The sequence below is a fragment of the Cottoperca gobio genome, chromosome 21, assembly GCF_900634415.1.
Source record: "Cottoperca gobio chromosome 21, fCotGob3.1, whole genome shotgun sequence".
In the NCBI taxonomy this organism is placed as follows: domain Eukaryota; kingdom Metazoa; phylum Chordata; class Actinopteri; order Perciformes; family Bovichtidae; genus Cottoperca; species Cottoperca gobio.
The window spans coordinates 5972509-6083714 of record NC_041375.1 but is presented as its reverse complement, the minus strand read 5'-3'; the positions used below and the strand labels follow the sequence as shown (position 1 = coordinate 6083714).

The 111206-nt window shown below is 39.2% G+C and overlaps 2 protein-coding genes across 2 annotated transcripts; both read right to left on the bottom strand.

Moving 5' to 3' along the window:
- Window positions 1-34438: 34438 nt before the first annotated feature.
- calcrla (calcitonin receptor-like a) lies at window positions 34439-65083 on the bottom strand. The gene is made up of 13 exons (XM_029458771.1): window positions 64867-65083; window positions 49175-49283; window positions 48082-48235; window positions 47778-47888; window positions 46547-46659; window positions 45780-45871; window positions 45548-45674; window positions 42704-42857; window positions 42373-42433; window positions 41679-41745; window positions 40037-40255; window positions 39398-39439; window positions 34439-36940 (listed from the first exon to the last, which is right to left on the bottom strand). The coding sequence occupies exons 2-13, from the start codon at window positions 49247-49249 to the stop codon at window positions 36719-36721; spliced, it is 1437 nt and encodes a 478-aa protein (XP_029314631.1). The 5' UTR covers window positions 49250-49283; window positions 64867-65083; the 3' UTR covers window positions 34439-36718.
- Window positions 65084-65601: 518 nt separating this feature from the next.
- On the bottom strand, window positions 65602-110823 carry tfpia (tissue factor pathway inhibitor a). Its single transcript, XM_029458772.1, has 7 exons — window positions 110693-110823; window positions 85208-85408; window positions 74079-74255; window positions 73150-73221; window positions 72607-72666; window positions 67562-67750; window positions 65602-67390 (listed from the first exon to the last, which is right to left on the bottom strand). Exons 1-7 carry the CDS (start codon window positions 110778-110780, stop codon window positions 67323-67325), a joined length of 855 nt encoding a protein of 284 aa, XP_029314632.1. The 5' UTR covers window positions 110781-110823; the 3' UTR covers window positions 65602-67322.
- Window positions 110824-111206: the final 383 nt, after the last annotated feature.

The following is a 111206-nucleotide window of genomic DNA, read 5'->3' as shown; positions in this document are numbered from 1 at the left end:
GCATCACAATGTTTTGAACCCTGTGCTCCTACTGTCTCATAATATTTTGTATGGAGGGATCAACAGATCCAGGAATTCTGTTGTGGCAGAAAGATTAGGACATAATTGCATTCTCTACAATAACCAAAGCCGCTGGCAGGATAATTGGTCCTCTCCCACCAACCTCGCAGATCTAAACAACAAGACCATTGCCCGACTTGCAACATCAATAGAACAGGAAATCCCACACCCACTCAATCACCACTTTACCCTCCTGCCCTCCGGTTGCAGGTACAGAGCACTGGGGTTCAGAACGGCTCACTTTAGGAAAAGCAGACATGGCTGCCTTAAAACAAAAGGCCTTGCTGAATAGACCTGAGTGTGTACTGTTGTCTGCACTTGTATGTTGTTACTACAGTATTATGCTGTTGTCTGTATTGCTGTCTGACATGTAGGCCTACAGTGCTGTGCAATAGAATTTCCCCTTGGGGACAAAGTCTTAAGTCTGAACAAGCCTGCCATGGCCTTATGGTGTGTTTGTGGTTTAGAAAATAAGTAAACTAAACCATTGAAAATTATGTGGCCTCATCTTGAAACAAGAGTGTGATCAAGTAAAGTCCATTTAAGTTACATTGATGGAGACATTAATGATACTTGACATGATCCCTGTAGGAACTGAAGTGTTTACTTGTATTTGTTAAACTCTCCCTCCCAAACATTTAGTTCCCCAAAGAGAAGAGGTGATGTGAGTTATTGGCCTGGCTACACTGCTTGTTTCACAATGTGACTCCCCTCTCTTGTCTGGTATCATCACTGAAACACTTGGTGTAGAAATGGTTGTTCTTATGTAACTCCAATATGAGCCAATGGTCTATGGTCATAAAGCATGTCAGCCTCCCAATGATCTCATTCCATCCTACAAGCCTTTCCCTCAATGCAGCATTAATGCAGTTCAGTTCAGTTTATTCGCAAGTCAAGCAGAAGCTGCCCTGTATTGCTAAGGAACAGCTTGGGGTGCAATTACAGACACGTTTATATGGGAGATATACAGGTGGGCCAGTATAATACAATATCTACACAGAATAGCCACTGATATGCTGACTGTACTGTAGGACATTTTGCAACCCTGGATTTTCTCCAGCCTCTGTCTCTCTCCTCCCCTCTCCCCATGACATTGCCATCTCCCACACTGAACTGTACCACTGTTATCTCTAGACAGCAGGGGGCTGCTTGAGGGGAAAATAAAAAAGTAAAAATATACAATCTGAGTATAAGCAAACCTCAAGTTGAGCATTTTTACTGCCCTTTGGCTCTTTTTGTTTCCCTGCCAAAACCAATTTGCTTTTGGAATAGCCACAACTGTCTCACAGGAGCCCCTGTGGATTTAGGACATAATGCAGCAATGAAGAGATATTTAGCTTTGTCACAAAAGGCCTTCTAATTTTAACCAAGGGGGGAAGAGCTAGAAGAGTGGAAGCCTATGCATATCCTCAATGTACATTTCAGTCAAATGCTAATCTCCATTTGTAGATAAAAACTCTTAATAAATGTCTCAGTCAGGATGTTTTAAATCTTGACCAAATTTTGAATTACAGTGTCCGCTGTCTTCCAGGCTTCACATTTCACCAGTCAAAAACCCCAATAATCAAGCGTTAAAGACAGTTTAACATCATTTGGTTTGACCTGAGTCCTACAAAGACCATCTCACAGCGTGCGGCAGGAACAGCAGCACACAGCGTCTTCTTATCATAGACAGATTACCAAAGTATTTTAAACATCTTGTCATGCTGACTAATGAGCTGATGAAAAGCGTACTTTTGAAATCGCTATAAAACGTTCAAGAAGGAAGTTCCCAGACCCTGACTCAATGTTACAGGATGTTGGGAAAGTTACAGAAATGATCGGAAACAGCCCCCCTAATATAACACTGGGTTGCGGAGAAGGGGTACCCTAAATGAGTTCTGATGGAGTTTACTGGCCCCTGAGGTCCAACAATCCACCAGAGTCCGATAGCTACGTTAACTAACCAGGCTAAATTATTTTAGAACCAGACTCACAGTTCAAATTAATGAATGGAAAACTCTATAACCTGTAACTCACAGATTGACTCTCCTACCCAAGATCTGATCATGATCTTGCAAAAGGATTAGTTATAGATTATTAGCTGTATGTATTTATTTTTCTCCAAAAAGAGTAGAGTATTTGATTGGGGGCAATTGTTCTTGAACACGCAAGCATTCGGTGCACACTAAGGTTTAGACTGAACATGATGCAAATGTCAGCTGTTTTTATAGTGATGGTAGTTTATGTTTTCAACTCCAAGAATGAATTATATGTTTATTGCATATGGTAAAATGATGCGGGTGACTGGGTCAGCGTCTTTGAGCGTCATATGAACCCCCATGGAACGCCACAACGATACATCGTGCAGACGATACATTCAAGCCTGCAGGCGGGCGGGTGTAATAAGTATGACACATTGGAAAAGGAACCAGGAGAGTCATAAAACACACTGCAGATCTCTTCACAAGTCAATCAAAGGTTTTATGATGTCCCTGAAAGCACTGTTTGTATTTTGTTACAAACTATGTTTTCTATTTCACTTCCAAAATGTAAAGATGCATGGGAGCTCTAAAAGTTCAAGATGCCAGTGGATTACCGCATCACTGCAGCATTACTGATGCATCCCTTCAGTGAATGTCATAATGACATATTGTCACCATGATCTTTTAGGAATTGGATGTGTTTTGTCCAACAAGTAAAAACAGATTTTTCATCGTGGAATACGAGGCACATATCTTCTCTCTCACAAACAATTTGTAAACCTCCTTAGATTTTGTGCAGGACCTTTTCGTTCTAAATACCGTGCAGGTCACTCATAGCCTGCAGTGTGTAATATGTTCCCTCCCTCCCCAACCCAAAGGCCTCACAGGAAGGAGCATGACAAAGGTTCAACCAACATATGGGAGCAGGTCATCAGTTGTCCTGGTAACTTTGCTCAGAGGTAGAACCCACTCGCTGTGCCTTTGGCTGTCAAGGTTTCAGGTGCTGACATTTACTTTCAATTTGTTTGTTCACTCTCCATTTATAGAAAATAGTTTGAGAATGATTATGTGTCTCAAATCTGCCATGCACAGCACTCGTAATACTTATTGTTATGATGTTGCGCAACTGGGTTGTCCTTGTTCTACAACAACATGGCATGAGACTCACTACACTTAAAATGAGCTGATGAAAGGCTGGAATATCTTTCTCTCCAAAAAACAAAAGAATAATCCTCTCCCTGACACTACTTTTTTGTTTCAACCAAAAGGATAGTAATAGTTTATGTTATGTCCTTATATGGTTTCTTTCCCCCTTGTGCTACTTTTTTTCTTTCGTCTGTGGGAATTTTTCATGGGTAACATCTGGATATCATTTCATGGAGCTTGGTTTTGAAGACAGAACCTGCTGCCCCTTTCTGTCGAGATGAAGATAAAGGGTGAATTCTCTGGTGAAAGATTAAATCCCTGAAAGATGGGAACCTTTTTTGCAGTGCGGTGGTTTGGGATTAAGCCATACGTATGTCAAACCGTATATGTAAAACATTTGGTCAAACAGTCATCATTTTTGTGCAATTTCAGGTGCCTATGCAGAGTTTAAAGGAATAGTTTGACATTTTGAGAAATACATGTATTCACTGGTAACAGGGGAAACAGCTAGCCTTGCTCTGTCCAAAGGTAGCACAATCCCCTCACCAGCACACTAAGGCTTTATTACAACAAGTCCTCCAACCCAGACGACCACATGGTTGTTTGTTCCTCCCCTTTAATATGACCCACTCCTACTGGTGGCAGGAGATCAACACATCTTCATACCTACACATAACGGTCACAGTTTTAAACAGGCCTTTAACGTTGTGTAACAGGCAACACAACTACTTGGTTAGGTTTAGGAAGATATCGCCGTGGTTTCGTAATAGGCTTCTACAAACGACCTATGACAGGGATACTCAACTTGCTTTGCCTTGGGGCCACTTTTGCAAAATGACAGGATGCCGAGGGCCAGTTAGGACATTCGAGGCATCTGTCAGGGGGTTAGGCATCCTCCCTTAGTATAAAGGGTATTCTATTATGATGCTTTTTTTTAATACAAAAATTCCATTGTGAATCAATTGATTTTTACTGTGAATAAAACAATGGTCCACATGGCACCTTATGAGTATCACTTTTCTTGGGTCATACAGTCTCCTTTATTAACACATTTTAATAAAGGACATCATATGACCACATTATACCCTGTTTGTTAAATCCGTGCGAAGGCCAAAGTGTAAAAATCGACTCATGCCAGACTCAGGAAGTCACTGTCCCTGCCAAGAATAAATAGAGCCTTCTCATTAGTGAGCTCTGTCCTTCTGTCTCAAGAAAGTTATTGAACCTTTTTTCTTTTTACTAACGAGAGATTCTTTCTTTCATTTCATGGCAGTAATATGTTCAATTTTGAAAATGTTGATGGTAAAATCTACACATGTCGAACAGTGTAATTTGACTTGAATGCTTTTAGTAATTTTATTGTAAGCTCGCATAACTGGTGGAGTGATTATAAGGGATATGTTGTCAAGCAGTGTTTGAGTGATATTCTGTTCAACCTGTGTGACTGAGTATCTCTTGCCTTGCCTTGCCAGCCAGTTATCAGACAGTTGGCACCATGGCCACTTCCTTCCGCTATTGACTCCTTCCCTTTCTTCCGTCTCCTAACTAATGGTGTCTGCAGCATACATTAACAATGCCGATTTGTTTACCTATCTACAAAGTGGAAACGTGCTGAAGCTCAGTCTGCTGAGCTGACACTGTCTTGCTAGCATCCCCACACAAATGTATGGCCATTTCCTTCTTTTTTCCCCAGTTTCCTGTGTTCTCAGAAGGACAACCCCCCCTTCCCCCCAACCCCATTTCCCATTTCCCACTTTAAACAAACAGACACACCCATAGTCACTCTCTAATACACTCTCTCACTCAAGGAGGGGGACAACTTCCACACTTTCTATTTCTATTGTTCTGTCTTGTTTTTCCTTTTGGCTGGTTGGGGACAAGCCCGGTCATTTATAATACATCACCCTGAGCACTCACATTGTCTTCTTCTGCCACGTCTTACAAAAGGGACACACCAGGCAGAATCCTGTAATGTTTAGCAAGAATTAAGTAAAGACTGTAATTAATACCTGGAAACAATTTGGGGCCTTGATACTTAAGTGATACTGCAAAATTGAAAGTATTACCAGTACTGAGAGTCCAACCTTGACTAATGATTTCTGCCCAGCTCAATACAGTTACAACATTTAAAATAGCCAAAGTTTGTAGAAGAATCAATTAATTTCAATGGGAATTAGCATATTCAGTTGAGGATGATCGAGCCGTGACCTTTGCCGGTCAATGCCGTGTTGGATAGCGGGCAGCAAAGATGTTATCTGACCAGAATGTCTCTTATCAGTTGTTTTGAAAGATTTAGTTATCAGTGAGTAGTGAATAGGCCTGAAATTCAATTGTGTAGTTATCTGCGTTAGCAGATGGTGGCGAATTTGACTTTAAAGAGGAAATCCTTTGTCATATCTACCATGTGTAACAAACCCAAAAGCCCCCCAATAGTCATGCACATATTGAATGAGCACGTCACTAATAAAAAATCTTTGAACCTTTAAGTGTTTTAGAGACTTAAACTCAACAGTTGGATGGCTACCACGGATTCCTCAAAAATGTGAAACCATCTAATAACAGATAACACAATTTGTACGAGAAAGGGCCTAACCTGGATACTTTTTCCATATTTTCGATTTGTATTCCTTCTTTTTTCTTACATTCTTTTCATTTTCTTTCACTCCGCCTTAAATTAAGTTTAACATTCCACTCATAGAATGTTGTTGAGGACACATCAAAGAAAATGATGAGACTTATTATTCAAAAATGGCAATGAGAATAGATAAAATCCAGATAAATCCTTTTGTATCCATCCATCCATCCATCCATCGTCTACCGCTTATCTGGGATCGGGTCGCGGGGGCAGCAGCTCCAGTAAGGAACCCCAATCCTTTTTTATTTTAAAAGTTATTTATTAAAGAGCAAGCCAAGTCAATACAGTTCAACTCACCTCCATGTCATGACAATACAAATAATGACTCCATTGTAAAGATTAAATACTCGGCTCCTGTAGGCTTGACAGGTACAACAGTTTGTATCTTCACTCTTCATGGAGGACAGCAGCTGTAGTCCTTGCTTGGATTCTTATACAAACCAATGGAGATACATTGAAGTTTCAGAACAGAAAGAGCATCAAAATATGCAGCTTCTCCAACCCTCCTGCATAATCCACTTTTCCGCTGTCTTTCAGTATGCAATACATAATTCTGTGAGTTGGTTTGTCACTTTGGTGCTGAAATATTTAAACAACTATCAGATGGATTTGTATGAACTGTTTCTACTGTCATTCATGTTCCCTGGAGGATGAATGCTACTGATTTTTGGAAATTTTGACCTGCTGATGCAGCACTTATCCACTGAAATAAACCACTTTCAGGTATAGTTTACCAAGAGGGTTAAAACCACCCAAAACACGTAAAAATTCAGACTGTGATTCATTGGTAAAATTGTGTAAATGGCAAAAACATTTTCTAATCCACCTCTGTCTGTGCTCAATATATTAAAGACTTATGAGGATTTCAGGCAGCAGCAGGCTGATATGAGCTGCAGAATAACTAAGATGCCACAAGAGATCCATTTTCACTGTCGTCTATATTTGTGAAATTAATTTGAGAAATGTATTCTGACTGTGATTTTGCCTTGAGGTTCCAGCGTACCCGGCAGGGCAATGGAAACATGTTTCCTTAATTAAACCAGCGAACCACGGGGACAGTATGTGTCTGTCTATGTTTCCCTTCAGGACTGAAACGTTATATTTCAGGACTTCCGTTTTCTGTGCCAAAGTATTCCCATTGATATCTGTGTTTTGAGTGAGAGTGGATGCACCTGTTGGTGTCCAGCTTGTATCTGAGGAAGTTGGTTTTGTCGAGGATTGCAGATATTAACAACAGAGTAGTGATACTCTAATAATGCACAAGACAGCCATTTCCTCTAAGATATTTCCTAAAACTTTGGATCACTCTTTTTGCGCTCTATTTTTGGCAACTTTTTTCATCAAAACATAATATCAGAGCTGGCAGAATGAGAGAAGGGACAGTTTGGCCTTGTGAGATAAATGCAGCCATTTCTTTATGATTATTATTCCAATTGCAGTAACCCAATATTTACTTACTCATGTCATGCAAACAGCCTATGCTTAATAAATCAGAATTAGGCACGCACTTTTCGTACTACATTAAATTATTTACCTTCACATCTCTATTCAAATTCTAATTGTTGTTTTTCTTAAATGGCACATTTAAATGCTGTTGTGTATTTCTTAATGCAATGTCAGTTATGATTTAACCCTCGTGTTGCCCTGGGGTTCGTATGAAAGTTCGTTAAAGCAATTGAAGCAAATTTCATGGAAAGTGTTAGTTTTGGTAAATATTTGACATCTTGTTTGCAAAGTTGACACCACTACTACTCCCTTCGAATGGCAAAACTTGGGAAGTTTCCTCAATGGAAAAGGTTAATGAGAATGTGATCCTCAAATTTATATTACATTCCGTTTATTGATTAGAATTTTCAATTGACAAAATGTTTTGAAATGAATTTAAAATAAACACTAAATTTGGATGGAACATTGGCTTGTGACATGGGTAGGAACCTAGCATCAGAAATACATTGTTAAATATTAAAACTGACAAGCCACTAGTAAAGGGAGGCAGCAAGGATTGCTAAAGCATGATCAAACCTAAATCTTGTAGTCAAAAGTATTTTGAACGAGCTGTTGACAAGAAACACATAAGCAATAGGTTGGCGCTGCATGAAACACAGTATGTAGCGTGACCAGTGTCAAAGTGGTTCTTCATTACCCAGGAGACAAACACACATCTGTAGTTTATACTAATTGCCTCAGTTTTCATTCAGGCACTTTTGATACTTAACAAACAGTGATGGTCACAGTACCAACTGAGGGGAATCACAATGCTAAATAGAATCTCACTAGCAGAGCGCAGAGCTCCGTCAAGGCCAATGGTGCATTCACATGCTCCTCGCATGAATCCGTTTCATGGTTTTGAATGTCTTTCTTCCAACTTTGGTGTATTCATGAGCTTTAAGTCGTAATGTGCAAACATCATGGATGCTTTATTGGTCAGAGAGCTGATATCTTTTTACAAGTAGTTGTTCCAACTTGAAATTCATTCACATTAATTTCTCAGTCATGGACTTATTTGTTAACATATTCCCACACCACATGAATGCTTCACACATGCCCTGTCTTGCAATGTTTACAAAAGTGAACAATCATTTGTGTATGCTCTTGTGTTTGCTTCAAAGGTTTATGGGTTCTTGGCCCATGCTTACAACCTTCCACCAAGTTCTTCCAAAATCCTGTTTACAAACAGACATACAAACAATCAGAATCAAATCAATCACCAGGAAGTCCCCTGACAGTGGATGTAATTATCCATATTCATTGCCTGAGCGGTTTACCCTATCGCCTCTTGTTTTCACCTGAACAGATTGAACTTGCACATCACAGCTGTGGCACAAATTATTCCCCACATCTGTAGACTGTTCCAGCTCATTAACTGGGTTTTAAACTGACCCACTTTCCCTCAGATAAAGCAATACAGGGGTATTTTAAAACATTCTGAGCAGCCAATTCTCAATTGTAATCGTAATAGTAAATCAATCGTGTCACTCGTGAACATTTGCTCTCAGCAAGCTCCCATGAAAACTGCATCAGAAAATGGTTCCCACAGAGAGGGCCCTGTCCCCAGGGTCAGAACAACATTTACATGTCTGTATCAAAGGACCATCAAAATGGTAACTTCCTCCCAAAACAGCATCACTGCTCTAAGTAAACGAATGTCCAGGTCACCACGTTTATGACTTTATCGCCTCATTTTAAATAGGGCCTACAATTCAAAATAAGACAACCCATTGCAACTGATGAACACATTTTCTGTTGTCACAGAGCTTGAAATTTCCATCCTGCATATTTAAGTGTGAGTTCTTCACCCCTCACTGCTCTATGCAATTATAGCTCTCAGTGAAATTTGTTTCCTACTCTAAAAAGAAATAGAAATTATTTCTGTCTTGCATAATTTTCCACGACACAAAGCCCCAGCCATTAGTGCACATTAATGGGACTACACACATGGCCATGCATTCATATATACTGACACAATCCACCCTCTAGCCCTAGGGGTCGGGAACCTATGGCTCGCGAGCCATATATGGCTCTTTCGATAACGCAATATGGCTCGCAGACAATTTTGAGCTGACATTTTTTAACATGATTAACAAGTAATAAATTATTATATTGTGTAATTTTAAAGTAAAAACATTTAGCAGCGGATTTGTTTTGAGTTCTCCCCTCTCCTTTCCTCCGCTCTGTCGCTGGCTGTAGGTTAAGGTGTGTTCACATATGTGTGCGTAGGGGACGGAGCCCCACCCTTCGCGAAACCGAGCAGAGGAGAAACTGCACAAAGCAAGCAGTAGACCGGGGGTGTCAAACTCAATCACAGAGAGGGTCAAACACGGTTCACATTTATTGAACAGGATTCACATATTGGATAAAAAGCAAAAAGATATGGAACATATTTAAGTCAACTGCAAATGGATTGTTGAGCAGTTCAATTTAAATTTCTGAGCTGCAAAGTCGACAAATGCGTTCAGTTGATCAGCAGAATGCTGTCGGGAACACAGCGGTGGAGATGTTTGTCAGTGTTTGTAAACACGTAGTGAACCAAAGTTTCCTTGCTGCATCCGAGTCTCCCACAGGCAGCTCAGGCTTAGAAAGCTCTCACTGCATCACACATGTCCGTGATCACACGGCCCTGAAGCTGCAGGTTTAACAGTGAGATGCTTCGTTATGTCGCACACAAAGGCCATGCTCGCATCGTCCCAGAAATCTGTGGTGTGTTTCCCTTTGCTTTCCAAAAACTTTCATTTCATTCACACACTTAGATTCTTCCTCAAATGTCTTTCCCCGTGGTTGTGCCATGCATTGATTTAATTACCAAAACCGGCGGGCCAGTTATGACAGACATATGATATTTTCTCGGAAGACGGATATAATTGCCTTGAGTTTGACACCCGTGCAGTAAACACTGAAACGTGCACATAAATGAGATAAATAACGTAAGAGTTTAGTTTATTTAATAAAAGAGCACCTGCTCAATGCAACACTGATACCTCTATTAGTACTCGGAGAAGTGTTATTCTTAAAAAATGCAAGCATAAAGTTGCGTTCAAATGTATTAAATATATGGCTCTCAAGGAAATACATAAACAAATATTTAGCTTTTATGGCTCTCCCAGCCAAAAAGGTTCCCGACACCTGCTCCAGCCTAATGGTGTCAACTGTGTAATTATTTCTATCAATAAAACACTTCAGGCTATGACTCATTGAATTCCTTGGAAAAACCTGCCCTCATAATTTTACTTAAAGGTGGAATGGATAGGATGTGTCCATTGTGGTTTGTAAAGACAACATCTGAAATTGGCCCTTCCAGCCAGCGAGTTTAGTGAACTTCAGTCTATCTAGCTAATGGGCATAGTATTTGTGTCCAGACAGGAGCATTCAGCAGAGGAGTGAGAGCTGCAGGCAGACGCAGAGCGATGGGCAAAGAAACACCCAGAAACATCCCGACACAAAATGAGAGAAATGACTTCTAGTGGGTCATTAAATGATGATTGAGAAAGATTGTTTTTTTGAGTCTGTACATTGTTCTTGTTTTAAAGGAAAATCCTACTCATTGTGCCTTTAAGCAGAAATTATAGAAACAACCTCGACAGTGTTAAGGTCGTACAAACTTTCCGCGTTGCGTCCTCGTGACAGTTACATCATAGCGGACCCTAGCGAACACATGCAAAGTATGAATTGGCTTGTTTACTATATTATTGGATTATAACTGATGAATTACCGTGTAAGCAGTATTTTACTAAAGGTTGCAGGACAAGGTTGGTGGGTAGTTTAATTTATATTAAAATTTATGCTCTTTAATAATAATGTTTTGGTACACAGATGTTCATCAGATTATTTTCAGAAATTCAAGTACCTCCAAATGTACCTAAGTACATTGGCACTATGTGAGTAAATGTACGTACATTCTGTCCTGCACATACATACAACCACCTCCAGTTTATCAGCATAATTAGCCAAACTCAAAACCAGGGCTACAGTAACTCTTATATGCTGTAGTCCGGCCTGACACCCACGTTAATATTTTGTCTATTCTAATTTTACCAGTTGTTTATCCTGTACACACGACATCTATTGCATGTCTGTCCGTCCTGGGAGAGGGATCCCTCCTCAGTTGCTCTCCCTGAGGTCCGTTCCATTTTTCCCCCGTTAGTTATCGGGTTTCTTTTGGGGAGTTTTTCCTTGTGCGCTCTGTGAGGGTCTCAAGACAGAGAGTGTTGTTTGCTTTACAGTCTGTAAAGCCCACTGAGATAAATATGTGATATTGGGCTATATAAATACAGTTTGATTGATTGATATGCTTATGTGAACAGATGTGAAAAAGGAAAAAGCTTCAACTTCGTTGTATTAAACTGAATTTACATTTGGTTTTGTTCGTCATCACTTATCAGCCGTTGCCGAGCCCACTGGTGCCCTGTCAACCTAAATCATAGCTTGCTACTCAGAGGAGATTTATTGTATTTACGCTGTATCACCAATGACACATTTTATCTTTGTTCTCTGTATCAAACAGTTGGATGGACCTCATTACAGTCAAGAAGAAAAAGCCATCATATGTTATTCATTTAAAAAGCTCTGCTGCTTCCAGCCGACACGCACTGCTGTTGACAGAGCTGGTTTCAGGCACGATGCACCTTTTTAAATGGAACAAACTGCAAACTGCCCTCAAACTAGAGTCTCACATTCCCCTGGGATATTATAAAGCTTTATTATCTGACATTTTTATTTATGATTCTTTTACCGTTTTAATTCCTTAAACTTATTGTGTAGTTGTGTGTTTCTGATTATGTTCTCAGGTCTCTCTTGGAGAAGATATCTTTAACTCAATGAGATTAAATAAAGATGAAATACACTGCTTGCACAAATGCATCTTCGTTAGTGCCGCCCAGAGCGAAAAGGTGTCTTTGCATTTATTTTATGTGCCGTTGTGCCACCTTCATGATCGCAAAAAAACACTTTACCCTCTCATTGTCATTAAACAAAGCAGACTCCCAAAACAGATGTTCACGGAAGCGAAGGGGAAGATGTGGTCCTACGAAAAGGACACAGCAGGGGGTTCAGTATGCTCCAGGTCCAAATCAAGGGTACAGGAACTTTTCAACACATGCAGGAAGTTTCCACACGCCATCCCAGTACAGGCACACCATTTAGGCTGTTAATTCCATTTAATACCACCACCAACTCCCATTTCCTTTCAACAGTTACTGTGAGTTTGTTTAAGAGGTTTGGCTGGCTCGCTGTATCTTGTTTCACATGACACTCCACTACCACTCGATGAGCACTTTGGGATGCAGTTAATCTCTGAGGTAGATGTTGCGCTAAGTCCTAGAGCCCGGCTGAATGAAAGATATCAGAAAATGTTTCAGTATTGAATGTGAGAGGGGATCTGGGTGGACCAGACTGTTGTACTTACACACATTGTTTTGGACAATGCTGTCAGTGCTTTAAAGTCATAAGAGGACTTTGACAGTATTTTGCATAGCTTTCTACCACTGATACCTTGTTACTATCTGAGCAACACATAATGCATTACACAAAGCCAAGTGTATGACACAGCGAGCAGGTTTTAAAGGGTTTTGCTTCTAGTACAAATTTGACCTGAATATGGCGTTCACTTCTTTCTGTGTGTCTAGTTTGTCTTAGCTCCACCTTCTCCTTCCTGTTCATCCTACCAGGAGCCTTGAGGACACAAAGCTTTCTCATCTTCCCTCACCACACCTACATTTCACAGCCAAAGTGTATTCATCTTTCAGGAGCCCATTTCAGGCTCACCCAAGTCATTACTTTGATGTCATCCAGTTCATCTTTGTCTTCCAACAGGTTTTTGCCCTTGAAAGGACGCTAGTAAAAAGGCTGTGATTTAGATTTTTTTTTTTTTACTTCAAAACGATGATGAAGAAAATTATTTTGAATTGGTAAAACATCTTTAAAACGAGAGCTAGAAAACTCAACTTCCATCTTATTTGTTATTTTGTTCATACTTTACAGTATACATCGAGACAGAAATGAGAATAGCATGTAGGGGACCAATGAGATCATGGCCAAAATTGAACACTATTCAAAAGAAGTATGTTCTTGATGTTCTTTTAATCTGCACTGCTATTTAAAACTCTCAGTTTGAATTGCTTTCGAGTGTTACTTTAACTCAGGACACTCCCGCTGTGTAAATGCAGGCAGAGTTACATATGGTTAAAATAAGCTGTGTGGCAGTCGGTGCTTAAAGGGCCTACGAAATGATAAACATGGATTTCTACTGATGATAGTAAATGCTATTTGTGGTGTAAATTGATGTGTTATTTATGACACAATGATCGCAGTATTTAATAAATCATGATTTCGTATGTCGACCACCGATGTTTACATTGCCGCTACCGGAAACACCCAACGCCGTGTTCTGACGTCACAAGTAGAAAACAGTCCACCAGTCGAATACACAGACAGCACGGCAGAATGCGGCAGACGTGGCTGATGTCGGACTCTGGCTCGGATATTTCGACAGAATTGAGTGACAGCGAGTTGTCAATAGACTCGTTGCACCTTCAAGAAGAGGAGTTTATTGAAGAGGATGCCGATGTCGTGGATATAGATCATGTGGGCGAGTTTAACATGGTGGAAACAGAGCAGCTCGAGACACAGTATTCAAGATGGAGACACAGACGGGAGAGAACATGCGGATGATGGTGACGATGATCCTGGATTTGGCGGAGATCCTGTCCGGAGGACAGCGCTGGTTTATAAAGTATAGTCTGTATACTGTCCGTCTTACGGCTGCCTATAGTAGCCGGAACACTTACCAGATGTTCATGGAAGTTACGATGTCGTAACTTTACAAGACTTACCTGGAACGGGTAACAAGTTGCTACTAGATAGATCCGACCTCCGTACGACCATAACAGGCGTATGAGCTGTTTACGAGCCTGTCGTGAAACACAGGCATAGAAATAGTATGAAATTAAGATGACGTTAATATTGGCCATTTTCTGGATATTGCATATTGTGTACATGTCCTTACCACTCTTCTTTTGTACATTTAGGTGTACATGTGAAAACTGTACAATTATGGAAGCAATTGAAGAGCTGCTGCCAAGAAAAGGATGTCATGGAGGAATTCAATGAATATGAGGGACGTGGTGCAAACATAACCTGCATAACAGATCACCCAGGTTTCAAATCAAAGTGTCTGGATGTTTGGGTGTTGCAGACAGCCTACCAAAGGTATTCAAAGAGGGACAGACAACAAGCAGGTGATCAGCCACGTAATGAGCAATTGATTGTTGTCCGTTCTTTCTCGTAATAATTGACAGCAGTCTTTGCTGGACGCTTCAACGCAGACGAACACTGGCGGCGGCTGTATTCTACTTGTGACGTCATTGCCCGAACATTGCCGAAGTGGATGCTCTCGGCGCAGCGATCGATTGTTGTTAGCGGAAGTCATTTTTATGCTGTTATGATCGGGATTTATTACAAATACATCAATATTAAAAAATATATATGGCACATTTCACAATAGATATGCAACCTCTATCATATACCAAGGCCAATAACACTGACGAAATATCATTTCGTAGGCCCTTTAAACAGAAAGAGATGCATGAAATACTGTAAATGATTTAGATAGGCTACTATAACATATACTATGAAATATATGAGAATTGAATGAATAAGCTAAGATATTCATAACTTTGGGGCGTTAGTTGATCCATATATGCAGAACACATTATAATGTGAAAAAATACATTAAACTTTAAATGTGAGCATTTAGATGTTATTCTCATGCAGAACAATTTACAATCACAAAAAATAAAATGAATATCCAACATTGAAGCAATCATTGCACTATGCTGACTGACGGAAATTCCAGATCAAGATTGTCACAATATCGGCATATCGCACAGGCAGGAAACAGATTGTGACAAACACAATGAAGCTCACTGTAAATCACATCATAGTAATTATTTGTGACAGAAAAAGGCATGAATAGGCTCATTGTCTTTTGTATAGGACTGCGTTTAGAAGAACATGACCTGCTCTGCTGCCAAAAACACAGTTGCTATAATCAGAATGGGATGGGGAGGATCGCATTACCCTGTAAATGTTAGCTATTTAATGGTGCTGAGACACTGAATGTCCTACAGTGTCGGCTGACACAGGTTACAATAACCTCAACAAATCCCCAGACATAAAAGGCAAAGTAGGTCGTTCGTCCTCTAAAGTGACCCATTTCACCCATTCCAATGAACATTTTCTAATCTGCTCGTCCTATTGTTAAAGCTTCTACTATTAATACAAAGGCGTGATAAACCCACAGAAGATGTTCCTCGACACAGTTCCCCTCAGCAATACGGAGCATTCTAGCATCTTTCAGGTCATTGTTGACGCAACTTTAAAGTCATTTCTAGACATATCAGTCAGCTTTTTTTATCCCAAAGCTGTAACACGACACATGCAACATAACAATATGTTATACATGCATGGTAATAGCCTAGTGGTCTAGTGGTATGGCTTCCAAACAGAACACCAGAAGGTTGTGAGTTCAATAGTTCATTATAAGTCGCTCTGGATAAGAGCGTCTGTTAAATGACCTGTAATGGAAATACCGAGCACAAAATGACAGACAGTTAGCAACTAATCTCTGCATATGAATTTCCGTTTGTAGTATTGACAAGTAATTAGTTTTAACAGGCTTTAACATGCAGGTAAACAGTCTGTGTGCAGAGTAAAAGGCCATAAAGCTATCTCAGAACCCATCAGCTAGCAATTTTGCTTTTTGTTAGCTAAAAAATAAACTGCTAACTGAGTGTAAACTGGCAACTTGTGAACAATCCGGTTTTAGACGTCGTCTCGCAACGCTAACTTCATTCTCACCTCTCAAGTTGCAAATCGAACTGTCAACAATGACCAGCGCACAAGAGAGGAAGTCTTGATTATCCAGATGGCTGGCTACACAAGAACCTCTGAAAACTCAGACGACCCCCTTATGGGTTCAGAGATTACATATAGTCGCCCTTTCTCAGCTAAAGAGAAAGATATTTCTGTGCCGGCGAATATTGAACTTACATTGAACAAGTTGCATGCAACACAATTCCAAATGAATAACACTGCTGCTCCATGCATGCTGTGTGGCTATCAACTCAAAAGATGACAATATTGTATGTGTGTTGAAACTGAGAGAGGACATAATTTGCACAATTGCAAGAGGTCACTTATCAGGAGGATGTAATCACACATTGGTTATTATAACTGTAATATACACTTCCTGATTTTGGTGTAGTGCCCCGAATCCCAAGATTTTGGTGGAGCATGCTCACAATGTGTTGTTTGTTATAATCCTAGAATTTTTTAAAAGATTGGTTGTTGCATTGAAACATGATCCCAAATGTGTTACAGTTCCAAATAACATGAGCTGGGACGACTTTTGGGGGCACTATTGAACATTGAGCACTATCACAATACGTATATGTTTTTAGACACACTAGCAGCAGGAATGGCAGTGTTGGTCTGTTTGATGGTCGTTCCACCAATGTGGTCCAAACTGAAATATTTCAACAACTAGTGCAAAGATTACGATTTGGTACAGATATCCATGCATTTTGTGATCTCCTGACTTAACCTTTAGTGCCACCATGAGGTTAGCTGTTGTTGTGTTTAGTGAAGGTCTTAGCTACAATTGAATGAAAAGACGGATAGAAGATGTTCAATTGGCAAATGCCCTGAGGCAGCTCTGATAGAAAGCACTTCCTTTAAAAGTTAGACGGCAGTGTAATCTGATGAGGCAGCTGGTTAAACTCCATGATGACTGTAGCCTCAGGTCGTCCAGCTGTTTTTTTATTAGCTGTTTTGCTGGCTGTGGATTAAAGACAAATTATCTAGCCTTTGCCATTAGGCCTTGTCGACTTTAAAAACAACTTGCACGATGAGCTCGGTCGGGCTGAATATCTTTTACTTAAATTTCAGTTTTATAGACTTCATAAAGTTTTCTTTTTACGTTTTAGATAGTTTACATTTCCTATTATTTCTAAAGCACTTTTAAAGTGCTATATCAATCAATAAAAACAATGATGACAAATTTAATAATTATAAATTGCAAGTGTATGCAAATAGTATTAGTATGCCAATATTTCAGCAGAGAGAGGTGTTAAAACTGTTGAGCTGTTCCATGTAGATGAGATACACTTATTATCCTTCCTGTTGAGCTATTATTGTGCTGCTGTGTAATTTCAGGAACCAATGGATCCCAATACTTGATGTTTTCCTAAAGGAGCATTGGAACAATCATTGAAATTAAATTTTAAGTATTTGTATGCCTCACTTCACACAATACACTGATACACAAATCAATTAAGGACATGCTTTCATGTTTTGTGCATGAGCATTGAGTGGGGGTGGCTGGACTATTCCTGAAAGCCATCCAAACCTTTGTGTTGAGTACTTGAAACCGTGAGTGGGCTCTGTTGCCTTTTTTCCATAATGCAAAAGTGTGAGAGCAAATTCTATTTTCCGTGAGTTGACTGTCACTTTAAATGGGCTCACAGGTCATGTTAGTCATTGTTTTGATGAGTCATTCATGCTGCAGTGCTGGAACTCTGCGTCAGATACAATGTTTATTTTCTACAAACACTACAGTAGATTTTTATTTTTGATATAAGATTCAGGGAGCCTGAAATAAAGGCATGCAGTTAGTACAATTATTTAATGTGACAAATCTTGAGATTAAAAAAACAACAAATAAAAACACATGCTCACAAACTCCAGCTCTAGCTAGTGAGATGAACTTCTGTGTGTGTTTTATCGCACTGCCACTTCCAGCACCAAGGATGAACTTTCATGCAAGACAAGTCTTAATTTGGAATTAAACTTTTAACATAAATGAAAAGTAAGTCAAACACATTATGCAGGCTGTTGACCACTTCCTTTAATGATAATTACATTTTTAGAATGGAATAAACTTCTGCATTTATTTATTTCAGTCATTGACCTGTACCTAAGCTAAACTCATACATTGCAGAATGTGTTATATAATCATGTGTTCTCCTGGTGTAAATCAGAAGTTTTAAAGTGGTGTCCCGAGAAAGGAAGACCACTTAGGATGAAAGCTGCTTTGGCAGTAAGTAGTAACAGTGCTGTATAAAGTAAAACAAGGTTCCATAAAGTACCTTGTTGTACTTAATGTTATATTGAGCTTTCTGCTAACTAATAGATTCTCATTTCTGTTACAGATACAGTCTTTTATGCACAGTACAACATACTAAAAGCTGTAAAGACAAGTATCTGAAGCAGGTGAAGGCTTGTGTGTATTTCTGATACTCCTCACCTGACACCACAGATTGTTGGTATATGTTTGTGTGCATTGCGAGAAGCCCAAATGAGTTCTTGTATAACGTTTTGAAGCAATGATAAACCTGTAACTGATTGTTTCAGTCTGTCTTCCTATGCAAAGCCCGGCACTCCCACAATGAAGTCAACATTCATTTTATATAATTTCCTTAACTGCATTCAGTTACGAGCAGAGGGCAAAAGACGGAACAGAGATTTTGTAAACAATACATCCTCTGTTTACAGAAATCTCTTATCTGGGGATGTGCAGGAGATTAAACACGAGGAAGACTTTTTTTGTTTGTTACTCGAAAAGAAAAAAGAAATCGTGACTCACTTAACCACGAGATGTAAACATAAACACGACATTCAAAACACGGTTTTAAAACGATTGAAGAATCAGTTCAAGTGAACATATTTTTTTCCTACTTATTAATCAATGTTTATGTATTTTTTGTATTATTTCACACTAAAATATATTCTTACATTTGGGATTTACACCTGTTGCTCACATTATGACAGTGGTTTCAAAGATGGGGATCTGGTGATGGAGATAAATCTGACGTGATTGCGAGATGATTAATGAGATAAGTATGAAGAAGACAAAACATCACCACTACACATACTGTACGTTCTCTAGCTTGTCTAAATCTTTTCAATTTTTTAACGATACAATCTGAACACAACTCAGAGACAGAACTGGGTATGAGTAAAATGTCTTTACTGGTGTAAACCTGGTACGGTACACAGGAAAGCAGTCAGTGTGGCAAACAGAGCAGACAAGGAGAAGTAAAGGAAGAATCAGGTCACAGAAGCAGGATCGGGGAAACCGGGAAACCGGGAAGTCAGGGTCAGGGTCAGGGTCAGGGTCAGGGTGCACAAGGAAAACCGCTGGACCATTATGACACAGAGGTTCGAAGATGCAACGAAGGGAATAAAACACACAGACTATATACAACAAGAAGTGGACAGGGTAACGAGACACAGGTGGGAGCACTAACGAACTAATAGAAAACACATGGGACAGGAAGTAGAGACACTGAAACAAGTGGAGAGGTAAGTAGCACAAAATAAAACAGGAAGTACAAACAACAATAAACATTTAACGGACTTTTAGTCCATCAGGATTGTAAACCAAACAATCAGAGAAAAAACCCCATTGATATCTGGTTGTAGTGCTTGCAGCTTTAGACCGCCTGCGATGCTGTCACAAGACGGGATTGCCGTACTATGAAGAGTCACAAAGGTTATGAATCCGTGCATTATGATGAATCCACTAGATGTACTGCAGTATAAGGAAAATCTATTATTTAGCATTAAGAGCCTCTCTATACGAGGCGGGCGTTCTTGTGTCATATATTTTTCAAGGTGCAATGCTCATTCAGCTGATTGCTGCACATACACAATCACAGTTGATTATCATGACACACAGTGCACTTACATAACATGCTCTCACACTGGTTTTTACAAGACCTGTAGCACACACTCTGCTGCTGGGTAAGGTGATCTGTAACGCCACCGCCACTCACTTATTCTGATATGCTGCCTATTTCTACCGAGAGTGTGCCGCTGCCGCTGACTGACCATGTGACTCTGCTAAACGATTAAACCCCCTAACTGTATACTAAGTAGTATAAAACTAGACTTCGACTAGCTACAACAGTACAATTCTGCTTACGCATTGATGCATCAGTATTGATAATGTACTGTCATATGAACCTAATACAAGTTATTTTACTTTTAATACTCAAAAGTAAATTTAGCCGCAAACACTTTTGTACTATTGTCGTGGTATTGGTGCTTTTACTTAAGTACATGATAACTCCTGTTACTCTTTAGAATGATTTTGACAGTAGAATGCATGAATCATAAGAGGATGCTACTCACTTATACTAATATAATGTATTTCCCTAATCGATCTAGATTATGCACCTGTGCACCTTCTGGCTAACTGCAGTGGAAGATGGAGCTTTGTCAGGATGCATCTATCGCTTCTCTTCTCGGCATGACTCATTTGAATAATTGAAGTTCACAACAAGCTGGTTGGCACACAGTGATCTGACTATTACTCATCAGCTCATAATTCAATAAAGAGACATCTCCTCCAGTTATGTTTGCCATATGGCTCGACACTGTGTAGTATTTGCATTGTCAGAGACTGGCTCAGGTGGAGGAGGGAGTCCATGCAAGGTTATGCTTAAACCAAACATCATTTATATATACTAAGGGTAAAACAATGGAGTGGGTAGATCATGTATGCATGGATGTGTGTCATGTGTGCTGTGGAGGTAAACAGTCAATAGCCATGTTTCCATAATCATAATTTTATGAGCATTAAATCATAAAATCTAACATTGCATTAGAATGGAAACAGCAAAATTCGATAAACTTCCTCATTTACGCAAACAATTGTATGCTCGCTTGATGTTGATTTTGCCTTTGTCGATAAAAGTCACTCACATGACTGATATGCTGTTTCCACTGTCGGCATTCGTATTCCTGTGTAATAGAATAATTGCATTAATATGTATTTGTCTCCGGACAGCATGAAACATGGCCAATACTAGCTGACATGAATTTTATTTTTTTTACTTGCACAATTGAAATTGATTCCTGGAGAACTCTCTCCATTTTTGTCTGGATGGATGGTTAGATGGCCAAGGCAACTTGTTTTGTTTCAAGTTGACGACATTTCCTTTTCCTATCGTTTCCTGGCAGATTACAGCCAAGCATAAAGTGTAGCCTATACCGCCAACCTCCGACAAATCTACGCTTTGCGTAGTCAAGTTTGTTCATTCCAAACAAGTTGAAGGGAATGTGCCTAATAACCATTTCTCATTTATGACATTTCAAAAGTTTGCTTAAAATTAGCTTGACAATTAAATTGAAGCACACCTACCGATGCAGGCTGGATGCCAGTTGTAGGAAGAGAGAGACACAGTGAACACATGGGCCACCATATTATAGCTCAAGCTCACCACTCTATGAAGTAATATGTTAGGAAAAAGATTGTGGTTCAGGTTAAAATAAGTACTTTTGTTACGTACGTTAGTTATTTACATTACGTAAATTTACTTACGTACAAAAGTTAAAATAAGTCAATGTTGACTTTTAGTTTTACACAAGTCACAAACAGCAGCCTTCTGGGTAAAAGTTCTGTGTTTATTTGAGCCATCCATCCACCCCGATCTCCTCCCTAAACAGACTTTGCTGCTCTTTAAACTACGTCTCCTACTTTACTCCAGTCAAATATACTACAGCCACTAGAGGCAGTCCTGCGTGTGCAAAACTGACAGTAGAGGGGGATGTGGAGCGGCACAGTTTGACACGTAGGGCCACTGACAAAGGTGTCGCGTTGGACGAGTTGGTGCTGACAGAAAATTGACTTTATTTGTTTTTGTTTGGGAACAGAAAGTAGAATGTTTTGCTTTCTAAAGTATTTTTCCCCTCCAAATACCATTCGACTAAACACTGGTATGAGTTACATTTGGGTGGAGAACCATAACTATCTTTATGACAACAAGCAAAGACTGTATGCACACTTCAAGGCAGCGGTTTCTCACAATTGCAGGAAGACTCTTTAGTGCTTATGGCCCTCGCAGTAAGGAGCAACCTGGGCAGACATTTCCTGGTGTGATAGCAGAGCTACACTCTGCAGTTTGTCTTGTTAGCAGATGTCCTGAGTAGTCGGCTCCATAAACAAGCCACTTATTCCCCTTTTCCCTACTTAACTGGGATGCTTTGTGTAAATTGTTGAACATTCTAGTATGTCTTGCTGAATGACAGACTTGCTTGAGGAAACCTTGTTTGGTCTTCGTGATGCGAGAGGAACAAATTGTTAAATTCCCAATATAGCCAGGCTCACACATGATGTGCCTCAAAGACCGCAACCATACAGTTTAACACATTAAAAAACTATACAATAAACATGGTATACATTTCCTTGGTCCCATTCAACTCTATTGTGTTGCTATTAGAGTGATCATACTAAACCTACCGGTCAATAACATGGCAATAAGATCCAGGATGCTTTTTATGTCAACATAGAAATACAAATGTCTATATGGAAGTAAAGGCCCTGTCACACAGTTGCGTATGGCAGAAACGTATGCTGGCGTATATGAACATTAGGATATACAACGTATATGAACGTATACAGAGCCTATTGATAGCGTATCACGTACTTATACAAAACGTATCAAAGCGAATGCCCAACAGATGCATAGCGCATTCTTAGCGTATTCCTTCGCCGTATGGCGGAAACGAATGCCGGCGTATACGGAATATCGGCAATACGCTGGTGTATGTTGTTGAACTCAGAGGCCGTGAACATTTTTTGAGCATGTTCAAAAACTTTTCACGGCCCAACGGATCTTCTACCTTTAGTTTTGCAGGTATTTGGTCACAAATCATATACTTGTAGAGACATTTTACTGTGAAGCAAGAATGCCAACCTGCTGGTGGCAATGGAGGGAGAGGGGGGGAGCGGAATGAGAGTGAATACATGTCTGTATTGTGTACCAATCCATCCAGTAGATTTTTGACCTGTTTATGGCAATGGACGAAAGGTCACAGGATCACCAAAGTCATTAGAACTCGTCCTCTGGGAACTATGAATGCATACAATTTCATGGCTCATCTCATCTAAACATTTCATTCTGGATCAAAGTGGTGGACCGACCAACTGATATTGTCATCCCAAAAAACTACTGTCCCGATTTTCATAAAACTTGGTGGAAGGGTGTAGCATGGGCCGAGAAAGAACCCATTCAATTGTGTAGGGATAGAGCACTAACCAAAGAATGAATGGCATTGGTTGAGCTTGCCCAACTACTCTTGGTGAATGACATTTTTTGAGACAGATTAATAACTAAATAATTATTACACTAACTTGAAATGACTCCTAATTAAGCACAAACAAAGCAGATTTGGAGTAGATCTTGTTACTATCAAAATTGGAACTAGTGTTGCTGCTGTTGGTGTTAGTTGACCGGCTGATCTCTTCCGGATTCCAGGCGACAGATTTAGCGAGGAGTTAAATCTCTAAACCTCTGGTGTCAAAACCAAGGGCACAGGAAGTATGATTGTTATGTTTGTTGCCATGGACACAAATGCACAACCTGCATGGATTGCAAAATGCAATTTTTTTAGGACCTGGCGGAATTACATTTCTGTAAGAATGTTTATTTGCACTGTACAGACATGCATCATGCACACTATTCACACATTCAAAGAAAGAACCATGCACACACATACATAGACACGCACACAGCTCACGTTACACACACGCATAAAGCTCTGTCAAGGCCTAGCCTTCTATTCTCACTTTCTGCAGCGTCCGTGCCTATGTTACGATACACCTGTCATCACACCGACATCAGCTGCCAAACAGCTTTCTAGCTGATGTGCATTAGCTGCTTCCTGGAAGCTCTTCAAGCTGGATATAGACCCACGGACACAGTACAGTTTTACAGATCGACAGATAAAGCTGCCAGCAGCTGACAGAAACCTTTCTTCAACAAAAGGTATTACTGTCCAGGGTTGGTATGATGAGTTGAACCCTCTTATCTATAGATATTTAAAACAATCTTTCCTTGTTTTAGAGACGGAACGCCAACATTTCTCCAACTGTTCAATATAGTGCTTCGCATGCATGGCTGCAAAATAAATTAGGAAACGTATCTACTGTTGATTTTCAGAGTGAAAAGACTGACACATTAGCAAGCATGCAAATGCAATGCCTTTGTTTGCACTCATGGCATAAATGCAGCAGCAACCACAGCATTAGCCCACACTGTCACAATCACCTTTAATAGCAAAGTATGTGAACACATACAATGAATTTGACTCTTCTTTATTGCTCTTAATGTACTTTCACAGAAATGAACATAACATCTAAGAACAAGGACAACAAAGCTGAACAAATAAAGGTTAAAAGATGGAAAAAGACAGGACTATCATGATAGTCCTGTCTTTTTCCATCTTTTAACCTTTATTTGTTATATATATATATATATATATATATATATATATATATATATATATATATATATATATATATAAAAAGCAACTATGACCGTTCATACAAATAGTGCAAATAAATAAATACTGAATGGATATACATGGACTGGATGATTATGGACAGTATGTACAGTATGTACAGTATATACAGCGTGCAGGATTTATATTGACAGTGACAGTAAAGAATATTGTCTATAATGGGAGTAAGTGGATGTTGAACTGATGTTCACTGATCATCTGACTGATGGCTTTTGTGAAGAAACAGTTTTGTTTCTGGTTGTTTCGACGAACAGTTCTCTGCATCCACTATTTTACTTTTGGCCCCCTTGTTTTGCCTTTGTGTTGCAATATACCGGTGCTGAAATGTAATATTGGTATCATGTCATTAATACACATATGATCATATGGTTTAAATAATGCAGGATTCTTTTTTTTAATTGGTTGACTGATGGCATCATTATCTTTTCTTTCTTCAAGTTTTCTTTAGACATCACAATAATATCGTTATCGTGAATTATTTTGCATTCAACAATCGTGAAGCGAGAATATAATATTGTTACAGCAATGACAAACTATCGAAGCATTTCTGGCTATAAAATAAAGGAATAGGTTTTTCAAGCCCATGTGTTTCTGATTTCACTGACACTGTGTTATGTACTGGGTAGTCTTACTTATTCCCAAACAGGTTGAGGTGGATAAGCCAGAAAGATATTGTAACAGTATCCTCTATGCCAAATCCTCCAAAATCCTAAAAACAGAATAAGATCTCTGCTGCCCGTCTCATCGCCTATTCTCGCTCTCAGTCAACAAATCCTCCTCTGATAAAAGCATTCAGTTCAAATTACTTCTAACCAAAGACACACCTCTCCGTAACATATCCTCTTCTTCCATTACTGGTGTCCTCCACCTACAGGGTCACACTAGCTGGCTCCTACCGGGAGCTTTTTCCACTCCACCTGCATCTCTCTGGAACTTATCACAGACTTCTTATTGACAATAGACCAAACATATGAACATTATTCCCCAACTTGTTCTAAATGTTCATTATTTTATATTTTATTTTGAAACATCATTGGCTTAATTAAATTCCCTTCAACAAAAAAGAAAACAAAAAAACATTACACTGCTTCACCATTTCACATCCTGTAAGCCCCCTGGGTGTTTCCCAAGGAATGGGAAGTCTTAGTGAACCCCTCACCCCACACACGGTCAGAGGGGGAGACGCAATAGCAAGACTCTCAGATATCTGCACCTGTCCATGCTGCGATCCCAAGGAGGCCTCTGCTGGGAAGCTATGGGCTATAAAGAGAAGTCAGTGAGGGTTCAGAGAGAGAGATGGAGAGATAAACAGGAGGAGAGAAAGAGGAAGAGGTCACATAGAGTCAGGTTCATTTCCTCGTGCATTATGTGGCTCATGTAATAACTTCCAATCCACATTGCCTCCTCTTCAAACTAATCTAACTGTGGTGTCCCCCCCACACTCTGGATTAAAACCCATTAAATACAGTGGGATGAACAAGATATTTCACAAGGGAAAGATCATCAACATAACAAAAGGCCATAAGAGTTACTCACTTCTATTGGTCAGGCATGGAGAGAGTACTAGAATACTTTACTCAAGGAAAAGTAACATTTAGTGTTAAGATTGTAATATATGATATGTCTATTTAATTGAAGAAGACCTTTAGGCTGAGAAAAACAGGCATTAAGACTTCAACGTATACGCACCACTGAGCCCTTATGTCCAAAACAACAATACCACCTTTCAGCCTGTGCACACAACCTATTATCAATAATTCCACAGCGTTCCACAGTGTGGCTTTACTCAAATTAACCAAAAAAGAGACAAAACTCAGACGATACAAGTCCCCGTCACTTTGCACACACACGTTAGAAGGACCGAGGCTCTGCAGTCACTCTGACGGGGATTAATTGTCACAAGCAGCAGAAAGGCCTCACACACCACACAGAACGTAAAGGTTCCTCAGTGACAAAGGAATTCACCACAGGAGGATCCAACGCGTTTTAATGTTTAGCATGTTCGCCAGAACCAGCATGAACCTGATACCTATTTTTGTTTTGCTAAATAAATCTTTGTTTAAATTAATGTTGTATTGTTGTTATGAACTGTATTTAGAATCACTGAGATTAAAGTAATTATTGTAATAATAATAATAATAATATAATTATTATTATTATTATTATTATTATTATTGATATTATTATTATTGTTATTAGCAAGCTCCTAGCTTTTAAAATAATTGTTGCAATGTTTTTAAATGTTTTCTGAATCTGCTGCTTTATAATAACTTTTGATTGATTGATTTTAGAGGGCAAATATTTCCAGAATAATTATATAATTATATATTGATACAGTCGTGAATATCCACCGAAACATTTGTAGGACAAGATGATCTTGATTAACAAAAACATTTAGTTTTGGTTCGCTGACTCAGATCTGCCCTGAGCTCTGGCAACATCCTCTAAAATCCTGCTTGTCTGACCTGTTGACCGTAATTTCTGAAATTCCCCAAAGGTAAACAATCTTGCTCGGTGTCTTTCCAGTGAAGTTGGCCTTTCTCTTACATATACACAACAGCAGCTATCAGTGCAAGACAGGGTAAATGTTTTCATGAAGCTAAAGGCCTCCCTTCGTCTCCATTTCCTCTGCTGTGAAGGAGGGGTGCAGGGTGGGGGTGATTAGATAGCAACAAACACCCACATAGGGGCCTTCTCATCCTGTAGATCTTTTGTGTGTGCAGCAGGGAAGACTTGAAACTACATTGTTGTGTTGAAATTAATCAAACCTGTCTCACCATACCCCCGTACTCCTGAGAAAGGGGGGACATTTTTGTCCTGAATGGGAAGCTCATGTGCTAATACTGTAACCAAGGACTTTGAGGAATGCAACATTTCTTGCGGCTGCAGTGCATTTTGTTCCAATAAGATACTGGCAACATTGTTATCCGTTGTTGATCATCTGCCCAACACGATCCCTGAATTAATTTTCTAAGTCTTGATCTGCTTTTGACTCATTGATGATTTCAGTCAGGGTTCAGTTTAAACCAATAGGCATCAACTATTGTCAATTACGGCATCTTGGTTAGTGGCTCGCGTCAAACTATGACGAACGAACCCCTCGAGCATCAGTTGTGCATGTGCAGGGCTGCCTCCACTGGTTGTAGTAATTATGACGGGAGTAAAGGAGGAAGTTTAAAGAGCGACAAAGTCCATGTGGGTACAAGTCAACGTGGACTCATTTTAACATACATACGTAAGTTAACTTATGTAACGTACGTAACGTCCTCAGCGTACTTATCATTTCCTTAATCTCACCAAGTAGTTTTGCTTAAAGTCACAACGTTAACCACATGTTGAAGTCTATCGGACTATACTGCACGTTGAAAAATGACGCTAAAGGGTACCCCATGCATTAAAAGGTCACGCTGAGGGATCCTGTCCAAGTATCTGTATGTGAGGAGTTGGGAGTGAGAACGTGTTGATACTGTAGATTTGATATATCAAACATGTCCCTGTGGTAGCGAAAATGGGTCAAGGAAATCTTTGCTGTCCTCCCCTAACTTGTTGATAGAGGATCACATTACAACAACAGCTACAAGGTTTCATGTCACAAGAATGCCACTCTGCACAGCAGCACTGATATATTTAAGAGCCAGTGATCAGTGTGTGTCTGCTCATAAAGAAAATCAGCAAAACAATGCGAGAATATGTTGGGTCCAAACATTAGGGATCTAAGTCGCCATTGCATTTGATTAGACATAAAGGCAGGTTTTCAATATATAAGACTTTGTTATAGCTTCAAGACTGTAAGAAGGAACACTTAGGTGTGTTCAGGATAGCATGGAAAGTGAATTTTAGATACCTAACTTATGGAAAGACAAGAGGGCGGAAATAGACACTAGGAAAATAACAGAAAGAATTGCAGTTTCTGGTGAGTTTTGAGATGCGAGTCTGATCTCTGCTGCGCTCGCAAACAACACTATAAGAGCTTTGAGAGTGAACTAAAACAGGCCGGACCGAACAGCTACACTGTGAGCTGAAAGTCACTTTAAGTTGTGTAAAGCTGAGGGGAGCTGCAGATGAACATTCTCAGTAAGAGCAACACCTTTCACATTGTCAGATTGTTTTCAAAGACTAATTTGATACATTATTATAAAAATATGAATGAAAACCTCTTTAATAAAGCAACACAGCCTTTGACAGCAGTGTGTAATGGACAGCACTGTTTGGATAAGGGTAACATTCTTACAGTGCACTCAACAAATGAGCACAACTCGGGGATGAGAACCAGTAGGCTATGTGACATTTATGGCGAAAATCAGTTATACATATTAAATTAAAGCACTCAATGAGCTCTTTCTACTGTCATGAGGGGAACCTGTGAGTGTTTAACCAATCCAGAGTTGTTAATAAAAAAAAACAAAGACCTAACACTGAACTATTTGTTTTTTTCATATTGTATATGTTGCACACTTGGACACATAAGGGACTTCCAGGCGTGCATAAGTGTCAAATAAATGTATTTTACTTTGTTTTGTTCCGAAAATAAAGAAGCACATGCACAATACTGCAACATAGCTGCATAGCTCCTGCGTCTCACCTTTAGGACCCCTAAGCTGTTGTGTCTGTGAGAGCTTCACTCATTGTAACCATAACATACTAAAATATTATATTAATATTATAGTTGCACATGAATATACCACGAGATTACAAATAAATCAAATACCTCATAGTATACAATAATATAATATAGTTCCCATGTCCATTAACATTCCAGTGTCCATTCATCTGCCCATAGATAGATACAATGTTGGATCCAAAAAGGTGCATGTTTCTAAATAAACTTTCTTTATAAAAGAAAAGATAGAAAAATATGTTTTTAGCATGAAATAAAATAATTCTCACTCTAGACAAAAGGTGTAAATGAGAGAACAATGTAACAGCTCCCATGTGCAGTGTACACATGTATTACTGCTTTTGAGGCTAAGTGCAAGCGACAGCACCCTAAAGCAGCCTCCCCTCACCAGTTACCAGCCAGTGGTGTGCAGCCTTATTTATTCAGGTCACAGAAAAGTGAGACAAGCCACCAGCAGCAGCTGCAGAGAAAAAGACATGGAATGTGTGTTCATGTAGAACTACAGGGAATGTGTGCCTCAAACATTTTCCTGTGAAAATATTACATTTTTACAACTTTTGCTCAGGTGACGTGTTGTGATCGAAGCTGCCACATGCTGGAAAGTTAGATAAGGGTCATAAGAAATTCCGTGTGTCAGCTCCGGCTGGTTGGAGGCAGTGGAGTGCTGGTAAATGAGCGGTACAGGGAGTTATAATTGGACAAAGTGGGATATTAGAGGGGTCTGGTGGTGGAAACATTGTGTTGTTCTACAGACTAGTTAGAGTTTTGAATGAACTTTTGAACTCATCTGAGAGCAGTCTGTGGATTTACAGTACGAACACATTCTGGTTGGAGAGACGACGACACGGTAAACAGGAGCTCTGCTGCCCACTGTGCTGGTGCACTTCTTTGTTTTAAAGCAGATACTGAAAAGAACGACAGACACAACAAACCATAAGTGAATGTACTGTTTCTGGAGTGTTGGGGAAGGACTGTGTTGGTAATGGCAGCATATGCTACTGGTGCGTAATCTAGCAGTCCTGCATCAATATATCTCATAAATCCATAAATAACATTAAACCACTAAATGTTCCACGAGGACCGCAATCTTCATTAATAATGTATCCTTTCAGAAAAGCGTTTGATTTACTACAGTAACTGTTTAGCCCTTGCTGTTGAATGTATGATATTATTTCCAAATTCCAAATGAATGCACAGTGAGAGGACAAGTAATGAGGTGTGGCACCGGAGGAGCTTTGACACAGAATAACTCACTCTTGTAAACTGACATAAGTGATGATCTTCACAATATTTTCTACATCAGCCAAGGGTGGAAAAATTGTTAATGTCATCACATATTTCATCATGTGTTGAAATATTTAGCAACTGTTTGTTCATCCCAAAACCAAAACTTAACCTCATGCTGGAACAGGATATTAGTCAAATCTAACTTTATTTTTTTCATTTATTAGTTTTAACATTCTTAAAAAAGGTGGAGATGAGAAGAGTTTGTCAAATAGGACAATAAATGAGCGTCAGAGACACCACCACTAAACAAATATCTCACCATATTCATCCTACAGCCAACCACTTGTATTGTAACCTTTTTTGAAATGGTCAGGTCACTGTGTAATACTGAGTGACAATATATACTTTATATTTACACATGTAACATAAGTAAAGGTTAAATATGTACTCGAGGAAGAATGCACACCTATCCTAGTGAGGTTTCCAGAGGAAAGTAGTGATTTTTATTTGATGTTTCTTCTCTACCCTGCAACAATTCACTTTTTTGTCAGGTTTCTAGCCATAAACTATACTTACTGTTTATATTAACTGTGCTGCTGTACTGGACATTTCTCTTCAGTTTCCCATGAATGCATTGCTCACAAGTGGGATTGGATTGGATTCCTCTATTAATACTGTGCTTGTCATAATCCCATTATCGCATATTTTGAATAGACCTTTCTCAAACTACTCTCTACAAAAGGGATTGGGGACCCGGATGATATAGAAAGCTTGTTAGTTTGACCGTTACTGTGGAGACTCAGAGGCGTCAAATCAGCTACTATGTGTTCTTGAATATTTGGCAGACTTGACTTCCACACTAAACTGCTATTGTATGCAGTCAGTGAGACAGACATGTATGGTGTGTATATGGTCAAGACAAAAACTTCTTCATGGACTGGTCAATTTTGACTTTTTGGGCCATTTCGCTTCCATAACATGTCACATTCTTGACACTATGGGAAAAGAAACATCCAAAATATTAATTTAGCTGTTTATTTTACTAATTTTCAACAAACCTGTCTCCTGATTTCCCCAAAAGTTAGCATTAGATTACCATTTGCATATTTAAACATAAAAGTTCAGAAAATGTGTAATTCAAACAATAATTGTCTTAATGTGAGTAATGCACTGGGGAAGACATTTTACAATACATATCTTTAAAGTCTGTTTTTCTCATATTCTGAGGCAGAACATGAGCCAGTTTCATTCCTATCTATATCCAGAAGCTTCTTACAGATTATTGACATATTTTTGTCAAAAAACATATCCCAGTAAAAACATGGCAAAAATTACTTTTTTATGACATAATAATAATAATAAATTGTATTTATAAAGCGACTTTCAAAGCTAAAAGCAATCTCAAGGCGCTATGAAAAGAGATAACCAACATCCCCTCTGTGAAAACCTTTGACTCTAATATGTCAACACAAGTAAACAAGAATTTTAAACCTGACTTCTGACTAGCCGATGTTCAGATTTCTGTTCTGAAAGATATGCAAATGAGCACTTATTTAATAAGATAATGCCTTGACATTTTAGGAAACTTTTAGAAATTGTGTAGTACCTTTTAACTTGACCATAAAACTCCCTGCACTGGTTCTGACATTTTGACGAGTAGTGAAATTATAAGTGCTATTCCCTTAATGGCACATCGGTGCAGCTGAGATTTAAAGCAGCTGTGCATCTCGACTATGTAACACTAGTGCAGCTAAGATTTTCCAGAAAACACATTTTAAACATGGACCATTAGCAATTCAACACACAGGGCTGGACAAACCTTTACACAACAAAAAACACACCAACAGGTGTGACAGTGGGTGTGCAGCAATACAGTAAGACAAACAAATATAAATACTAGTTGAAGGCTGCCGCTGTGCTAAACTGTACTCGTTTGCAGATACACAACAGAGAGCAACATTGTCTAATTCAGTGAAATAATTGAAAAAAAGACACATTGTACGTAAATATATATGTATATATGTTTTTCACAGAGAATAAAACACAACCAGTTACATTCAAACAGCAGTGTGGAGTCAATGTGTAAAGACTACCAAAGTTAAATACAGTACATTATAAACAAAAACTACAGACATTGCCATTAAGGATTTTGCCATACTTTACAACATGTCACCAAAATGTCACTGGGGACTTAACAGACCCTTTGGAGTCATATGAACATATTTCACACATAAATACACAACTTAAATGGTACATAGTTACTACATTTGCCGAAGGTCTCTGGCTTTTCCACGGTTGTGATGAAATGACTGTATACATGATTATGATGCATCACTAAACAGTAAATGACTTGGTTTATGAAGACTTCACAATGCTTTCATTGTACATGAATCGCTTTAACAGCAACTAAAGGCCTTGTCACACATATCCGTATGAAAGAAACCTATGCCGGCGCATACGAAATATCTGCAATAGTTTGATATAAATTAAGGGTTTGTTGTGATCGTTTGAAGGACACAGACGACGGAGAACGGCTAGAATGCTGAACGCTAGCTGTACTGTAGAAACACGTTTAATAAGTTACTCCGTCGTCAGGCATAATGTTAACATAGGGTAGGAATAGGTTATCCACTCGGTATCAATAAATTGGCTGTAGGATTCACCGTCAGCCGACGTAGCCTATATCTAACGTACCTCTAACGTAGTCACGTAGATATTCAAGTAGGTATTTACGTAGGTAAGTATTCACGTACGTATTCCTTATTCACGTATGTCTAACGTAACGTAACGTCTGCATATCTTATGAAGCACACGTCGGGTACGTCCGGTAATTTTGAACATGCTCAAAAACATCAGCGTTCAACAACGCACCCCAGCGTAACACAGTGAGCTCTTAATGAATACTACTTATGCCTTACCTTATATCTATGTAAACCAGTGTGTTGCCGATATTTTGTATACGCCATATTTTTGTATATGTTATGCATTCGTTGGGCATTCGTCTGATACATTTTGTATTAGGAAGTGATGCGCTAGACATGCGTATCTGTATATGTTCACTTTTCCGAACAGATCCGATGTAAAGTTGGACGTATTTGGATTCTGACAAATTTTTGTACGCGCCGGCATAAGTTTCTGTCATACGGATATGTGTGGCACGGCCTTAAGAAACCGTGACATTGATTTAAGCTGTATAGTTAATGATTAAATGAAGAAACTGTCCTGCAGATCTGACATTAAAAAGTACAAACTGTATCAGTGTGATACTGAACTCTTAGAATACTGTATACATATTCATGTCTAAAAATTAACTTTGGCAGCCAAGAACACTTTCTCACATGTGAAGAAATTATATACGTTTCAAAAAATATGTCACTTTCCCTGTTGTGTGTGGAATCAAGTTCTGTCATCACAGATGAGAATATGGAGAAATAAAAAATTGATCACAAGAAAAAGACTCCAAAGATAAAAGTTAATGACTGAAAAGAAAAAATAATTAATTTGGAAAATTGTGACATAGAAAGTATAATTTTGTTTTCAACTCTCTTCTTTAAAATAGTAAAGAAAACATGTTGTTTGGAAGGTTGAAGGTGAGTCTTCACACATCAGACTTACACTATTTGTTTCAGGAACAAAATGTATGTCTGTTCTGTTAATATGGCATTCATTTACATTAAAGTTACACAGAAGGCAGTGATACTTTTCTTTCCTCACTCTCAAATACAGGCAACATAGAAAGGTGATGACTATACCAAGGATGATGGCAAACAAATGAGCAGACAGATAGAGTAGCTCCGAGTTAGTAACCCAAGGCCGTTCCCTCCCTCCCTTTTTAAAACACAAAAGTAGAACAAACAATTTCTTTATCAACGTCCCGCACACTGTCACAGAAGACGGTTGCTTCATGGTTGAATGCGTCTGAGTATAATGTACTCATTAAAGTACTCATAAATACTCATAAATCATGCACACACGCACGCTCACACACTCTCACATGTTCAACTTGCCATCTTCTCAGAAACACTAGATTTACAAAAATATTTACATCAGCTGATAGCAACCCAGCATTATGGAACATGTTCTAAAATGGGTTTGTGTGGATGAAATTAAAGCAGAACTGTAAAAGATTTCCGACCCGGTTTAGTCACATCCTTCTTCAGCTAAATGCTTTACAAAGAATGCAGTAGCCAGGGTCGTCCTGCAAAAGAGTCAAACCTGAATCCCCTGGAGACGCACTGCATCGGCCAATCAAATATGTGCGAGTGCATATTCCTTAGAAAGTCTGCCATATGTATGTTGTTGGTTATTGCTCGCTACAATTGTTCCTCCTCCGTACTGGCTGTGAAGCAATGCCTTTTAAGTGCAACGACACAGTCCAAGATACGCAACAACATCCAGCCACAAGCTAAGGAGGCGTCAGCGGTCTGAATTAACCAATTACAGTCCCAGACAAAACAATATACCTATACAGACGCAAGTAGCTAGCACGAAGATATTTGGCTAACAACATTAGCATCATCTGAACTTTAGAATGCATTTGCTGCGCAAAAAATTATTCTCCCATACAACAAAATGCACTCTTCATTATGTTTTGGGAGATACTAATTTTCTCTGGGATTACGGGCGCAGTTTAAAACTCCTGGTTAATGTAGTGAATTGTAACAAAACAAAACAAAACAAGGTTTTAGGAAAATATCATGGTTATAGTTATCATGGCGTAAAATAAGTATGTTTGTTACACAACTTAAGTCACATACGTAAATTAAGTATGTGACATACAGTAATTTAGCTTGTCTGACCCCGACATCCTCCCTATGCGGACTTTGAAACGTATTTGTCAAAAACAAACGTAAATTGGGAGAAAATATGTTTCCCTTTAAAAAAGTATTGACAATGCAGATTTGTTGTCGGGGAAAGTCATTTTTAGGAGACCAGGCCATCGCTAACAATGTAGTGGGAATGATTCACAGCTCGTACAGCAGAATAGATTATTACAGCCACCAATAACTCTTTTAATTCTTATGAGTATTTTATTAAAAACCTATCCCTTAAAAGTCATGGATGTAAAACTCAGACTGACTTTCCTGGGGAAGTGTTTTATCATCTCACCATTAGCCCTCTGCATTTTAAACACAGTGCTGTTTTTCGGTCTGTCCGCCCCGTAATGCTTATTTAGTGGTTATATCCAAGTAATCTGAGAGCAGTAAGGCTGAAGACCGAAGTGAAAGGGAATGTGGTACATATATGATCAGAGCCAGGTCTTCAAACTTCACTGTTACATTCGAGTGTAATGAGGAGACATTTGAGTACATGTGATATCAAGACGGCTTCTCGGTGATTTGTGTCGACAAGTTACATTACAACATATCTATGTGGTTTACAGGATGCACAGGTCACTAAGATCACTTAAACACACTCAAACATTAGCATGAGGAAATCTCTAATAGTGAAGCTTGCAAGCTAACGGTATGATTCTGTAAATCATCTGCATTAACTGCACTCAGAGAAACAAACACTGAAACAAACAGGAACGTTTACATGAAGCTGGCACAAAAATGTAGCATGTCATTAAATAAATACTGTATGGTATTTATTTCATTTTCATTTAATAAACAAGAATACGTTCAGATAAATTAAGTTTAACGAGTGAAAGATATAATATAGCTTTAATATATTATTATGCACCTGTTAGACGTCCTATCTTCGTTCTGATTCTGTATTGAAAATAAAAAAGTTAATGAGGCAGGCAAGGATTTCTTGGTTTGGCACTAACTATGTCAAAATAATTTACAGTGTAACCAAAGGCTTCTTGTGCACAACATGACCCCACAAGGACAGTCGAGCAGTTGATATTCATCCATTTAAAAACTATTCTGTCAGGCAGAAAGGTTGCAACAATATTGTGATTATCAGAATGCATCTTAGGTCGAGTAAAGCAGCTCAGTGTCAAATTGTAGACAAAACACAGCGCAGGAGTAGTTGTATTGAGCTCACCGTACAGTGCTGTTAAAGGGCCTGTGTTGGTGTGACAGAGAGGGGATAAGTTCCTTCTGGTGAGTGAGAGCCTGGGATACAGTCCTTTCCTCACTCATGCTTCAGACATTGTATCTAAAGGAAGAGGCAAGTTTTCCTGGTTGTTACAGCGCTCCAAACATGCTGCAGTTTTTAACGGGGAGACGGGGTAGGCAGGGCTCGGGGAGCGTGTTGTCGTCAGGCGAAGGGGCTGTCTGATTTTAGGAGAGAGGCGTCGCCGTCGTGGCAGCCTTTGCCATTCATGTGTTCTGTGTGGCTGTCGATGCTGTAGCAACCCTGTACCTCTGTGATGGAGGACGCCGTGTAGGAGGCTGAACGCATCGCATCCGAGTGGTTTCCTACGCTGCTGCCAAACTGGATATTATACTGGTTCCAATTCCTCCTCAGAACCGCTTGGACCTAACCAGAGAAATATTTCACATGTTAATGGGACTGCTAACGAATCATCTTTTGAGACGCAACTACGCTTTATGCATTTGAACTAAAAGTTCAACCTTTCGGGAAAACAACACCTATTTGCTTTCTTTCCAAGAGTTAGAGGACATCAACATGAGTTTCATGTCTGTGCTTTAGTTATGGTGGTACACCTGGGACATGATTAGCCTAGCTTAGCATAACGAGGGGGAAACAGTTTTTTGGCTCTGTCCGAGGTGAAAAACATGCCTACCAACACCTCAAAGCTGATTCATCAACAGGCTGTAACTTGTTAATTTAATCTGTACACAAACAGAAATGTAAAAACCATTAAAAGTACTTTTTATATAGCGTCTACACCTGTTAAAGTCGCGATGTTACAGGCGAATACAAACGGGGTGGATTTTTTAAACTTAAGCCAGGCTAGCAGTTTCCCACTGCTACCGGTCTTTGTGCTAAACTAGGCTAATAGCGTAGCATGTCATAAGTATGAGAGTGTGTCTATCTTATCATCTCCATCTCAATCGAAGAGCATGTTAAACTTTTCCTTTGAATGATTGATTGCTTGATATGTGCTTGTTACTCAGAAGGAAGTTTAAAATAACCTGCAACTGAATGCTATATCTGCTATGTGTCTGTGCTCCAGAGACTGATATTATTTTGTAATCTAACTCTCATAAAGACAGCTGAAGGCCCTGTCACACATATCCGTATGGCGGAAACGAATGCCGGCGTATACGAAATATACCGCAATACACTGGTGTACGTTGATATAAATGAAGGGTAAGTTGTGATCGTTTGAAGGACGCAGACGACACGCCGAACACGGCAGACATACGGCCCTGTCACACAGTTCCGTATTGCAGAAACCTATGCCGGCATATATAAAAATTAGCTAGATTCCAAATACGTCCAACTTTTCCACAGCGGTATTGTAGCTGACGTATACAATTATTATACGTATGTCAAACCTATTGATAGCGTATCACTTACTTATTTAAAACGAGTGTCTGGCCAACGGAGCTGGAAAAGTGCCATTTGGTTCACGTCATGCTGATGCTGGAGAACGGCTAGAATGCACTCTTGTCGCAGCATCCTCCATGCTCTCTGATGAGCTACTCACAGGGACCCTATATACTATATTCAAACCCCAATAAGCTCCCAAAACGCTAGCTGAACGCTAGCTGTACTGTAGAAACACGTTTAATAAGTTACTCCGTCATCAGGCATAAGTTTAACATAGGTTACGAATAGGTTATCAATAAATTGGCTGTAGGTTTCACCGTCAGCCAGCGTAAACGTAACGTACCTCTAACATAGGCATGTACGTATTCACGTATGTCTAACGTAACGTAACTTATGTGTAACGTCTGCATAACTTATGAAGCACACGTCGGGTATGTCCGGTAATTTTGAACATGCTCAAAACATTTTCACAGACTCAGCGTTCAACAACGCACCGCAGCGTAACACAGCGTGCTCTTAACGAATACTACTTATGCCTTACCTTATATCAACGTACACCAGCATATTGCCAATATTTTGTATACGTTATGTATTCATCTGAAACATTTTGTATGTGATACTCTATCAATAGGTTAGACATGCGTATCTGTATATGTTCACTTTTCCGATCCGATGAAAAGTTGGACGTATTTGGACTCTGACAAATTGTGAGCTATTCTTCCGTATACGTTTCCGCCATACGGATATGTGTGAAAGGACCTTAATGAGCTATTTCTCAAAATGTCTTTTTTCAGAAATTGTAATCTCTTTTTAAATGGTATGTGCTTGCTATATTTCTTTGCAATACAAGGAATTATTTGGGAAGACACACTTTTGTTCTAGTTTAAAATACTCTTTGTTCAATAATTTCAAAATATATTTGAAGCTTTTGGACTGTTATTGTTTTGTAGTTTGATCATCTCTTTGGCTGTAAATTCTATCTGAAGCATGTTTTGATCAAAGATCTATATCCATATATTTTATGTGCCTACATTCCTATATATAGACATACAAATGCCATTGTTTCTTTGAGTGTATAATGAGGATTAATATAAAGGTCTGTTACAAACTATAAGCAGTAAAGCTCTACTTTGTGTTCACACTTATTAACAGCGTGAAGGAGTTTTTCAATGGCTCTTGTAAGACATAAACTTCAGGCGAAAACAAGGATTTTGTACGCAGATCAATCACGTGAATAATTGACAGCAATCCGTGTGAAATCCATGGCTGCTTTTCAACAGAAAACACTCTAAAGTCCCCGGCAAAGCCCTGGAGGAGTGCACCTGTGAAGACCTTCCGCTAATTCACCATCCTGCTCAGAGGGTCATGCGGAAGAAGTCTATCCCTGATCACAAAGGGATAGTGTGGATGAGGGGTGTGTATGTGTGCATGCATGTTAAAAACAAAACATAGTGAAATGGCATAACCCCATCTTACTTCTCCGTTGAAAAAGCAGAAGATGGTGGCCACCAGCAGACCCTGAAATTCACAAAATTAAACACATAAAAATGAGGGTTGATAAAGACCTACATAACTGTTCTGAATACATTTTGAGAGCCGATTCGGCCTGTTGCTCAAGACAGCTCAGGATGATCAGATAACACCTCGCCAACATCCAATTGATTTTAGTCGCCTTTCAGCTCAGATAATTCATGCCTTCCTTCCTGCTGTTCTTCCCAGCGCTACAACATAAACAAAGTCTTGTCGAGGCTGATGGGAATGCTTTTACTGAGTGCTAAGATGTGGTTTATGTCCAGGCAAAAGTTCATTTTAGTCAAATAAATAAACAAACAATAAAGGAGGCAGCCACTAACATGTCATTTTCATAATAAATGATAAACATGTTACAGGGACAACAGGCCTTCATAAATAGTGCACAGGGACACTGCAGTACAGCAGACCGTAAACTTTGAACAGCATTCTAAAAATATACTCTGGGCATGCATTTAAAAAGCATGACATAATACAGCTGTTTATGAACTTTAAGAGGAAACGTTGGAAGAAGCTGGTGACGATCACAGCCAAGATGTTGTTTTGGATGAACAACTCCGACCTTTACATTGGCCATCGTCTCACCTGGTAATGCATCAATATGTGCATGATGTAGTCGTATATTTCGGAGGAAACCCGTCCCTCTGGCTTGTAGGGAAGCAGGACATACTGAATTCCCAACAGAGGCACCAGGATGAGGGTGGCTCTCACGGCTTTCATGTAGAGACTAGACTCCGCTTGATGGGTCACCTTCAGTTTGGTGATGAGCACTCGCACAATGTTTAGTAGAAAAAACAAATTGACCTGGAGGGGAAAGCAGCAGAGAGGACATCAATAAATCAGCACAACATAATATCTGGATATTAGTTGTCAGCTCATTCAAAACTAATCTCTCCAAACCGATATTTGCATATGAATGCAGAATCTGTAGGCAACGGGCAAGATTTTGGTATCAAAAACCGCTCTTTGTGGTCCAAGTAATATTGAACAATCACGTTTGGTTGAATGCAGGTAAACAGTCCGTGTGGAGAGCAAAAGAGGCGGAACGCACTGGCTAAAGCGCAATCTCAGAACCCATCGGCTATCTTCTGATGACAATTTAGCTTTTTTATTAATTTATCTGCATTAATATGCAGATTTCTGTTTATAGAGATTATCCTTAGATGTCGTCTCTCAACTCTAACTCCATTCTTGTGTTGAAAGAATTGGACTGTAAACTATTATCGTCGCATGTAAGAGGAAGTCTTGGCCTAGACATCTGTTATCCGGATATCCGCTGGCTACACCAGAACCCAAGAAATATTGGCCGTTGCCCCCAGAGGCTAAATCGTCATCAGGCCAATAGCCGATGGGTTACAGACCTTGGATACATTGTAAATTCACCCCCTTAATACCTTAACAAGTACCATTTAGCAGTAATTGAGATCACGTATGCGCATGCATCCACTCTTTCATGTTTTTTCACACACACACACACACACACACACACACACACACACACACACACACACACACACACACACACACACACACACACACACACACACACACACACACACACACAATTTCAGCCTCCAAGGGCAAAAAACTGGTCGCCAAAGGGTGGGGGAACATTTTGTTATTTTATGATGGTTTTAGGTTTGATATCATATCTATTACTGTCCCTATAAAGAATTGAACAACTGACAGACTGTGACTCTTACTGTTTTGAAATTAAACAAAAAGTTAATCACCAAATCATTTCATTCCTAATCTGTCCAGTACGTGTAAGGTTGAAACAAAACAAAGACTTTATTATGAGAAAAAGAACACCAAGACCTTTTTTGGGCTTGAAACCAGACCAAATCTTTGTAACGGTTTCAGCACTGGACATTTAGTTCTGCGAGAATCTTAAGGGAGCACTATTCTCTGAAGCATGCCCGGCTGTGCTGATTAGGTGAATTCCTAGAATGCAACATAGCCCTGGGGAACGGTGGGTGGATCCTCACAGGGGCAGATGCATTGATTTCGCAAGATATACGCAATTATGCATGCTATGAAACCATGTCCTGGTCTCAGGCCACCCACAGTGTTCACTCAGAAAATGGCAAAAACAGACTTTTTATGGTTGATTGCGCTAATAAAAACAGTGAAAAGAGAAAATATGGAACAAATCTGTATTATTCTAAATACCTTTGCTGTAATTGGTTGCCGTTAGTGAAAAAACTCAAAAACTCAAACTTCTTACCAAAAGAGCAGCACAGATGGGACCGTGGATGATGTAGAGGAGCGATGTTTTGGAGCTTATCCAACAGCTACAGCAGAGAAGGGGAGGATGGCAGAGAAATTACACAACAGTGTCAGTGCATCACATGACTTCTGACCCATGATGCAGATCAATGGGTTTTATGAGACACTAATTAGCATCAACAGTTTTAGTGGGGGAATTGATCAACGAAGCTGTCAGCGAGGTCGAATGCTTTGTTGAACTCTGCAAGGTGCAGATAAACATCTAATAATCTTTATTATAATTACAGAATATATAATTATTATTACTACTGTGATATTGCGTTGGCCAAATTTGCTGCATCTCACATTTGAAACATTTCTCAACAGGATTTTAATCTGTTGTCCTTGATTCATTCACATTATTATTGCTGTTTTTGCTTTCATTCAGTCTATTTCACTGCTTGTGTTATTATCAAAGGTGGGACAAGTCATTGTTTTGCGATCCACAAGTAAGTCTCAAGTCTTTGCACTCAAGTCCCAAATTTGGAGTTTCGAGTCCTACACAATGTATCGTGATGCGATTTGGGGAATCGCTGGGAATGAATGGCGTTCACATCAGTTGATTCAGGAAACTGAAACCACTGACTCAAGTCCACACCTCTGATTATTGAAAGCTGTAACATTAACCGTGATAGATTCACTTGGATGCTTACTTGTCGTTGTAGTAGTAACTCCGAGCAACGGCATGTATGGTAGCCGGAATGAGAGGAAAACCTGCAAATTAAAATAAAATGAAATGAATTACAGTTGCAGATTAAGCCATTAAGTCTTGCAGTCATACTTCCTTTAAAGTATAATTCTGGTTTGAGACTGTTTGTACTAATCCTGTAGTTATAATACTGTACTTAAAGCTCAGCCATAAGTAGGTATACCAAACTTTGATGTCTATGTTTTAATAAACTAGAAGTTAGAGACTCCAACATTACTCGCTAAGAAACTGACAGAATGAGCACATTGCCTTTGACACTGGTTATCCTGACTTACCCCAGCCCAAAAGATAATACCACATCAGGTGCTGCTTCTCAGCGAACACAGCCACCACGATGAGAGTGTGCAGGTATATTCCCTCACACAGCATCCAGAAGTAATTGCAGCCAAACAGGTACAGATGAATGAACTGGGACACTTTACAGCTCGTCTGAGGAGGAAAAACACACTCGGCATTACAAATGTGAAAAGTCGCTGTTTAAATCGGCTTTTGTCACTTCCTTGTGCAGTACTTCCTCTGAACCCCAAAGCCAGCCGGAAGGTTTGAAAAGCATGTTTTCTTTTTTAAATTTCGCCTAAATGACACCATTCATCACAGCCAGAAACTGTGAAAACAGATATTATTGTCGTTCCGACGTTCCTTGAACAGATCGTGTTTGGCGAAGGCTTCCGTCAGTAAGGATTTTCATCAAAATCACTTTTTCCATCCATCCATCCATCCATCGTCTACCGCTTATCTGGGATCGGGTCGCGGGGGCAGCAGCTCCAGTAAGGAACCCCAATCTTCCCTTCTCCGGGCCACATCCTCCAGCTCCGACTGGGGGGTCCTGAGGCGTTCCCAGGCCAGTGAGGAGATATAATCTCTCCACCGAGTCCTGGGTCTTCCCCGGGGTCTCCTCCCAGCTGGACGTGCCTGGAACAGCTCCCTAGGGAGGCGCCCAGGTGGCATCCTTACTAGATGCCCGAACCACCTCAACTGGCTCCTTTCAACGTAAAGGAGCAGCGGCTCTACTCCGAGTCTCTCACGGATGGCTGAGCTTCTCACCCTATCTCTAAGGGAGACGCCAGCTACCCGTCTGAGAAAACCCATTTCGGCCGCTTGTACCCGTGATCTCGTTCTTTTTCCTACATGTCTTATTTAAAGGTTTGCCAAAAATAAACTGTCAAAGAAGTTTTTATGATGTATGGCATTTTTAACTGTGTTATACAGTGCCTTCCAGAATTATTGGCACCCCTTTAGTAAAAATGAGCAAAACAGGCTGTAAAATGTATTTTACTGTTTATCGTCTTGGCCTTTCATTCAAAATATTCACAAAACTCTTACCTTTTCACTGAAGTAAAATTATTGAAAGAAAAAAATAAATGTTGACTTTGAATAAATATTTTTCTCCAAAACCTCTGTGCCACAATTATTGGCACCCCTAGAAAATCCTATGATAAAAATCTAACTGAAGTATATTTCCAGTCACATCTTACATCTTTAGGTTCACCTGTTTGATTAGGAACTCTTAAGTGGTCAACCATGACTTCCTGTTTCACTGGGGTATTAATATGAGGTGACACAGGCCAAAATTCTCTTTGTCATTCTTCACTATGGGAAAGACCCGAGAACACAGTGATGATCTGCGACGAAAAGTTGTTGAGCTGCACAAATTAGGAAATGGATATAAGAAAATCTTTAAACAGTTGAAAATGCCCATTTCCACTATCAGGGCAATAATTAAGAAGCTTAAAGCAACAGGAGATGTTAAGAATCAGCCTGGAAGAGGACGTGTGTGTACATTGACACCACACACCGTGAGGAGGATGGTTCAACTGGCAAAATAATCTCCAAGGATCACAGCTGGATAATTGCAGAGGTTAGTTGAGTCTTGGGGTCAGAAAGTCTCCAAAACAACCATCAGACGCCGCCTACATCACACAAGTTGTTTGAGAGGGTTGCCATAAAAAAGCCATTGCTGTCAATCAACAACAAACTAAAGTGCCTACAGTTTGCCAAACGTTACTGGGACTTTGAATGGGATAGGGTTATATGGTCAGATGAGACCAAAATAGAGCTTTTTGGCAACAAACGTCAAAGATAGGTTTGGCATAGACAGAAAGATAGCCATACAGAAAAGCACCCCATACCCACTGTGAAGTATGGTGGTGGATCTTTGATGTTGTGGGGCTGTTTTTCTTCCAAAGGCCCTGGACATCTTGTTAGGATACATGGTATCATGGATTCTATCAAATACCAGCAGATATTAAATGAAACCCTAACAGCCTCGGCCCAGAAGCTTAAAATGGGCCGTGGTTGGATCTTCCAGCAGGACAATGATCCAAAGCACACCTCAAAATCTACACAACAATGGTTTACTGACCACAGAATAAAGGTTTTGCCACGTCCATCACAGTCCCCGGACCTAAATCCTATAGAAAATGTGTGGGACGAGCTGAAGAGGAGAGTCCACAAGCGTCATCCTCGGAATCTGAAGGATCTGGAGAGATTGTGTGGAAGAATGGTCTCAGATCCCGTGCCATGTGTTCACCAACCTCATCAGGCATTACAGGAGAAGACTCAGAGCTGTAATCCTGGGGGCTGCATAAAATATTAAATGAAGGGGTGCCAATAATTGTGGCACACATGTTTTGGAGAAAAATATTTATTTAAAGTCAAAATAATTTTACTTCAGTGAAAAGGTAAGATTTGTGTGAATATTTTGAGTAAAAGGCCAAGACGATAAACAGTAAAATACATTTTACAGCCTGTTTTGCTATTTTTTACTAAAGGGGTGCCAATAATTCTGGAGGGCACTGTATTGCAGAAAGGTCATTTTTGAGTTCTCCCTACTTCTAGCCATGATTGTGGTGTTTCTATAGAGGTGCAGTGAAAAACAAGGACCACAGTGAGTAAAATGTGACAGAAAGCAAACAAGAAATCCTCAAAAATGAATAACTGAATCTAACCATAATATAATTTGTTTAATATTTGAAACCCTGATTTATGTTTAAATACTGAGACCAGGATCACAAAAGGACCAGCCCACATTGAATTGGTAGAAATATAGTATATGAATATCATCATATTCGAAATGATCGATAATATAAAATAAACTATAAATAAATATTTGCACTCACTGGATTCCTCTGCACCAGCTCCTGGTTGTTTGCCACCGCTGTCAACCAAATGATGGTGATGACAGAGTTCAGAACAAAAGAGAAGAAGAGGTTTTTGTGAAGCGTGATCCTTTGGCAACTTAAACTCCTGCAAGAAGAGAAAGGCCACATTACATCAAGGCGCTACCGAGCCATGCATTCAATAGGAGATATCGGTCTATAAAGTATGTTAAGACGAGGTTTGTTGACCCACTTGAAATGGAAGAATATCCCGAGGGAGACTAAGAGGGAGGTCAGAGACAGGCCATGTCCTATGAGGGCCAAGTAGAAAAGATTCATTGCAGTCTGGAAGAAAAAAAGAGACACAGATTAGATTATCTGGATCTCCAAATGATGAGAGTCAATATTATTATGCTCTTGAAGAGAACTCATATCCTTCACTCCTACAGTAAACCCCTAATTAATGTAATGATGACATTACAATCATGTTAAAGGGCATTTTAAGTTTAATAAATTTCAAATAGTAACTGCCAGATTGTATCACCAGAGAATGTTGTAATGTAATGATTCCTTTCATCGGGTGCCATCCCATTGACTGATACTCATCATAACTTTGGTCCATACCGAGCTACAATATGAACGGCAATGGCCAGATTTCCATTTGATGTTAATGATTATAATCTCCAGAAGATGAATTTGAATGTTTTAACCCCCTAACCTTTCTGCCATCAGAACCTTCAAGCCAAAAATAACATCTGGACACTACATTTGTTATAATAAGTAGATTGTCATTAAAGTTTTCAGTCCAGGGGGACTTCACACTAACACTGTGTAATAAAGTGAAATATATGTAAGAAATACCTGTCCACTGCCAATCACAAAAAGATGCATGTGAAATGGACATTAAATACCTTTCACTATCCTCTCATCACTGCCCAGAGAGCTATTTAAAGGGCAGTGCTAAATATAACTCATTTTATACTCTATTTGCATTTAATGCTATTTCCTAAAACGACCGACCATTCTGCCTTCGTTGGTGTGTTCGTTGCAGCGGGTGTAGTTGGTCCATGTCCGGTTGCTCTCCGGATGCAGGAACCAAAGACCACTGTCGGTGCAAATCTTTGTCACCATCTCTGCAGGTAAACATGAGACACACAACGATATGAAGACAAACCACCTTTCTAGCACATGTAAAACATATTCTTGGTATTTATTATTTGCAGCAGAGCAGATGGAAAAACTAGAGGCTGAGTAAAAAATAAATCCCCCTTGGACAAATAACCAGACATTAATATAATAATTAATACACATCAGAGGATCTGAATCTAATCATGCATCTGCAGATCCTGTTGAAGGACCTGCCTCCGAATCTTCCAGCAATTAAAACTAATTTACTTTCATAAAACACATGCATGCACACCACTGCAAACATGGAAACACAATGAATTAATCTCATCAAAACACTTGGATTCTAAATATACAGTTGCTTTGCCCACGTTAAGTAATATTCAAACATGCAGTAGAAATGCTGCTGTCTGTATTTACTCGCACCAGGAAGCCTTATATATTTCATCTGGATTTGTTGCAGCTGGTTTATATGTTTTTACTCTGAACTCTTTAAAGAGGGCAAATACTGTATGTAGACTTTCAGACATCCCAATTTCAATGTTATTGTTCTCACCTGGTCAATAGAGTCAACCAAACAAAAGGTAAAATCAGTGTTTACCTCTTCTGTAGATGCGTGGACATTAGTCTGTACCATTGGTAAAGTATTGTTTTGTATTTTATTGTACGTGTGAAATCCCTTCTTGTCCAGGTCATTATTGAAAAAGATTTAATCTCAAGTGGTTTTTATCTGGTTGAATAAAACCTTTAAATTAAAAAGAGGCATTCTACCAACTTTGCACAAGGATCAGTTTATCTGTCATGGCGAGTTCTACTAATGAACACATACTAGAGGTCTACATTACAAACTGGTGGTTTGGATTCTGCAAGAGTTTATCAGGCAGGTTGGGTCCAATAAAAGATGCTATCAAGTTGCATCATGGGAAATTTAAGATCCAGTATTTTGGGAGCTTGACCCAAAGTAAATGTCATATCTTGCCCTCTGCTGCCTCGATGTCGACCTGTCTTTGTAAGGACCCCCAACTTGAAAGTGCGATGCTAAATTGCTGGAGTAGCCCATTAAAGCAACACCCAACACGCTTGGTGCTAATGCCCCTTTAGAGCCACTGCAAGCCACAGAACTTACCCGAAGGATCAAAATCCTGGAAGTAGTCGGGGCAGTGCTGCTCCATGTTAACACCCACCTTGGTGTCGTCCCAACACAGCCAGCCATCCCAAGTGCGGTTACACATGGGCTCTACAACCACAGAAAATGTGTTTAGGAGCTATGGTGTGTCAGCAAGGATTTTCAATATTTAATTAATAAATGTAACAATAAAATATTATTAATTATTTAGCACAAATGTTATAAATTACAAGGGTAGACTTTTAGGGGAGTGTATCCAATAACTCAGCTGGAAAGTTCCTAAACATGAAACATAACAAGCTACCTAGACGGCCTTGGGTATCGTCCTTCATTATCTTTTGATAGCACTCAAACTGTGCTGTAACTATCTTGTTCCTGGTGAGTCCCATGTCATGGTAGACATTGGTTGGATGCTGCTGCTGGGTTTCATTAACCTCCAGGCTTGCCTTCACAAAAATCTGCAAAGAAGGAGAGACGGAGTGAATAAATCTTTTCAGTTCTTGTTTTATTGAAAAGATGTTTGTGACTGGTGTCTCACACAGGACATGAACACCACAGAGCCGTTACATTCACATTCACAGATTTTTCTTATTCAAATCTATGGCCGCTGAGCTTCATGCCAGAAAAAGTCTGCGTGCAAGCATAAGTCTGGACCCAATTTCAGCAGTGTATTCTGACTCTATGGGGATGTATTAAAGTATGACAGTCCATTATGTTGTACTTAGAACGCCAGGAAAGGGAGTCTAACATACACAAGCTGCCATTAAATCCATTTGCGCTCCATGGAAAATATGACATTACACAGAAGATACCAACCTGAAGCAGCTTTTTGTTCCTGCACAAAATCCCCTACATAAACTGAAACTTACATAAGTAAGTCTAAATGGGTCAAATCACAGCTTTCAAACGTAGATTTTGTAGATACAAGTGCAAATAGTTTGCTGCAGATGTACTATACACATATCAAGAGTTGTCAGCTTTGTGACGAAGCATTTTCCTGCTGTTCCAAGAGGCTTTCTAAACACTTTATTTAGCTTCAGAAGTAGGAGAATGTTCTCAACATATAAAAAGGAACACTTCATTATACAGTTTATCACAAACATTCAAAATCACCACATTTCGTAATGCATGGTTTTCACTGGACAGGAAGGGGTCGAAGTAACTAAAGCTGTCCGAAGAAAAATGTAGTAGAGTAAAAAGTATACAGAGCAGCATAAAATGTAATTTAGTAAAGTACCTAACATTTGTACTTAAGTAAAGTACTGGAGTAAATGTACTTAGTTACATTCTACCACTGCTACCAAGTATAGATACATTTGATTTATTCACACATGTAAATGTATCAAATGAAGTATATTGTGTGTTTTCAGTGCTGGTTTGCGTGCAGGCTGCATTACCTTTGTTAGATTACACAGCAGTATGAGAGCCACCATCCCGCTCCGCTCGATGCTATCCATCTTCCTTTTGGCCATGTCAAAGCCGGTCGATGATTTACCAGCTGCAGATCTGGAACAGAGAATAAAAAATTAAGCACATTCATTAAAGTGAAATAAAATCCCCTCATAAAGGCCACTTCACAGCACTTCTTATCTCTCCCACTGTTGATAAATGTCTCATCCGACGACTTTAATCTCCCGCCTCGTATCTCCCATCTCAATCCATTAAACTGTGAGCAGACCGTGAGATTAGTGAAACCTAGACTTCACAGCCCACACATTAAGACAACATATATTTAACAGATATTTAAATGTCAAACATGTAAAAACAAAAATATTGTCATGGGAACAACTGGATCAGCAAATCGTCAAACACAACAAGCTGAATGCTTTTTTCTATCTCCCGACTTTCATCACGACTACTACAATGTAGTTGAAATCAAGACTCAACAACTGTCACACACAGGTGTCTACCTCTTTACAGGCAACATGCTGTCACTGACTGCACATGTTAAAGGAACACTTCACATGCAGAATGATCATTTGTATATCAATTTACAAACCCATGATTCCTTAAATTTGTGAAGAAAACGTAGTTTTTCTCGCATGCCTCGCTGGTGAACGAAGACAAAAACCAAGAAAAGTCTTCAATGTGTCTTTAGACATCGGTTTATAAAACTATCACACAACTCGTGAACAAACAGAACTGCCACAGACTAGAAGGACGCCTGTGCAAGCGTGAGACCGTTTATGCGGAAGTGTTTTAAAAGTAGATTTGCTGTTGTTAAACACGGCCCCCATTTACTTCAATTCAGAATTTTCTCCTTTTAGGAATTCTGTGTTTTCCATGGAGGCAAGCCAGATGAACAAAGTCTTTCAAGTTAATATCAAGGGAACACAGGGGGGAAAATTGATAAACAAAAGGTCAATTTGGGGTCAAATATTCCTTTGCGACCTATCATAAATGTTCAAATGGACAATGATCTTTATGTTCCTAATGGGTGTGTTGCACATTTCATGTGTAAAAGGTGATGCTGTTGTCTCAGAGCAGAATCACTGAAAGTCCAGATTTAATATCACAGCTGCTGCAGAGCACATGAGGCAAAAATCTAATTACGAAACATTTCTCCCACCCAGGGTGTTCAAATCTGCTTGCAAAACGCTGGGTGTACTAATGCTCGGGGAGCTTTAGATTGTTTAATCCTGCTGCAGCTAATGTTCAACCATCAAAGAGTTACAGGTCTGTCACTGATCCAGTTCTCTCTCTTAAGACTCCTCAAATAGTGAAGCGTGTTCTCCCTTCGGTCTGTGTCTGAAGCCCATAGAGGCTGCTTTCTGTAACAAGTCTTAAAATGTATTTTATGGTTTTGTATTTGTTATTTCTACCATAACTGTATCACGGCACAAGCTTTGAGTTTCATACTGGCACCCTATGTAACTGGAAACCGGTAGGTTCACGGCCTTCAGGAGGGGATTACATCTCATTCAGAAGAGAAATTGAATAACGTATTTCATACCCCAGAGGAACTAGTTCATCACTTTGCAACATCTCAAGTCTAATTAAATTTGGTGGAATGGAACAGCAAGACAAACTCTGCAACAGGAAATCAGTAAAATGCATTTAAGAGGTGAGCATTCACAAGCTGCATGGACTTTAACTTTAAGAACACAAATATTTGTTTTCAATCACAGATGATAATACGCTTGTTCTTGTGCCATAAACTGAAGAATGAAGGTGGAACATGTTCAATATCCCAAATAAGAAACCTCCCCTTCAGCTCAGAGTGCAGAATTGGCTCTTTGCACAAACACAGTTTATGGGAGTGAAGTTCTGCCTGTATAAGCTGCAGGCATCTAACGAGTACCTGCACTTATATACACTATAAGGTTTGGAAACATGTCCATTAAATTGTTGTAATTGTATTTTCAAACAGATATTTGTATCATCTTTTTTAGAGCTACTGCAGTCCACTGAGCGCAGTAACATGTGTATCAGATTATGGAGTTTTTATATTTGAAAGAGTAATATCAACTGATTTCAATAATGTAAACACACAAAGGCAAACCTAAGACAAAAGAAAACATTTATTCACGCTATACTTGCACTTTAAGAATAACAAGTTCAAGTTATACAAAAAATAACAATGCTGTCTGTTACATAAATACAATTGGTAGACTTAGCTAGCTGCCTTTTTACTTCTCAGAAACTTTCCAATACCAAAAATATACCACAATAATAATGCTTGGCCTAACATTGAATTGGTGTGTAGGATTACTAACCAGAATGTAGCAATATCTGTCCTGTTTCAACGTTTTTGAAAATCCATTTTTGGAAGTTGTGAAGCGAATCAGTATCTTTGAAGATACGAATTGTTACATGAATTGATTTCCCCCCACTCCTACCAATAATGCAGCTTTATTCAGGTTCAACTTTGCTAAAAGCTTAAATATTCATTGTTTGTTTGCCAAAAGTTAGTACAAACTCTTACAACACACTGACAGAAGGAGGCAAAAGTGTGAAAGCAGGGGGCCGTCAGACATTACATCACTGACAGATTTGACCCAGTTGATTCTTACAAGTCTCCCTGCAGCTCTGTCAACACAGGGAATGGCCCAGTGCCTCCTCAAGTCTGCTCAAAATTAAAACTGCATTTTCCCGTGGAGAGGAGGGGCTTACTGAAAATGGGATTGTAAAACATTATGGTGATGTGCAAATTAGAAACAGCCAGCAAAAGATCAGCTGCTCTGTAACACATGCATGCATGAAAACACACATACACACAGCACTCTGCTTTGCTAAGTTCCCCAGCTGTTTCTTTGCAAAGACTGCTTTTTATACATAAGCAGACTGATACAGAGGATATATGTTATCGTCAGAACTGTTGTTGCAGAATGCTTTCCCAATAGCTGCTTGGATGTTTCTTATGGCTAGTTGTGTCTGTATCTTGTCGTAGTCTGTTTCTCATCCCACCTTCTTTGGCTATTCATTTTATTGTTAGTGCATTGTCATACACATTAAACAAATCCTAACGACTGGATTCCATCGAAATGGAATCCAGTCGTCATGGTGGAAATTTCCAGCATGATATTTTCTTCACTTCTGCCATAAATAACTTGTTTATGATGGAAATGATGTTCATGATGGAAATTGTTTTTAACAGAAGGTATTTGACAGCCAATATAAAGAGCACGATTAACTCCAGGCGGGTGAATGAATGATAAACCCTTGAGTAAAGAATGCCTTCTGCCCATACAAAAACACTTCCATTGTATATGTTGAACAACATTTCAAATACCTATTATTTGTTCAAACCAAATGACACTGGGTATTACAAAGAATGCTGTCAAAAATACGTTCCCTATGAATATTTTGCATGTTTATTTTATTTTATATGGACATATGTGCACATATGTGCAGTGGTAGAAACCACTGGAGAAACCATTGGCCCTGGATATAGGCCAATGCAAGACTTATTTTCTTTCAGAATCTATAGTCATCCTGCACCTGGAAGTTCACATTTCTTCTTAAGGTCCAGAACAGTAGCTAGATTTCTCTCTGCTAAAATACACGACCACGTTGGCTGCAGATCGATTTAAAAATGTTCTTTCATTCTGACTAACAATTATTTTCGAAGTACTATTTTAATACCTTAGGTTGTATAACGTCAAAACTCCTTCATATTGGTTTCTACCACTGCACATATGTGCACATATGTCCATATAAAGATCATAATGAACAGTTAAATTAATGATTATCCACAAAACCAAAAACCCTGGAAATAACTCCTAAAACAAATCATATACTTCATGAAAACTTTGCTAAGTTCAGCTCAAGGCTAAGAGAGCCCCCTCTACAGAGCCATAACCCTTGGTTATTGATCTGTTTGGATCGACTTCATCCAACCACAAACCAGTGTGAACTGTGGGTGGTCCACTATTATCTGTAGTACCTCAGAGTGTTTTGCAGAAGTGGTTAGTCATGTACACTTTGCACAAGAGCTGACATCACCTATTACGTCGGCCAGCACGCAGAAAGATACCTGGAAAAGACAGTCTATGCATAACAGCTGTTGTCTTCTCGCACGGTGCTAGAGCTCAGCCCGTACTTAGCAACTCCCACTGTCCCCACAGTGATGTAAACATCCTTCTGCCCTCACAGGATGTTTGGCCCCCCTGTACACCAAGTTCCGCTCAGTGGCATTCGGATGTCCATTAGGCTGATGAAGGCCTATAACATCATTACTGCCCCGTTCTATAGCAGGATACAAGCTTAACTAGAGAGGGGTGAAGCCATGAGAACTGACAAAGTCCCTGCATGCAGAGGCACTAACAATGAATATGCGTATTTGTGTGTGGTTATTTTTATTGTTTACGTTGTCAGTTCTAATTCCCACCAATGTCACCAGTACATATTCCTGTGCATTCGGTTTTAAACATGTGAAACGGTTGATAATCCTGTAATCGTGGTTGTGTAGTAGTGTATAAGAATGATGCTGAAAAGCAGTGGTTCCCAAAGTGGGGGGCGCAGAGCTATTGCAGGGGGCCGCGGCAAGGCTTGACCATAACATGGACAAGTTTGTGACAGGTCTCCCACGGGGGGCTCGGAAATATTCTTATCTACAAAAGGGGGGCCCTGTAGAAAATGTTTGGGAACCACTGCTTTAAAGTGATATTTGCACAAACACAAAACTGGTCACTGGGGTAAGTATCGTGTGCCGTGTGAACAGGAAATGTCCAGCACGGGAAACAGCGCAGTTGTGATTTCAAATTACCTGCAGTGTTATAACATTCGGATGAACGGTTGGAGTCAGGGAACCTTTGGTTTAGACTCATATTCCAAGCACAGTTAGATTTATATAAGCCTATAAATATAGCATTTGTTTTCCCTGAGCACTGCACCACCAAAATATTTACTATATGGATTTCTTTGTTAAGCTATAAGAACATACTCTGTATATTTTACTCATATGGAAATATTGCAGGGTTTTTCTTTAACCGAGTGGGGCACACATCCGTCAGAAACAGTTTGAACCATCATGTCATAATTATTTTTGGGTTCATTTGGACACATAGCCTAATCCCTAAACTACATTGTGGTTTCTTGAATTTGCGATGTCACAGCCTAAACGTTACTGTAAGCCACTTCAACTTTACCTTCATCCACAATCTTTCCATTTATGGTGTTAAAATCAAAAATGCTCTCCTACAATAACTCTAAGATGGTTTAATGACTCACCAGAAAGCACTGACAACTTTTTTTTTTTTACTTTAAAACGTGCTGCTCAGTGTGTGTCCTGGTCACAATGAAAAATAAAAACAAAAAAGCCTAAGAGAGCCGTATCAGTTGAGCTGTAAGAAATAGTGGCAGGCCCACGCCGAGGTCTTCAGTAGCTGGGAAACGGTCCAGAACTCTGAGGTCTACAGCTGGTGAATGAGTGGCAGGGGAATAGTATCTTGGAAAGTTCAGCTGGAGCACGAGTCGATGATGGAGGTCACTTTCTAACCAAGGCCCAGCATGGCCACAACATATGTAAAACATGAAGCTGCCAAAAGATTTGACATAATGAGTTTTAAAAACAAAACTGTGTGTAAAACTATGACCTGCTGGATAAGATGTGCTTATGCAAGAACGTAACCCCCCCTCTTTGGCAGCATTTATAATATGCTCCCACTGAGATATTTCAACATTCTCTGCATGTGTGCTGCATCCCATCATATTAATTTGTTAGTGTTGGTTTTGTTCTATTTCATGATCAAGCTAATGTTGGAAAAAGAAAGACAGTCCTCTAGCATGACGTATTTACTTAAGCCCAGTTTCGCTTTACACGAAACACGTGCAACGCGTGCAACGTGTGCAACGCGTTTCTCAGGTCTGTGTCTTTATCAGCTGGGCTGACGTTACCTTAACATCAAACACGTTTGTTGGGAAACATTACCTCAAACTAATGAGCAAGTCGATACCCTGCATCCAGCTGAATTGTGCGTGCATACACACGTTTACTTGTATAATCTGATGCAAATAATAGAAAACTATTTATAACCTCTCTGGTATTGTCAGTGTTTCTTGTGATGTTTAATGTATTTTCTCGCATTTATATTTACTTATTCTCTTGTAAAATGTTCTACCTGTATATTAGAGCTCCAACAATTAGTCGACTGATCCATTAGTCCAGGGGTCTTCAACGTTTTTCAGGCCAAGGACCCCTAAAGTGGTGTAGCGTGGTGCAGGGACCCCCTACTGTATATATTGACTGACTGTAGGTGTGTGTCGCCGCCCTTCTCGAAGTACAGTGGAGAAGGGAATGTGAATGTGCAAGGCAAAAACAAAATGTGAAGGGTTTTTTTTTAAGACCCCTGCATTAGTCAAATCGACAGAGAACTATTCATCGATAAATACATTTTTAATGCAAAAATGGCAAACAAAGAAATTCTCAGCCTCTCAAATGTGGAGATTTCCTGCTTTTCCGTTTTATATCACATTAAAGTAAACATCTTTGGGTTTTGGACTGTCAAAACAAAACAATTAGAGACATCAACTTGGATATTTTTCACTATTTTCTGACATTTTATAGAACGATTAATCATTACATTTCTGAAAGAATATTGATTTAATCAGCAAATAAATTAAAACTAATCGTGAGTTGCAGCCCTACGGTATATTATCGCTTTTATTTGACAAAAATGACTTACTAATTGTGTGAGTGATCCTGACAGGGAAGTCTTGATGTCCACAAGGAGGAAGGAATGCTTGGTCAGCTTGGTCTCCCGCAGTTTTCTGTCATTTTGTGAGCACATTGGGAGCTGATGGTTGATTAGAGGTGACAGAAGAAACAGGACATTCTAAGAAACGCTGTGTTCAGTAGATGCTGGGCATGTAAACACAAGAAACTGGAGGAGAAACTTTTACCACCGTTGTGGAAACATGTTCCCTTCTGAGAGCTTCCTCTTTTAAATCACCAAGACCAAATAGATCAAGTAGACATTTCCCATGGGATCAACTGTACATTGAGATAATCCCTCTCATGTGACTGAAAAATTCCTGAATTAGAATTGAACAACTTTGCCATTTATGTTACCAAGCCTAGGACATGAGAATAAACCTCATGCAAACATCCATGTTGCCAAGGGCACCACCAGATGTCAGGGAAAACAATAACAATCCCACACAGATGTAAGGGAGGAGACCTCTTTTGTTTCAAAGACAGACCTCCTCAACTCTTGATCCACCCACCCTGACTAAAGCACGCAATATTCTTTGCATTAACAGGGCTGGAGAGGGAGGACCAGATATCGAAGTATTCATGTCATTGATTTCTCACCCTCATTGCCAGCAGCATGCCAACGTTCTCAGGGCAAGCACATGGACTTACTTACAACTATGCAGCTGAAAAGAAGAAAAGGCGACACTCATGTAGCTCATGTGGGAAATAAGAAAGGAGAGGCTTACGCTGATGCTAAATAGTGTTTGATGATGTTAGATGTTAGATATACAACCATTCATGGTGGTCATTCAGGCCCTTGAGGCTGTATAGTTGAAGGACGGATGATGCAGCACAGTATCCGAAGAAATGATGAATATTGAAAGATTCTGTCACACACACAATCTTCTTCTAAGGCCAATTTGCAGTTCTAGTGCAGAACACAGTGTGCTCTTTTTAAAGCACGGCAGATAGTCTGTAGAGGATGGGTTGGTAGTTCTCGTCCATTCATAAACCAAGCAGTACCCACAGTACAGCGAATGCACCCATTGAACGTAATAAGGGGTTTTGTGGTGTTATCATATATCAAGGTTTTCTCAGACAAAAGGCTGAACTATGAACAGCAATTTTTCTGAGACATTCATCTTAAAATATGGTGACAGTTAATAAGGATATGCTTTAGGGATGAGAATCTAGAAGCGGGTCCTGTTAAAACAGTTCCTAATTGAGCCATTTGTTGGAATCGCGTGCCTTCGTGCCGATCAATTCCTCTTATCGATGCTTTCAGACAGTTCCGTATGCGCATTGACGTCACGCTGTATCGTGTGGCGTTAATAAACCTGCATGTAATCTTTCTCCACCCAACAGTTTATCAGGAATCAATAAAGAATCGGATCGACAATAGGAATTGATAATAGAATTAGTACCGATAAAATCGTATCAATTCCCCTAATATGCAGAAACATTGTGTGCATTAGACCACCTTCTCTTCCCTCTGTCTGTCACTCTCTCAAACAAACACAAACACAGTGAGCGCCGCGGAGCTCAGTCCTCGTCTCTGTTATTGACTTAGTCCAAAAGTCAACATCAATTGAAAAAAGATAGGTGTAATCATTTCCGAAATTCACAACACGGTTTTATCGAAGACATATCCTGCTTCAATCCATGTTGTTGGCATTTAACCTTTAAAAAAAAAACAGAGCAAAGTGGCTTCCAATGTTTCCCATTTACAGAGGGCTGTGAATGGCCACAAATAGTTGCTGCCAAGTTTAGTAGAAACTACGGCAACACTATATGAGAAAAATAGTGTTTTAAAATAGAAAAATCAGCTGAACATCCATCACAGAGAAAACGGCTGCTTTAAATAGTACTCCTGTTTTATAAAGTGTCATGTACGCCCTGCAGGATATGGTTTCAAACTCTTATTCCCACATAGAGTATGTACAAGATGAGTAAAAATATCACAAAGCTACACTTTCAAGCATCCATACAAAAAAGGCAGTAACACAGGTGAGTCATACTGTGCTGGATGTCAAGTATGTGTCAGCTTTAAAAAAGGTATGCCAGTTTAATGCGAGTTTTGAAAACATCATGAAGCAGGCAGCTAACAAAGCCCCAATGATGCCAACTATGCAGTGCCTGAACTCCAGGTGCATGAGTCACAAGAGAGCCAGAGCTTTTTCATGTAGCAAAGGGAACGGTTTGAAAACCGAAGAACACAGCGTTGATGTTTTTACACCTTGGTTTGTAAAAATTATTAAATAACTCGATTTAACGTGTTAATTAGTGAGCTTTAGAGATACTGCAGATGTTGTTAATGCACCTTGGAATAGATCCATGGTAGGCATTTTGCACTGCTTCCAGTCTTCACGCTAGGCTACGCTAACTCTCTCCTGTAGGTACACAGGATATCTACCATAAAGACATTAGAGAGTGGTATTGATCTTCTCATCAAACTCTCTGCAAGAAAGTGCGGTTCCAAAATGCCAAAATATTTCTTAACGAGGAAACCAAATACTGATGACAGGCTCCTGTGTGTTGACAGGCAGGTCCTTAGTTGCTGAACAAATGTCATTGAATCGCAATAGTTTTAATACCACGCCATCATTATTTGTCTTCAGTTACTTTTAAAAGGAGGTTAAGAGTACTAGAGGTCTTAACATGAAACATGATCCCTTCCCAGAGGCCTCTGATCTACGCAAAGGAAAAAATAGTAGAAATACCTAGTTAAAAATACCCTGGTTAAAAATAAACCACACTCCACCGTACATTGCACCTGCATAGCTGCTAGTAATTCTCCTTGGTGTTAATGTAAATGTTGTGTTGCAGCAATAGAGCTTCTAGGCTGTGTTTAAAATAGCCTAACCTGCTGAGCATGTGCTCACTGCTTCACCTGAGGCATACAACACAGTCCGATGGGAAAGTGTTGCTAATTCCACCAATTTTTTCCACTACATGGAGCCACATTTTCACAGGTCACTGGATTTTCTTTGTCGAGTGCTTTAAGTGCACTGACAGGATGACAGCTTTACACAATAGTAAAGGCTTTCTTGGTTTTTGTTCCTTTCTGGGTGTTATTTCTGCATCCTTACTGGCTATTGCTTTTGACAGATTTTAGTTTCATGGCTGTGTTTGCTGCAGTGATTAGTAGTCATTAAACTGGCTTAAAGCCAGAAGGGGATTTTCAGGGCCAAAACCTGCCCTGAGAGTTTAAATGGGTTTTGCATGTTCTATCCAATTTTATTTGGGGAGAGGGAAAGGGTTCTTCATATCAGTGGGTTTCATCAATGATGCTTCAGCTTAATTATCAGCCTTTTTTCTTCTGGCCGTGGAAACATTATTAACCCGGAAAGATACCCTTTGGGATCTCTCTGCAAGCTAGTCAAGCACCACTCACTAATCCTCCCTATGTTCAGTGTCATTCTGTGAACATTGCCAGAGCTCAGCACTCACACTCTTCTCTTCTATTCTCAAATTACCAAAGTAAGATATGGGATATTCTTGGTAAACACACAGACACAAACAAAAACCTGGACACAGATGAGCAGTAAAGGTTAGAGAGCTTGGTAAAGAAAAAAAGAAAAAAAGAAAAGAAGAATGGCAATACAAATAGAGAGATCACATAAAGTCTGACCACATAAACAGTGAGGGGCTGTGCGAGTGGTTCCCTTCTGGTCTTGCCACGACAAAAATAACCCTGGAGCGCAGTCAAATTCACTGCTGTTTTAAGACGGCACCGAGGAAGCAAAGGAATATCCTCCATGTGTTTGCTGTGGGCCCTAGACTTGACCTCCAGGGGAGCTACTCACATCATTACTAACAGGCTTAAGTTGCTCTGTATGCCTTGGGTTTGTGTTACAAAAACATTGAACTGCTTGCATGAGTGAGATGTGTGAAAATAGCCTGAAATACTGTATAAATGGTATTGGAGAAATCTGAATTGGGATAACTGTCGCTAACAACCACCATGTCAACATATAGTAGCAGCCATAATACATGTGCCACCTCTCGCAGCAGGCTTCTTCCTAGTCAATAAAACAAGGCTGATTGTAAGACGAAGTTTGCAGGTGGAATTGTGTGTCGGTAAGAATATAAAACAGTAATATACTCAATGACACAATCAAAGGCTAAACAAGAACAATTGAGTCATTAAAAGTTAATATAAGTATGAGGATAATAATTGAGTAAAGTCCAACTAAAATTAGAATAAGTGATTACCTTTTGCAGTCAAACATGATGCCAAAGTGATTTCTAAGTTTATTGTTAATATTTTATTATTATTATTATTATTATTATTATTATTATTATTATTATTATTATTATTATTATTATTATTATTATTATTATGTATTTTCTGCCAGTGGCAGTAGGGGTGTATCTGTGCCTGTATTTGATTACCAACAACTGGCAGGCTGAGCTCCAGCAAGGTAATGGGGACACAACGTACGGAAACTTGTGCTGTAGCTTACAAGCCACAGAAAGACAGTGTTCACATTGTTCTAAACTGACTGAAATTACATTTACAGCTAAGTTTTTGAGCTGTTTAACATGCTGCAGCATACCAGCTAATTAGCTAACTAGCCTGACATTAGCCACTAGCAGCTTTGTGTCAGCTATTACACAGCCTGAGTAGACAGATGAAGTAAAAATAAGAGCGTATTGTTCCATTAGTAGCACGCAAGACAGACAACTCAAAAAACACAACTGAAATGCCTCCTGTGTACAAACACAGTTAGCCAATGGTATGCCAATGTTATAACTCAGTAAGTTTATAATGAAATCATTTTACACATTTATATTCTCGGGAGAGCGCAGGACACTTGATTTACAGAGCAGATATGCAGGCTTTAGCTATTTTAGTTGGACTTTAAAAAGTGATTATAGGCCATTTTTAGGGCAATAAAAATGTATTCTAAGACAAATTAAACAAAATATTGTGTGTTGCAAATGTATACACTTACAAAAGAAATCTTCAGCTATAGGTTTTTGGTTTCACCAATTAACAAGAAAGACCCTCATGATAGTCAAAATGTATCATTCACCCAGGTCACGCTACGAGTTGTGATCATGACAAGTACAAGGAGTATGGACAATAATACCTTCTGCTTTTTAAAGGGGAATAAAGTAATTTGGGACTTTTATTAACCTTAGAAACAAATTAACTGCAAGGTTTTTTGGCACAGCTTACGGCAGCCTGAGTCTGACAATAATAATAGTCACATTTTCACAGTAGAGTAAGTTAGCTAATTGGAGATCCAACAGAAATGTCTGCTCCAGACATTTGCTCACAGCAGCAGGAAGTACAGGGTGGAGGAGCGTTCTAAAGTATGCTGACTGGAAACACAAAGCAATTGTTTTACAAGAATTTTAAAAAAGCTGGTTTATGAATACTCCTCTGTATTAGGACTGCACAATATCGTTTCAGCATCAATATTTCAATGTGAGCATGCGCAATGGTGACATCACAGAACGTGCAATGTAGGCGAAGTACCTCACACACGTCATGCTACACATTTTGCTGCTTGATGCAAAATGAAAATGTGGACGGTTCTCATGACTAATCTCTAAGAGAAGATGTCTGGTAAACCATAATCAAACAAATCGTATCAAACACCTGAAGCAGGCCACACAGGTCGTGCATCACAACCATCACAAAATAAGCCAGGAGCAGGAGATAAACACTGAGAAGGAAGTTTTGGTTGCAAAAATAAATGCAAATATTGTGGCTACAGAAAAGATGATGTTGACCAAAATGCGTCATCTGGTGATCCCATCCCTGTATTTTGTCATAGTGCAGTATATACTACAGTCAGTTTTTCTCAAAATTGAGCAGCTCTATCCTGTATCTTTCTGGCAGAGAGAATTCAAACAGCAACATTTGCACATACTATGACCACTACACAGAGCACAGGTTCACCTTTGGAAGACAAACGGACAGACACACAGAGCTTCCCAGGGACCATTTCCTCTAAATTCCATAAGCCAGAAGCCCCCTGCCATTCAGTAAATCAGGAAGTATGTGTCACTGACACTTTGTTTAGCTCACACAAACACGGAACACCCTTAGAAACCACACAGCCTCTTTCCACTGTCCTCTACAAAGTACTGCAGCTCACACTGCCAGCCACTGCACACAGACAAAGCTCCCCAGCTGCTTCTGAAGACATTATCCCATGACAGTTCTCATCTGGCACCTTGTGTGCTGAAATTAAACTGGAGAGGGAAAAATAATGACCCTCCATAATGCATGAGTGGAAGAAAATTACCTCTAAAAGGTTTCACATCCCCGAAACTGAATCCAGAACCTACTGGGGAAGGCATTGAGACTGGTTTTGTGTGTATCATTGTGCTTTTGTGTAATACGATAACTTCGGCCTTGGGTAAGCAGACAGGAAAAGAGATATGATGTATACTTGGGTGGCTGATTTCATTTGATCTGAAACACAATGAAGGTTCAACTTGAATGAGTTTTAAGGACAGTAAAAGATGCTGGAAAGACATGAAATACATAGTTCACGCTTCTTAATAAATATATGTGAGAGCTCTTACGCTTTCCACAATAGGGTCGGGCTATTGGACAAATATATCCACTATCGGAGATTGGCTGAGTACATCGCTGGTTGTTTTCTTTGGCTGTTTTGTTCTATTTCGCTAATTTAATGGTCTGCATCTGTATAGCGAGTGAGAGCCACTGCTCAGCGGGCAGAGAGAGAGACGTTTGAGAGCTTGTGGGATGTAGCGAAGTCAAATATCAGCAGTCGCCGGTTGTTGGGTTGACGGTGGTCAGTTGGAAAAATGTCACCCTAGTTCACAACAGGACAGAGAACATAATAGGATGTAAATCAACAGGCGCAGGCTGCAGAAGTCCTTTGTGCCTGGATGATCTATGGGGGGTTAAGTTTCATGAGAACCATTATTACTCGTGCAACTTCGGTGACTACTCATCAGATTTGGTTGCCAGCACTGTTTGTGTTTTTTTTTTTTGTGTTGGATCCACCATAATAGCATCAGTTAAACACACATCTCCCACACAATTGTTGCAAAATTGCCATACATTGTCAGCACAGCCATTGTAATATCACAATAACTTCTCCCAAAGGGAAGGTAGTAAGAAAATGAGCCCTTTGCTGCATGACTGCAAATAAAAGTAATCCTGAATACAAACCCAATGCACCACACATCTACTGTATGACAGTGTCAGCTACAGTGTGAATGAGATTGCAATGGCACAACCTCCAAAATGCCCATTGCTTCAGGGAGAGATTTAACATACCATGGAGATCGCAAAGGCTTCGGGAGCTATGCAGCCAAGACTTTTGTCTCACCCACATTTAATAGCTGTTCTCTGGACAGTGAATAAACAGCACGATAGTTTGGGGGTTGAATCTGTTGAGTTGCATGACATTCCCACTGCACAGTCAGCTCATGTATTTAGTGCCATTGGAAGATGTCAGAGCAAAAATGGCCTCAAAGACTCATCAGATGGCACTGCCAACTGGCAGCTTTGACGCGTTTACTGTCCAAAGTGTCCTGATGGCTGACATGCATGGGCAGTGGAGTAAAGAAACAACTATACTGGGCTTATTTCTTTAGGTATTTCTGAACATCTGTGCCTCTTAACAACTTAAACATTCTGATCAAGTCTAATAATTTATATACTGTAAAATGATTTACATTTATTCACATGCAGCATTTTGTGTCAATGACGTTGCATGACATTCATATTGCTGAAAAGTAAAGCTGTAGAGTTCCTAAACTGGGGTTGGGACATCCACACATGTTAATTCATACTGTAAAATAGATGCGAGGGGTCATGCAATTATCAACAAATTAGGAAAGCAGAAGATTTTTTTTTTAATATGTATATAATAATATTCGCAATATGCCCTGCTTAAGCAGCTGTCCCCTCGACCCAGCCCCAGATAAGCAGGATATAATGTATGGATAATGGAATTTCTGTAAAATTTTTCACCACCGTCATCATATCCTCCTCCTACACATCATCACCATCCTTTTTGTTGTTACTGCCGAGCCCACAAACTTCCAGCATGTCCAAATCTGCTGCTTATGTAACCATGCAGATGATTTAGCAACCAGTGACTGCCACTTACATCAAAGTCTCTGTGTGGAACGGAGCTGAATCCATCTTGCTTTCCAGTTTAATTAACCTGAAAAGCCTGGCTGTATTTCATCCCTTCATATACTTTAACATTGATTATTTAATCAATTGAATGGATGTCAAAGCCGGTATATTGTACAGGAGAACTCTGTGGCTGCATTGTCAACCACAGCTGAGTCAGCCATGCATGCAATCCCATATCAAGGCTGATACTTGAAGTTTATGTACCAACAATGTTAATATAATCTGAGCGGTTGTAAAAGGTCGTACTTTAATCCCTTTAAACGGCTTTTACGCGCTTCCATAAAGCATGACTACACTGTAGGCTGCGGCTGAGTAAACCCTCACTACACCACTCGACGTATAATCTTATACTTCGTGAATAAAAGCTCCTTAAAGCGGATAAAGGTGAGTCTTTGTATGAGCACTATGCATTATATATGTAGGCTATATGATATACATGTCCATGCACGACGCTTGGATTGCATAACAGTTTCCAAAACCCACAAAATACTGCGGTCTGTTTCACTATATTCCTCTCGCACATCCATATGTTTCACCTCCAGCTCCGGACACAAGCACAATGCAGTTTAACTGCAGTTATGGATGCTCATACTGCTGTCCCCATGTTATTAATGGATTGAGGACATTGCAGTGTGCTCTGTTAAATGCACATGCCTCGACTCTGTAATCCATGCACATACAGTTGAAATGACCTCGATAAACACACAGCGAAGAACAAAACGCATTGTCAACTGTAAATTCTACTCGACATTAGTTCCGCTCACATAGCTCAGAAAACATGGAAGTGACACAGCGCATCGCACACAACTCACACTCAGCGCGTCCTACCACAGAGTACAATCCAACTGCAGCGCAGGGGGTCGGCCAGGAGAAAACTCTCAAGGCAATCGCGTAAAGTGTCTTCTGTCTTCGGCCACAGCGCAGAGCACCAAACACAGCGGATCTCCAGCGCTCAATGAGCGCAGCTGAGGCGGCTGTCAGGTTGACGTTGGAAGGCAACCCACTACTTCCTGTTACATCACAGCTGAGGAGCAGTGGCGAGGTCTGCTCACTCAAAACACAGTGAGTATGAGTACTGTTAAGTTATTGTTCCAATGTTATATCACAATGGAGCGGCTCATCCATTAGTCGATCGTCAACTATTTTGATAATCGATTAAGTATTTTTTCTATTTTAATCAGCAACTCAAATCTGGAGAATTCCTGATTTTCTCTGTTTTATATAATATTAAAGTGAATGTGTTTGGGTTTTGGACTGACAAAGAAACAGGGATGTTTATTTCCATTAATCTAGAAAAATAATGGGCAGATGAATTGATAATGAAAATAATCGTTAGTTACAGCCCTATTTCCCAACATAAAGATATGCATGCTATTGCCAAGCTTTAGTTTAGTTTACTTCTGTCGTTTGTAACTTATACAACTCAAATACACATAATACACATAAGAATAAAAACAAGTATACGTCATTACTTTTAAAGTAGTGACAAACCAAAGCAAGTTTATGCTGACCAACATGGAGTAAACTGAAGCCTTAGCTAAATATGCTTACCCTTTTTACATTCATATTTATTTTCAAAATAAAATACATGTACATTACATACATACACCCAATAGTCCCAACCACAAAAGCACCTCACTAGTGCTCAAACCTCAGTTTTGTATTTGTTTGTCATCTTATTTTCAAAAAACATTTGTTGTATTACACATTTTTATTTCCTTTTCAAAATGATTCTAAAAAGTAACTAATTTGACTGTTGACACGTCTGTTTTGCATTTGTTCTAATCTCTGTTTTAGTAAACCTGCAAATTAGGGCTGTCATAATATCAGATTTTCACTACACGATTATCGTGGCCAAAATAAATCACGATAGCAATATAATTGTGATATGTTTAGAAAATTATAAACAACAAATAATGCCATCATTCAAATTCAAGGCAACATTGTTGAAGTTTAATACATAAACTCTTACAATTGATCACAGGCATGGTTATAAAAGCAGACAGTAAAGTGAAGTCAACAGAGACTAGTGCTTACAACCTCTTTGAAAACTTACTTTACACAACACTGCCCTCTTCTGTGTTTCCTTAGCAACAACACCAGCAGGACTGCAAGAGTGATTTACGAAACTGCATAATATTGATTAAAAAAAGAAAACAAAAATGTCTTCATGTTTAATCTGGCAAAAATAAAGCAGTCATTGCCTTGTTCACATTGATTTATAGCTGTGAAGACATCTTGACGAATGTGTGTGCTTGACATTTCATATAGTGTTGTGGTTGATTCTGGAATGGATTGCCACCAGTTCAATCTGCTAATGCATCAATATTCACTTTGATTAATGGAGCTATCCCCCTTGTACAAAAGCGTCAATGACTGTACAGACACAATACATATGCAGGACAAGCATTAATGTTGTTATTGAACAGAAATATCGCTGCAGCTTTGGTGTATATCAGTACGATCATAACAGTATGGAAGCCCTAAGAGGGCAAGCGAGAAAATACATTCTGAATCTATTTTCAAAGTCTTATGTAAATTGTTTCCTCTCCTGTGTTTAGGACTTAAGAACGGGTGAATTACAGGTTTTGCCAGAATAATCTTTATAAATTCCTTATGTATTTGTTCATCCACAGGTGGAGAAAACGTGTTTCTAGGTTGCTTTATGTGTGTTGTGTTTGACTGTGTATGGAGAAATGAAAACTCTCCTGGCAGAAAACATGATTGCACTTCAGCCTCTTGTGGGCAAAATGAGTATTCCAACAACAATTACAAATAGTTTTCCTTAACTGTTTTCAAAGATGAAAAAAAAAGTACCTTAATCGTTAGTAATAATACAGGTTAAACTTTTTGTTTCAGTTGTTCTTAAGTCATAAACAAAGGAGAGAAAACTATTCAGATCAGACGTATAGACTTATAGATCACCAGGAAAGAATAATGCTCACTTGCCTCTCAGGGCTTACTGTATAACAAAGCCCTGAAAGTGTAAAATTTAAATGACACAATACATCGTTTATACAAAAGCCTTTGTACACGCTGCATCACTGTGGAGATCAGCAAAAAAACAAATGTGTCTTTGTCATTGAGATATTAAAATAATGTGGATTATGCATTCAGTTACTACAAAGCTAATTCACGTACACTAAATGACTTTTATACAAGTACTGCAGCACTAAAACACAATAGATGTGAGTAAAGCTAAACTTAACATATGGACATAAATACAGGTGGCGCCACAGTCGTGCAGGATGTAATGCAGATCAAGTGTTCAGACTGAGCGATCAACAATGTTGCTTAGGTTTTTCTTCCTTATTCGGATCATCCTGTTCCCAAGAGCTGCAAAAGAAAAATATTATGTTAATTTCCAGATTTTCTAGTAAAGATTTTCTTAAATAAGTTACATCTCACGATGAGAAACCTACAATGAAAAGTGTTACAGACAGTACATGTGCATTCTACAATTAAACAATACAAAGTAATGAAATCCAATGAATAACATAATCATACCCTTTCTTTTTCTAATGCACTTGATAATACAGTCTTTCCGGTATGTGAAGTTGTTCTCGTTTCCCCCGCAGCCGCTGTACTTAAACATCTGGCATCTCTTGGTCTTGGGGTTGTATGCAAACCTTCTCTTTGCCATCTGACATGTTCCCCGCTCCACCGGACTGAAGCACGGCTCTGTGGGCTTCACGTCTGTAAATCAGAAGTGAAAGCCAGAAAATATATCAGATTTAAAGTGGGACTGCAAGAAGATATATATATATATATATATATACAGGACTGTCTCAGAAAATTAGAATATTGTGATAAAGTTCTTTATTTTCTGTAATGCAATTAAAAAAACAAAAATGTCATACATTCTGGATTCATTACAAATCAACTGAAATATTGCAAGCCTTTTATTATTTTAATATTGCTGATTATGGCATACAGCTTAAGAAAACTCAAATATCCTATCTCTAAATATTAGAATATCATGAAAAAGTATACTAGTAGGGTGTTCAACGAATCACTTGAATCGTCTAATTAACTCGAAACACCTGCAAGGGTTTCCTGAGCCTTGAAAAACACTCAGCTTGGTTCAGTAAACTAAATCACAAGTATGGGGAAGACTGCTGATCTGACTGCTGTCCAGAGGACCATCATTGACACCCTCCATCAGGAGGGTAAGACACAGAAAGAAATGTCTCAAAGAGCAAGCTGTTCACAGAGTGCAGTTTCAAAGCACATCCACAAAAAGTCTGTTGGAAGGGGGAAATGTGGCAGGAAACGCTGCACAACCAAGAGAGATGACCGCAGCCTTAACAGCATTGTGAAGAAGAGTCGCTTCCAGAATTTGGGGGAGCTTCAAAGACAGTGGACTGAAGCTGGAGTCCAGGTATCAAAAGCCACTGTTCACAGACGTGTCCGGGAAATGGGCTACAATAGCCGTATTCCCATGGTCAAGCCACTTCTGAACTCAAGACAACGGAAGAAGCGTCTGACTTGGGCTATGGAAAAGAAGCACTGGACAGTTGCAGAGTGGTCCAAAGTCCTCTTTTCAGACGAAAGCAAGTTTTGTATTTCATTTGGAAGTCAAGGCGCCAGAGTCTGGAGAAAGGCTGGAGAGGAGCAAAATCCAAGTTGCTTGAAATCCAGTGTGAAGTTCCCACAGTCAGCGATGGTTTGGGGAGCCATGTCAGCTGCTGGTGTTGGTCCACTGTGTTTCATCAAGCCCAGAGTAAATGCAGCTGTGTACCAAGAGATTTTAGAGCACTACATGCTTCCGTCTGCTGAAAAGCTCTATGGAGATGAGGAATTCATTTTCCAGCATGATCTGGCACCTGCCCACAGTGCCAAAACCACCAGTAACTGGTGTACTGACCATGGCATTACTGTCCTCGATTGGCCTGCCAATTCCCCTGACCTGAACCCCATAGAGAATATGTGGGGTATTGTGAAGAAGAAGCTGAAAGACACCAGACCCAACAATGCTAATGAGCTAAAGGCCGCTATTGAAGCATCCTGGGCATCCATAACACCTCAGCAATGCCACAGGCTGATTGCCTCCATGCCACGCCGCATTGATGCAGTAATCCGTGCAAAAGGATTCCCAACCAAGTACTGAGTGCATTAATGGACATTTTCAAATGTTTGATTTTGTTTTGCTGTTATAAATCCTTTTTTTTTACTTGGTCTGAGGAACTATTCTAATTTTTTGAGATAGGATTTTTGAGTTTTCTTAAGCTGTAAGCCATAATCAGCAATATTAAAATAATAAAAGGCTTGCAATATTTCAGTTGATTTGTAATGAATCCAGAATGCATGACATTTTTGTTTTTTTAATTGCATTACAGAAAATAACTTTATCACAATATTCTAATTTTCTGAGACAGTCCTGTATATATATTACTTTTGGGGTTCATTTCTGATTAACCCTAAACAAAAATCAGAGGAACACCTTCCCAAATAATTGAGAAATGTAAAAAAACATGAAAAATAAATAAATAAAGTAAGCTGTAAATATGATGTTGTGATTGTCGTGTTGGTATTAAAATATAACTGATCATTGAAATTATGCATTTTAATTTGACATTTTTATCTATATGAATTCTTAAGCACATTTAGAATAACCATAAACCATTTCAGAAATACCTCCTCAGCCCACCAGATGGTAGTAGAATAGTACTTAAGTAACTACATATAGTAATCGTAACTATAATTAAATGACCCTCTGTCTGTCTTTCTGCTTGTCTGTTTCTCAAAAAGCTTCCTCCCATGGACTTCAAAGCTGACGGGTGTATTACTGAGGACCCATGGAAGCACAGTGGAGAGTGTGGAGTTGTTTGGATGAGCGGTTCTTGATAAATCTGCACGCAGCACTACCGATTCCATGTACACAGCCGAACAGGCCCTAGTCTTTTAAATGTTAAATCACGATGTACTTGGATCACTTGGATCCATTCCAGCTTGATTACAGGGTCCGGAAGGGGGCGGGGCAGCTGGAGACGGATGATGCCTATTTGCTTTTTATCAACATCCTCCTGGCTGTTAACTCCACACGAGCTCATATCCTCACCCAACAAGCTTCAGTCTGACTTTGGAATAGATTTTGTCTGCAGGCTCTCAGACTTAAATTGACTGATTTGAAAAAGTGAGAGTTGTTATCATGGCTTCCCACAGGGGGGTGAAACTATCCTCTTTGATTTATTCTCTAGCTGACTTCATGGTGAGACTCACAGGGAAGCTTGTTAGTAACTGTGAGTGGTGTTTCCCACAACTGCAGGACATAGATTTTCATAGGCAAACAATACGACTTCAAAGGGCGTATTGTTTGGTCATAATAAATCAGTATTACTTAATTACATAAAACAATTAGAGAAGTGTATGAATGGATTAATTAAATGAAACTAAAAACACCACAAAGATATCTGAAGGAGAAACTTAACACTTTATAAAAATATGTTCTATCATGTCTCAAACAGCATTTGTGTTAACCGTTTGTGCTCTAATCCTAATCTAAGAGGGAAATACACACACATTGATGTCCCATTCTGTGGTTGAGAAAAAACCTTTGCCTTTTTATTCTTTGCATTATTTGAGCACAAACAGTTTTTGCCCAGAACAATTTAAAATGCATTTAGTCAAACTGCACTAATTCTCAAGATAAGATCCTTAAATATTATTAGATTTTTATTTCACTGCAAAACAATTTAGAATTTGACAAATACACAACTTCCAAATAGAAAAACCCTAAAATAAATGTTTGATTCTATATTAGCGCTGGATGTTCATTGATAGTTGTAACAGCAGTATGATGTACAGTATGTCCGAGCCCTAACTCAGAGCTGCTTTAGTTTAAGATTAATTTACGTTCCTCTATAGACACACGGATGTAAAGTGTACATCATTGTATAACCACAAGATGTCAGTCTTTGGTTTCTACATTGGTGTAATGACACCTTACTCAAGATATATGGCAACTATTTAATGCCTTTGAAAATGTCACCTGATATTTATTACTGACATGAAGCATTACAACATATTATCCTCTGAATATGTCTAATTTAAGATCTGAATACTACATTTTTACTCTGAGGTGTTTAACTTTCCTGCCAGCATTGTTTCTGAGAGACATTTGTGTGCTTACATGGTGGAGATCTCATGACAGAAATAAAGAAAATATGTTGATAAAGAGGCAGTACTGAGGCTAACTCATCCTGAATCTTTCCCTCTCCATATTTCCTGACAAGAGGGGAAATTGGATTCTTAAAATTATAACTCTTTGAGTGAGTTGAGGAAAGCTGGCCAGGTTCTGCCTGTGCTCTCCTGCTGGGCACAAAAGAGCCTTGGAACATGACAGCTGTGATATATGCTCCCTCAGTCCTAATACACAGAAAATTAGTAAGTGGGAATACGAGACAAATGGGTTGTGGGAAGCAGACACTGATGCACTCTGTTTCTGCCCTTTGCCTTGCACAACGGAAGCAATTTTGCAAACTGTCTTCCATCCATGCATCACTGCACCTGGACTTGTTATTGTATCACAGTAAGTTATTGGCAGCATACACTGGTTGAATAAATGAACTGGATTTGCTTTCTTTGAGGTATAAGCATAACCCAGAATTCAGCACGGACTGGTTGCTAGACAAGATGATAGATTTAATTATGCTTTACAACAGTTAATCCATCCAAAGTGTCTGCTGCCCTGGGACTTATGTAATGAATTAACACTGCGAGTGCTGCATCTGGCTGCGTGCCTTCTGTCTCATCTGGATATAATTTTCTTTGAAATAATTTTCTTTACTGGTCAAGGTTACTGGACTAAAAACTGTGATCGGCAGTACAGTATGTGTGTGGTCATGTGTGTACATGCATGTGAATCTGTCTGTCTGTCTGTCTGTCTAATCTTGCATACTACTGCACCCATCAGACTAATATACTATTTGTGACTGTATTATTGACTATTTATTCCTCTTTTTATTCCTGGTTTATTCCGTCATTGATTGCTGACTTCACACTCCTCTTAACAGGCCTGTAGGGGCCGTTAGTGATGAGCAACTAGTTCAGTAGCAAATTGCATTTATGGCAATCAGCTAGGCTAAAAACAAGCCTGACCTACTATTTTGCAGTCAACATTTTGGCCTTTGTCGTAGCTCAAAAACTGACATTCATAGACAAGTTTGGTCTCATTTTGAACTACGGATTAATTCTATACCTGATATGTTACGATCTACTAAAGTTAGGCACAGTACGTTTTTGTTATCTTCACTGCCAACTTGAACGTAACGGAGCTGAGAGGAACAATTTAGTGTGATTCAACTCTTTGTCTGGGAGGGGAGAGGGAGACACAACTGGCGGAGAACACTGAGTGCACTTTTCTAGACTGAAAAAGTTCAGTTTTAAGATGTGGTCAGACAGAAAGCAAAGCAAACGTTAACCTCACGTCATGTTTAACTGCCCCAAACTGGCAGGCGTTAGCTGTAAGCTAGCTAGTGCCACATGCAGCGACTGTGTGTGTGGTTAGTTTCATTGACATAATAGTTAGTATTGCAGTCATTCATTATTACCTTCAAGCTGTAGATTAGTGCCGTTCGCTTGCACCTGAAGTTTATCAATAGTCAATTCCTCTGAGAAACAAACACATATTTCAGGAGATCAGTCTTTGTTAAGGCATAGTTCAACATTTTGGAAAATAGAAATTGTTTTCTTTTGCAGAGTGAAATGAGTAGATCGATGCAAGTTGTCATGTCACATCTTAGGTACAGAGCTGGAACTGGCAGGTGATTAGCTTAGCACAACGACTGGAAGAAGGGGGAAACAGCTTGATTGGTTCTCTCTGAAGTTAAAAAATATGCCTAACAGCACCTCTGAGGCTCACTAATATAAGCATGATGCATCTCATTTGTCTGAGCCATACACAGACAGTAATCTGTTTCCCCTGCCAGTATCTGTGCCATGATTCTGTGTGAAAGCACAAACATTCAAACCTCAATTACACGTGGTTGCAAAACCTAAGGTCATCATTAGAACGATGTCTTACCAGTTCATTCTTAAGAAAAACAAGCAACAGAACTTTCACTTGAAGTAGTGTGGGGTACATTAAGTCTTACCAGTTACGGAGGTTGGCTGCACAACAACGGATTGTGGCTGTGTGTGGACTTCTGGTGCCTTAGTGGGCTTTTCTAAATTGTCAAAAAAAAGATAAAAAGTCATATCAGAGACCATGTGTCTTCACAGCTCTCCACAGAACTTGAACTCTTGCCTATATTTAGAAAAGATCTCATAAAATCCCAACGATCAATCATAATTAAAATAAGATTAATCTCATTAGTATTGGACTAGAAAGGGTGTTGGTCTGCAAACACATATAATCTACTAATGAAACCAGACAGAGTCATCAATCTGAAATTGTTATCCATAAAAATACTTTTCCAATTGATTTTCAGTACATGGCTGTCTGCAGAATTGGTCACAGTCGAGCAACTTACTCGTTTTTTTTCTTTGACAATTTCAATATCTAAAAGACTTTTAAGTTGTGCCTATGTCTAGCATAATTGAGTGTGCCTTGGTCACTTTAAAACGATTTAAATGCTAAATCAAGGTGGAATGTGATTTCATGGTGAGCTAAAATTCCCCCAAAAGTTAATTTTTGTTGAACGATTTCGATCACCAAAAGGAAATGAGTTTGCACTTTTTGTGCAGCAGCTGTGATCTGCGTTGCCTTGGCTGTCCGTGAAGCTAGAAGTGTACTCTACACCTTGCATACTGCTTGGAGGTAATGGCAGAGAAAGTCATTATTTCTGTTACAGCTGACTTATAAGCCTGAGGTGTAGATACGTTGGCTCTTATTAGGTCTTAGAATAACATGTTTATTTTTCTTAAAGATAGACTACAGTTCATTTTCCACCAAATAACAACATTGTTGGAGCGTTCACAGCCAGACGTAATTAGTGGCTTAGACAGAACCTAACAATGTGTCTGTCTGGGCAGCTTGGCTATTTGCCAGCCTTTACTGTAAAAGGACAAAAGTTCAACCTACCTGGGCTCTGACATTTGGCCTGGCACTCCGCCATGCCCCTGAAATTGTTGGCATTGCCAAAGCAGCCGCCGTAAAAGAAATGCTTGCACTGCTGACTCGTGCTGTCAAAGAAGTAACGCGTCAACAGCCCTCGACAGGGACCAGGAGCTTCGGATAAGTGACACGGGTTCTTGTCATCTAAGAGAGAGAGGGAGAAGAATTGTTAGAAACTAAGAAAAACCTCATTACTTATTGAGCAGTTCACAGTTTTTCTACATATTCAACATTGGTCTGAAATATAACTCTTATGACTTTTGCTGGTGAGTTATTGAACATAACGCTATAACTTCCCTTTATGACCAAGAAATAAAGAGTCAGGCAGAATCGGCACATTCCACATTAAACAGTATCATCTTCAATAGTTTGCATTGATCTCAGTTTGTGTTATTTTTGTTCTGACCAGAAAGCCCCAATGATTCTGAAATCGACTTTCTTAAGAAAGTAGAAAAAGAAAATAGAAGCAAGAACACATGATGTACTTTACAGCACCAAATGAGTATCAGCCAGGGACAGCTTTGTACTTATATATGTATGATGCAAGGACTAAAGCCATGAATGATACATCTGAAAGAGAAGAAGAGTTCAGCACAATCCAATGAAACATGTCTTTAGAAGAAAACTCGAGCAAGAGAAGACCATGTTGGGGCACAATCATAGGCTCCCTCGGAGCAAGTGGAGCAAATGCATCCCCACTATTCAATCGAAGGGGGGGGGTCAAAATGATAGTATTGCTAGCCCATTGTTTTAGTTTTTTAAATAAACTTATAATCATACAGTCCCAACAATCGGGTGAATATATTTAAGCAGCCTATATCAATGATCCTTTTACTATTTTCAGCAACTGACAAATACAGGTAATACAATAATCACACATTTTTGCACCGACCTTTGAGTTGGTTCAGTCGAAACAGTTGCTGATTGTTTGCTACAGAATGCTTTGGCTGTCAATTCCCACAGGAGTCTTTGTTTACAAAGGTAAGAAAGTATTAGCTTAACTGTGATCATGGACTGAAAATAGAACATAGGAAAAGATAGGCTAGCTTATGTTGAATGAATCTGCTTGTCCCACTGTCTCCAGCCAAACTTTAAATGAGCTAAAAGTAGGATTGTACTGCCGAACCGATTTTGAACCGCGAGTCAACGTTAGCTAACTTTGCCAGTCAGCCCACCTAACGCTAGCTTGGCTGTGGAGATGGGACGTTCGCAAAGGAGCCGAATCAAAGAGTTTGCTCTTTTTAAGTGTAACGTGGCTATTAATACTTTGTATTATGTTGATTTTATTACTTGGAATGTAGAGGAGGGTAAACGCAAATAGACGCATAGACGCAGTAACCTACTGCCATTTTAGGCTATGTAATATTTTTATAAATATAAATTAATATATGAAATAGAAAAAGGGTTTTCATAGAACCCTCAATCGAACTAATCTAGACTAGGTGGCAGTTTCTTGACTTACTCCAAGAGGTTATGTGTTGTAGACAAAACTAACTTTTTTTCTTGTTCTCTCCCTGCCATGTATGTTTCTTTCCAAGTTTGCTCCCCCACTTTAAAACATAACCAGGCATCCATGGGCACAAAATAAAAACACATAGGGAAGGAAGATATAGACACTCAAAGTCTGTGTACATTAAAAGGTTCAATAAATGAACTGCAGGCCGTGACACACGCTGCAATCACTGGCCACTCGGTCACAGCGAGCCCACTTCTTGTCTCCCCTGCGGTACAGTGACATTTCCACTCAAGTCAGGTTTGAGATTCAGCCCCAGTATTCCTCTGCAAGCTCAAAAGTCAACACTTTCAGCAAGAACTTCCTTATGTTCCCCCGTGAAGCACATCACCTCCTCTGTCATGTCTTCCTTCTCTGCTTTCTTTTCTGTCATATCTCTTCTACCTCTTATCTAAGTTTCACTTCTTGGCACTCGTTGCATATTATCACCCTCGGGTCCTGGAGTATTGGAATCAGGGCATTACAGCTCAGATCTGCAGTTTGATGTGCATCTAAATTCTGCATATTTCATTTAGTAAGATTGTTGTAATAGTACATTGTTGTCTCCTGTTTGTCAGCCTTTCCTTTGTGCCAATTCCCATCATTTGGCAATCGAACCTTTATGTGTTTGAAAGGGAAATGTCAAAGTTAGAGATTATTTCTAATTCAAATCTGTCATACAAACTGCATTTACATTCTCTTTCATGTGAAATCTGTAACTTTAAATGTTACCACCTTCTGCAACGTGGACAACTGGACAGCAAAGACAAAGGATTTGCTGTGGAGGATTGTCAGAAACCTAAACAATGTACAAGCCAGTGACAGGCTCAAACTTGATTTGAGTCTGTAAAACAATTGCAACCATGGTGAGAAATGCATCACTTCCAGTGGACTGGTTCGGTTTCAAACACACTTTATTGGCATTGCAACTGCACAAGCCGTGACGAGCTGATCACAGCAGAATGAGGAGTGTGTGTTCCACCATTGGGAGTGTACAGCTACTGGGTTGTATGGTCCACCACACAGATGGATAATGATTTATTTATCAACAAATATTACTCATTATTAATAATCCAGTCTGTAATGTGGAAGTCTTGTTAATGTATTACTTCATGATTACATCACATACACAATGACAATGATGAAGTGTTTTCCTCTGTGTGGTCCAAAGGTTGTTTTGTTGAGGCAGTGAAATAAATAAGTAAACCTCTTAAACCTAAAGTCAAGTCAAGTCAAACTTGATTATCTCACCAAGGGAAGTTTGGTTGGTCAGGTATACAAACATCATAAAAAACATAATCATATAATGCAACAATCTCGACAGATCACAGGGACAAACATGTGAGATTGCTTCAAATGAAGATGGTACAAAAAACAGCTGAATGCTAAATACATAAGGTGCTAAAGTGCAGAGATCACATTTGCAAATTCTACTCATTGCTGTGCAAGCAAAAGAGATTTTGACTTTGGTAATGTCCAGTGAGCAGGACACAGTCCAATAAGGGCCTGGGCATTCCTGAGGACCTGCCTTCTGCAGAGATCAGAGAACTGCAGCTGACTCACCCCAATAACTTTTCTGGCCACATTGACTAACCCTGTTCTTATTGGTTCCCAAACCGAGCCGCAATAAAGCACAGAACAGATGTAATGACATGTCTCGCCTCATCAGTGCAAACTCATGCCGTGAGTCTATTATGATGCAGTCATACAGAATAGTCAAATTGTTTACATATTGTAAACATCATATATCTTTAATATATGAAGCAACATGATACTATAAATTATATTGTCAGAGTGTAATATTAGGATGTTGACTAAATTGTCAATAACAATAATGCTAATCAGTAATTTGAGAAGACTTCCAGACTGCAGGTCGTTCAACATGTATTACACCATTATGTTAGGAACTTCTATTTATATTGTTCCCAAAATGTCAAACTTTAGCTTTAAGGCTAACTTTCATCCACTAGGTTCTAAAATACCCATTTCTCACCACAAATAGTGCGTATATGCAGGTTAAACATGGGTAACCCGCTACAAATAGGTGATAGACTCCTTTCCCATTGCCAGTATACCAATATGCCTCTCCTTTGTTACCGGTGTGTCACAGACTCACTGTCCCTCAACAGAAGCAGGGTTATCAGTGAAAAGGTCCCGGTGGTTACTTATTTTAAATCTGTTACTTATTCTGTCTTTTTTAAATTCTCAAACCAGAGTTGGTGATTGTTGGAACAGTGGAAAGACTAACAAAGACGCTTTTGATTAGTTTAATTTTGTTTCTGTCGGATTCTAGTGGGTGTTAGTGGTTTCTTTGTCCGGTGGGAAAGGGGCTTAAGACATTCAGCCACAATGGGTTTAGAACAAGGCAACAATTAGCTGGCCAGACTTTTGGATTTACTGGCTAACAAGCTGACAAAACGCAAAATCAATCACCCTTGTTAGAAGCTAAATTAGTATTCAGTTGCGACTTCTGACTTAACACAGTGTGTCCTAACAGATTCTGGAGGATGTCTTACAGCAGCTACACACTCACTATCTGGTTTATCTGTTAAGTCTTTGAATAACAACACTCTACTGAAGGGTGACCATGATTAAAAGGCTATCAGTGTAACATCTAAATACAGGTGACTTTCACTTAATACCATTGGGCAGAGAGATGTGACACAGGGTACTCCAGCATTCTCTCTAGAGCAATGCAGTAATGCATAATTCAGAAAGAACTTCTCTATCAGAGATGTGAAGGTGGAAGAGGTGATTCGTGTTTTGAGGAGAATTATCGGTCAGCTCTTTTCTTAAAGCGCTGGGTGTGAATCATACTGTCCATTGTTCCAGAGAGAATTTCAATGTTTTATTAATTATTGTTTTGCTGTAGAATGTAACATGAATCTATTGCGTGTTTAGACTACACGTTGTATCACCCCATGCCTCCCTTATCTCTTCACGGGCTCAGTTTATTTAGATTTATTTTCTTTCTTAATTTCTTTTTCAATATATTTCAACATATTTTCAAAGGTTTTCATTGTTTCTGCCCCTAAAAGTGCAAGACCATCTTTGCAGATGTAAGCAAAATCAAATGAATTTATGCATAAAAGTAACTGTTGCCACTGGATGGAGACAAGCGTAATCCAATCACGTGGAAAGACATTGATCTAAGCAACAATATCAGCAGATCCATAATAAAAAAAGGACTACAGTATATATATATATATATATATATATATATATATATATATATATATAGATTACCTTATTACAATGCCATTGTATGCATATTATTAAATGCTACATAAAACTAGTCGGATCCAAGCAGCAATATTGCAGAAGGTTAAAGGTGTCAAAGCCATGGACGTGTCCCGGTATATTTCTGATAGCTCTTTTCCAACAACATGGAATGGGTTCCGGTTCACACACTACATTTTCAAACCATTCTGAGCATTTCAATTAAAACCAAAAAGTTGGATCCCAGTCGAACTGTGATAACCTTAGTGGGTATGTCATACTCTGCAGGTTGGAAAGAGAGGATGGAGTCTTGCACGTAATCTTCCTTACGTAATCGTAGTCTTCCTATCATTAAGAGTTGGTCCATGCTCGCTTTTTGAGTAAAACAAAATATCTGTAATAACAGATCAATGTGATCCGCCATCATGCTGCTACTCTTTACTTCCATTGTTGAAGTTGTTGCTATAACGATTTTGTACTCCGACACTCACTGTTTTCCCCTGTGCTCTAGTTTGCTGGACTCCCGTCTGCCTTCCTGCCTGCCAAACCTACATCCTCACTCCCTTTCTGTCTGCATTTTGTTCCCCACTCACTGATCCTAACAAAAGGTCAATGTTTGCAGGCTGAGCTCTAAGGAGAGCGTATGTGTGTTACTTTTTAGAAAAGCTTCTTTTGTCTTAAAAACAGCCCAAAAAACCCCAAATTGTCAGTTGATCATACATTAGCCAATGAAAAACAGCAAGAAGCTGGAACTATAGGGGGTTTGCTCAACTTTAATGAGTCATTATCGAAGCATTTGTTGTTACATGTTCTGTCACTTTAATAATCGATGAATCGACTAATCGTTTCAGACTCACATTTCTGCCAACAATCTGCCAGTTCTACCACCTCTAGGAACATCCTGCTGTTTGTGCTGTTCTGTCCCTTTTCCTTTGCTTATTTATTTTTAAAACAATGTCTGTGCTCACAGACTGAGCATAAGCCCTGAGCTGAGGACAAAAAGGTGCAACCATCACAGAGAAACACTGTGTTTGTGTCTGTGACCTGTTCAAGCAGAGCTGTAAAAGGGACAGCAGACCAAAGGGAGAGTTCGGGACACAATGGTTATGACTCATTGGTGCTTCAGTAAAACAGCAGGGCTGGAGAGAAAAAGCCTTTGCAGAGAAAGAAGAGAAAAGTATCCCAGACAGAATGTTCCTCACATTGGGTTGTGACCTTAACAAGAGAATTCCTGTAAAGATGTCTGTGTCATGACGTGTAAGAAACATGAGACGCTGTGACTACCTGATGGTGGAATCATTCAAATGAGTCTTTCAACTAGCAGTATGTGCTTTTAGTGGAGTTAAAATGTAATGTATTTAATGATGAGAGCCCTGCTGCACAAGATAGGTGAAAGAGCATTGTGCAAAAATACGTTGGCCCATGAGATCTGCTTTCTGTAACTTACAGAAGTGATGACATTTTCAAAGTCTTTCTTGGAAAAATTCAGCTTCACCTTCTTGTTATCAAAGAGTTGCGAGTTTAATGTATTTTCTTTTTTTTTACTGTGTATAAAGCAACATTCAACATCAGAATGTAAAAAGAAAGTCAGTTACAATCAGTGACAAAAAGACATTTACAAATACATTAGACTTAATAAGTTTGACAGTAATGTTACTGCAGTGGAGCTCAAGGCTAACTAGTTCTCACTAATGGCTTCATTTGTTCATTTGTTTGTAAAATAACTGTGTTCCAATCTCACACTGATCGTATATACTCGGTACAAATTACTATCTTTGTAATATACTGTTTTTGCAGTTAGTAAGTAGTAGTAGTAGTAGTAAGAAATTAATATATATATATTATTCTTTACACAACAGGCAATGATAACATACTGTAAGTACAGACATTGTTAATTACACTTTACAAAAAGAAAGCAAAGTGTCTTTCTAAAGATTGAATTTAGTTTTTTATTTTCTTGTACGTGTTTTCCTAAATCTTTCTGTAACTGTATCGCCATGGTTGTATTAACACGATGAAGAAAACTCCTCACACGTCTGTGTTTTGAGCCCACTCTCGTGAGCATGCTCACTGGAGTTCTTCCAAACGGGGTTGTACCAAATGGATATAATTCTGATCATTAAAAGATTGTTTGTGATGCTCAGAATAATTTTGTTTTATAGCTTCACCCTTTTCAATGATTTCGTATGGAAATAATGTTTTTTCATGTGATCATCCTGGTAGTTACAATACACTCTGCGGCCACTTACCATTAATATTCTTTTTACCGCCATCTACAACAAGTTTGAATTCCTTGCAGCTCTTAACAGCGTCTCTTTTTCCTCGTGCTTTGCATTGTGGGACAATAATGCTAGTTGAGAGCAAATTAAGAAAGCAAGCTGTTTTTAGTACGTACGAAAGATGCCCTGTGTGGAGCTTTCTTGTAGACTATTAAAAAATAATGTTTACATTTAGTGTTTCTTACTCCAACATATTGTGTGTATCCTTGAAGTCTAACAAAAGTCCATCTTCATAAAACATATGCACATTTTAAATCCTGCATTACATCTATGATCCTCTATGAGGCTTCTTCTTCTTTGTCTTCTTCTTCTTCTTCTTCTTCTTCTTCTTCTTCTTCTTCTTCTTCTTCTTCTTCTTTGTCTTCTTCTTCTTCTTCTTCTTCTTCTTCTTGTTTTTTGCGAGCTCATTGCTCCGCTTCTTTGCATGTTACCACCGCTGATTGTTGATCAGGGGAATAGCATAGCACCTTTAATGGGAATGTGTCATCTGCGTGATGGATGCAAACAAAACAGGGACGCACTTATTCACTCACTACGGTACAGAGCCAAAACCTGCTAAGAATCAATATTTAGTATGGAATTTGGACACTTCTTTCCATTCTAGTTTTGACTTTGGCCACAGAGCCAAAGTCACCACCCAGAACAGTAAAAGAGTAACACTATTTGGAAGTGTCTTCAATTTAGATAAAAGCAACCACTAATAGGTGTCATGCTGTTCTGAAACCGGCCCTTCTTGTCCAACAGAGAACCAATAAAAATTGTTGTGAAAGTGCCCTTTAAATGCCATAGAAGAAATGTAAGTTTTATAGCTCTATTTAATGCAGTGTCATTTTCTTTATGATCAAAAAGCATCACGTTTCTTACTCATGAGTAAGACTGTACACTCAGACCAGCTTTAATATCTGACAGTCACCTTCATATTTCTGCCCAAGCTGTTTCATGTAATGTGGATCAGAAACTCCAGATTCATCTTTACAGCGCAGATTTGCTGGTGTGGAGAATGACGACGGGACATTAAACCGAGACATCTGCTGCAGATGGCGACGCCTGCAGGATCCAAATTCATTCATGATCCTCTTGTCTGACTGTATTACGTTTCCCATCCTGGCAAGCAATAAGAAGGTGAAGGTTATTGTTTGCCAGTGGGGGAAAGCACTTTGTCACACTGCAGAATAACACGGCATCTAAATACTTTGATAGATGTGTCATTGCTTGCATGCGAGGGGCATATTTCATGTTGGTCGGACAAGCTTGCGTATTAAGGGTGTATTGTTTTACGGCCCTGTATGACAGATATTATTACTTGCAGCTGTTATGTCAGAGAGAAAGTTGCTCTTCTGACATTCTGAAGTTTCCTTTTGTGGACGTAGTGTTTTACACACGCATACCTCAGCACCGCTGCACTTAGTCTCAAGTGCTTTTCAACCAAACCAACGCAAACAGCTCGTCCTACTGTGGATTGATTCAGCTCCCAGGGGTGAAAGGTCTAATTGCTGCTGTTTTGATTACTTTTCAAGAGCAGCAGCGTTATGATATATTATTGACAACTCACAAAAGCTTGAGTGCAGCATCATAAGTGACACAATATATCCCTGCACTGTGAAGACTGCACTTAACAGGTATTGCCATGCTCTTATTGATGAACACGTTCTTTCACTGCAACTTTCAGTACAACTTTCAGTCATATTCGCTTGCAGTGACCTTTAACCCTTTCAGTCATCCTTAGGAACTCTCTTAAAGTTATAAAACATCACATTTAAAATGTTTCACTTTTTTGTGTGAGTATCCATTTTCCTCCGTCACGCAACACCACAAAATACTTTTACCAGCTGCCACATAACAGGCTTGAACTTAATTGTGGCATTCAGTTTTGTTCTACATGAAGGCAAAGAGTAGCACTATGGCAACGATGATGGTCGAGTTAAGTCTTCCATTTGAGCAAAATAAAGGAGCATGTCCCATGTGTGTATGCTCAGATCTCTGCCTCTTTTACAATCTTTTGATCGCTGACAATTGGTGCAAAATACCTTCTGTAAAGAAAGGCAGCTGTCTTTAGTTACCTCACTTCAGAACTTTATGATAATATTTAATGTAACAAATTAAAAAACTACACACATAACTGCATCTTCCTATTGCAATCCAATCTATGCGTGGCAGGCATATCCGCCCAATGTTTTAGAAAGCTGTGAGAGGAAATAAATCTGTGTTATAAATATCTGGATGTTTTCATCTGCATTATTTTTAATTCAACACTTACCTGGCTCGTCTCCCCATCCATCCAGATTCCAGTGGGGAAAATCATTTTTAGCTACAATTTTCATTTCACTCTAATGAACTATAAAAAACAACCCAGAAGTCTTAGAGTCTCTACATACAGGCAGCACGGACACACTCAGATACTGACACACACGTATAGTAGATGCACAGACAGGTATGGAACACATGCAATCATCCATGTATCCTCTGGGTGTTATTTATTATTGTTTATGTACTTGGTTGATGCAATCATTTTCCAATTAAACTAACTCCTCCAGTGTTGCTTGTCCAACCTGTCTACAAGCCACCAAATAGCCAAACCCTGCAACAAGAGAACAAAGCTGCTCCTGGATTTATATGTTGTCAACAACTATTGTGGACACTTGAGTTTGTTAAGTTAACATTATACATGTGTGTAGCCATCAAATCTGGAAATGTGAAGAAAAAAAAAACTCAGCTGGAGAAATGGTTCCCATCAGACCCATGGAATTAGCATTAATCAGCTAAGCAGCTGATACAAATTACACAACTGCATTTGTCTCCTTCTCACTGAAGTCAAAGACCCATTGTTAGACAAATGACCTGTCAAATCTGCCAACAGTATCATTGTGTGGGCCACACTTGAATTCAACTTCATGACTTTTCAAACTGCATAGTCTGAGGAGTTGACCCTAGGATAATTTAGCTCCTTTTCACACAACCCAAGTTTAACCTAAGCCCAGGTCTATACGATTCACAATGCACTTCTACTGGCTCATAATTGTGATGCAAATTCCATTGTTTACTTTGGCTCTGTTTCACACTGGCAACTTTTAGTCCTGTATTCAGTCAACTTTCAGGGGATAACGCCGCAAACTGGAGGCTCCGGAGCAGAGCCAGCAAGCCCCGGCTTAAAGTCGGGGTTAGCCCACCTTGGAACGTGGAAGGATTGGGCCAATGTGAAAGCTTTCTTAGCCACAGGCTAACAGCTCCCTAAGCCCCAGGCTCCCTTAGCCCCAGGCTAAGAGCAATGTGAAACCCCCTTCTGAGAGGCGTGGCTGAGCAAATAGTTCATCTACCATGAGTAAACATACTATTGTCACATTCAACTGGGCCAATGGTTGTTGATGGCCTCAGTATAGGAACCTTTCCATCTTTAACCACAAGGTCATTCTATTCGTCAGGACTATCAAGTGACCTTTTTTCACATTGTTGATGGTAACCATATAACTGCTTCTACGAGGCGCACACATCCAGCATATATTCTGAGGTGTTTTGTCTCATTAAGAATTGTGTATTATAGATTGTCATGGTCAGATTAACAATATGTTAAATCCATTTTCAGATTGAGACATGAGGATTAGGAAATCCAACCATGTTATTAGTTATAATCAATTAATTCAACTTCAATTTATCATCACTAAAGTATGTGTAACTTATAAATAATACAGGCTGCCTCTCTTAAATGTGCTCATATTTTTCATTAACCAGATGCCTTTAGGAAAACTTCAAAATTAATGTGCTGGCATTGTTCCATTTTTAACGCATATCAACAACATGACTTTGTAATAGGGTTCTATGCCCAAGGTGGTAATAAAGCCTAATGAGTAACAACAGTCGTGGAAAACGAAACTGATCATTTGCAAAGAACAACATAACAATGCAAAAGCCATATTACATCCTTTGTTCTGTGTACTGTGATCATGAAAAATGATCTTTTCGTATCCCTTCGTATCAATGATGTAGAGGTCTGTGTACACTGTTACTTTAAGAGGAGATTGGTTCACCAGAAATCGAGGTGATTCATTGGAAACTTGTGAGAAACAGTTTCTTACTGTAGTCGGAAGGGTCGGCCAAAGACTCAGACTCACCTGAGACGAGACATGTTTCCTCACATGCTTCCAAGTTCTCAAAATTGTTGTTGTTTCCCCCACAGCCTCCGTATTCAAACAGCTCACAGCGTCCCGTGTCGACATTGAAGAAGAATCGCTCCTTAATGGCTTTGCAAGGCCCTGACTCGTCCTTCAGGGCGCACAATTCATTGAAGATGAAGAGCTCGGGTTGAGCTCCATCTGTTGGTGGGATAGAAAGACAACTGTTAATACTCTGCTTCTTGTTGCACTCTGTGAAAAGGATTTTCTTGTGTAGAGGAAGAAATTAGGTCACAGCATCAAACTCTAACCTCGGGCTTTGAGATAAGGTAAAGTTGCATGACAGTATAATTTCTAAAAGACTTCAGTGTATGGTTTAACAGCTTAATGTGTTTAGATACTTTGTAGCAGAGGGAGACTGTGGGACATATTTGTTAACAGCTACACATGGTGAGATTTGCGACCTGACATTTAGACTGAATATTAATAATTAAATATGCTATATTGTAAAGTCAGGTTAGCCACTTTACTATTTTGAATTTCTATATAATGACTTAAAATACAGTTTATGGTGGAGACAAACGCCTACAGGTGTTTTATTTTCTACTTGCACTGAGAATAACAAAACCGTCAGGGAACACCTAACTCCCCCCAGTACATGAAAGCAGATCCTGGCAGGTGGCAGCAGAACAGTGAGGGAAAGTAGCAGACATTTCACAGAATGTAGCACACAGCAGATCAAGCTGTATGATGCACTTCTTAGACTGGATGATCAGAGTGTGTTTAAATAATCTGCCCTGTTGTGTATTGCGTGTTTGATCAGCGGCTGTAGGGTGAATATTCTGCTGGACTGAGACAGAGGTCCCATTACTCATAATAGTCAAGATCAGATACAGTGGAGGACACAGAGTCATTACTGTCATTATCATTCATAAAAGCTGTCTTATAGATCCAGGGAAGAGGTGACAGGAGACCCTGTGAGCTCTACGAACCACTGTTATATTACTATCTCAGTGTGCGGTTGGGAAATGGCTTTCTATGTCCTTATCCCTGTTGTTTTTAGGTCAGGTCTCCGACTGTAGCGGTGCAGTTCCTTCAAAACCCACTGAGAAGAGATGGATCTCTGCCCACAGTTATCTGCATATGGCCAAGGCTTAAGTGACAGTCTTTTTGCATTTATAACCTTGATGTTACGTGATCTCCCACTGAATGTTTCTATATACTGTTCGTATAAGCACAGAGCGGAGAGTGACATAAAAGTGGAGGAAAGGGTAAGTTTGAAAATGAGCTTGAATATAAATGTGGTCGGTTTAAAAATATGTTTGCAGTGTTGCTCTATGGATTGCAATCAATCGTTGTCAATTCATTGTTAGCATGATGGATATACTGTTGTGAGCATCTAGGTCAAAGCTCCACTGTCTGCGTCACAGAGCTGCTAGCTTAGCTGTAGACTCTCAGTGCTTTTAGATTGAGGTTGTGTCCTTTTGTGAAACACTAAACTGATAACATATGTTTGGTGTGGTTTCATTATCACCCAATTATATTGATTTATCTGGTGTGACTCGAAAGTTGGAAAACAAACATTAAATTATCTTCCCAGTAAGGTACAAAGTTCTATCAAAGAACATGATCTAATGGGAACCACCCTGCCCTGTCCTATCAGCACAGCAGTCAACATACAGTCCCTCTGCCAGGTGAGGGCATGAGGGCAGCAGCACCTCTACGACCTGCCCTGCTCCTTCACCTATCTGATTCTAATTTATAACCAGCGATTGGAGACAGCAATTAAATACTCCCAATCGCCCTCAATCCACCCAACCTGTTGTGATGTTATTGCATGTGGGAGATTGGGTGGGGGCAGCAAGGCTTCCTTGCAGAGAATGTTTTATATTTGTGTTCTTGTCGTGTCTGATAAGCAGAACAAAATTGAGTCGTCTAGCAGGAGAGAAATTACACGGCGACACAGGAAACCTCCGTCTAGTACAGGTCAATAAGCAGCTTGTTTTCCCATCACTTATGTCCAATATCCAGCCAGAGGAATTGAATGGCAGTCCAAAAGAAACACATCCAAACACAATGTTAGGAGCCAAACCAAAACATTTTCTCTGCAAGGAAACTACAAATGATCCTTGAAGAACATGAACAGACACATGTAAACATGCACACCCAGATGGACACACGCTTGCACTCACAAAATAAATATTTTAAAGTCAATTTTTAAAAATGCAGACTGCAACGTAGGATAGATGAACATACAAATCATTTCATTCCCAGTGAAGTATACATTTATATAAATATAGATATATATAAATATAAATATAGCTTAAACGTTGCCCACTCCTCTATTTAAATGTCTTATGACACCCGACACTTTTTTTTCTTCAAAATATGTTAATGATATAGATTTTTATTTTGGTGGTAGGGTGGTCATTTGTTGTTATATGGTGATAAATTGGTTGTTTTGACCTATACAAATATTAACCTAATAGTATCATAAGTTCTCAAATAGCGACTACATTTACCTCAGTGGCATAAATATCCAGGACTTTATTTGGGACGGACTTATATTAAACAAAGGCCTTCATTTATTATCTCCCCTGCTCCTAACTCATGCAAACTCAAAACTTCCTCCATAGTTAGGGTAGTCATTGACCCTTTGGCTACCCTTTGAATGACAATAGTAATGTCAGCAGCTCCACTTCTTCCTGTATTTTCACATTAAAAGTCTTGCAGCCTTGTATTTACAGTGTGAAAAACATCAGTAAATGATAAGTTTTGACTGTAGTTTAGCATCGATCATGAGTACGGCAAAGAAAAAAAGTCTGGAAAATGAAGAGAATGAAAACATTATTCATGTTAAAAGAGAGAAACTCTGCAGTGGTGAGTACACCATGGTGGTTATTGGTTGTACTCATGGAATTAGTGCTGTGGAAGTGAACATTTAACTTAATTCACCACATGAACTGTTGTAGTAGGCTACATGTAATTGCAATAGTTTTTTTACCCGGCCTTTATTAGTGAAGACCTTTATTTGTTTGTGTGGGCCACACCCAGCTACTATTTGAGGCTCTGCCATTATTTGAATATCTGGATTTTTCTGAGATATATATAATGTTGTGATGGCCTTTGGTTATCTTATTGGCTTTCTAACACACTGCTCGACCTTCAGTTCAAGCTGCATGGCTCAGTTTCAGACTAATGCAGTGAAAAGTGGCTAAAGGCTACATGGTGATTAAACATTAAAACAAAGCAATGAACAGCATGAACGACCCCAACTCATGCATGTGAAACCGGTCGGACTCTTGCATGCTGACATTCTTAGAAGATGACTTCAGGAAGCAATTACCCAATAACATGTATTTATTTAATTGATTTGTTTGTTCATATGAGCTTTATAATACATAATAAAGTTTGCAGACTAGACATTAATATTTGAAGTAAACTGTGTTTTTCCAATAAAACAAAAGGATTTACACCCCCTTGCAAACGCTCAGAGCCCTACATGCAAACAACCTTTGCGAGCAATCCACAAATCCACCCAAAGCTTCAAATCTGTCATCAGGAATCCTCCATGTTGTTGAAAAGAGGGTAAATAAATATAGTCCCACTCACACAATACATCAGCAAAACCCTTGGAAGCCAACCAACAAATCAGCCAGCTCCTTGAAAAATAGACCATGCTAAATAGGGAAACTGATTTCAGATTCATCAAATTCACATTGGCAGCTGTCTCCTGCATATTGCTGAGCTTGGCCAAGATTTGCACACACGCTCACCCATTTGGATAAAGATCTAAGTTACTCAACATGTACATCGTGCCAAGCACCTCTGTAATTCCCAAGATGGGCAGGTTAAGTCTTTTTGAGGCCCAGTCCCAGCTTGTTTGATATATCAGAAGATTATCCTGTATCTCTGCTTCTAGGTGTTTTAGCAAAGGGGATTTTATTCCAAACTGTACAGCAGTCATGGAGCAGCACACCACAAAGTCCATCATCGGTGACTCAGCAAAAGACAAAACCCCAAGGAGCACACATCATTACCAGGATGGCAATAAGGTATGATGTTACAATAAAACAGCTGGAGAAAGTGAGACAGATGTGGACAGAAACACAGAGAAAGAGCACAGCAGTGTTGACAGCTCCCCGTGGTTCTGTCATCTGCAGCCCTATATACTATATGACTCTACACTCTGAGATAAAAATATTTCTAATGTTTTCTTTAGGGTATCCTTCTCAAAAATGTTCCCATGCAGTGCAATTGAGAAAGAAACAGTAGAAAAGTAAAAAAGTGTAAACAATAGCCATTTTCAGAGACCTTAGTATCAACAGAAACAATGAAAAGAGAATACACAAGTGGAGTAACACTGTGCAAGTGACTGGCAAGAATACATTCTGATGTATACTCATTATTAAAGTAAAAAACATTATTCTTGTGATCTAATTCAGTATGTCACAGATGCCTCCCTACAGTGCTGAGGTATTCATTGTGACTGATTAGGTACTAATATACAGCTCAAATATGAAATCATTAAATAACATTGTAAATGGTGTGAATGGATCTGGTATAGGGATGTCACAATATCATAAATGTAGTAGTTGATACCAATACCAGTGAAATCTCACGATTCTCGATACCAATTTGATACCAAGGTAAAAAACTAAAACTAAACAAAATATAACTTGTTATTTAACATACACTCTTTTATTACGTTTGAATACTGTTATTTGTTAGAAAGTTTAATATGTCATAATTCCCTCTCTAATATGTATTTTATATTGCTGGGAAAACATCTCCTTGAAACAACTGTAAACTTGAATAAGTTTCTCATCAAAAGCTACATTTTACAAGATAACATTTGAACACATCATGATAACGTCATAATTTATCTTCTCCCAATACACATTTTTACTGAATAGAGCCTGAACACACCTTACTGTAAGTTAATTGCACCTCCGATACTGGCTTCTAACATCTAACGTTAACTAGCTCAACCGCCCAATTGTTTTTTGAAAAATGTAAGTACTTTTTGAAATACCATACTTTCTGTCAAACAGATAGACAAACCAGACTGAAAACATGACCTAGAAGGAGGGCCAGGATTTGTTACACATTTTGTTAATGTTACTTTATTTTTGTTATTTTGGCAATTTGTTTTTTATATAAAGCCTAATTTAGGAGTCAGATACAGCCTTATATATTTAAGTACACCATCTGGCGTGTCAAATGGTACAGCTATGTTCATTACAATTATTGAAAAAATGCCTATGCGTTTCAGATTTATGTAAATACGTCATTCAAATATAGTATTTTTTGAAGAAATGTTTACTTAAGTAAATCATTCATCCCTGTGTAAAATACAAATATGTCAACAGTCAAGTTAGTCACAACTGTTGGTGATTATTTATTTTGTGACTCACTTTGATATAAATGGTTCATGAAGCGAAGGGTACAAATTCTATTCAATAAAAGTGATGTTGGATTGCAACAGAGCAGTATGTGTGTGCTTTGGTGAAGAAACCAAAAGGGCGCATCAACTGTGCCAGAGATAGGCCTACATTGTAAGAATGTCAGTGTTTATCAGAGCTGTGCCCTGAGGCCAGTGGACAAAGGGCTGAGGGTGAGTCATAGTATGTCCCTAGACTTTGCAGCTGAACTCAGAACAAATGAGGCTACCCTCCAATATATTTGTTTTTCTCTCTGAGTTTAATAAAATGGATTACTGGCCTTAAGAAAACAACCTTTTCTATGTTTTTTGATTGAAAGTTTCAAATAAGTGGGGCTTTTTTATTAAAGCATTATTATGTAAGATCCGGTATTTTTACCATTTTAGCACTCCTACAGTTTCAGAGTGCACTTGTGCTGCCTCGCCCATTTTTTAATTTCAGGTTCGAACGCAATTGTGTTCGTTCCACCGGTTTAGCACTAGCAGTGTTGTAAACCATGAATTATATTAGGGAACATTTACAGCTACACATTTAATTTTGAATAATCAGATACTAGTGAATCGACAACTTTGCTAACGCAGCCAAATATCAAACAAGTGCAACAACACAAGACATATCAAACCAGCTAACATTACTAACCCGGTTTCGTTGCCCGCCCACCTGGTTCTTGTAAACCAAGCAATTCCCTGCTAGCATTTCCCTGCCCTGGGCCTGAAAACGCAGCTGTCCAACACTCCTCTGGTGCTCTGACCTCCTAGTTCTGGCAGCACAGCTAACTGAGCTAACGGCTAAATAGCTGCAGTTAGCGGTTAGCTTACTTTAGCATCAAGTAGCCTAAAGCATTATGTCTATCAGGAAACATTTTCTCGATAAAATATGATCCAGTTTCACCAAAACCAACTTTGTGACGTAAAGCCTCAGGCACCTCTCGCGGGAGATTATACGACCCTCTAAACAAAGTTATAGAGTGCACAACAGGAGTTTGGGGAGCAGAGTGGGACTGATAGCTACCATTCTCCCAATTACAAGTCAGTCAACACGATTGTAAGGTAAAATAGTTACATAATGTTGCTTTAAATTTAAAGACCAGACATTTAAACAACAGCAGATATGCTCTTTTAGTTAATGGAGAAAGCCTTTGTACTGTAGAGTGAGTATATCAATTTAAAAGAGTGCTGCATTATGGGTTATTTATTGTCTTAATGTTGCTAATCATTTCTATTTGTTCATCTACTACTGCTTGTACGCTACACTTAGTCAGTACAAAAATGGAACAGTGAGCAGTGGTGGAAGAAGTATACAGATCCTTTACTTAAAGGGCCTACGAAATTATATTTTGTCAGTGTTATTGGGCTTGGTATATGATAGAGGTTACATATCTATTGTGAAATGTGCCATATATATATTTTTAATATTGATGTAATAAATCACGATCATAACAGCATAAAAATGACTTCCGCTAACAACAATCGATCGCTGCGCCGAGAGCATCCACTTCGGCAATGTTCGGGCGATGACGTCACAAGTAGAATACAGCCGCCGCCAGTGTTCGTCTGCGTTGAAGCGTCCAGCAAAGACTGCTGTCAATTATTACGAGAAAGAACGGACAACAATCGATCGTCAAGGATAATTGTGAAGCGATGTGTTGTATGGGGATGTGGGGCCGTCTGCAAATCTAGCTTTCTGTGGCCAAAAGATGATCAAATGTCGCGTTTATGGACAAGACAAGTGCGTTGATGAAACCGATGATTTGTGGGCAGCACTTTGAGAGATCGTGTTTCAAACAAACTATTCTATACAAAAAGAATTTAAAACTGAACGCAGATGCTGTGCCTAGAATACTGCCGAGACCCCAGCCAGCACAAGCCAGCACTGCTGATTCAAACACGTCCGCCGGTGCAGAGTCCTCCACCAAAGAGACAACGAAATGTATTCGCCCAAAGGGAGAGAGCGAAGGTAAGCCGTGCTACTTGTTTGCTGTATTTATTGTTTTAAGCATAAAGCCATAATCGGTCTAGGCCGACTGTATGTAACGAGTTTACAGCAGGCCCAAGCCAATATCTGTGTTATTGTTTGTAGTATTAATAACTTTAGTTACTTTAATTAAGTATAGATTCAATGTTTACAACAGGCTTCCCCATTTTATTCTGTAGTTTGAATAAAAGCGTGAGTCTATTTAACTTTTAACTTACACCCTATTATTACATAGGTATTGAAACATTGGTGAATGAAGCCACTGACAGAACTGAGGATACCTATATGATCAGCGACCATCTATTGGACATCCTCACTGGGGAGGAAGCTGTGTATACACCAGTAAGTATACAGACTGTACATCATCTGTACATTACAGTTGTAGTACCAGTAGACCTGCACATGACGTGTTAAATATACAATCACCACATGCATGTACATAATTCATATATTTGTTTAATTTGATATCATTGCTCTCTCAATCAATTCAACCACATCTTTTATTATGAATGTTATTAGATATTTTCTTTACGCAGACATGTATAAACATGCAATAAGAGTTCAAGCTGGTTTGAAAGATTTATTAGTAAAGTTGTGTTTTGTACATTTCAGACATGTCAGAAAGAAATTGCTGTGCAGGACGGACTGCAAGTTCCAATCCAAGTTGGTTGTTCCAAAGGTCAGCGTCATAATATATATATATATATACACAATATATATACACATACATACATACATACATACATACATACATATATATTATATATAATGCTTGATTATAAAACATCTTGCATTTTTTGCAGAGTATGTTACTGAACTCTTGACCGAGACTGTACGCTTTGTGCCAAGACAATGTTGATGAGGAACCTTTGCAAGTCCCAGATCCACTCAGCAGTCAGGTGGAAGAACCAAACAAGAGGGATGCTGTTGTGATGTATAGAAGCAGATTCAATCACTGAACTGACATTGTGTTTTGTTATTGACTCTAATAAAGTGCTGATACTTGAACGACGTGTAGTTGTCAGATGGAAACGTAGCACAGATCTTTTGAATGGCACATGATGGCATTCTGTGGTTCTTACCAAGTATTCCCCAGCAGAATCTCACCAGCTGGACGTATGCCATATAGTGATACATTCTGTAACATACAAGATAATACATGTCAATGGTAATCACTTCAACCTTATTTGCTTATTTATCTATGTATTCTATAACTGTGCCAGAGTGACCATTCGACTCCCCATAAATACATCAAAGTTTCTGAGCTCTACACATTTGTGAACACAAGTAACTTACTCATTACGTGGCTGATCACCTGCTTGGTGTCTGTCCCTCTTCGAATACCTTTGGTAGGCTGTCTGCAACACCCAAACATCCAGACACTTTGATTTGAATCCTGATCTGTTATGCAGGTTATGTTTGCACCACGTCCCTCATATTCATTGAATTCCTCCATGACATCCTTTTCTTGGCAGCAGCGGCACTCTTCAATTGCTTCCATAATTGTACAGTTTTCACATGTACACCTAAATGTACAAACAAAGAATGGTAAGGACATGTACACAATATGCAATATCCAGAAAAAAGGCCAATATTAACGTTATATATAATATTAACATCTTAATTTCATACTATGTATATGCCTGTGTTTCACGACAGGCTCGTAAGCCGCTCATAAGCCTGTTATGGTCGTACGGAGGTCGGATCTACCTAGTAGCAACTTTTTACCCGTTTCACGTGAGTCTCGTAAAGTTACGACATCGTAACTTTCATGAACATCTGGTAAGTGTTCCGGCTACTATAGGCAGCCGTGAGACGGTCAGTAGGCAGACTATACTTTATAAACCAGCGCTGTCCTCCGGTCTGTTTGTTAGCTAATAGCTACTGCTTTATATACAGCCTCATAATATATATATATATATATATATATATATATATAAACTTCGAGAAAGAATCAAGTTATCAAGCTTTACAGACGTCGATGTGTCCAAGTGGAGAAATGATTTAATATTTAGCGATCGAGCAATTTGCGGACAACTAGTCCAGGTTCATAACAATTCAAGGAAACTAAGCTATCGACTCAATATAGAATAGCTATCGATCTATTTACGATCAAGGATAATATTACGTTTTATTATGATGTATTCACTATTTATTGAGAAGTTCTATGAACTATAGTCAAATGTATATACCTGTCTGTGTTCTGTTGCCGCACAGGATCTCAGCCAAATCCAGAATCACCGTCACCATCATCCGCATGTTCCCTCCCGTCTGTGTCTCCATCTTGAATACTGTGTCTCGAGCTGCTCTGTTTCCACCACGTTAAACTCGCCCGCATGATCTAAATCCACGACACCAGGCATCCTCTTCAATAAACTCCTCTTCTTGAAGGTGCAACGACTCTATTGACGACTCACTGTCACTCGATTCTGTCGAAATATCCGAGCCAGAGTCCGACATCGCCACGTCTGCCATGCTGCCGTGCTGTCTGTGTATTCAACTGGTGGACTGTGTTCTACTTGTGACGTCAGAACACGTTGTTGGGTGTTTCCGGTAGCGGCAATGTAAACATCTGTGGTCGACATACTAAATCATGATTTATTAAATACTGCGATCATTGTGTCATAAATAACACATCAATTTACACCACAAATAGCATTTACTATCATCAGTAGAAATTCATGTTTATCATTTCGTAGGCCCTAAATAAAAATACTTATATCACACTGTAAACAAATACTCTGTAACAAGTAAAGGTCCAGATTTGAAAATGTTTCTTAAGTAAAAGTATGTAAGTATAATCAGGAATAATTCCACTATTCGTTTGAGCTGTACTAAATATACTGTAGGGTAATTTAGTCTACATCAAATCATCCTATTTTACAAGTACTTCATATGTTTTGAATGCAAAAATATTCATTTGTAAAGTAACTTAAACTGTCAAATAAATGTAGTGGAGTAATATTTCCCTCTGAAGAGTAGAAATGGAAAGTGGCACGAAAATAAAATACCCAAATAAAGTTGTTCTTACTTACAGCAGTAGTAAATATATTTTTTTCAAGTGAGTCCAGTTTTCCACTGGTTGATTACAGAAGAGGAAATATGTAACCCTCCTAACAAGTGGAAAATGTCTCCTGACACAGTCACATGTCAAATGCCGAAGTATCACAGTGTCACTGCGTGTCATGTTCCAAGACGGCGAACCCACAGAGGAAGTCTCAGAAATGTTAAATGTCAGAGACAATATTTCTTTGCTCCCATCACTTTTTCCAAAAGTGTGCGCATGTGACTGGAAAAAACGAATCAAGCAGTAATGCATTATACTATACCTATGTTTGACCAACACAGTATGATTAATTTTTACAAGGGAAAAGGCTTCAGGGACGATAATTTATCAACAGGGTTTGCCAAATCTATCTCAAATAAATCTAATCTTGAACATGGCTGTGTTTTGATATCAGACTGACGATACAACTGACTACTACTACTAACAGCAAAAAAGGGGTGGATCAATAGTGAGTCTGAAAAAAAGGTTGTACAGGAAAACTAGAAAGATAGAATTGCAATGATCTTGCAGATCATTTCAAATGCAGCTCATTAAGGCAATATACGTTTGCCTTTAAGCAGCTATAGAGAGATGTCGTCATTCCTACAGCAATCTTGGAAACGGGGAGAATACTTCCTATGGTGCTTAATGTAGGGAGCTCAAAGTGGCTTCAAGCACCTTCCAAAGCACTTTCTCTAGCACATCAAAGGAGTCCTACTGAAACACGGACACGTTCGTGCCTCCAGGAGAAATCTGTTGCTATTTCTATGAACAATAAAAGCTTTGAGAGCTCATATTGTGTGCACGGGAAACAGACTGGGGACTACCCTGAAGGCTGCGTGAGTAGTGAAGCTTGTGTTTGGGCAGCAACAGGCCTGGTCCTGTAAAGCTCAGTACATAGAGCATAACACAAACTCTGCCAGGATTGGTGGTGTGATTATTGCTGCAGACGCCCAAGTGGAAAAACTTTGCACTCACATTAAAGATCATAAAATATCTTTCAGCCTACAGATCTCTGTGCAAGCCATTACTGTATGTATTTAACATGGTGCTGCTAAAAAAAGATTGCATCTGTGCTTTCTCCTTTGTTCTAACTCGTAGCACTGCAGGGACACCTATTTAATTATCTAAAAGACCCATGCATTTTTAATCAGAGCCTGCGATGGCAGGTGCTGAGGAAGGAGGGATGCAATGAGCAAGTCAATGGTGGCTCCACAACTCGATAGCGTTTGTAGACCCATTTGTTCCTGCCAAGCCAGATTTAACATTCTTCTCAACTTGCCTTCTCCCACCACTACCACTAACAAATGTATTTATCTTTCGTCTCGCTCTTTCAAACTTGAGACTTTGAACAGATAAGCAAAAGAAAATCCAACTTTCTGTCTGTCTTTTCATGGCTTTAACTGTCTTCCTTCTATCTATCAGCTGTATTTAATCAACTGACTTTTTCCAATATCAGCTCAGTGTGGGATATCTCCACGCTGTCTCTCTTTCTGCAATGGCATTATCTTTTCCTTGCAATATCTACGTTGAGCCTCTACCTGTTTCCCACTTGGTCTCGATAACAAAACAATAGTGAGAACCAGAAATCCCTCTCGCTTCAGTGATTCTGCCAAATCCACGCTCTGACATTTGCAAAGTCTGAGCGCTGCCGAACCAAACAATCCCGCTCAATGCCAATTAGAGTCTGTCTCGGCTGGTTCTCAGCCAATCAACTGGACAGCACCCTGATGGGGGCGTATATGATTAGCTGAACTGCAGGTTGGTGACAGAAATCAACCATGCCTTTGCAAGAAATCAAGCATGCATCTGTAGCAGCAAATGGTGTCCCAGTCCAGAAGGAGCATATGGCAAACAATGATGTGGGCATAAGTTTGCCATAAGTTGCACAAGCCTGTAGGGGAGATAGTACTAAGGCACCATCTGCCAATTTGATGAAGTCCCAATTACAAAACACTCAGTGAATTATTCATCACATCACTTGCAATAACAGCCACAAGATTCACAAGAATGGAGGTACGCAGACGAGTGATAGAAAATGTTCAAGGGTGGAAAAATCAAAGGCTTTCCATTCAAAGAGCAAAGACATGTTAGAATGCAATAAGATTAACATTTCTGTAACTGCCTAAAGTGAAACAGAAGCTCTGAACAACTGTGACTTCAATTAAAGATAATTCTAATGTCACATAAAATCTAACTACATATATTTATTCTCACACAATGGAAAAGTAGCAATTTGTGAGCAGCTGCTTATTTGTAAGTCAAAGCCTATGCAGCTGATACATTTTTTAAATGTTATATCAGGAGTTAAGTTGAGCTTCAACACCAGAAATGTGTTCTGTCAGCATAGTATTATTATTAAATAGTGTTCCTTTTGGGTGGTAAAACTAATTACTGACACATGTTGCAATGTAGACCAGTAGAATGTATCATCATAATGCTGGTCCCACAAAAGCCAGACCTATTTTAAAAATACGCAAACGAATTCTACGAGGAACAGAAGAAGGAGTAGAGAGAAAATCCACAGTGGGGTTCAGTCCCTGGCCAGGAAGGTTGTACAGTAAAAGGGGACAGATTTGAAAACATATAGGCAGTAAAACTTATGAGTTTCTGAAATGTTTCACATGAAGTCTATGAAGCTTCCCGGGGATATCTGCTTGTGAATTTTATACTAGCAACTGCCCAGGCTTATTTGCCCTGTTCAAGTACCAAATGATTTACTTGTTTCAGATCATATGATAACTGAGAACGTTCTGTTGGCGAGGAAGGAGGATAACAGATACTGAGCTCTACCCTCAATGCCCAGCCCATGCTTGAGGAGAATGGCACAGTTTCCTGAGTTGACTGTCAGGAGTAGGTCATTGTGCATTTTCTGGAAAGCTGATTCTGTACTGTTAGCTGTCTTGAAACCTGACTGAAAAGTGTCCATAACGTTATATTTTTCTAAATGAGGCAGCAATTGGGACAGGAGAACTTTTTCTTAGGACCTTGGAGAGGAAGGGCAACTTTGAGATGGGTCTGTAATTGCAGAGCTTTTCAGGGTCAAGGTTAGTTTTTTTCAGGAGGGGGTGGACCACGGCATGTTTGAGGGATGAAGGATCAGAACTAGAGGAAAAAGAGCTATTAATGATGGTGAGGATGATGGGACCGACTGCATCAAGGCACTCCACGAGTAGACGAGTGGGGACAATGTCAGGGGAGGCAGGTGGTCGGTCGACTTCATCTGCGAGACTGTCCCAAGGAGAGATGGGTTGGAACATATTACATTTTTGAAGCAAACTAGATCCAGGACTGTTGGGGGTGGGGGGGGAGAGGTATGTTGAAATCCATGAGAATGACTTAAGGAAAAACCTTGGGAAGTTACATCTTGAGGTTTTTGCTGCATGTTGGTAAGTTGTGTATCCAGTCCAGGTACCCAGATAACAATTTTAGATCAGATCTACTGTGTATTTTATGTTAATATGTGAATTGTTGCTTATTATTTTAATTTCAGCTGCTGCAAGAGCCAGTTAGACAGTGCAACCTATGTGAAATAAAAATTGTTATATAATACACACAAATTAAAATGATGCTTAATCATTCTTATACTGACATTATTTATTATCCCCTCGGGGAAAACTTGTATTGGGCACCATGTTACTGAAGATGATCTCTAATTAGAAGCCATGTGAGAACATACACAACATTAACACATTCAATGAACACAATGCATAAGTATATGAGCCTATAAAGACACATAAACATTCACACACTATACAATGCAAACCATTCACAAGTGGCATTAAAGACATCCCCTCAGACCAACAACACATTATCTTTTGGTTTAATGTAGCTCGATTACCTACAATATAGTGTCTTAGCTTAAACTAAGTAATCCTTTATGGTTTACCAGAAGGATAAAAGCTACTAACTGCTCATACAACAGTTTTCACATATACAGCAGTTTTCACATTTCCCAAACGACCCACCGCCTGCCACTCATTCATATTGGCTACAGTAGGTTTTCCCCACGAAAGACATAATGTACATAGATGCGATGTTCATGTTATTGGCTTCTGAATGATGCACATCTGCCGGATAATCTTATTGTTTTCTACAGGGTTTTATTTTATTATCAAAATGCATTGAACACATGCATTTTAAAACCTCCATATTGCAGTCTAAGCATTACTGTGATATTGTGTTATCTCATTGCAAAATCATGAATTCAAGACACACATATTCCCTATCTATACTATTACACACTTGGGATGTGTGGGAGAAGTGGTTTTTTTTAGAGCGTGCTGTTTTCTCAAAAGGCAATGTTATTTGTTGCCAGAAAATCTGAAAAAAAAACCTTTAGCAAGTCAATAATTACCCATAAGACCACAATGCAGGTGCTGTTACCACATGGAAATAATAACCTGTTTTCTGCACATCGCAGGTTGGCAATTTGCTATTTTTTTCAGCCTGAGTTGCCAATATTTCTAAACGCATCTTCAACATCCCACATATAATGAAGCTGTAAATTGTCAAACATTGAATGGATCTTCAAGGACTCTTGTTTGTGTCTTAGCCTCCTGTCTTTTGATGTGGATGCGATTACCCAGCTGAATCAATGGGACAGACAGACAGCGAGAGCAAGTGGCTCATTCCCCGTCTGTTCAAATGTCGCCCTCGACTCATGGTACTGTAGATGCACTCTTGATGAGATGAGACGATCGATACAGCGGTCGTTTATCGTTCAGACAATACAAATGAGAATAAAGGGAACATTTCCTCTGCTGGCAATCCGTGAACTTTACCAAAACTGAAAGTTTAGTTTGTAAGCATGCTTTCCGAAAAGGGATTAACACATGAGGGGCAAAATATTACACAGGAAAGACGCCCAAGGTTCAAATTGACAAGAAGATGCATCAGCTCAAGCTGAGAATGTTGCAACCTATACTATGTATCTGCTTCATAAACGTACAGAGACCAGAAAGAAAACAACAGAAAGAACTGGAGTTTCTGGTGAGTTCTGAGCTCAGCCTGAACTGAAGACAAACACACAGGAGCAGACAGTATGACATCGTAGGAAATCTAAGAAACAGTGTGTTCAGCTACACATTTACATTCTATTTGGGATATTTAAATATTCCCCTTGCTCAGAAACCCAGATATTCCCATATCCTACAGCTCGGTATGCATTTACAAATATCACATTAAAATGTAAATGGTAAAATGTTGATTTCATCTCTATGGTTCAATGTTCACAGTCGGACAGTTTATACCACCTATATAATCTTTGACTCACACAATTTGATACATAGAACCATGTTTTCATCTTCATCCAGCTGCATCATTTATATATGTAAATGCTGTAAAACTGTAAAAGAAGGAACCTGTTTGCAATGTTTTGCATTTTTCCTGCTATTTTACTCTGTTGAATCTTGTTCATGTTCATTTGTCTAAAGGTCTCGGTGTGCAGAGATTGGTGGGCAAAATTGCTGAAAACGTGAAGATATCATGGTGTACTGGAGAAAAATTGCGCAACCTGTTCTTATTTTGATGGACTTGCATTGAACCTGACATCTCTGCACCTGCAGGTTCAGAGTTAGAAATGATCTGGCTGAAAGTAAACAATCCAAACACATAATCCAAATACACGCAGCCCTGACAACAGATATCTCTATCTTCAACCTCTACTACACTTATTCTAAGTGGAGGAATCTCAACGGCAATAACAATCAACGCCAAGCAGTTAAAAACAAGACGCCCATCGTCCACTCCCGCCATGTCTGAACTGGCACGGAGTGAAGACAAAGTGATCACTCTTTCATCATGTGTTTTATTAAAGCACTACCTTAACAAGTTCAGACTTAGTTCACTTTTCTTTTATTCCCTCAACCTTAAATACACTCCACTGACATTAGTTGCTCTGGTTGAGTGCAAGGCTTACAGTTAGTGTCCACACCTTCTCATCATGAGAGGTAAGCTTCTTTCGCTCTATGATATCAGGATGTTGGGCTGAATATTTAGTAGCTTTTTCACAAATGTTGACATTTTCTCCATCATTTCTTACACTACTTGCAAATCATATTTAAAATAAAATGACACAATAAAACAAGCAACTGAACACCATCAAATATCTCAAGCCATATTTCCATTTTTGGCATCTGGACATTGCTCATTTCCAAGTGACGTACGATAGTGGTTATCTCCCACAAGTTCAGTATCCTGTTAAATGCATCACTTCCTGAAACTCTGACCCTTAAATAAAACCTACAATTATGGTCAGTACGACTCACACAGGAAACGCCAGAATAGCCTTATCCATCTGCAGAATGCCGATGCAAAAACTTTCCAGGCTTTACAAAAGATACCACTATCTTTTCAAACAAAACAAACTGAGTGAGTCATGAAGTTCTGCATCCCTAATTAGTGTCCTTGTTGGTGTCATTCAACCCCTGTGCAACTTCCGAACCATTTACTCTATTATGTGTCAACATTCAGGAGATTAAAGCTCCCAGTAAGCTACAGAGAGACGGTAATAATGTTTCCCCAGCTGACTCCTTTGTCCACACACTTCCCTGACAGATACAGCACGCTGGGCACACAGACAGACGGAGGAACATTTGAACAAAAAGCTTATTTTGGTCTGTTTTTCCTACTGGAGTAATTAAGCAAGTATACAGGAACCAAATGAGCCAATTTTTTAGCCAGCCAACACAAAACAGCAGTTAAAGTTTCTCAAAGTAAGCGCAAAGGAATAGCACCAAGTCAAGAGGGGCGAGGGTGTTGAAAAGTTACTACTTTAGTTACAGTACTTTCAGCAGCCCAATCTGTGTTGGAACTGGATTATTATACCAAAACAAGTCAAAAGGGAAAAGACAGAAAGTGACCACTAAATGTCTTCAACCTGTAACCATGTGCATCCACTAGTGTAGTGTGTGGCCAGTATTTAAGAAAACGTTGTAAAAAATTCATTTAAATGTCTGAATTCTGTGTGTCAATTTTCTGGACTATATAGTGCCCTGGTTTCCCATTGAAACAAAAAGTAGTGTGTCCACTGCAGGTTCATCACAGAATTGTTGTTTCAACTTTGCTTTTAGAATAACGTAACCTGTAGGCCTACAATGAATGATTTTCCTAACTATTTATTTTTTATAATCAATTGAGCTTTTGGTTTATTTTATCAATCAATAAATAGTTAAGTCTATAAAATGTCAGATAAATAGTGACGTAGTCTAAAGAAGGCCTTGTTTTGAGCAACCAACAATGAAAAACCCAAAAGATATTCAAATTACAAAAACAGCAAATCCTCACATTAGAGAAGGTGGAGAGTGTTTCGTGCATTTTCACTTGATACTAACTAAATCATTATCAAAATTCTTGCTGATTAAAACTTTGCTGATAGCCCAACTGATTAGTCCTGTTACGTTGCTGGGCGATGGTACAAAGTGATGATGATTCATAGGTGGCCAAAATGTCTATTTATTGCTCACTTAAGAGTAACCTAACAAGTGTTTTTATGAGGGAATATTTAATGATTCAATGAGTTTTCTTGAGAATGAAGGAGCTGTTTAAAATACTTCTGACAAGATTTGGCAAACGTTTAATATACCAACTCATAAAATACCAGCTCATCATTATTTTTTTACAACTCACTTTGCGAATGTGCTGTATTTGGCAAATACTACTGTGCTGTGATGGTGGCCATCTACATCACTGGTCGATCAGTGCTACTTGGAAATCAAAAAAGAACTCAGAGGTACCAGAACTAATTGAATTTGCAATTAGCTCTGGCGATGTCAGGCTAGTGAATAACACCCCAGCTCACTAAAACACCCACATTTCAATACAGAGTACTTGATGTGTACCTATGAGCGTACTACTAATGGAATGTACTCATGGAAATGTTGAATGTTTTCTATATTCTGAGACTCCCCATGCAGATAAATAACAACCATTGGTTGTTGCGCACCAACATGATTCCAACACTACACCATAAAACTAATTTGTATCCGTTTGGTCACTATCAGCCAATAGCCCGTGAGCTGTCCTATCTTCTCCTGCCAGTGAGCAAATAAGATGGCAGAGAGATTTCTCGGTAGTCAGATTTGGAAATGAGTCTGCTCTCGCACTAACCTCACTTATGAGAAAAGAAAAAAGAAAGAAAAAGCTAAACATCTTGTCAGGTTAGAGGAGAAATGACCAAGAAGACAGTAACTTCTTTCTAAATTTAGAGCTGAGAAAGTATACTTAGCCAATTTTTACAGGGGACAGTGCACAGGACTCACAGATTAACCTTGTGGCTCTTGCTCCTCCGAGCGCATTTATCATCTCCACTGCTGTGTCAACCTCGAGAGGACAGGCATTTGCTCACTCAGGAATACATATCTTCACCAAATTGCATCGTCATCAACCTTTTGTCTGGAAGTATAGGACTAGTGATTCAAAGGTGCGATACTCAAAACCAATATCCCTAGAGCAAAGTCTTTCGGTTGAGCATCTGTGTTCTACTTATGATAAATCACACGTGGAAATGCTGTGTCTATTGTTTACTGTATATATTTCAGATAAGTAATTGGAGTTGACTAACTCAGCATTCATATTCTTGTCTTGGTTTCATCACACCCATTCACGCCCAGAAAAAAACATTCAACGAGCACTTTAAACTAGCATTACTGATGTCCTGTTACGCAACAAGGTGTCCTATATTTTTTATTCCACAAGATGATTCAGCAACGTCTTTTGAACTCTACAGTCTGTGGCACGCAAGGCGTTGTTTAAATCGTCAAAAATCACATGTTCCCAGTCAATAAGATTACATAATGTGAGCGTTATAATGAGATCATGACTCGCTGTGGGGCATCCTTATTCATCTGTGTATTCATACACATTACCAGTGCATGTATTATACATCCACGACATGGGAATATACAATGTACACTCACTGTAATGTATTGAGACATTAAGAGGCAAAGACAGAGGCAACAAACACATGATAACTAGACGACCAGTGTTCTAGCTGGAGGCTTTGAGGCGGGCATGAATCCTTTGCCTCTGAGAAGAACACTCAGCTACAGCTGTGCTGTGTCGGGAGCAAGGGAATGTCAATGCTAGGCCACATGCACAATGAGATTCTTTCCATTTCAAAACAACGTCACATACTGAGACTCTTGGTGACCTACAAGGCTCTTTGAGGGTTTTTACTATTGAGTACAAAATGTGCTTTGTTGCAGCAAAGGTTAGATGTTTCTTGCTGTTATTATAGAAGGAAAATTATCATAGAAGGCAAGTCCAAGTCAAGTCTCAAGTCCTTAGAGAGAAAGTCCAAGTCATGTGTCAGGTCTTTATAGGACATCAAGGTTGTCCCGATACCATCATTTTAAACTGGGAAACAATACTATTAGAAGTCATGTCGCAGATTATTTGAAGCCAAGTCCTAGTCAAGTCTCAAGTATTTATGGAGCAAGTCCAAGTTATGTCTCACGTCTTTAGAGGACAGTAAGGTTGTAATGTAATGTAATGTTTCCCCAGCTGACTCCTTTGTCCACACACTTCCCTGACAGATACAGCACACTGGGCACACAGACAGACGGAGGAACATTTGAACAAAAAGCTTATTTTGGTCTGTTTTTCCTACTGGAGTAATTAAGCAAGTATACAGGAACCAAATGAGCCAATTTTTTAGCCAGCCAACACAAAACAGCAGTTAAAGTTTCTCAAAGTAAGCGCAAAGGAATAGCACCAAGTCAAGAGGGGCGAGGGTGTTGAAAAGTTACTACTTTAGTTACAGTACTTTCAGCAGCCCAATCTGTGTTGGAACTGGATTATTATACCAAAACAAGTCCAAAGGGAAAAGACAGAAAGTGACAAGGCAAGTCCAAGTCAAGTCTCAAGTCCTTAGAGAGAAAGTCCAAGTCATGTGTCAGGTCTTTATAGGACATCAAGGTTGTCCCGATACCATCATTTTAAACTGGGAAACAATACTATTAGAAGTCATGTCGCAGATTATTTGAAGCCAAGTCCTAGTCAAGTCTCAAGTATTTATGGAGCAAGTCCAAGTTATGTCTCACGTCTTTAGAGGACAGTAAGGTTGTCACAAAACTAGAAATGACTTGGATACTACACTAGTATAAAAAAACTAAACTGGATACCTCTTTTGGTGCCACGGCAAAATAAATAAAACGCTTTGGCACACAAAATAGGATATATGTTATATGTTATATATGTTATGTTATAAACCAGCACACAGTGGTTGTGCAAACAAGTCTCTGAACACATACCAACACATTTGTAACAGTTGTTTTGAATATTCATAATAAAACTGGCTGTTAAATAACTTACATTTTTTTCCAAACTGTTACTGGACCTTCTCTCACTCCTCACCCAAACACATGCTCGAGGTTACTGGACAGACACAATCCAACTGAAAATGAATTGCAGTATATCCCACTCTATCTAACATGTGTTACTTCCCCAGAAGAAAACTGTGTGTACAACAACACAGTTATTTATTTTGGACTTGGACTTCAGACTCGATGTTACAAATTGCAAGCTTTATGTGTTCTTCACTCTCGCTGAAGAACTGTAGAGCCGCTGCCTCCAGTCATGTGCTGGGATTGTTGCCATAACAGCCACAGGCCTAGCACCAGCTGATTTACTTCCCCATTGTTTCATCCGTGCAGCCTCGGGTTCAAAGTCTGATTATAGAGATGTTTTTTTATTTTTAGCTTTGGTACTATCAAATGTATTCATTTACAGAGATTGCATTGTTTTAAACACGTGTCATAGAAAAACTATAAAGTGCCAATAGTTTTGAGAAACTTAAAGGACAGGTCACGTATCAAGTCTTAAGAGAGCGACTTAAAATGTTAACGCAGCCTGGTCACACTCATATTTTGATGTTGAAACCACTTTGTATTCACAGTGTTATTCATCAGTATTAATAGTTTGCGTACTCCAGTACTTGAGTGCTGTCCATTCTCTTGTCTGAATTTGGAGTTTTATTTTTGTGCAACATGCGCCAAGATGCATCTACATTAAATTTTGTATTTGTTCCCAGTATTTGTGGGTCACCAAGTCAAGTCTCGTCATCTTATTGCATTCAAGTCTCAAATCAAGTCGAGTCTCACAGCAGACGAGTTCCAAGTTCTCCATTTTTTCCGATTCCAGTCCGACTCATGTCCAAGTCTCAAGTGTACAGCTGGGATTAAATGTAAACACTTAACACCTGGGGACAACAAAGATTGAAGTCGGCACTCATAACGAAAACAACTAAGAAATAATTCAGTGAGTTATTATGACAAGAAATAGAAATATAAGAAATAAGAATCAAACTGGGAAAACAAATCAAACAAGTCAAACAACACGCACTGGAGGCAGAGGCTGAACTCAAACAGAGTGTGAGTCCAAATCAAGAACAGACAGAGAGCAATACATTTTAACAAAACCAAAATGTTCTCATTTAAAAAGAGCTAAAGGCCTGCATACTGGTAAGTGCACAAAACATTAGCTAACACCTAATTGGCAGGTCAGAGAAGTGTCTACACTTTCCAGTTATAGGTGTATTCATCTAATGGACTCAAAATAGTTTTTAGTGACAATTTAGGTGAGCGCTCGTCTGAGGTCTACTCCTTATGGCAAACGCTAATTAAGATGGCACATGCTACACAGTTTCCTCTCAGTCTATGGCCTGTGGCTCCCTAATAAAAGGACCACTTCAAACAGCAAGTGAGCATCTAATTAAATTTCTCCACAAATTAATGAGACGCAGTGTTTACTCCTCCGTTAGACGATTAGGGAAGCTACTAAGACGCACCAATGATACTGATGTTGAGTTTTGAAAGGGGCTCAGTGAGTCCCTTATTGTGTTACCTCTCAATAGCACCTAAATGATATGCAAATAGCAAAAGCTAATGTTCCTCTCTGAACAAAACCTTGTTGAAGGCCCCTGTAATGTCAGTGGCTCACTTTGTCTCTGTGTATTTACCTTTGGCTTGTATTCTCATATCTCTGATGGATGCAAAGTATAATTGCCAAATGGTAATGTGATTTTTTTTAATACTACCTGGAGGCTAATTTTTTGTTTTGGAATATTTTAACACTCATTATATTTGTTCTTATGTGCTTTAAGGTTAAAATGCCTAACGTGTGTCGTTTGCTAATGTTAACCATCAATACATGTCAGCTGATGGCTTGTGGGGAACGGGAGCGTCTTAATTGCAAAATATGTAAAATGCTTGCTGAAGGAAAGGCTATGAGAATATTCATCCTGTAATGAATAAAGCTCAAATGTATTTAAATTCAAACATATTTAGATGAGATACAATGAATTATGCAAAACATGTTCTTGCTTTTTATAATGCAATAGCGTTATGCTGTAGAACCATTTAATATTTATCATTATTTCAAGGTACAGTAAAATCTATGTGCAAAATCATTCACTGTTTCATCTAAAGATAAGAATCCCCTGTCCAGGTGTCTGATGGAACTAAACTGTACGGACAAGACAATCTATAGCAACACTCTAGTTGTCACAATCAGATTTTGAGAAAGTTGACCTTTTGGTATACATATCAAAAAGTTCTTTAAGATACATAAGTGATACTCAACGTACAACCCGATAGCTGCCGGGCAGCCCACAGAACATTCTCTATTTCACAATGAAGATACATTGATTCACGATGGGATTTTCTTTGCACTTTTAATGTAAATAAGGTGCCAGAGTGCTTAAAAAAATACATCACAATGTATAGTTTAGGTTCATCGTTCCAACATTTGAGTGATAAAAGAGGTTCCAGTTATGTTTAGTAGAAACTCTTTCAACTGTAACCAAAGCCTTTACAACTAAAATGCAGTTGCAGATATCACATGAACTTTTTTTTCTTCCTTTTATTACTTTCATATAAAGTTGTAATTAATGAGCTACACTATAAATACAGAAATGCCAAACAAGGTTTAAAGGCAATCCCAGAACCCAGGGGCAAGGGGCTATATGTCTGGGGTTCTGGTGCAGCCGGCGGATATCCGGGCCAAGACCTCCTCCGTGCTTATTGTTTACAGTCCGATTAGCAACTTGAGACGCAAAATGAAGTTGGAGTTGAGAGACGATCAAGATTCAGAATTTACTAACTTGTGAATAAAGGATAAGGTTCTTTTAGAATTCATTTTACAGTTACAGTTTACAGTAATGGTATCTTGTCAAAACAGAGGTCCTGATCATTGGCTCTGAACACATTTCCAACACAAAATACAGCCTCTTCTTGGCAATCATAACGTGTTATTTTTGACTGAGCCAGAAGCAAAAGAAGAAATGAGTTGCGTTGGTATCAGCTGAATATTATCTTCAAATTTAGATCTTATATTTTACTTATTAGCAAAGATAATTATGCAAGCTTTTATATCTCGCCACCTCGATTATTGCAATGACGTGTTTATAGGATGAGCAGTCGAGCAATAGACGTGTCCAGATTTGTTCAAAATCCAGCAGCCAAACTTGTGACCAGAACAAAGTGTTTCTAACACATCACACTAAATGTGCCTTCACTGCACTGGCTCCAGTCTCTTAGATGTCACTTTAAAGTAATATTAAACACATATAGGGCTCGGCTTGCTCTGGGGTTGGAGTATATCACTGTGACAATTATTTAGTGGTGTTTGGATTAATAGTGTAGTATTCCATGAGTAATGGTTGGTTTCTGGGCCAGAATATGACATAAATGGGATATGTTGTCTGTTTTGTGCACAAGCTGCAGCCCAGTTCAGGAATGATCAACAGCTTAACAGTCTTATGATGGAGCAATATCTGAGTGTGTTACATGTTATTAGATTAGATATTAGATTGATGGTCAATGAGCCACTGTTAAAGGTGTTTTTTTTGTCAAAATAAATGAAACAAAATAAATCTGCATTTTTGTTTAGTTTTCCCTGTTATATAACATTAAACTTTGACCCCAAACACCGAGGTACATACCAAAATATAAATGTTCCTTTCATACAGGGAAATGATGCATACAACCAGCTGTACGTGTATGTCACTGAAAGAAAAGAAAAGAAAAAGGCAGACATTGACATGAAAGGAATCCAGTGTAGTTCAGCACCGAAGCACTCCGCTGCCTTCTGCCGTATCTGACCTACAGTACCCCACGTGGTACCTCTCTGGACTGTCCTCTCGACTTCACGAATGAAAGTTAAGCAGTTATAACGACAGAGCAGGCCAGCTTAGTATTTGATCTCAGGGATGGAGGAGTAGCAGAGGAGTAATACAGTTTATCTTCCACTTTGAACCAGCCATACCAACAACCTGACCTTCTTCAGATTGTTGAATACCTGACAACCAGTCCCAACAGCCTCATTACCGCACGCGAGGCTGTTGTTGCAACATGACATGACAGGGGGAGGTGGCAGGCGGCTTAGGTGTGGGTCTTAGCCGGTCTGAGAAGTGCTGCTGGTGTGGACTTTGGCCCTGGCTGACGCCACACATCTCTCCCCTCACTAATACGGACTTTTAAAGGCCTCCAACACAACAAAACAAACTCAGTAGTGCGTCAACTGTGGTGTTGATACGGAGCGGGATTTCATCCACAGCATTGTTTGGAATATGGATCGTGTTTTATAACTGTGTGTGTTATAGTACACATAATGATTTAACACTCCTTGAGAAAACATAATGCAGTGGAGCATTTTTTATTTTACACGTTTTAGAAAGTTTAACGAGTGATTGTGAGGCGAACATATTCCGTTTGGAAATAAGTTTGCGCTTTCATTTTGAAAGTCAAATATCACAGCAAAAACAATAAATATTACAGCGATAATAATACGCACTACAAGGAAAAACACTGCATACAAAGTCCAAACAAGAACAAAGCCAGGGCATAAAATAGTGTGAATGTGTAGCCTACAAACTTCCGACACAGTTACACTTTACGCACGACTTTCGTGACTAAAACGTTCTCTTGCGCTGTCTGACAACCGTTCCGGCAAACTGGGAACACGCTAAACACAGTTAAAATAATAATCGGCAAATACATATCTTTTTTTCAATCATCTTACCTTCTCCATGTCTTCTGCAGGACCCAAAACGGGCGACACAAGAGACCAAAACGGCGCACAAAATCCACCACTTGTTGGATAGAGCCATGCTGCTGAACAGGGGGCTGGTCCGCGATGAATGTAAAGTTAGAGGAAAACTTCATCAAGTTGTAGGCTGAATATGTGAGTGCGCGTGTGGGTGCGTACTTCCGTTTGATAACACTATTTGAGTCTGCAGACACAATGAAAGTGAAATCCCCACGAATTTCCTGGAAGGACACTCACTTGAGGATATCAAATATTCCACTTGATTTATAACATTTACCGAGGAATTTAATTATCATTATTATTATTATTATTATTTTACTATTGTTATCATATTATCCGTCTTCATATCTGATGAGTTTTGCCATATAAGGAGTATGACGTAAATGCTTTATTATAGTACAGGGTTATGGACAACCTGTGTAAAGGGTTTGTTAAAGTAGCAGAAAACGTGCTGTTGTGCACACACAGTCTCTCTCTCTCTCTCTCT

Excerpts from the sequence above, each read along its gene's own strand:
- calcrla (XM_029458771.1), bottom strand. The coding sequence starts at position 49,249 with ATGGCCAAAAGGAAGATGGATAGCATCGAGCGGAGCGGGATGGTGGCT. Across the intron at positions 45,872-46,546 it reads ACACCAACGAAGGCAGAATG|ACTGCAATGAATCTTTTCTA; the intron begins GTCGGTCGTTTT and ends TTTTTCTTCCAG. Across the intron at positions 41,746-42,372 it reads AGTTACTACTACAACGACAA|CTGTTGGATAAGCTCCAAAA; the intron begins GTAAGCATCCAA and ends TCTCTGCTGTAG.
- tfpia (XM_029458772.1), bottom strand. The coding sequence starts at position 110,780 with ATGGCTCTATCCAACAAGTGGTGGATTTTGTGCGCCGTTTTGGTCTCT. Across the intron at positions 74,256-85,207 it reads GGAAACATGTCTCGTCTCAG|ATGACAAGAACCCGTGTCAC; the intron begins GTGAGTCTGAGT and ends TCTCTCTCTTAG. Across the intron at positions 72,667-73,149 it reads GCAGCCAACCTCCGTAACTG|AGGAATTGACTATTGATAAA; the intron begins GTAAGACTTAAT and ends TTTGTTTCTCAG.